Source organism: Pteropus medius, unplaced genomic scaffold (assembly GCF_902729225.1).
Source record: "Pteropus medius unplaced genomic scaffold, Ma_sr-lr_union100, whole genome shotgun sequence".
Classification (NCBI taxonomy): Eukaryota; Metazoa; Chordata; class Mammalia; order Chiroptera; family Pteropodidae; genus Pteropus; species Pteropus medius.
In genome coordinates this window covers 18936747-19080925 of record NW_024351730.1, presented here as the reverse complement: position 1 = coordinate 19080925, position 144179 = coordinate 18936747, and the positions used below count along the sequence as shown (strand labels likewise).

The 144179-nt window shown below is 34.0% G+C and overlaps 2 protein-coding genes, 1 non-coding gene and 2 pseudogenes across 5 annotated transcripts; 4 read left to right on the top strand and 1 right to left on the bottom strand.

Moving 5' to 3' along the window:
* Nucleotides 1–3479: 3479 nt before the first annotated feature.
* Nucleotides 3480–3580, top strand: LOC120588707 (small nucleolar RNA U13). The gene has a single exon (XR_005649291.1). It is a non-coding gene; the product is annotated as a small nucleolar RNA U13 (small nucleolar RNA).
* A 78-nt stretch (nucleotides 3581–3658) lies between these two features.
* STAP1 (signal transducing adaptor family member 1) lies at nucleotides 3659–33107 on the bottom strand. Of its 2 annotated transcripts, XM_039845342.1 has the most exons (9): nucleotides 32902–33107; nucleotides 25918–25989; nucleotides 21429–21539; nucleotides 19330–19386; nucleotides 16555–16727; nucleotides 15044–15172; nucleotides 9211–9280; nucleotides 7244–7340; nucleotides 3659–5744 (listed from the first exon to the last, which is right to left on the bottom strand). In XM_039845342.1, exons 1-8 carry the CDS (start codon nucleotides 33019–33021, stop codon nucleotides 7251–7253), a joined length of 822 nt encoding a protein of 273 aa, XP_039701276.1. In that variant the 5' UTR covers nucleotides 33022–33107; the 3' UTR covers nucleotides 3659–5744; nucleotides 7244–7250. The 2 variants fall into 2 exon arrangements, with proteins under 2 accessions (XP_039701276.1, XP_039701277.1); XM_039845343.1 differs by lacking the exon at nucleotides 25918–25989 and having other exon boundaries at nucleotides 32902–33078.
* Nucleotides 33108–35752: 2645 nt separating this feature from the next.
* LOC120588421 (uncharacterized) lies at nucleotides 35753–35871 on the top strand (annotated as a pseudogene).
* Nucleotides 35872–43621: 7750 nt separating this feature from the next.
* On the top strand, nucleotides 43622–111395 carry CENPC (centromere protein C). Of its 2 annotated transcripts, XM_039845341.1 has the most exons (20): nucleotides 43622–43854; nucleotides 46960–47061; nucleotides 48825–48871; nucleotides 50009–50079; nucleotides 50782–50876; nucleotides 56555–56660; nucleotides 63017–63302; nucleotides 64431–64670; nucleotides 67907–68517; nucleotides 74224–74391; nucleotides 78931–79219; nucleotides 86805–86948; nucleotides 88123–88202; nucleotides 94372–94431; nucleotides 97582–97686; nucleotides 98441–98569; nucleotides 101916–102011; nucleotides 103734–103888; nucleotides 108629–108719; nucleotides 109817–111395. In XM_039845341.1, exons 2-20 carry the CDS (start codon nucleotides 47053–47055, stop codon nucleotides 109885–109887), a joined length of 2853 nt encoding a protein of 950 aa, XP_039701275.1. In that variant the 5' UTR covers nucleotides 43622–43854; nucleotides 46960–47052; the 3' UTR covers nucleotides 109888–111395. The 2 variants fall into 2 exon arrangements, with proteins under 2 accessions (XP_039701275.1, XP_039701274.1); XM_039845340.1 differs by lacking the exon at nucleotides 46960–47061.
* On the top strand, nucleotides 93186–93304 carry LOC120588659 (uncharacterized; annotated as a pseudogene).
* Nucleotides 111396–144179: the final 32784 nt, after the last annotated feature.

Below are 144179 nucleotides of genomic sequence, written 5' to 3'. Positions count from 1 at the left end.
AGTTATCAGGCTAAATATTGCATCTTTAAAAGAAATCTCTTTATCTGCTTTCATTTCATGCAGTTTAATTATTATGTGTCTAGGTATAGATTTCTTTTGTTAACTTTTTTGTGATTAGTTCAGCTCTTTGTATCTGGTATTTTGTATTTTGTTGGTTCTGTGAGTCTCAGATAATACTCCTTCATGTATTGCCTCTTCCTCCGTTCTTTTCTCTTCTGTGGGACTTCTTAGTAAGCATGGTAGATTTACTCCGCCTTTCATGTTTATCATCTTGTCTTTTATATTTTCCAGTTGTTTTTGTCTTGTCATGTTTTGTTCTGTATTTCTTCTGACCGATATTCTAGTTTACTTCTCCTTATCTGTTTCATATGCACTTACTATTTCATCCATGTATTTTTAAATTTTGGTTGTAGAAGTTGTTTGATTCTCTTTTTAAAAACTGCTAGATTACTTTTTATATTGCTGCAGATATTTTCTAATATCTATTTAAATTATAAAGGCCATTTTATGGTCTTTCTCTGCCAATTTCAATTTCTGCAATTTTTTGTGCCTCCTTTTCTGTTGTTTCTCCCAGCTAAATGTGTTGGTGGTCTTCTGTTATACTCTCCACTTTGGTCCAGACCTGGGCTTTGATTTCTATCTCCCTTATCTATTCCTTTTCACTTTGTTAACAGTCAACCTCATTGCCTCACTATCTTCAGGAGTCCATTTTTTTAAGTGTTCTGTATTAAGCACTGTATTTTCTTATGAAATGCAAGAATTTACTCAACATTTGAGATGGTAACACATTGGAATTCTTTAGTCTCTTGTTTCTTATCTATATTCAGATTAAATCGTAAGGTTCTTGGGAATAAGATATAGATTAGATAAATGATAGATGATTGATCTTTTGTAACCTTTGCACAATTAAAACTTGACATCTCAGATTTTAAAGAAGTAGGTTGTAAACTTTATTGTGGTGTGTGATAAAAAGGCAGATTTCTGGACAACCCTCAGAAATTAATAAGTGAGGGAGGCTTAGGATACTGCTTATGTTCAGACATTTCAAATAACTCATTGAATTAGTTTGCTGGGGCTGCCATAACAAATGTTACAGACTGAGTGGCTCAAACAATAGAAATTTATTTTCTCACAATTCTGGAAGCTAAAAGTGCAATCAAGGTGTCAGCGGAGTTGATTTTTTCTGAGGTCCCTCTCATTTGTAGGTAGTTGTCCTTTCCCTCTGTCTCACATGGTTTTTCCTCTGTGTCCTAATCTCTTCTTATAAAGACACATCTTTATAAGATGATGGAGCTAAGCAGACCTTAGGAATTCATTCTAATTCTTTCATTTTTTCAGGTGAGGAAACCAAAGAAGCCAAACATTCAAATGATTAGAACCAGGAGTAGAATATAAGCCATATCTTTGGATTCTTGGTTGATTGCACAAGTGATTTCCAAATTGAATCAAAATCTATGGAAACTTTTCAGGAAAAAAATTTATGAAAAAATACCCCGAGATTTTGATTCAGAAGATTTGGTGTGGGGATGAGGAAATGGTACTTTTAAGAAATTCTGATTATAATCAGTTTCATACCATGTTCTACTGTGAAATGGGTGCTTATATATAGCCTTTTACCATCCTTATAGATTACTGTTTTTACAAAAGGAGATACGGATTGGTTTTGAGCTAGCAAAAAGAACATCAGGGGAAAACATGGAAATGAGTAAAATTTATTTATTTTCAATTAAAAATGTATATTTCCATTGGAAAAAAGGCTTCTAGTACATTTCGTGTCTCTGGTCTCCAGTTAGATAATCAGGGTGACTGATAATTGATAAATTGGTCGAATCAGATTTCAACAAAACCTACTGAGGCGTTTTTTGGAATTGCTAGAATTTAAGAGAAATAGAGAATCTTCTATGGAAACTATATATAGAGAAATATACTTAATCGAAGCCTAGGAAAATAAAAATTTCATTTAGAAAGGACCGTGTTTTCAACTTACACCAGTGTATAGAAAGTGTATACCTGTGAGTTACCCTCACAGCCATATTCCATGGTATCCCCGTATATTGGTTTTATTCTGATAAGATAATGAATTGTATGCTACAATGTTTAATTCTGGTGTCCAGGTAAGTGACTTAGTAATCAGGATCAGAAAAATAGAGGTGATTTTCTTTAAAAGATCTTCTTTTTGAAAATTATAAATTACCAAATATGTGAAGGTAGTGTTCCATTTTATATCATGCAATATGTAAATTTTTTCTTCAACCTCTCTCTTCTCCCTTCTGGCCTAGAAATTGTGAGTGGAAAAGCTTGGTTAAAGATCCAATATCAAGGAACAGGGCAGTTCTTGACTTTCAACATGAAGTGATTTTCCTGCTTGTATTTGGAACATTGGTGGCATGTTTAAGAAATGTTAATCAAACACTAAATATTCGGATGCTTTTTTAATTTTTAATTTATCCTTGACTTATAACTTGATTCATAACAAGTTTTTCTCTAGGAAGCATTTTTTCTTCCTGGTTAGCTTAATATCAGTTACCTAACCTATTGTATTTTAAAGTGGCCTTCAGTTTATACTGTTAATTTGTGAAGTTGGGAAAAATGAAGAAATATCTTTAACCATTCTGGTTCCATCGTTGCTTTTGTCTTCTGGTGTCAGAGACAAACCTGAATGCAGATATTAGTTAATAAGGATCAAAGAAAATCTCATTTTCTTTTTGATAGTATTTTATTGGGAAAAACCTTAACTTTCTCCAAGTCTCAGATTTTAGTCCTTAGGTGCTTTACAAATGCCATTTCCCTGCTTAAGGTAACTTTAAAAAAAGGGCTCTAGCATTCCCACTGTGCCCAGTCAGCTATGAGTCTGAACTCCTTAAACAATTGTAGGGTTCCCCAGTGTCCTTAAAACTTCAGCACTATTTGTCAAGATGAGTTTTGACCTTTTTGTAGCTTTTCTTAGTCTAGTTTCCACTCTCATTCACTCTTTCAATTTACTCTTCCACCATCTCTCTGCTTTTCAAAGAAAATAGGTTACAGAAGATAGTCTGATTATTTGAAGTCTCTCTCCATGTTTCTCTTTAATTCCATCTGTTCATATGTCATCCCTAATCCTTATAGCTACAGAATCTGAAATGCTGGGAGGTTGAGTAATTTGTTCCTGATCACAAAGCAAACTGAGCAAACTCTCATCTACCAGAGCAATAGTAATCTGGCTATCTGTTTCTAAAAGTATTGACCTGTTATATGAACAGCCCTTTGGTTCTTTCCATTTTTTCTTTTTTCTCTTCTGGCCCTACTCTGAGGATGGCCCTTAGTCAAGGTGCTGTACTGTGGCAGTGTTAACATGGCACTTAAAACCCTGAGAGAGAACTCATCCTTCATTCAGTTTTCCCTGATTCAGCAAAATCTCCAGATTCAGCAAAACCAAATCAAAACCAAGGAAGATTTTTTTGTAGATGATATTAAGTTCATTCTAAAACGTATACTGAGTGATCCTTTTGTAGTTCATAAGCATGATGATTGAGTGTTCATGCTGTTGTGTGAGATGTGGCTCCCTCAAACCTTGTTACATCGGCACATCACCCATTTGACGCAAATAAATAAATAAATAAATAAATAAATAAATAAATAAATAAATAAATAAATAAAACAAACTTATACAGAAAGGCAAAGAAACCAGACTACAAACAATTTTGAAAAGAACATTGTTGGACTCATACCTCCTAATTTCAAGAATTACTCTAAGGACAGAGTTACTGCAAGATAGCAAAATACTGACAAAAGGGTAGGAACATATGTAAATGGAAACTGCCCCACAAAAATATGGTCAGTTGATTTTTTATAAAGGTGCAAATGCAATGAAAGGTTGATCTTTTTTTAACAAATGAACAATTACATACCTAAATGCCAATAAAATTAACCTTGACCCATCCCTCATACCATAAACAAAAATTAATCCCAAATGGATTATACACCTAAATGTGAAACAGAACTATAATACTGCTAGAAGAAAACAGGAAAAAGAATCTCTGTTGTCTTGAGTTAGGCAGAGTTCTCAGATACAATACCAAAAATACAGTCCACAGAAGCAAAAACTGATAATTTGTACTTCATCAGTATGTAAAACTTCTACAAAAGGCAGTTGAAAGAATTAAAAAAAAAAATTTGCTAATCACATATCTGATAAAGGACCTATATTTAGAATATGCACGATACTGTCAAAACCATAAGAAAACAAGCCAATAAAAATATGGGCAAAAAATTTAAACAGGTATTTTACCAAATTAGATATATGAATGGCAAATAGATACATGAAAAGATGCTCAACATCATCAATTATTAGATAAATGCATATTAAAACCGCAGAGAGAGACCACACTTATCAGAATTTTTTTTAATGACAATATCAAGTGCTGGTGAAAATGCAACTGGAACTCAGACATTGATGGCAGAAGTACAAAAAAGGTAAGGACCATTTGTGCAAAAAATGTTGGGCAGTTTCTTAAAAAGTTAGACATATAATTACCATATGACCCAGTAATGTCATTCTTAGATAATTACCCAGTGAAACAAAGACACTTAAGTTCACACAACAATCTGTATAAGAATATTTTTATAGCTTAATTGATAATTACCCCAAACTGGAGATATCCCTAATACATTTAAATTGGTGGGTGGATAAACAAACTGGGACCTCCATACAGTGAAATACTATTCAGCCTTAAAAAAGAACAAGCTAGTAACACAACACTAATAACAATCTAGACGTTATAATGAGTGAAAGAAATCAGCCTCAAAAGGTTTCATACTGATTCCATTTATATGGAAAATGCAAAACTATAGGAATGGAAAACAGATCTGTGGTTACCAGAGATTGTCAGTGAGAAGAGCTGACGACAAAGGAAGAACATGAGGGCATCTTTTGAGGTAATGAAACTCTGTACCTTTATTATGGTGGTTTTCAAAAATTATAGGACCGTACACCAAAAAGAATGAATTTTATTGTTTGTAAATTAAATAATTTTTAAGTGAAATATAGCTGCCGTACAATAAAACATTTCACATTTGGAATTATTCAATTCACAGCTTCTTCTGTACTGAAAACTCCAAAAGGACAGGTCCTCAGATAACATCGTTTAATAGCATTTTGTACTAACGTTGATGAGATGCTGTAGGAACTTAACTCTTGTTGATATCAATTAGCCTATGATAAAATTGGTTTCATTAGACATCATTTTGCTTAAAGTCTCAGAACCTGTCAACAACGTTAAATGAGAACTTTCTGTACTTTATTTCAACACTAAGAATTTCTAGCCCAAGGACATGCAGCTACCCTTCTCTCCTTAATTGCTCTGAGATCTCATGTAAGCCAGAGCTGACTTCCTCAAGGATTAGAAGCCACATGAAGAGAGTGGTTCAGCCAGCCCCAGCTGACCACCAGCACCAGATGTGTGGATGAGGCCAGTAGGACCATCCAGCCGCAGTCAAACCACCAGCTGGTTACAGATGTGTAAGTGACACCAAGTGAGACTAGCAAAACTGCCCACTGAATCCAATCCAAATTGCTGATACACAGAGGGAGTCATGAGCAAATAAAAAGTTTGCTGATTTAACCACCATGTTTTTGGGTGGTTTGTTAAGACAGCGTTGGATAACTGATTCGATATCATCCATGGAGGAGGGAAATTATATTGGGCTCACCCCTCCCCGCTAAATTTTTCTCTGTTGTAGAGATGTTACAGGAAATCCTTTGGTTTCTGAAAGAAAAAAACAAAAAATGAAAAAACATATTAATAGCTCATTCCCAGAGGTTTCTATTAGGTGGTATTTTCCTGCCTGAAGCCCAAGTAATGTATTATGTTGGTCATATATACAGTAATGTGTTCATCCCTTGTAGTTACGTTTTAAGAGAAATGTTCAGAAATTAGTGCACAGAAAACATCAAAGATGAAAGTGAGAGGGCTGGAGTAACCAATATTTCATAGGTGACAGAGAGACTAAATGGGGTCATTGCGGCTGTTTTTAAATATCTGATGGGCTTTTTAAAACCCTGTGTTGTTTCAAAGCCAGAAATTGGATTAATATGTAGATGTTGAAGGAAGAAATATTTCAGACTCAATATTAAGAAAGAATTCTCTCATGAGAGCTGATCAAAAATGAGCTGTGCTGCCTCAAAAATCAGTGGGGTGACTATCATTAGGAATGTACAAACAAGCTGAATGGTTACATCTTAGAGATATTTTCTGTACTGAGTGTGCAGGTGATTCCTATACAGAGTAAGACACTACTGGATAATTTTTAATTTCCTTCAAACTCTGAATTTTTAAAATTATTTGGTGTCACAAGATTCATAGCCATGTTTTAAAACTTGGACTTTTTAAACTTGCTGTCCTTTTAACTGAGATTTTCCAGATAACGCCCTGATGCAGGTAGCCGAACAGTTGTTTTCTCTCATAATCTGTAGGATTGGGAATTTATTTTGATAACTGAATCCAAACAAGCTGGAAATATTTTCTCTCTCCTGTTTACAGCTTGTGAAGTGACCATGCACCAGAGATTGTTTCAAAGTATGGAGATAAACAAGTCACATCCAGTCTGCCCTGCTCTGGCAAACAATTTCGTGGTATGTGACTGTGCAGTTGCACAGGGTTTCATACTTAGTTTATTGATCTGCTATCACCGTTTTAAAATTCTTAATGATTTATGAAGAAGGGCCCCACAAATTCTGTAGTCAGTCCTGACTACTACAGTCTTTATCTGCAGTTCCTTACCACTCACTCACTCCTTGTTATCTTGCACTTTTGACTTTTGCCTTTACTGTGGAATAAGATCTCTCAAGTCATCTACTGACTAATGGCCGATCCCCTTAATCCTCATCCATTTTAATCTACCTAGAGCATCTGACATTGTGGACAGACCATACCTTTACTTCCCTATTTGGTTTCTATGATTTTATGTGAGTACAGTTTTCTTCTTAACTCCTGAACTTGTTTGATAAAGCCAAGTAGAATGAGGAAATGAAGTAAATAGTCCTAACACATGCCTCAGGTGTTTTCTTTCTCTAGAAAGGGTCCATACTCTATCCACCAGGATATATTAGTACTCTCTTATTTTCGCAGGGTTAGTGTCAAAATGATTTCCAAATTAATAAGGCTGAACTACAGTCCTACTGGTTGGTTTTACAAATCATATATAGAGTTTTCTGTTGTTGTTTTGTTTTGCTTTTCTTAATACAACAATGAAGTGAAGAACATACCCAGGGGTTAATCAGTTGAATATATAAATGGTCGTAAATTTCCTCCAGTCTCCTTCACAAAATAATCAATGACGCTAAAAAGGTTTGGGAGTGTTACCTGTATAAAGAGAGGGTGAGAGAAAGCTCAGTGTCATCTGTGTAAAGATAGAAGTAGAGCTCAACTGAAATTTAATGGAGATTACTGACCTCTAGAAAATTGTATCAATACCTCACTTCAATGGCTTACTGAATGGTTTTACCTATCCTTGCACTTTTTTCCTCCTTTCTAACCATATTCATTTCCTGTTGAGAAATTACCCATTTCCCATTTTATACCTTTTGGTGGACCATAATCAGGCACTCTACTTTTCCGTAATTATTGCATGAGGATATGACTCAAGTTAGGCTAGAAAATGCTCCCTTCCTGAAACTGATCTTGAGTAGAGGAGCAAAGAAGAATAGCAGATTTCTAATCAGGGGGTTTTTACTATAACTATTGCTTTCTCATCCCTAAAGGTTTTCTAGCCTTTCAGTCATGCTATGTGTTTCCTATGTTCTTAAATTTATTTTTGCTTAAGTTAGCTATAGTTGGTTTCTTCTGTTTGAAACTAATAGAGAAATAAGCATTTTAATATTTCATCATAATAGTATAATTTGCTTATCTAGGAGTAACTGAAATACATTGCTACTCCAATATTTTTATACAAGTAAAATAAGGTTAAAACTGAATATCCCTGGTAACCTTGAAGAGGGGAAAAAATTCACAAAATGACAAGCCGGTTGAAGGGTAGGGTTGGGGAGTGTGAAAGGTGAAATAATAATCCAGGCTGTTATAGCTTTCCTTACACTGGGGGCCGTTTGTGCTAATGACAGATATATGAGCCACAGTTCACCATTTACAGAGGCACATTTTTCTTCCCTGACCATTGTTTCCAGTCATTTAGTTATTTGGGTTACCCTTCGGCAATCTAGTTCTCTGTTTTCTTCATTAGAAATTTTGGAAAATCCCAGTCAGGCGTGGATATGAGAGTGGAGATGCTCTGGGAGGCAATTTATGGTGAAGGTTTAAGTGGAGTATATGAATCAGCAGCTGCCCTGCTCTTGGCAAAGGTCACTACCAAACTCTAAAGGCTATGGTCGAAACATTAAAAATTCCACCATACTGACTCTTTCTCTATTTGATCAACACAGTTTTCCTGAACAGGTGGAAGAAGTAGGAGCTCAATTTAGAAAAGATCATATCAATATCTTCAAGACCCAGAGGTTTCATTTAAGTGATATTACTTTCCCAGCCCAGTCTTCTAACCACTGCAGCCAAAGATCACAGGGCTGTCCTCCCTTTTTCCAGCATCCTGGACCATAGGCCACATTACTACACTTCCATTGGTTGAGACCAGTGTAAATACCAGTCTTCCCACCTGTTTAACAGGCATTACTTCAAGACAATGATAAAGATTAAATTAGATGGTGTATCTAAAGTACCAACTCTGTGCCTAACACAATATTTAGTGGTTATAATATTATATCGTCAGCCTCATGATAAGTTGGTTGGGATGGGAGAGGGGTTGCAGACAAGGATGAAATCTTTTCTTCACTATTATGTTGCTAATAAAAGGAGGGATTTCTGAACTTCTGCATGGCTTATATTAGAGAACTAAGCATTCACAGATTTTTTTTTCCCCATTAGAAATCAGCACACTGAAATACTTAGCTTGGGGGATATAAAACAACTACTTAACAAAGATAGTCTTCTCTCCCTGCAACAACTATATTGATAAAGATTTACAGAGAAAGGAAAGTGTAAAGAATTATTACCAGATTATCTTCTACTCTGCCTCCTCCATGGGTTCTTGCATCTCACTTCTCGCCCTGGATACCTACACTATGTTCACAGGCAAGGAGTCTGAGAACTACCTTTCTTTGTATTCTGTAAGGCAGGTTTGGAAGGAAGCAAAAGAAAATTTATCAACAAGGAAAGAGCCACTTACAGGTTTTTCCAGTTCAATAGTGTAGTTTTTTCCTATGCTCATCACTTTGTAGTGCTTGATTCTTGGCATGCTAAAATGAAAAAAAAAGAAAGAAAGAAAGAAAAAAAGATTAATCTCCATTTGAGTATACTATTGGGTCAAATCAAACTAAAGTGAGTATAAAATATCACCCATATAGTAAAATCTGTGTTTCAATGACTGTGGCTTGGGGGGATAAAAAGATTTTTGCATTTTTCTATTTAACTGGTTCTGTTTCTTTATAGGAGGTTATACACTGTGTAGGAAACCTGGGTTGTTGAGTGGGTCAATGAGGGATAAATAAAGATATCAAGAACTGAAAATCCTTCAGGCAGAAATGTTTTTAAATGCTGGTAATTTACAAAGTAGACAACATTATAAAACCCTAGGTGGGCATATACAGATCAAAAAGTAGAGAGAATTACTGGAAGCATATTACTTTCTATTGCACCTCATCACTCCAGTCAGAAAGTCCTCAGTGGTTGTTCTTCCTGCTGGCTTATACACCACCTGGGATATCTGCTAACTTCAGGGTTGACTTAGAGATCTGGAAAATGCTAGGTGTTAGGTACTGTATGAACACTTAGGTGGGAATGTAAGTTCAGTAGATGAATCTTAATATCTTCTTCTATAGTCACATAGCACTCTAAATTAATATTACCCTAAACTTGTGATATTTATTTAACTATCAACTGCTTAAGAACAAGAAGCACATTCTATTCACCTTTGTATTCTAGCATCGGGCACACAATAAATGTTTATGAAACTGAATTTTAAAACTTTAGGAGTCTATCTCATAGTGCTAGTTGCTAGAACTAATTTATACCGAGAGTGTAAGTCAGTGTCCCTGCCAGTTAGTTCTGAAAAGCATATTTGCCTTGCATTCCCTTGATTTATATGACAGTAGGGCCAGAACCAAGACTTTTTCTAAAGTTGAAAAGTTAATAGTATTTATTACACTGCCATTTGCTTGAAAAGACAAACTAATTTAACATCTGTCCCATTTACAGAAGCTGGCTAAAGCAAAATTGTCTATCAGGTTAAACTTGTCTACAGGGCCTCCCACCTTCTTTTTCATTGCTCCTCTCTTCATTTCCAGGTCACATTTCTCTAGGACTGAACTACACTTTTGTTCAAGGGACTCTCTCCTCATCTACTGTTATAGCCAAATCTTCTCTCAATTGGATATAATGTTGGAAAACAGCTAGTAATGTTATTCCAATGACTTATTCTAGAGCTTACTTTCAACACATGGATAAACACTGACCTCTCTCACCTCTCCTAAAAAAAAAAAAAAAAAAAGAAAGAAAAAGAAATAGAAAGTATTTCTTAATGCTAAACTTTCAGGAATAACTTACAGACTGGTGATGGAAATGCATTTTTGGACAGAGGGGATCTTTGGGGTGGTTGGCTATGGCTTTATCTTATCCCTCAATGAAAACACCTTTATAATTATTGTTATTTCTGAAAACTCTCACCTATTCCAACTAGAATTCCTATATTCTTATGAAATAACTGGCTGTTATTCCTTGAAAGACTGATAGAAAGCTTGAAGGGCATGGCCTTTTTAATAAGAAAGATCTAGGTTCATATTCTGGTTCTGTATTGTAGGTTCTCTGTACCTTTATCTCTTCATTTATAAAATGGAAATGATAATGCCTTTCCTCCCAAGACAGTTGTGAATTATGTTTGAAAAGTCCTTAGCACAGTGTCCGACACATTTAGACACTCAGTAAATTATAACTATTTTTTACTACTTTAAAATTCATTGTTTTAACTTAGTAGTTTCCGTAAGTCTCAGCTTCTTTATCTGTAAAACATGAAAAATACTATGTCAGTTTTTATTGTGCCTGAAAGAAATATTTGCCAAGCACTCAATACAGCACACACATAGTGCGCTATGAGCGGGGACAATCATTGTTGTTGTTAGTAGCCATCATATCATCAATATCAATATTATCATTCATAGCAAAGCTGTGGGAGGAAGAGTAGCAAAGGTTAACACGATCTCTTGGAACTTTTGACTAATAGGACCAACTTCTGAACAGAAAGTAAGCTAGAAAAAAAATTCCACTGAAGTCACAGGCTTTGACTCTCATTTTGGACCTTTGTTTTTCTTTCATTTTTTTTTTATTTGTTTTTCCAAAGGAATAACAAGAGGGGTAGTGGGGGCGGGGGTAGAGTAAGATTGACAAAATTTGCTTTGTTGAGGTTTCCTGATTTTGTCCTGAAAAAAGAAGAAACTTGTCTTTTAAAAAGAATGTGTGGCCTTAAATGTGGTTATAAGTACTTGTTCTTAGGTTTTGACCCCAATTTTTGCAAAGGAATGAACTTGGGGTAAATATTTTCTACTGCTTCCTTGGCTACTGGCTTTCTAAAGTGTTTACACTGCTAACTTATCACATAGTCAATAATTTTAAGAAAACCAAAGCATAAAGTTTGTTGTAAGAATAGCTCTGTCTTATGAATTCACACACCACTGGGCTGGGTAAAGGCGGATGATCCTTAACATCAAGAGAGGAGTCACCTGATTATTTAGCATTGAATGACTTTTTCTTCTTCCTGGGAACTATAATCTTTCCTCCCACAGCTGATTTATTAACAGATGGAGATAATTTTACTTTCATGCTATTTTGTAAACTAACTTGTCCTTTCAGCTAGTGTTTTACCAGACACACTGATCTAAATGTGAATGGCTGAACATTTCTCCCACAGCCTGTAAGAGAATGAATTGGTTTTGAGGGTGACACAGGTGCTTCCTAGATTTCTGCCAAGTCTTTACATTAAGCTCTGCAGGCTAACAAGCTAAATTTCTACTACTCTCTATAATTGCTGACCTTTAAAATTAAGTGATCTGTTAAATAGAAGATATTAAATCCAGGCATTCTAAAGGACTTGTTTTGAGGCCTTAGAGAACACATGTAACTATACTTAACATTATAGTTATATCTGGCTTTTTATAAGGAAAATTTGTACAATAACAGCTAAAAATTTTTAGACCAGTTTCATGTTATAAACTACGCCCCCAGATCTATATAAGCTATATAAGCTTATAATGACTGCAGTGTTAGAATGCTCGAGTTTGATCTTTCCGCCTTGCCTCTTGCCTTCTCCATAAAAGCTTGGAGGCCGGGGGATGATTAGTTTTGTAAAATGTTATAGTTTTGTGACCATCTGCTGTACAAAGTATGAGCTTCTATATGAATTCAAATTGGCAATGAGTATACCAAAATTAGAATTGCATAACTTTGAAATGAACTTCTTTGCCAGACTCTTTCTTTTGAATTTAAATACAAAACAAATATAACCAAAAACTATGACATTTAACTCATATCCTAAGTATAGAAACTGCTTGTGTTTAGTCAAAAACCACATCTACAGCAGAGAACACTGTTATTTCTCATAGCTTGCTTATACAGAAAACACAATGCAAAAGCTGAGCTCATTTAGACTCAAAAGAAATCTGGCTGCTGTTGTGCAGGAAATACACAGTCTTTAAAGAGCCATTAGGTCTCAGGGTTTTGTTTCAAGCAGAATAGTAACATAGAGTTCATATGCAAATAGATCAAACACTCAATCCAACCAAGAAAAAAATAATGTGTAACAAAAAAATTAATCATTCTCTTGTGTGATCTAGTTTACATTTCAAGCACTTAGATGGTTTCTTTTTAAAAAATTGGCAAGATAAATTTTAATTCATTTTTATATATTCTTATTTTTTTCAAGTAGAAGTAAACAGTTAAAGACATTCTATATTTATGTGATAATAAATTTCTTAAATTTCGAAAAAGGACAATCTCCTTGCTCAAGATATGCTAAGCAGAAAAATCCACTTTTCTCCCAGGAATTCTATGTTCACCGATATTTAATGGTCATCATAATTTTTATTTATGTTGGATTTGTTTCAAGATAGCAAATTAAATTATAAATCAAATAAATTATAACTGAATAATCTATGATATTCTACCAGGTTAGTTGAAAATTATTAACTCCTATAATAAACAGAAAAAATAATGAAACCAAAAGGTTAAGTTGACATAGATATTCATTGTGAAAACATACATACACACAGATTCTCTTACTTCACACACAAAATCAGGATCTGATTTACCAGCTAACATTCTTGCCATCTATTCAGTGTACATGGCTAGTGTATAAAGACATTCATACAGAATAATTGGCGAGTGAATCAAGCTAATTAGAACCAAGGCTCATACTAGCAATGCAGCCATTATGCCATAATTTTAATTTTTCCTGTAAGTGATTTTTCTTACTGTCTTATTCATTATCAATGTCTTCAAATTTAATCTATTTAGAAGCATTGACGTTTATGGTGGATTGGTAGATTCACTGATAAATGTTATCATTAAAAATTTAATAAAATATTATCCTCAGAAAAAATAGATTCAAGAATCAATTTCTATTTATGCTTTTATAGAAAAAATAATCATCTATTGGATATTTTCATATGGGACAAAAACCTCTACATGTTAATTATATTATCAGTTGTGAAAATGTTAACTATGCCAGAGCCCCTATTGAAATGCAAGTTTTCATAGATTCTGAGAGCTGAAGTGAATCTTAAAAGATCCAACCACCCTAGTTACACAGAAAAATCAACATTTGCATGTAAATGTTACTGACTATACCAAACATAAACCATTTTACCAGAAAGACATTATTAACTTTGACAAGAGGTTCTTAAATGGTCCTTTCTATAGATATATCAGATTATGCCACTTCTTTACTCATCACAGTCCAGTGGCCCCCATGGTATTTCGAGTAAAACTCTTGTCCCAGAACGACATGTAGGGTCAAGAGCAGGTGTCCCCAACCCCCAAGGCTGCGCATGGATACCGGTGTGTGGCCTGTTAGGAACAGGCTGCACAGCAGAAAGTGAGCAGCAGGCAAGCCAGCGAAGCTTCATCTGTATTTGCAGCCACTCCCCAGTGCTAGCTAGCATCACCGCCTCAGCTCCACCTCAGATCATCAGGCACTAGATTCTCATAGGAACAGCTGTCCCTGGTGCCAAAAGATGGGGACTGCTGGTTAGAGGGATCAGTCGAGATGCTCACCTCTGGAATCTTATCTCTTACCACTTTCTCTTAGCTCACTCTATTGCAGTCACAGAGGCCTCTCTTTGTTTCTTGAACAAATCAGGCCTTCCTCTGCCTCTGGGCATATGGCCTTGCACCTGGAATGCTCTTGTCCCAGGTATTGGCATTGTTTGTTCCCTCGCTTCCTTCAGGTTTCTGCTTAAATGTCTGTTAATAAAGTAGGCCTTCCCTGAGGACTCTATATTAAAACAACCACAGCAACCCCCACCAAAAAAAGTTCTCTATTTATTACCTCTGAAAGTTCCTATCTCTCTCATCTTTCTTTATTTTATTTCCATAGACCTTATCGTATGTCATATCGTATATATGACATTTTTCATTATGTATTTATTTAGAGTCTGTGTCTCCTTATAAGTATGTAAATGTCCTTAAACCAGGGATGTTGTTTTGTTCACTGCTGTATCCTCAGTACCTAGAACCACAATAGTTGCTCAATAAATATTTGTTAGAATGAATGAATGAACAAATAGAACTATATCCAGGACCAAAGTAATTTGTTCATTCTTCTTCCCTACTTCAGGTATTAGCCTTGGCTCTGTCTTTACTATTGCTTATATAACATTCCCTCCCTGTTCTTGTATTTATACTGTTAGTCCCAATAAAACACATAGCAGATGCTGATACAAACTTGTATGACATTGCTTTATGAAGTGATATCATGCTTTTAACAATCCCATATGTTCTTTAATTAAACGTACTCTATCTCCTGCCGGATCGTGATGGAGAAGTTTCTACTGTCACTACCAGGCCTCAGGATCATATTTCCCGAGGAAGGATTCTTCTCAAGCATCTCAGTTGCTTCTTTCCGGGACACTGTATAAAAACATCTACAGAGGTGAGATAAAAAAAAAATTCTTTTCTTAACTGATGGAGCTCATTACTTGAAAAAATGTTGCTAAAATTACTTCAAGAACTGCAGTTATTAAATTTCTTAAAATTCCTAGCTTTATTATTATAATTACAATGATAAAATTATAACTACTATTATTATAAGCCTGCACCACTACGACTATGCTTATGCTTAAGGCCCTCCTGCCCCCACCTCTCCAAAGCCTCCTTCTTTAACCAAAGAGGACCTGAAAAGTTATCTACTGATCAGTATATAATCACCATAACCATTTAAAAATCTAAGACAAGAATTAATAGTGTATAGTTTATAATAGATAAATAATATTTGTCTAAAGATACACGCTTCTTTTGTATCTTTTCTCTTTTAAATAATTCATATTTAAGAGTATGCCTGAATTCAATCCTTTTGGTATAATACAACTTTCTTAAGAAAGTGCTTTTCTCAGTTTTTTAGTAAATATTGTAATCAGTGAAATATATAATCACAGAAAAATATGTGGCAGGATATGCAATACACCAAAATATTAACAGCAAATATCTCTGAGTTGTGGGACAAGGAATGATTTTAGTCTTCTTTTAATTTATCCATAGTAAACATATGTTACTGGTTTTATTGAGCAAAAAAGAAGCAGTCTATGACTTTTAACCTATCAGTTCATCAGTCGTCACTGGTTTCAGCTAAGAGTTATGGTTGGCAGTTTTCAGTGATTATAGAACAGATAGAATATGTATCAGAACCTGATGTCACAGATGGTACCAGGACAAGTTTCACTGATGAGAACTTTACCAAGATTCTAAGAAGAAAGGGTTCATAGTTTTAAGTCACACTTTTGAGTAAAAACAGATGCAGGGTGTTACTGAATTCAGTATGTTCTATGCCTTTTCATTTTTCCAATATCTTACACACTTTTCACAAGGCCTTCCTCAAACTACAAACTCAATAACTACTCATTGATTGACTGAACAACAGGATAGAACATTTAGTCATTTTTAATTCTTTGGTATAATTTTCTGATAGAAAATCAGTCAATCAGAGAGTTGCACGGTGAAAAAATATCGTTTCCTTCCTTCCTCATAGCAGTTTTTATTTAGGTTTGAGCTTTGGAAAGACTATCTGTTTGGTGTAAAGGTGTGAGTGGAAGGGGATTTCCTGTGTGGTAAGAGGGTTGGTTCAATTTTGCATTTTGTATTTTGTTGATTATGACATAGAAGAGGAAATGTGGCATCTCAGAGATATGCTGCTTATCCACAAGAGAGCTTATGGCCTCTGTCTTAACAAAGTCAATGACTAACTCTCCTTAATCATTAGAAAATAATATTAACAATCTAATAAATAAACTGGAGTTCATGGTGCACTTACGCTGGCATAGGGTTTAGTACATCCACATAATCTTCGATTGGTTCTGTTTCTTTTTCCAGAGATGTACTTGGTAGTCGCTCTGTCTCAATCCTCCTTTTCTTTTCTCTCTCTAAGACTTCATGCAGTCTAATTACTTGCCCAGGAAGGAGTGACACATGTTGGGGAACCGACAGCTAAAACCAATTAAAATAGTAGGCAAAATACTAATTAATTTTAGCAACGATGAGTCTGTTCTGGTCCTAAGGAACTTTGGTTACCTAACAGAGATAGATGGGTAGAATCACGAGTAGAGGATCTTGGTATCGGGTAGGTGTCCTAGAACAGCCTCTGAACCAAACTACAGCCTGCACAGGATGCCCAATCTTCTTTCAAGAAGTTTCTTTTGGTCTGGCCTCAAAGCAAAATACACCCATCTTGCACTACTGACTAATTCAAGTAACAACAGACTTCTCATTTTTTTCATCCTGAGTTTACTAGTTCACTGCCGGGGAAGTCTCAGACCACCTGCAAGGTGCCAAGTTCTTCCTCAAGTAACCTAGAATTAGCTCCACCAACCATATGGTAACATGGTGTTGAGATGGCACTATTTATTAAAAGACTGAGAATCAGCAATCAGAGGTTTATATTTTGGTGTGTTTGTGTGTATGTTTCAAAGTTTTATTCATACATTAGGATTATGATACTGCTCTACTTACTACAGTTTTTTTTTTTAACCTTTTCTAGAGATATGTTTTGGATTGAGTAATCTATACCCTCCTAGTCTATACATATACTCCTGATTTAGACCTCATTATGACCAGCGATGTCTTCTTGGAAGGTGTAATCTGAACAATAGAATTTTTTTTTTATGTCACACTACCTGGCCTGCATTTTGTGGCAGCTATGTCTGATTAACATCTTGATCTCCAGAGTAGGGTGCATGCTTTTCATGGGGTATATAAGAAAATCCACTGAAGTATGGGAAGAAAACACTAGAACTTCAATTTCTATTTACTTATTATCTAATTAATTTATATTATTGTTTATATTTTAAAACACATGTGTGTACATGTATATAAAATTTGAAATAAAAAATTACTACTAAGGGCACAAAATCAAAAAGGTTTAGAGACTATTCTTCTGGATAATTAAGCTAACTAATAATCAGTAAGGCCCTTTTCTTATATACCAGTCCAGAAAAAAAAATAATAAAATGAGGAAAAAATATTTATTAATTGCCTACTATGTCCTAACTATTGTGTTGTTGCAAATCCTCACAACAATGCTACAAGATAGGTAATATCTCTGCTTTACAAAGAAAAAAAAAAAGGCTCAAAAAGATTAAATAACTAGTCCAGGGTCACATGGCTAGTAAGTTGTGAAACCAAGACTCAAACTCCATTTTCTTTCATTCAAAAACAATGTTCCAGCTCTTTCAACTATAGTTTATGTTTCTCAAATTTCTACTAAATTTCTCCTAACAGTGGCATGATGTAAATGTATACACAGAGCGATCTGGGATCCTTGTGCAAAAACTTTTATGGAAGCACAAAATTTAAGGCAACTTGTCTTCTCTTGGAAATTCACATAAATTTTATTTTATATTCTGTAACATGCCAATGTATATTTTAATTTTAAAATAATTTTTTTTATCCTTTCCTCAAGGAAAAAGCTGAAAACAAAATTTGGGGGCCAGAACATCAGGTATAATTAGTGTACCAGAAAAATGCACCCTGAGGTCTTTCCAGTGGTTTTAGTGTACTCCTTGACACCGGCTCCAATACCATTGGGAGATTTGTGTAATGCCGTGGCACGCAATGCTGCCTTTCCACAATAGAGGAGGAGAACACAATTCCTCTAAGAGTTTCTCCCTTTCTCCAAGTCAGCATGTCTTTCACATCTTTAACTGGCCCACTTTTTAAGCCACCTCTGACTTATCCACATGATAGTTGAACCTTCAACTTTTACATGTTATTGACTGAGATAACCAGAATCCATCACTCAGTAAGGTGCAGTGCTTACTTCATGTGAATGCAAAGACTACTTACGAACTAGTTTTGGTAGATAGAGTCTGAATTTAACTGACTCTAATAAACCTAGAAAGTTTTCTTATCTTCTCAAAGTGTTAGAGAACCTGGTGTTATTTTAGGGGCTAGTTATCAAAGTACCTCATATTTCTAAGACAGTCGCTACAGTGGTTTTATTTTAAATAATAGTAGTTATCTTGTTATAACAGTTAACCATAAGCAGTAGATCTTATTATAGATTTCTGATAAGATGCCACAGAGTTGAACAGATAAGCATCCCTTTGTCTTAAGACTCACTAAACAATCATTTAAAGGAGAGTTTTAATTTGATGATCCTTCCCTGAAATATTATTTATGTCATTCATAAAATCCATCTCCATTTTATAAATGTATATTGAATATATAAGAATGAAATTGGAAGTATTTTAGAGGATGCTATGTAAGTTACAAATACCAGAATATACAAAGGATGACTGTGTCACAAGTAGATCTCCCTGACCACTTGTTATTTGGTAGCTAGCTAGCACATTGCCCTGTTTATTTTCTTTATAACAATTATCACAATTTTAAATTACATTGTTTACTTATTTATTTTATTTTTCCTCTCCATCCCCTGATAAAAATATAAATTTCATGAGTAAGTATGAAGATTTGTGTCTCTTTTTCAATTGCTATATCTTCAACCCCTTTCACTCTGCATGGTTCATAGTAAGTGTTCAGTAAATATTTGTTGAATGAGTGAATCGATCAAAAGTAATGTCCTTCTTACCTCTGTTACTGTTAGAATGAAGCCTCTCCATTCTTCTCCACTTTCTGTGTTCTCTGTCTAAAGATGAAGAAAAAAAACAAAGACAAAGAAGAAAAGACATGAATGACTATGAACATTAATATTTTTATTAACTTCAAATAACTTCAAAATTTTATGATTATTTTATAATATTCAAAATATGTAAGCCATCAAAAACCAGCAAGATGGACAAAATGTATATTCTTCTACTGAAGCACATTGTTTCAAAAAGTCAATAGTAATTTTTTAAATCATTTAGAATCAGTTGAAAAGAAGAAACAATTCATTTTTCTTTTTGCTTAGAACTATTAATGTATTTGTTATGAAATATTTTAATACTGTTCTCTTTTGTCAGAAGACAGAAATATATAATTTTAATCTGCTTACTAAACAAGTAAAATCATACAAATTTACTTAACTCAAAAAACTCAAATGTTAGCACACTTATTTCTGCAATATGTCAACTCATGGTCCCTTCATTGGTATTTAACACTGACTGGCTTTAAGTTTGGGACAATCAGGTAGAACCAACGTAGTCAGTCCTTAGAAATTTTCAGTTCTTAGCTCCAAAAACTACTAATACTGCTAACATTTGTTAAATGCTTATAAGTGACAGCTACTATTTAAGCACTTCACTTGTATTAACTGATTTAATTTTCATGGCAACTCTGCAAACGGTAATTTTATTTTTTTATTTTACAGATTTATTGATTTAACAGATATTTATTGATTGCCTTTTAGTGCTAGACACTATTCTAGGTACTGATTTACACTGGAGAACAAAACAAAAATACTTATTTTCATGGAGTTTAAGGTCTAGCAAGAAATAAACAACAAACATAATAGTAAATTTTATAGTGTCAGAAGGAAATAAATGGGAAAATAAAATGTAGAGCAGAGTAAGAGATTGAGAATGCCATTAGGGGTTAGTAGAGGGGAAAAGGGTTACAATTTTAATGAAGTAGTCCAGGAAGATCTCAGTAAGAGGGTTATATCTGACAAGACTTACATTCAGGCAAAGAAACCAAAGCACGGAAATGTTAAGTAACTTGTCTACAATGACACAGCTAACAAATAAAACAGCCAGAATTCAACCTAGGCATCTGACTCCAATCTTGTGCTCTTAACCACCACACCAAATCATCTGAGGGCCTTGCTTATACATAGATTCTGGGGCCCAGGTTTATGGGGTGGGGCCTGGATTTCTAAGTACAAATGATTCCTAGTACACTAAAGCTTCGTGACCAGTGTTTTCAAGGTCAGCTCCAACTATATCTTACTCAATTGCAAATCGCTCTCTTTGTTATTGCTGTAGTTGTTGGTTGACTTTAATTGGCTCACTTTGAATTCTGGGTGTTAACGTGGTGAGTTTTAACAAACAGATACCTGCGTGTGTCGAGTTTAATGCAATTAATAACATATTTTGCAAGTTGTGTATGTCTAAAAAACAGTTCTTGTTCAAATTTTTCTAATTGTCTCAATAATGTTCAGTAGAGCTTTGGGGTTTGTTTTGTTTATTGGTTCTTTTTTTTTTTTTCCTTTTCTGACTCAGGATCCAATCCGTATCACACATTGCATTTAGTTGTCATGACTCCATATTCTCCATAACTGGAATAAGCGTCCAGTCTTTGGCTTTTTTTACACTGCTATTTTTTAAGAGTATAGGCCAATTGCCTGGCAGAATGTCTCTCAATTTGTGAAATATGGGTTTCTCTAATTCAGTAGTTTCAAACATGTATCATGTTGGACATGTCTCAGAATCATCTGGGAACTTGGTCAATGCCAAGTTCTTGAATACCAATTCAAAGACAGCTTTTAAAAAACACCAGGTGGGATCTCTGACTTTGTCAGAGGGCAGAAGTACATGGTTTTAATGTGCTTGTATACTAAACAAGTGAAAATGTCCTTTTAAATCCCTCTTTAGAAAACCACAGTTCTTGCCAAAAAGTAAGAAATATCAACAAAGTATAGAACTTGACACTTCTATAATTCCTCTTTACTTCAGCCACTGAGCTGTGAAAAGAGGTGAATGCTATTTATAACCACAACTTGTTTCAGACTAATTGCCTGTCCTCACTCACCTTCAGTTGCACTTCTTCTTTTGGCAAAACAATGGTGAATTTTGCACAATTCATTTCAGTTGAATTCTCCATAAGGCATGTGAGGTCTATTATGTCTAACTTGTCAACATACTGCAAAGATAAAAGGAAATCCCATTAAATTATTTCATGGGTAAATACATCAGTTTTAGTAGGAAGGAAAGTAAGTAATATTTTACTTTCAATTGATTTGTACTTTGCATGATATCCTGGTTTTCAGCGTGTCATCCCTTCTCAACCCAGAGGGCATTTGGAAGTGTATAATGTGGTGGTGTGCTAGAGCTGGCTCAAACAGGTTTGCAAAAAGTTGATTTGTTAAATTTTCAGGAATTTGCTAGCCAGTTGTTAAACACAGCTATTACTAAAAGTTAAATTGTATAAACACATAAGTAAATAACATATTAAAAAACAAAGATAAAGTTCTAAATTCATAATTTTCTAATTATATTACTACATAGTATTCTCTATGGTTTTAAGGCTTTTTACATCTTCGTTTCTGTGTGGTGGAAATACTACATAATGGTATATACATAATGGTACTATACAGCATTGGACCTTTCTTCTCACCTCCATTTTTAGTGAGTTCACATTGATAGGGTGAAATCAGTCTTGGCAGGAGTATTTCCACAGAAAACGGCAAACTTTACAAATTAGAGCTTGATTTATTGTTTTGCTAATTGTTCCAGAGGCCAAAAATTTTTTTATGTAAAGGCAAAATAGTAAATGTTTTAGGCTTTGTGGACCACATATAATCTCTGCTGCAAATTCTTCTTCTTTTTATTTATTTATTTTTATTTTACAACACTTTATAAGCGTAAATAGATTTCTAGTTCGGAAACTGCAAAATCGGGACACAGGCTAGATTTGGCTCAAGGGCAATAGTTTGCTGGCTTTTGGTCTAGACTTAAGAAAATGAAGGAGAAAATGTTAACAATGCAGATGAAACTTGAAAGTTTGTTGTGTCTGAAGCTTTTTCATTTTGAAAAGATCAAAAAATTGACAAAATATTCTTTTATAATTCAAAAACTGCTATCTTAATCAGCAAAGAAATTGCTCATGTCATTAACAGCTAGGTGAAGTTCTCACATACGTAATTGTTGTTTTACTTTCCTCTTATACATTAATGTAAACAAAAGCATTAGCCAATACTCATGTCAAATATCATATTTAATGACAATAAATTTATTAGGGAAACTACAGATTGAAAAACAACTCCCTTAGTCATATGATTAAATTGCAATCATAGTTGGCTATGGATGCATGTTCAGAAAAATCAATAACAGCATTCTATGATAATCAATTGCTTATATGAAAATTACAATAAAAAGTATTATGTATTTTATTTTTAACTGTGTGCCACACATTCATGTAAATATTTATAATAAATTTATATACATATATTCATATATACATTTTTTTCCAGAAAGCTATTATTCAACATTTACCACATATAACTGGTTATGAGGATCCTATTAAGAAATTTCTATCTTATCCCAGTACAATAAAATTTTTTTTTTTTTTGAGTAATTAGTCTATGTATATCGGTCTGTATACAACTGGCTAGACTTGCTCTCTAGTATTAGAAAGATTAAGACCACCTCTAGTAAAAGCATAGTAGGGTTTTATGACATAATTTTTTGTTAAACTAACCTCATTCTCGACTACTTTTTACCTCTTCTTTTTTCTTCTCTGTCATGCCCAGTAAATCTTATTTAACTGTGTTCTTGTAGGTTTCCTTATTTTATTTTTCTGAATAAAGTAAGACATAAAAATAATAAATAAAATTTTTCCCAGAACTATTCCCATATTGATGAGGTTGAGGGTGAGTTTGGGTTGATCTACTTATTTTCAATGAATAAAGAGCAATTAAACATGGAAAGAGAGGTATAAGGGAAGGAGGACACAATTTAAAATTAGACTAGAATCTTTTTCTGTTGGATTGTCTAGATCAAGCTCAGTGAATTTTGCCGAGACAAAGGAGGAAGCAATGGAGGAAGAAGTGGCCCAGTTAGATAGAGGGCCTGTAAACTGTACTATTGATTAGAAAAAAGGAAGTTATATCTTTTTGGTTTTAACTGTAGAATTGAAAGAGCCTTGAAATTCACCTGTCTAATCTAGCTGCCATCTGATGCTTGAATTTTCTTTAGGCTAACCTTCCATGTGGTCATCCAGCCTGCTTGAACATCTTAAATGGCACGGAACTCAAGCCTCCTATGAAGCTTTGCCTACTAGCAAGTTTATTCTTGTACTAAGCCACAGTTTTTCTCCAGACAATTTCCATCCATTGGTCCTAGTCCCTTTTCTCTGGAATAAGACTTAACAAATTCAGTGACTCTTTCACATGACTTCCTGACAACCTTTCAAATATTTAAAGCCAATTTTAAATTCTTTCCTACTATAGGCTAAATGTTTACAGTTCTCACCTTCTCTGTCCTTGTACTTTCTTTTGAGACAATCACCCCAAAAATTTATTTCTCCAAAAGTCTGCATCTTCTTTTAACAAAATTGGTAGATGGGCAATTCTGTAGCATTTCAGTATAACAATCTCTTCTTAGCATAGCTGTTAAGAATGCTGGCTCAGAAACAAGACCTGCATTGTAACCCATTCATTAACTCTCTGATCTTGTACAATTTCTTAATCTTTAAACTTGACTGTTCTTATCTAAAAGTAGGGATTAAAATAGTACCCACTCTGTAGAGTTGTTGTGAAAGTTAAATGAGATAATGTATGTAAAATACATGAATATTTTCTATGTACTTTACCTTTACTATCTCATTTAATCCTTTAGATAACCTTATGAGATGGGTGACTGTTTTCATCCTAATTTTAGAGATTTGAAACTGAGTGTGTGATATCTTTCATTTGCATCTCTAGATTCAGTTTTATCCCTTCACCACCCAAAACTATGCACCAGGGGATGGACCAAATGGACAACATTGTGGGCACCCTTACCCTCTGATTTTCTGGGGGTTGGACTGCTGGTGATCAGAAGAGTTAGAAGAGTAAAGTCAGGTATTTATTACCCTATGCAGTTGCTTCTTCAATCAAAAATCATTCTCTTCTCAAAGCAGTCATCTTCACACAACTCTTCCTATTCTCTCACTCTTTCCTTTACTCAGAGGTATGGTAATGGGGCATTGTTACTAGCCTCAGTTTCTGTACTATCCTTTGTGGTTTTCCAACATCCTGCCCACTGCTTTGAGTGTTGCATCTTTATTAAACTCTCTTTAAATGGCCCAATTTGAGATGTCATCTGTTTTCTACCAATTCCCTGTCCAATACACTGAGATACAGAGAGATTGGGTTGGTAGCCCAAGATCCCAAGCTAGCACAGTGGACAGTGGGAGGGCTAAGATAAAAACCCAGGTAGTCTACCTGAAGACTAGGCTTTCAGTCACTAAGCTGTACTGCCTCTTGCCATGTAGTAAGTGAGCAATAACCATTAACTCTCTCACTTATATGTTCATATGAAGTTTAGACCAGGGGCTTTAATTTTTTCCTGACATTAGTGGGAAGTAGGAAGGCACAACAGAGGAATTACTTTTATTAAAATTAATTATGGTATTTGAAAACACTTTTATATAAATCTTGTCTATTCAGAACTCTGATGAAAGACGGCCACTTTGTTTATTTTTTAAAATGGCTTTTGGTTAGTTTACCACTAATGGTGCTGAGATGCTTGCAAATGAAATACATTACATGGGCTCTTTTTCCATTTCTTTCATTAGATCTGGACATGTAATAATGATGTTGTAAGGAGTGTGGGCTGCTACATCCATGGGCCAAAATATTTTTATTTAAACAAGTTACTGGATCATAAAATCTCTTAAAAGTATAACATTCCAAGGTGGGCAAACATTTACTACTAAAATACTACATTTTATTTGTGGAAAAAATAAAATCCACAATCACTTTTCAATTTTTTTGTGTGGAAAAATTAAAATACAAGTCAATTATTTGAAATTAATACAAATAAATAAATCTCAGAATCTCTTTATTGTTATTTCCATGCTTGAGCTCTTAGAAGTCCTGCTTGGTGGGGTGTGTTTTTGTCTTTCTGGAAAAATTAAATTGTGACATATTGTATGTTATAAGGCTTTAAGGAATCCTTTAGTTCCTTTCAGATTATAAGTGCATGTGATAGCAGGATAAAAAGTGGGGGAAAGTAAGGCTATCACTTGGTGTTAGGTAATTTGTATCCAGATGTATAGCTAAAGATTTTATTATCAGGATAAGTAAGAAAAATGCAAAGTTAAAAATATGAGTTAATACCTTCTTCTGAGTTGCCTAGAAAATTTTATTATGGGCTTTATCATTGATAGCCTTCACAGATATAAGTGTTCTTATTTGAATTAGTTTTACTAGAACATCTTTACTCTTGGAAAACAGAAAATCCCAAATGAATAATCAAGTATATGACAAATGTATATTGGAAAAAAGTTAATGGGATGAATGTGTTTAACTACTTACTATTGTACTCTTTTTGTCGTTATAAAAGAAAAGTGTAGTTCCTCTCAACTCTGTCCAATAGTATTTATACTCCTGTGGGAAAGAAATCATACGCATCAGTGTATATTCGGCTATTTTCCTATTGGTCGTTTCCTTTGTAACTTCCCGAATTGCTGTGTGATATAAGATTCTTTATCCTGAGATTAATTGCTTAGTTTTTATGGCTTAATTTTATACTTCATTCTTGATTAAATCCTTTACAAATTTATTTTAGTGAAATGTGTGAGGTAAGGAAGTAATTTGATTTGTTTTCAAATAGATTGTTTTCCAAAACGTTCCTCATTGATTGAAGACATTTAATTTTTATGCAGTTTCAGTGAAAGCTTGTACCCATAAAAGAGGGGCCATTTAAGGAGCCAGGATAGGACATAGGAAAGCATTTATTAACTACCTTCCAGGACAGTTGAAAGGATTGAATAAATTAATACATGTAAAACACATAGCGTAATACATGACTCATACTTTGGGTTCAACAAATGGTATATATTTATATAGATCAAGGAAATTGAGAATGATAAAAATAACACCATCAAAACTGAGCTTTGAAGTTCAAATTTCATTCATGTGGTGAATATTTCATTGTTAATACATTCACATTACTATGGTTTCTATAAAAATACAACTTTTTAAGTTTAAAAAATTTAAATAACCTAATCAGACTCTTATTTTACTTAAGTGAAAATTTATTTAAATAAAGAAAAGATTGTATTACAAAAGAATGGCAAGGGCATTTACAAAACAAAATCCTTTTACATCTAAAGACTTACCTACATACCCAGCTCTTCCTCAAAGTATATTAAAAAAAAATCCCAGTCAGTTTCATGGTCATGTTAATCATTCCTTCCCTTAGAGTTTAATAAGCTGAATTTTTGTAACATATTGAATTATCTGGACTTATATTGAGGATTAATGCAAGAAAATCACAAGAAAACATTTTTTCTTTTGCTTATAAATGTGAAGATACTTTTATATATTATGGTATTTTGTGTCTCTTTAATACTGACATATCATTTATTCCTTTTTGCCCAGTAAAATGTTTGTTACCTCTTCAGAATTTATATACTTATTTTCTCAAATAATGAGAACTCTATAATCCATTGCTTTTATTTGCCTTGGCTACTAGGAAGCTCAAGATTAAAATCATTCTGAATTACAACACCTGTTTTTCTCATATTCTAAGTAGAACTGTTTTCTCCCTTTGTATTCATGGCTGATAAGGTGCTATATTAGCTAGCTTTTGCTGTGTAACAAGCCACCCTAAAACTTAATGGACTAAAAACAGCAAATATTTTCTGTTTTTGACATTCTATGTTGGTGGATGATTTTTTTGGATCTGGGTAATACTTGCCTGTGGCTGAATGGTCCAGTGTGGCCTCATTCACTTGCCTGGGGTCTTAGCTTGGGATGCAGAATGACTAGGAATGGTATAATAAGAAATATGTTTGGTCTTTGTCCCCAGTTCCTGGCATAGAGATCCTAAACTCTGAGTGTTAGGAGTGCTTTTGTTACCCATAATAAGTCCCTTTATATCACATCTGTGTTTATAGTAATGAGGCAACTTAGAATTGGACCCACGAAGGGCTTCAGGATGGGTCTGGTCCCCAAAAGAACAAATGATTATAGGGTTGGAACTTTCAGTCCTACCCACTGACCCCCAGAAAGGAGTAGAGGTGGGGCTGAAGATTAAACTCTCGACCAGTGACATGTGATGAGCTTTCTAATTAGTGGACACATCCACATGGTGAGAGGGTGATGTGCCCCACCTCCACAGGAACAGAAGCACTTGTGCTTGGGAATTTTCCAGACCTTGCCTTATGTATCCCTTCACCTGGCTGTTCATTCGTATTCCTTACCAATACATGTAAGTAAAGTGTCTTCCTGAGTTTTATGAGCCATTTTAGTAAATTGTTGAATCTTAGGAGGGGGTCATGAGAACCCTTGATTTATAGCCAGTAGGTCAGAAGAGACACTAGGGACTTGCAACTGGTGACCAAAGTGGGAGGGGCAGTCTTGTCATACTAAGCCCTTAATTAAGTTATAGGGTCGGCACTGAATCTGGGTAAGTCAGTAGTTTTAGAATTAAACTGAATTGTTCAACAATCAGTTAAACCAGAGAATCAGAGAACTGGCTATTGATATTGGAAAACACCCCATTGAAACAATTGGAGTCTCCCTCCACATGGTCTCATTCTCCAGCTAGCCCAGACTTGTTCACATGCTGGCAGAAAGATTTCCAGGAGCAAGAGAAGACAAAACCCATTGTGCGAGTACTTTTACATGCTCTGCTTTTGTCAATTTACCAAAGCATGACCCAGTCCATATTCAGTCGCTAGAAAACTAGACTCAACCTCTTTATGGAAGAAGCAGAAAAGTTCCCTTTCAAAGGAGAATGTGAGGTTTGAAAATGTTGGTAGTATTACTGCAGCAATTTACCTCAGAGGCACAGTTGGAAATTGGGGCAAGGTTTCTTTGCCCAAGACTTGTTGTTTTTCCATTCCATCCTACCTCCTCATTGAGAGCTGGCTATAATATAATGTAATGAACCTGCTGATACCTCCTGACCAAGAATGAATTACCACAGAAAAGAACAATTCAGAAGGGCATAGGATTGAAGGAACAGCCAATAAATGGTTGTGTAGTTTTACTGATGTATAACATCTAAGTTCAAGTTGAAATTCGAGACTCTAATTCTTGGAGGAGAGGAAAGCAAGAGAAAACACTGAAGTCAAAGTCTACTGCTCTGTTCATCTTTGTGGTTAGCCTCATCAGTATCAAGTTGTAATCAGGTAGAAAACCTAAAATCACTAATAGCCAGTGAAGATTAATAGAGTTCCTTTTGTGTGTACATACAGACATCCATCTGTGCTCCTGAGAAAAATTACAGGTGTTTAGTCATGACAAAATATGAATTGAATAAGGTTAACCAGGGAACAATGAGAGTTTTACTGATAAAAAAAACAAACAAACATAAAGATCCATGAGGAAAAAAAAGATTCATGAAAAGAATTATGGAGGGTTTATTAAATGAGGAAGAAACAAGAACAAAGGCACTGAGTTGAAAGTAAAGGCAGCTTGGAGGAAAAATAAGATTACAAATAGCAATAGGCCCTATGAACTCCAACCACAGCCAAAAACCTAAGAACAGATCAAGCTTATATTCAGTATGTAGAGACATGTGGGTCACAGTCTTGATTTAGTTTCTGATAAGCGCTCATGAATATCAGTATAATTTGAGTCATCTATAAATATCCCTCTCAAAAATCAACAAGTAGGTGTATATTTATATCTACAGAAGTATGTAAATATTTTAAATGAAGTCCTTTTTGAATGAAATACATTTAGCATAAAGTTTTTTTTATTTTTTTAGCAATCATTTATGTTGAATCACTGATGTAAGAAAGGGACTTATATGGGACTTTTGGATTTATTGCTAGCTTTATAATCACTAGATGACCTTGTATTTAGAGTTTAAGGTCAATATCTCATTTTCATTCAATTAAACAAATATTTTGCAAGTCTACTGAGCTCAGTGTGATAAAGAATCTAGTGAGCAGACATCCCCAAACTTTGGAATTCCACAACTCCCAAATGGAATCAGAATTTTAGTTTAAAATGAATTATGATGTCAAGTGCTTTGCAATAAAATTCAAGGTGCACTCCTTAATGGATGAGGAATATTGACCATAACCTCTGTGACCATATCATCTGTGAGAGGATAAAATAATTACTGTAGGGATCAGAGTGACAGGACATTTAGAACCTAGTGTGATATCTGCCATATCACACCTCAAGTAAATACACCCATTATTATATAGTCCATTTGATCATCACAGCAATTAATTTAGTTATGCCAGAGAGTAATTATTCATTTTACAAAAGAGAAAACAGATTAAAATATTTAAAGGTCCATAGTTGGACTGATATTTGTATCTCTTGGCTCCCTAATGCTCTTTCTCATAGATGTAAGTAGTAAAAATGGGTTACAATGCAAAATCCAGTTAAGTGTCTCCTTATCCTTTGTTACCAATAAAAAGCTCCCATTCTTTTTTCTTGTGAGCACGTAAGGTACTTTTGCTTAAGGAAGGATGTTGTATAGTGATCTCCAAAGTGGAGCACATAAATCCAGAGGTGTGCAAGATAATTCCACTGGGAAAGAAACTTTAAAAATATCTAATTGTATTTTATTTGTGTCATCTTTCTTGGTTTCTTTTTTGCATATATTTCATAATTTGCTTGGAGTATTAGTACAGAAATACACATGTATTTTATAAATAAATTAATATTCTTGCATCAGAGATTTGTGTTCAAAAATGTTTTCTTGAAAGGATTGTTATTTTTTTTAACATTAGAGATTATGAGCATAGAAAACTATGTTTGAAAGCACAACTGAGCCCTGAAATTTTTCTAAATAAATTAGTGGCAATTAGAGGACTAATCAGAGAAATATTATTTTGATACTGTTATGATGACTACATTCTTATGCTTGAGCTAATAAGAAGACATACACATTGTTTTTGAAGTTTATTACACACAGATTGGAGAAACTGTGAGATGTTGCCTAAACTCAGGTTTCAAACAGTTCCAAAAAAATGAGAATTTCCCCATTTATAAGAACTGTGTTGCTATTCGTAACTCATTGTGACATTTAATAGCTCTCATTATCAAATAAGTCTTCCTGATTCATACAAAATTCTAATGCTGTGGTTTAAGTAAATTTTCCTACATTATCTTTTCCATGAAGAATATATACTTTTAATAGGTTCTTTATTTGAGATCTACTGACCTTCTGGAATTGCATTTTAAATGATGTATGTTGGCACACTTTCCTAGGGGGCAAAGCCCCTTAAGTTTTAAATGTGTTCTGCCACAAAAACAGCTAAGAAACACCTGTTAACCAGTAATCTCCTTATAGACCAGGTTACTCCTCAGTTATACATTCTCTAGCTTAAATGTTCTGAATTCCTTCAGTAGAGACTTCACTTAATGTTCTGCAGAGCCTCCCAACTTTCTCCAGCCCATTAGCTCCAAAGATGACCTGCTATATACTCTTGGCTCACCTTCCTCTCAAAAGTTCCCTGGCCTGGCACTTGGCAGCCGCTTGTCTAGAAATCACATTTTCTTTAGCTTTTTATCATAGCTTCTATTTTCAAGTACTTTATTACCGTGTCTCTCCTTTGAGCCACAATACTGTGGACTCAAAACTGATTTTAGTATGTTAATAATAATATGATAAATAATGAAATGGGAAGAGAATGAATCCAACCTTTGGTGTGAGTCAGGTGTTTTACATATGTTATCCCTTATAACCACCCTATTAGACATTACTGTCATCCTCTTGCTCTTTTCTCCCTGACATACAGGTAAAAGATACTTTGCTATGAATTCAAGTTGGAACACAAGTTAATTTCATCAGAAATATTTATGCCTATAGTTTATTCTTTCTATTTCAAAGCATGCTTTCTATAAAAAGATACAATAGTAATCTGGTAAGGGAATCATCATTCCTTACTAAATTTAGCCTTTTGAAGGGAGTCTTTGTGTTTTATTTATATTCTCTAGAACTGAGTATGTTGTACTTAGTGTAAAGGAGTCATACAATAGAGGTTGCTTAAATGAATAAATTGATTAAGCTTCTACTGTATATCAGGCATTGTACCTTGAGAGGCAGGTCATATGCTCTTCATCTTACAGTTGAGGAAATTAAGTCTCAAGGAGGTTGAGTAACTTGTTTAAGATCACAAGCTGTAAATAGCAAAACCATCAGGTAAAGTCATGTTTTACTGACACTCTAAAATCCTTGTTTTTTCTGCTAACCATACCAACGGAATTCCTTCTTTAATCATTAAAAGGAACTTGATATCAGCAAGTTATTATAAATACTTTGGAAAACTTTTAAGGAATAATCAAATTGAAATTACTAATTAGAAATTTATTTTTCTCAACTCTTCTTTCCTGGCAAAGTGTAACAATGTGGCTAACTGATGGTAACAAAACTAAGTTAACTTTTAAAGCATATGGGATTGGGAAGGGAAAAAAATAAAGCATATAGAATATACCAAAAAATATTACAATGTAGCTGACAAATATTACTAACACATGTTTAACATCCATTACAGAATACAAATTACAGTGTCTTTACTCTTGAGTAGTAAATGATCTGATTATGTATGCAAGAAATATGTATATTATAGATATTTTCACATACACAATTTTTTTCTAAATATTGATAAACCCTCAGAAAATACATTTTTATTATCACTATTAAACATTTCTTATGGCATTTATCAGAACACTTAATTTTTTTCTAATTTCAGTTAATTTTAAAATTTCATAAAATTTGACCTAAATCAATGATGTTTTTCTTTAGTAACAGGTACTTCATGTTTATTTCTTTCACTAGTTTTAAATAATTCACAATTTTAACGAAAAGTTTTTATTTTTGCATTTAAAAAATATGGAATGTTTTATGAATTTTCTTAGAGTGAATGCATTTGTCTCATAGTGTACATACTACCCACAGAATATCCTATATATTTTAAAGTATCTTGAACAGTGTTTTTAGAACATAATATTAAACAATATCAATTTTGTCATTTTCATAATTTCTTATAAGTTTATCACTTAAAAAAATTTGATCATTATTTATAAACTTCAAACGAGAGTAGAAGCAGAAGGTTTAATTTTAATCATTTTATCTTATCGAATTGTTTACATTACTGACAACATTAGAACCTTATGTTATTATATATAATACATATGTGTCTACACATATGTTTAAGCTACACATTGTGTTTAAATTATGTGAAATTAGATAATATTTCTGAGCTCAAGGAAGAGAGTTTAATCCCAACAGAAACAAGGAGGCACTTGTCTCATCACATTACCATGAAATAAACTATATTAAGACAGAAACTTCTAGTTTAATATTATTATCTTTGGACTTACCTGGTATTCTGACCGCTTAACTAATAAAAATCCTTCAAAGTATAAGGGTAGAGCAGTAATCTTTAACCTTTCTTGAAAGATCCTGCGAGGGGCTGGTTTTGGGGGCTTCATAGCCATCATAACCTCTCACTGGCGTGTGGTTTGGTTTCAACTGTATCCAGTCTCAAACAAAATGAGATCTCTCTCATGTGAGAAGAAAAGGCAACCAAAGAGGAAGTCCCAACTTGCTTTTAAACCACCAACAGGACATGCACACATACACACACACACATTTTTTTCCTTTACTTTTTATGAGGTAAGAAAAAACAGGCATAGACCAACTTTCAGAAAGCTATCTCTGAGTAAACTACACGTAATTAGAATTACAATAGCAAAATAAACAGAAGATTAATATCACCAGAGGATGAAAGGAACCCCTGCGGAAATCATGGGCTTTAAAAGAGACATCAACATCAAGGCTACATTTGTTTTCTTTCTTTCCTTTTTTTTTTTTTTTTTGCTGTCTAGTTTTATCCTCAGAAGACAGGACTTGAATTATCTCCAATTTGCTAAAAATAGCTTAATAGAATAAGTTATTAGGACTATTTCTGTTGTAATTCAGGATCAAACTTTGTTTAAATTTTTAGAAAAATGGAGCTCTTTATGCCCATTCTGATGGTCCACTAAGTTATAAGAATATGGGATTTTCCACTTTTTTGTCAGTATTCTGAGTTCATGGGTTACCATTCGATGTTTGACAAAATATACAGAGGAAGCTATTAAATTTTCAAAATTTATTTTGTTTTTTTATGATTTTTTGAGCTATGGATTACTGATGCTGTGATGAATAGATGGGGTCTCTACAGTTATCTTGTGAGATTTATAGAGCTACAATGGGGCAAAATGCATTTAATAGTTGCATATGGGAAATGGTCCCTGAGAAACTGGATTTGGCTCAACACTGTGAAAGGAATGATGGTAGAAGGGAACATCAGGAGGAATTCTAGTTTGTTTTGCAGGGGTCCTGATAAGTTCCATCATTTCCTATTTTTCCCTCAATATTTAGAAAAACTCTGGATTTATTATAACCTGGGCCTGAGCATTCTCTCCAGTTAGGCCAGCCTATTGTCGGAAATCAAAGCAAGCCAGGAACCTCCAGTCTGATCCTCTTTTCCTAATGGAGAGACCACATGGTTTTCTCCACCAGTATGGATTCCATTGGCTCTACAGCAGCAAATATGAGAAGCCAAATTGTCCACAAAGTGAGGTACAACAATACAGACTGATTATCAGTAAACTAGAGAGGAGTGTTCAGGTGTATTATCAAAATGAAAACAGTTTGAAACAGAAATTGGGAATTTAAGATTCAAAATTACTGCCTTGCTTTTATATTAGGTTGAGACCTGCTTCCTATTACTCACATCTTCAAGTGAAAAAATCTAAGTCCAGCTTAATTTTGTTGAGACACAACTGTACTGTTTTTTTTTTTTTAGTTTTAATGTAATAAGAAAATGAATTGACTAACACAGGTAAACCTTTTGATTTGCTTGGTGACCTAATCCACATTCTTGGCAGCTGGTAGCTGGTGTGACACAGAGAGATAGTGAAAAGAGGAATGAGAACTGAGAAATGAGAAGAAGCAGCCAGAAGGAGGTAGGATGCAGGAATTATAAGTGGTTGTAATATGAGAAAAGTAGTTACTGGCTTTATGGCCAAAAAGTTGCATGGGAGAAAAGAAGGCTTCTTTAGAAATATTTTGAGAAATAATGATCTAATTAATTAATGAATAATGATGATCTAATAATGATCTAATTAATAATGATCTAAATAATGATCTAATTAATTATATCTTTCTTACTTTTAAAGAAATAAGCAAGGAAAAACCAGTTCATCAGCCTCTGTAAGTTGCTTTAGTTTGCTGATTTGCAAGTCAAATTAATCCCTAATATACCAAAGTTCAAAAACTGTCTCCCTAACAACCAAAAACAAAAAACAAAAAAACAAAACAAAACAAAACAAAAAAGGTACAGAAAAGCATACAAAAACCCGCCATAAACTATAAATGCAAAAATCTTGCTGAAACATTATTAACCAATTAGACCTTTCAGCAATTTCCATCATTGTACCATTGCACCATTACAATGGGAATCCTCTTACAGATATACCGAGTTTTAGGTGTTGAATAATTAATGTGTAGGTAAAGAAATGTAGTAGAAAAAGTATATGGGCATAGAGAGAAAAGCCAATTTTGCCACTAACCAGCTCTGAAATCTTGAACAAACCACTTAAGGTCTCTGGGATCACAGCTTCCTCAACTATGAAATGAGCAGTTGGACTAAGTGACTTCTTGGTTGAAGAGTTTCAGTAGGCTTCTAAGCAGTCTACTTTCCACTCTTTTTCTTCTTTGATTCATTTAAAAGCATTAAAACATTTTAATGGATTCTCATTGCTTTTGAGATTCATTTTTTCATTCAACACTAAATATTTATTGAGTACCAGCAATGTACTCAAGCATGACAGATGGATCCTTCATAATAGGACCCTTTTAAGTTGAAACTTCTTTAAAAATACTCTTTTCTAGTAACTTTGGTTACTCTACCATGTTTTTTTATGACAAAAGAAAGAGGAGGAATCACTGCTATTGAAGTGATATACTTCCTGGATGCCACATAGATACAGGACACATACAAATTTCTATATGCAATGAACAGTAGAATAATGGCAGTTTTCATAGAAACTGGAAATTCCAGATAGGGAGATAGTTTAAGGAGTAGAACAATAATGAATTCAGTTTTAACTACTTCAAACTCAATGTATACAAAGATTATGTCTACAGTGTTCTTCCCTTTCACTTCATTTAAGATCCATTAGTGTCTATAGCCATGTCACCCTGAACATGCTCGATCTCGTCTGATCTTGGAAGCTAAGCAGGGTTGGGCCTGGTTAGTACTTGGATGGGACACCTCCTAGGAATACCGGATGCTGTAGGCTTAAAAAAAAAATCCATTAGTGCTTCTTTAGGAGATAAAGTAGATTGGTGCTTAACATCCATTCCAACCCCTTTTGGTGTGCCATTCTTTACTGCAGAGGCTGACTGCTAATCTACAGTCCTTGTCCATGACTCTGTTTGTTTGTCATGTTTGTTTGTTGCTTTTGGTTTTATATCCCACATAAAAGTGAAATCATATGGTTTTCAACTTTTCTGTCTGACTTTTTTCGCTTAGCATGATTATCTCAAGATCCATCCACGTTGTCACAAATGGCAGTATTTAATCTTTCTTGTGGCTGAGTAATATTCCATTGTATATATGTACCACATCTTCTTTATTCAATCATTTATTGTAGGACACTTCGATTGCTTCCATGTTTTGACCACTGCGAATAATGCTGCTGTGAACATCAGGGTGCATATACCTGCGAATAAATGTTTTCAGGTTTTTTGGGTAAATACCCAGAAGAGAGATTGCTGGATCATGTGGTAATTCAATTCTTAGGTTTTTGAGGAATCGCCATACTATTTTCCATAGTGGCTGTACCAATTTGCTCTCCCACCAGCAGCACATGAGGGGTCCTTTTTGCCCACCATACACCAAAATTAACTCAAAATGGATTAAGGATCTGAAATAATAAATTGCATAGAAGAAAACATAGGTACTAAACTCATGGACCTTAGATTTAGAGAGAATTTTATGAATTTGACCTCAAAGGCAAGGGAAGTAAAAACAAAAATAAATGAATGGGACTATATCATATTAAAAAGCTTCTGCATAGCCAAAGAAACCATCAACAAGGCAAAGAGGGAACCATCCAAATGGGAGAATTTATTCTTATGCTGCCTTTGGTTTTTCTGGAAGCAAGCATGGTCTGCAGATATCTGATTTTTTTCTGTGGCAATGTTATCATAAATCCCAGTGTGTGCTTCTGGAGCCAGAAGCAATAAGGAAGCTTCCTGCTCACGGAGGCTTTTTATTTGTGGTGGCTTCCTTGATATGGCAGGTTTTTAATTGTGATGGCTTCCAGATTGTTCAATGTCAGTATGATTCTGGAGATTCCAGCGCTAGCATTAACTTCTCAATTTTTCAATTTGCTTCCACACTGTACATGTAGCAGCTAACTCTTGGTGATTAGTTTTGCAGTGTATTTCGAGAATCATTCCTGAAAGCCCAAAATACATTATTTCTTCATCCCTCCCAACAATTCTGTAAGCTGAAAAGTGCTAATGAGTAGATCCCTCTTTCCCTAAATTAGCTATCGTGAAATCTAACCTAGGTAATTGACCCCTCATCAATATAGTTCCCCTCTCTCTATAGGAATAAGTGAAAAGTTATCTTAACATTGAAGATGCTCCATAATCTTCATTTTGCAAACATGAACGCTTTGCAATACCTGACAATTTTTTTTCTCTGTCACCAGTAAATCAATTCTGCCTTATGTCTTGGCTTGCAGTTTATCTTCCTATTTCTTTTACCTCATAAATCTCTTACCATTAGCTATTGCCTATAAGCTACAATTTTGGCATTTTATTGTTTACAATTTATTTTGGCATTTGAATTTACAAACATATATCATGTCTGATACATAATTAAATTAAAAATTATTTTTATCAAAGATGGAAAGCTTACTTATACAAATTTTAGACAAAACAGAAAAACATAAAGAAGAAAATGAAAATCACATGCTACTCTACCATCTGCCATTTGCACTGTACAGATGGGTACCATCACTTTTTGGCACTTTTTCTTTATTTGTGTATATTTATGCAATCGGATTAATACTATACGTGCTATTTCCTAAATTGCATTTTTTTTCATATAATATATCTAGAGCATATTTCCATGTCGATAAATATAAATGTACATTATTTAATTTTTTGCCTAATACTATCAACGTAATTTAAGTCTTTGCAAAGGTAAAACTACAATGTAGAACTATATTATAAAGCTTTTGAAAATCTAAATGTGTTTTAAATGACACAACCTTTCACGAGGTAAGAATTGCATTGATTAGAAATAAACTGTGAGTACAGAATGGAGACTCAGAGACTAGTGTATTTGTTGTGTTCTTGTTAAGAGAAATAATGTACATATACTATAATTGCAACTAAGAATCAAATGGTAGGCACAGAGGTAACTTAAGAAAGGTAAAGTTCAGTCAGTTTATACAGCACTTTAAAATTAAGGATTCAAGGCAGACTTTTAAGACCCATTGCATTTGGGGAACGTTGCTGCCACCTATCTGCATATTGCTAGCACACTTTACAGTCCAGTAGAGGCTTTCTATCTGGGGATAATTTTGTAAGAAAGGGCTTCTTAAAATAAATGTACTTAACAAATTAACCAACATTTGGCAGTATAAAATAAAAAAATCAAAAATTTTATATGAAAATGTAATACTTAAAATTATACAAATAAGTTTATTTCACTTTAGCAAATTTTAAGATATAATTATAACTATGTTATAATTTCTAGAGCAAATCGATTTTTGGAGTGTAATTTTCCTGACAAAATTCTCTGATAGTAATGTGCTAACATTTTCACTTTTGATTTTGTAGAATAATAATTTTTTTTGCAAAAAAATTTGAGAACTTCAGCTATTTTATTAATGCCACTTTGTGAAACTGTGGGTCCTGATTTAAAGTATGATTTTCATTTAACATGTAGTCCCAGCACTCAATTCAGTTTCTTCACTGCATGCACTATAAGCCTTGGCCCTTTCTCTTACATTTAATAATCAAGGAAGGAGCAATGGCCAGGCCATGACTAATGGTCACATGCTATGGGTTTCATTAGACTGAAGATAACATCTTGCCCTAAGTAGTGTTTCAACTTCTGAGCCCCACCTGAGCACATCCCCATGAAACCAGACTGAGGAATGGGGAAGCTGACCGCAAGACCTGAAATAATGATATACTGCTCTTACCTCACTCTTGACCAATCATCAAGACCCGTGATCCCAAACCCCTTACTCGTGATGACTTGAAATTTTTGCCCTATAAAACCCCTGGTCTGTAAACCACTGGGGAATTTGGTTTTTCCATCACAAGCTGTTCTCCACTGTACAGCGCTATACAATAAACTCCGCTTTCTTTCACTGCACCCTGGAGTCAGAGTAATTGGCTATCTGCAGTGCCCGGTGGTCGAACTCTTTGCTTGGTTGCATTTGCTCCATTATTTTACTATGAAAATTTCAAATATACAGAGAATCTGAAAAAGTAGTGTCAATAAATATCAACACGTCCTCTATTAGGCTCAGTAATTGTTAACATTTTGTCATATTTGCTTTAATCGTATCTCTCTCTTCCTTTTTACTGAACCGATTCAAAATACAAACATCAGATTTTACCCCTCCATGCTTTAATACCTATATCCTAAGAGTAAGAATATAAAAGAGTAAGGACATTCTTTTTCATAAATCAATAACATTTTAATATTTACGACATTCACAATTCCCTGTCACTGAATAATTAATATTTTCATTTTCCATTGTTGCTTAATGCTCTTTATAGCTTCTTTGTTTTGAACCAGACTGATCAAAACTCACATTGCATTTGGTTGATATCTTTCTCTCTCTCCTCTCTCTCTAATGTTCTTAATTTTTCAAGTCAGATTTATTGAGTTATAATTTACTGCAAGAGTCATCTTTTTTTTTAGGAGCACAGTTCTAACAGGTTTGACAAATGGATATAATCATACAACTACCACTGTAATCAAGACCTAGATTTCCTCTACTGCAAAAAGTTCCCTCGCGGCCCTTCGTAGTGAGTGTCTCTTCTCTCTACTCTACCTCAATCCCCAGGCAACCACAGGTCTCATTTCTGTTCACATAGTTTTATGTAGACACATACATGGAATCCCACAACAGACAGCCTTTGATGTCTGGCTGTTTTCACTTAGCATAATGCTTTTGAGATTCATTTGTTTTGTTGCATGCATCAGCTGTTTGTTTGTTTTTATTACTGAGGAGTATTCCACTGTATGGATGTACTGCAATTTGTTTATTCATTCACCAGTTGACAGGCATATTGCCAGTTTAGGTCCATTATGAATAAAGGTGCTATAAACATTTGCAGTTGATTCTTCGTGTAGATATATATTTTTATTTCTTTTGAGTAAATACTCAAGTGTGACACTGCTGGGTCATATGTTAAGTGTATGTTTAATTTTATAAGAAATGGCCAAATTGTTTTTTAGAGTGTCTGTACTAATTTGCTTTCCTACTAGCAATGTATGAGACTTCCACTTGCTGTTCCTCCTCACTGACACTTTCTATAGTATGTTTAAAAATTTTTTTTTGCCTTTCTAGTAAGTCTGTATTGGTGTGTCATTGAAGTTTAGTTTGCGTTTCCCAGTGATAATGGCCTTGAGCATTGTTTCTTGTGCTTATTTCTCATCTGAATCTCTTTGATGAAATGTGTATTCAATTATCTTGTCCATTTTTTCTAAGCGAAAATTTTGTTCATATTGTGATTTTGGTTTGCATTTCCCCCGAAGGCTAACGATGTTAACCTTTGACCTTCCAAACTTCCCTTGAATATTGTCAGGCTTGACCGGTTAACTGGCCTGTGTTTGTCTTTGCCCTTGCATTTAATTTGAGGACTTTTTGAGTTACACTGTCAATCTTATAAAGCCATCTATCTTTTGCAAGATTTTCATCTTCACTTTGCAATCAATTAACACTTTTGTTTTGTTTTGTTTTATTTTACAATATCTGGCAACTAGAGTGAGACTGACCCCAAAAATGATAGTGATTCAATGGGATGATGGACTAGTATGATGCTCATGTTAAGTTGTGAGATTGGGGTTGAATATGGATGAATTTTTAAGGTGTCAGTTCAATTGTGAATATTTTTATGACTTCTGTTTCTCTATGGAACCTTGTAAGTGAAGATATAATAAATTTGACAATAAGTACTGTTAAAGTAAAAATCTTTAACTTCCATGACTGAAATTTTTTCTTTTTAAGTAAGGTTTGATTGAGCCAAAAATGATAGCGTAAAGACTGGTCTTGGGCATGAAGTCTAAACCATCAGCAGAATGGCTAGGTAGAAAAGACAGCATGTCCTTAGCCCCAGAGTTTTGCAAGCATTTTTTAAACATATAGTAGGGGGGTGGGGGAAGAAAGCAGTAGTCTGAGAGAATTTACACCAGCTACAGACTAAGGGGTTGGGAAAGGTGAAGCAAAAGTCAATTCTGGGATAGCAGAGTCTGAATAACAATTGTGGATGGGCTGGGGCCAGAGTTCAGAGAGGCCCTGGAGTTAGATGATGTCTGGCTAAAATAATCTGGAAATAAATCCGAAATCCCAACAGGCAAAACAGAAATGTGAGAACTCTTTTGTTAGCTGGCCTGCAGCCATTAATAGACTAACAGTTCTATATCTTTTTCTCACTCTCCAGCTGCTATAATTTAATTTAGAACATTTCAGAATTTTTTCTCATTAGTCCCCATATCATAATTATTTGGTGGAAGTCAGAGGCAATTTAGGAAATATAAGGTCAGTTAATTCATATAGCATTTTAGAATTAATGACTCAGTGCACAGTAAAGACCCACTGCACAGTAAAGCTTGTTGTTGTTGTTGTTGTTTTATTTGTGCATGTGTGTGTGTGTGTGTGTGTGTGTGTGTGTGTGATTGCTGCCACTTATCTGCATATTGCAAGCACACTATTGGCAGTTACAGCCTAATAGAGCCCTTGTCAGAAAAGGCTACTTAAAGTAAATGTACTTGACAGAAGGACCAATATTTAGCAGTAAAGAGTAAAAAAAATAATTAAAATTTTATATTAAAAAATACAACTCAAAATTATACAAATAAATTTATTTCACTTTAGCAAATTCTAAGTTATAATTGCAACTATGCTAAAATTTCTAGAGCATATTGATTTTTGGAGTGTAATTTTTAAGGTCTAAAATATTCTCTAAAGAAATTTTAACAATTACAAATTTTAAATTATCTGTATAAAATCATAAGTAACTAAAAGTTTCTCCTTACCTTTCGAGATAAATTTCTGGATACTTTATTTCCATATACATATCTAATATATATAATTTCATTGACATAAACACACATACACACACACACACCTTAGGTAAGTAGTTGTGATAGAAAACTTAAAGATGTAGTCAGTTGTCATAGCAGTTCATAAGGAGTGATCATGATGTATTTTGAGGGGGCAGGGGTCTACAATGACAAATCTGGGCTTTTAAACATTACTCAGTCAACTAGCTATCCTGTTTTGGGATGCTAACACCATGGTTAGGCTATTAAATATTAGAACAGATGCATAGGGAACTGAAAAGTTTGTTTGAGAACTATGGAGTCTCCATAACTTTGTTTTCTTAAGGGTGCTGCTCTGTTCATCCCCAATACTCTTTGTGCCCTCTATTCTATACCAGCATGTCATTGCATTTCAAGTTTCTCAAAATTCCTCTGAGAGTTACTGTTTCCAGTGGAAGCAGAGGGATATAACTTAACACGTGGAATTGTACATCTATGATGGAGTTTGCTAAAATTTCCCACTGAAAGGTAAAAGTGTCTTGATTAAACATTCTGGAGTCTGAAAACCAAGTTTCATCTCCAGCTCTAAAGTTTTATAGCAGTATGATCTTGGGCAAGTTACTTAAACTCTGTCCCAATTCTGTTGTATATAAAATGGGATTAGTCATCTCTCATAGGAATAGTCTAAGAAATGTTACTGCACATCGTATGTACTCACTAAATGATAGTTATTATTATCTATTCCAAATGTGACAATGCCAAATTATATAATGTAGTCCGATTGGCAAAACTTCTGCCAGACCAAGTTAAAAAATCACCGTAACACCAATTGCATTATTTATTGACTTCTTACTATGTTCCAGGCCTTTCGCCTAGATCGTGAAAGGAATTAATTCAATATCTGAACAAGTTTAATATTATTCTCATTTACAGACAAAGGAATTGAGAAACAGTTTAATTAACTTGCCCATTATAGCAGAATTAGTGGCGTATAGAACTCAGGCTTGTCTGATTTCAGAGTTAATTTGTAATTTCTCTTCCCTACAAAAAAAAAAAAAAGAGAAAAATAAAAAATGGACTTAGCTTTTGATTAATGATTTCATGAAATAAGTAATGTATTTTCTGATTAAAATTCCCTTGCAATTTTTTATTAAATGATAAAAATAGGACAGTTTGGTAGAATAAAAATGGTCAGGTAGAAGAAGTGTTCAGGACATCTAATTTAGCTTTCCCATTACATAATATGGAAATACCCAGAACAGTGCCACAATTTGTCCTAGATGATATAACTAATCGGCTAAACAGGTTTCCAGACTCCTGATCTAGTCTTCCTTTCAGGACATCATGCTTAAATGATATCTACTTACATAAGTCATTTTGTTGGCAATGCATCGTAAAAATATTACCCATACATTAAAAAACAATAAAAAGCACTACTTTTTTACTCTACAGTGGAATTGTTGAAAACTTTTTACACTGCGCTAAGGAACAAACGTGATTCCTAAGACTACGCCTGCCTAGTAAAGTCTCTGGTTGTTGCCCAGCCTCCGCGTCCAAAGTGAGGGAAGATGAAGCTGTGGGAAGACGGGGCGGGGCTGCGGGAAGGTGGGGCGGGGCTGCAAGGAACGGAACTGTGGGCGGGTACGACGAGGGGCCGGCCTATAACGGCTTTTTTCCCATTGGGTCACGCGGCCCATTTTGCGCATGTGCAGCCCGTTTCAAACTGCGGAGCCCGCTAGGCGCTGGTGTTTGTGCAGTGGGCAGCCAATGAGTGAGGAGCATCACAACGGCGCGCTGGTTGGTTTCAAATTCCCTCGCTCCTGTCGCCTCCCCCTTCACCGGAGCTCTTGGTTCGCGGCTTAGGTCCTCTTCTCGCGACTCTGTCATTGCTGCGTTTCCTGGAGCCGCGGCCCGTGTGGGCTTCCACCCAGACTCCTGCGCCGGCGGAGCCGGCCGGAACATGGCTGCGTCAGGTCTGGTATGTGCGGGCCTGGCCCATCCCGGCGAGTGGGGGTCCGGCCGCCCCTGGCCTCGTGCCGTATGCGGGGGAGAATGAAACTTTGGACCGGTGCTGTGACTTCTTGAGAATGTCAGTGGGAAAGCAGCGCGAATTTTTTGAGATCACAAGTGATTATGTGCCGGTAGCTAGAGTTTATTTACTTGTATTTTCTCCAGAGTTCTTGTCATAATTTCGGTTGTGATGGCATCTTTCTCTGAAGAGAATCTTGTAATTTCTACTTTTTAGCCTAGCTCTAGTTCCTAGTCCTCAAAGTAATTTTTTATCCATAGAAATATTGAAATCCCTTAGAAGTGCGCCTTTGCTGCAGACATGCCGTTCTGGAGAAGCAGATTATTTATGAAGCATCTGCTATTGATAGTTTTCTTTTTTAAATTAAATTTATCGGGATGACATTGGTTAATAAAATTATATAGGCTTCAACTGTACAATTCAATAATTAATAAAGTTTTCTGAAGGGTGGCTATTAAAAAGGGCAAGCTGTGAATGACGGGGGAGGGAACTCATCTTTTGTTTACATGTCTGAACTCCCTCAGTATTCACTATTATACATTTCATACTTTGTTTATGGTTACCATATATTACATAACTCATATCACTCCAATCCTAAACTTGTATCTTCTACTCTATTTCCTTTTTAAAGAAAATCTTCAGCATCTATGTACTCCGTTTGTATAGTTATATTTGTAAGCATAAAGAGATGTATGAAAGGCTGCTATAATGTTTACTTTTTACTGTGAGCACATACATTGTTTACTATATATAATAAAAGCAAAGGAATATTGGAAGAGAAAATTTACCAAATGCCCATTGTTCATTTTTAAAAAAAAATACTTGCTTTTTTTTTCAGAGCAGTTTTTTAAGTTTACAGCAAAATTGAGAGGAAGGTACAGAGAGGTTTCCCACATACCCTTTGCCCCCACACATAGCCACCTCCATGATCAACATCTCCCATCGGAGTGATACATTTATTACAGTTGATGAACCTACATTGATACATTATCACCATAGTTTACATTAGAGTTCACTCTTGTATAGTCTATGGGTTTGGACAATGTCTAATGACATGTATCATTTTTGTGGTATCAAGGTATTTTCACTGCCATATATATTCTTGGTGCTTGCTGTTCATCCCCCTCACTCTTCCCTCAGCTCTGCAACCACGGATCTTTTTACTGTCCATATTCCGCCTTTTCCATAGTGGTGTATAGTTGAAATCATAAAGTATGTAATCTTTTTAGATTGGCTTCTTTCCCTTAGTATTATGCATTTAAAGTTCCTTTATGTCTTTTCATGGCTTGATAGCTCATTTCTTTTTAGCACTGAATAATATTCCATTGTCTGGATGTACACAGTTTATCCATTTATGTACTGAAGGACATCTTGGTTGCTTCCAGGTTTTGGCGGTTATGAATAAAGCTGCTATAAACATCTATATGCAGATTGTTGTGTGGACATAAGTTGTCAGCTCCTTTGGGTAAATACCAAGGAGCACGATTGCAGGGTTGTATGCGAAAGGTATGTTTAGTTTTATAAGAAACCACCAAACTTCCAAAGTGCCTGTACCATTTCACTTCCAAAATGAATGAAAATTCCTGTTACTCCACATCCTCACCAGTATTTGGAGTTGTCAATGTTCTAGATTTTGGTCATTCTAATAGGTGTGTAGAGTAATCTCATTTTAATTTGCATACCTCTGATGGCATATGATGTAGAGCATCTTTTCGTATGCTTATTGGCCATCTGTATATCTTCTTAGGTGAGGTAGACGTCTATTAAGGTCTTTGGCTCATTTGTTTATTTAGTTGTTTGTTTTCTTATTGTTGAGTTTTAAGAGTCCTTTGTATATTTTGGTTTAGCAGTCCTTACCAGATGTGTCTTTTGCAAATATTTTCCCCCAGTTTGCCATGTCTGCTTATTCTCTTGACTGAAGTTCATTTTTTAAATGTCTATCATATCCTTAGAGCTGTTTTTAGCTCTTTAGTTCTAGTAACTGACTTTGCATCATAATCCATTTAAAAGACAAGGGGAGAGAGGAGAGATTATCCTCAGTCATCCCTGTACTTTAGTGGTTTTTAAGTAGGGATGGTTTTGCCCTCTAGGAAACATTTGGTGATGTCTAGAAAAATTGTCTTAAGACAGGGTGGATAAAGGGGTGCTAAGGGCATCTAGTGGGTGGAGGCCAGGGATACTCCTAAGCATCCTATAATGCATGGAATGGACCTTCACAACAGAGAGTCATCCAGCCTAAAATGTTAGTAGTGCTGGAATTTAGAAACCCTTTTGAATTGTATATTATTTTCTTTGAGAAACATAATCTTATAGTGAGTGGAAGAAACTAAAATTGAAATTGACTGAATAATGAGTTGAAATTGGCAGTTCTGAGTGTGTATTTTAATTTAGAGTTGAGACCACTTCTTGCTCATCACTTGTTCTCTAGTGTGCCTAAATAGCACTTGGTTCCGTAGTCGGTGCTCAGTTAATATTTGTCTAATGAATGATCTAAGCCTTAAATTTTTTCTATAAAAGAGGAACAGAGAGTACTTAACAGTTGTTATTTAACATTTGAAAACATTGTGTGCAAATTTGATGAATCTTTCCATTTATTGTGTGAAATTAGAAGATTGGCCTTAAATTAGGCTTTGGAAGGTAGTTAACTAACGTTCTTAGGGATTTACTTCAGTGTTTCAAAATGCTGAATACTGGACAGAGATCAAAGTGCTTGAGTTAGTTTTCATCAAATGACTGATAAAAGAGACTTGTTAGATATCTTTGTTCCTCAGTTTGCTACCTATAAAATAAATTTAATCTTTTGTTTCTTAGGTACTTTCTGAGGATAACAAGCTATTTGAAACTCTCATCTTCTTTAAAGAAAGACATTTTTATCTCATGTTTTTGGTCTTATTATATTTGGCATGTCAAAAAGATACTAAATGATGTTTGTGTGGTATACCATGCGCTAAACAAGGCTCTAGGAAGATTATAAACTAGCTGAAGACGTCTTTGCTCTCAGGTTTCTTAAAATCTAATAGAGGTCTTCATTTTCCTAAATAACCCAATTCAAAGGTTATTGGATGGTGCCAAGCAAGGTAGAGGTTCCAGAGCAGTGTGTAGGAGCCAGAGTGGAGTCAGAAGAGTGTCCCAGCTCAGGATGTCAGCATGAGTTGGGTAAGGAGAGTTCCACATGGAATGAGTAGGGTCATTTATATCCTAAGGGACCAAGTAACAATGAGGCTTAATATACAGTTGGTATTGATGATAATATTTTCATTTTTAAAAGCATGCTGTTCATCCTGTTACTACCCAATTTGTAACTAGAAAATTTAACTTTATAGACTTACAATTAAAATATATGACCCAAAGTATCTCAGATATGCTCTTGACCTCCAATATAGCATGTCTCTGTTTTATTTTTCTTGTTCCCATTGATTGAGGATGCTTCTTTATGGATGTTACCTATTTTCTCTTTCTGGAAGCATTCTAGGATCTTTTTATCCTCAATTTTTCTAAAATGTTACTGTTAGGTCCTAGGCCTTAATTTTTCTGAAATTTCACCATTATATTTCTAGATATGGATCTCAAATTGATTATGTTGGCTATTCATGTCCTACAGATTTGGGAAATTCAGTTGTATTCATTTGTATATTTTCTTAGAGTATTTTTTTTCCTTTTATTTTGTTCTGTCTAGAATAACTATTGGTCAGAAGTTAGACCTTCTAATTTTTGGATTTTTTTTTATTCTTTCTCTATTTTTCCATTTCCTCTTTATCTTTTATTTTGTTCTCTTCTCCTCACCAAATATTCTCAGCTTTTTAATAATTAATTGCATTTTTTATTTTAGGCAGTTATGTTTTTAATTGAGTTTTTCTTGCTCTCCCTTTAGTGTTTATAGTATGCCACTTAGTTTCAAGTCCAGTTTTATCTCAAATCTCTGTTGAAGGTACTGATTAGAGTTTTCCTTTTTTTAAAAATTTTTTTATTTTAAGGTTTTCTTTTTCATTCTTGATACTACTTTTCCCTTGGGCCTTTTTCTTTTTCATTTTAAAAATTTATACCTTGATTTTCCTCTTTTGTTTCAGAGACTTTTAAATTTCTGGTAATCCATACATGCTGGTGATATTTAAGACTGAGACAGTAGAATGATGTTTTTGAGCTCTGTGTTTATGGTGATAGGGGAAGTGGTGTCTCTTGTTCTGTATATAGATTTTCTTTAATTGCTCTGTTTTTATTCCCTTTCTTTCTTACTCTTTTTCTCCTTCAGAACTTGAGTTTTTAGTTCTGCATAGTATGGCTTTCTCCTGGGCAGATCAGCTTCATTCTTCATCAAGTACTGTTTCCTCTGAGCTTACTTTAGGCTACTACTGCTTTCATTCTGTTCGATCAGTTATCATGCTTCATTTTTTTTCCACATTCCAGAAGGTTATTAAATTTGTTTGTCCATAGGTGGTCCTCCCATCCATTCTTTTTTTTTTTTTTTTTATTGTTGTTTTATGCCATTTTAGCCTTATACTATTATTTTAGAAGGATATACCTGCAGGGAAAGGAGATAAATAGATATAGTTAACTAACCAACTTTAATTATTGGAAGCCTGGATGGTTAGGATTTTAGTGATAGAAAAGGTGTGTTTGTGTGGGGTGGGGTGGATGTGATGGAAGAGGAGGAAGAAGATGGAATAAATCCCAGGGTGAGGAAATAGTATAAGCAGTGGTTTGGAAACAGTGGATATGAGGCAAATTCTCTTTAATTTGCTCTATAAAAATTTCTCTTTATAGTATTATAATAGGCAATTAACAAATACTTGCTCAATGAATAAATGAAGAACTTAAATTTCTGGCATGCTCATATTAGGGGTGACATTACTTTGAAGATAAGTTGTATTTGAATATATTTTAAACAAAGAAACCAAATTGATGATTTATTTTTCTTTCAGGATCACCTCAAAAATGGCTACAGAAGAAGATTTTGTCGATCTTCCAGGTGATTTTTATGCTTATAACATAGTTTGATTTTTATTCCCATTTTCAGAAAATGGAATTTTTAAATGAAGGAAGGACAAACTATTACCTCTGACTAAAATAATGATTTCTGTGCACACTAAGTATAGTCATCTTAATTATTTTATATTAACACACAAATACTAATGTAAGCAGTGCAATGACTAATGGCAGTGAGAAAAGAAATTCACCTTATAAATGATGGACCGGGAAGAGGCAGCCCCAGTTATGACTGATGACAGCCATGGGGAAAGAAAACACTCAATAGAAGGGATTAAATGGTACTAGAACAATTCACCTTGTCCAATGGGGCTAAAAGAAAAGGTGAGTGTGGTTATAAAAGTCTAGTAGAAGGATCTTTGTGGTGATGGAACTATTCAGTATCTTGACCATGGTGGTGATATCTGAACCTCTAGATATGATACATTGTATAGAACTAAATACATACACAGAAACATAAACATACAAATCAGTACATGTAGATAGAACTGGAGAAATCTAAATAAAGTTAGTGGATTGTATCAGTATCAGTATCCTGGTTGTGATAATATACTTAAGTTTTGCAAAATGTTTTGAATTTTGAAAGAAACTGGATAAAATGAACAAGGGATCTTTTCTATATTATTTCATACAACTGCATGTAAATTTACAATTATTTCAATGTAATTTTAAATTAATAATTTATATTGATTTATAAGCTACTCTTAAGATTAATGATATTGAATCAAAAGCGCCTTTGAAAACTTGTAGGGAAGACTATGTTATTTGGAGCTGTTAAGACTTGCGAACGTGGAGTTTGTATTAAGCATTTCATGAATGAATGGATTTGTTCAAAAACATGCTCTCGTTTAGATATAGCAGTAGGCTAAAAAGCTTTAGACATGGCTGTTCAATCAAAGAGTATAATTATTAATGTAGATAATGACATACTACTTCATATACTTTTCTGGGAACTCTTAGTACTGTTTTGTTCTCAGACAACAAAGGTGATATTTTCCCCTTTAAATAAATTAACATTTATAGTAAGGAGATATGTAATTTTCAAAGTAGATGGTAACTTAAATAACAGATACCTTCTGGGAATGATATGTTAACATTTTTCCTTCTTTCCTTCTATTAGGCCACCTGACATTAATATGGGGCAAGGCCAGAACATACTGGTAATTTTACAAGACTGTTTTGAAGAAAAAAGTAAGGCTCCATTTCCAAATGGACTTTGGGATGGATGAAATATAAAATTGTCATATTAATATCAAGTGCAGCAAATACGTTCTAACATTTAAATATATGTAAAAGATTTTCCCAGGAATTTTGAGTACATGTACAATTCTTCATTTATCTTCTGGTACACTGAGAATTATACTGGCAAAAATGAGAATAATTTGCCATTCTCCTTAGTTCACACTAGATTCCCATAGTCTGGAAATCCATAAATAATTGTCATACGTAAGAGAAAGTATTTCACGTAATAGAAATAAATGTGCCGAATTCCTGGGATCACTGGAGAGCTTGAAATAATGTTTAATGATTTGTACCCCTTTCTAAAGAAATGATGATTGTGATAAAAACTTTTCTAGGTACTGGTCAGCATCAGAAGGTATTGGAATAAGAGAATAGGCCAATTAAAGAAATAAACACAGATCATGGAAAAATATCTTCTATACAGGTTCTGAAAGATCTGACACATATTTCTTCAGCATCTTATTTTCCTTTTTTAGTTCCTGATGCCTTCCAGGAACATTTGAATATTGAATTGATATCTGTACTTCATTTAAGCTGATTGTGTTTAAAGAGTCGACAGACTTCTTCATATGTCATGTAGGGCTTCTTTTAATTGTAACCAAAAGATTTTATATTGTATTTCATTTTTAAAAATTTCTTATCTTTTTTTAGGTCTTGCCAATGATTTTAGCACAAATTCTACAAAATCAGTGCTTTATTCAACACCTAAAATAAAAGACACTTGTCTTCCTTCACCCAGCAGAGAGGTAAGTCAAAAAGGAAAGCTAGTATAGGTTTAATACTTTAATTAGTGAAGTAATAAATAATGTAGTCGAGTACATTTTAGTTAAGATGTTTGTAAGTCTTAAAAGAGAATCCGATATTCCCATTGATTTTCTATAAAATTTGGAGGGATTTGTGAAAATTTTGATTTGATGTTTATTGTGTTTGAAATTGGAGATCTGGGAATTTGAATGATCAAATTATAACACAAAAGTTTTCACTTCTAAAATAATACTTAAGTTTTCGGGAAAGTGGGCAACTACTGAAATTCTTAATCCAGGTTGACAAGTTTGGTGGTTTTCTGAAAACTGAAGCAATCTATTGCTATATGGGGGAATCAGTCTTTTATAGATTATATGTCTTAAGAGGACAGGTTGATTTAACTCTACAAAATAGACTTTCAACTAGAGTTTTTGAAACTACTGATTGAAGAGAATTTATTTAAAAGTACAATATAATTGGAGAGAAAAATCATAATGCTAGATATGACATTTACTACAAACATATAAACAAATAAACATATATAGCCTTTGGCTTGCAAGGAATGAAGACATCCATTTCTTTCGTAATTGAGAGACCTTTCTTATTGTGCTATATTACACTGATTTTTGAAGGTTAAATCAACTAAATTTCCTAGGGTAAACTTGACTTGGTCACAAAGTATTAACTGTTTTTACTTCGTTTTGCTAATATTTAAGATGTTTGCACCTATGCTCATCAATAATAGTATTGTCTTTCTTTTTTCTTTTCTCAAAAGCTCCCTGTAGGGCTTTAATATCAGGGTTATGCTAGAGGTGAGATGTAACAGATTATAGGATAACACTCCTGCTGGAATAGCTGGTTAAAAAAAAAAAAAAACAAACAAATCATGTTTTTAGAGACACGGGAAGCTATGGACTCAACAAAGACTAGATGAACTAAAATTCCAAAGAAGTATCTTTAAAAGATGAGTTGATGATTGTTAGTCATTTTCTTCCCTGAGAGTATTTGCTAATTTCGAGCAAAAGCTGAGGATTTTAGGTTGGCTCAAACAGAGGTAGTCTACTGTGGAAAAGCAGAGTTTTTGTCAGCTGTGCAGGGATGGCACCACAAATTGAAATCCAGAGGCACCCCAAGTGGATAGCCATTTTTTCCTAAGGAACATTTATAAGTTCTGGAGTGGTGTAGAGCCCTGGACGACAAAGGTAGAGTGAAATATATAGTCTTGCTATGCTGGGACTGCAAAGTCCTGCTGCAGAAAAGAGGTGTACCACAAATAGGCATGTGACAGATTTTGAAGCAGTCTGGGGCAAGAGGCTAAAAAGTTCATAAAAAACCTCCAAAAGGCTAAACCAAATATCTTGCAATCTCTTAGGGCTAAGGAGACAGATTAGGCTCTCAATCACTCAGGAGAGCTCCTTCTGAAGAATAAGGCAGACTATAAGCGGATTGAGTCTTACTAAAACTTCATCTCATACTGGCCCAACTCAATCCTGGGGAGACTGAGGATCTGACCATTTTAATCCAGTCTGCTTAAAAGGAGAGAAGGAGAAACTACTCAGTAGAAGTATTATTGGGAGCCTCTACTTTTTTAAAAAATCAAGCTTTTAATTTTGAGATAATCATAGATTTCCGAGTAGCTATAAGAAATAATAGAGTGTAAACCCATGTACCCTTAACCTAAAGGTAACATCTTACAAAACTATAGTGCAGTATTATAACTGAGATATTATACTGATACAAGATAAGGAATAATTCCCCTTTCTTCTTTTAACATTCACTTCCCACCTGCCCATACCCGCTTCTTTAACCCCTGAAACCTCTGTTCTCCATTTCTACAATTTTGTCATTTCAAGAATGTTGTATAAATGGAGTCACAGTATATAACTTTTTGGAATTGACTTTTCACTCACGATAATTCTTTGGAGATTCATTCAGGTTGTTCTGTGTATCAGTAATTCATTTCTTTTTATTGCCGAGTGGTATTTCATGGTATGGATGTACCACAGTTTAACATTCGTTTATCTCTTAGCACTTTAGAAGATAAAGATTCTTTAAGTAGCTGACTTTGGGACCTGCTACAATGAGAAGACTTGCTATGTTGCCCTCAGGTGATAAATCTCTTTATCTAACCTGGCAGCAGGCTTTTTAAATATGTCTTCCTCCTGGGCCTCCTTTTCTAATTTTTTTATGATATAGAAATTGTTGTTCCAGATAGCCTGTGTTCCTCTTCTGTTTATCCAGGTATTTCCCCATGAAGCGTAAGAGATCAGTTTCACTGTTCACAGAAGTCAAGGTCTTCGGGTCTTGCAGGAGCTTGGTTAACTTGTTCTCCAACTCCAGAGCAGACTCTAGAGCTTGTATGCCAATTCCCCAGTTATCTAGCTCAGGCCTCTTAGTCACCGGAAGGCAGATTTTACGCTCACATTTTCTTAGATATCTTAGGTACTGCTTTGCATGTTCCCTCTTCACCTCAACTTGGTCTTTGAAAAATGAAGCAAAAAGAAGTACTCCATGTTTTCGTTGTAATAACAGGCCATAGATAAATAAGCATCACTGACATGAAGCTCATAAGATGCTACTTGATTATAGCAACTCCACACTCTTCAGAGATGAGGTCCTGGACCTGGGATGCCATCTCAGCTTTATAGAAAACCAGGCATAAAAAGTGCTCGATATAATTGTCTTGATATAATTGTCTTATTTTTCCCATTTGTTAATTTTCTGTGTACCTATGACTAATCACTGTTTTCTGTGACATAATTATATGTCTTCTCAGTATATGTAGACATATCATGTAATTTATTATTTTCAGTTTTTTTCTGGAACTATCCCTCCTAGATCTCTCTACTACTCTTTCTTTGCTCTTCACTACCCCTAGTCTTGTCACATAGGTGTTGCCATGTGATTTCCTTTATCATCCAGGGAAGTCCCTTCTCTTTTCTCCAATAGTACAGCTCACATTTCAAGATCTCAAGTCTTCCTTTTTCTTGCCCTATCCTTTTTTGGTGGGGCTCATCTTTTAGTAGCTTCCTGAGAATTAAAGACCTTCAGTGTTTGAAAATAGCATGCTTTTATCCTCATGATGGGTAATTTAGGTGGGTATAGAATTCTGGGTTGGAAATTATTTCCTCTTAAGATTTTTAAAGACATGCTCTATTTTCTTTTAGCTCCTTGTGTTGTTGAGAATACCATTCTGAGTCCTTGATCCTTTGTGAGTGACTATTTTTCATCTTTGTAAGCTTTTAAGATCTTGTCATCTGTCTTTAATGATTTGAAATTTCATGTTATAGGTTCCTCTAACTCCTTTTTAAAGATTTCTTCTTACAGTTTTAGTTTCCTACAAGTATCTTTTTTGCTTACTTTGCTCATTTCCTTTTATACTAGAGCCTTTTGTCAAATGTCTAGTGATACTTAGCTGTCTCCTCATTAAAGAGTGAGAAACTAAAATGGTGATTGGAAGCTATTTGCATAGTAAAATTTGTATATTGGTAGATTTCACTGTGGTATAATCTGTCTGTGCTATGTCATTGTGGATGTCTGGGTGTTGATATCTGCAGGGTTTTCCTCTTGGCTTTGTAGGTTTCTCTGACAAAGAAGTCTTCTCTTTCTTTGGAGTCTGATTCTGACTGAAAGTATTCTCAGCCAAGTGGGGCAGAAGGAAAGGTGCAATTTGAAATCTTCCACTTAATATCTCTGTTTTTAGTGCATTACTCTTACCTTCAGCTATGTCTCATGCCACTCATTCACAATCTCTCTGATTCTGATACTCAAGAGAGTAAACATTTAATTTTCTGCTAGGGTTGGGAGAGGAGAGGGCCTCTGTGATTCTCACTACTTCCTATACATACTTTTAACAGCTATTCCATTTGCAGGCCTCACCTGGACCCCTCCTTTAAAGGTGCCTTATATATCTAATTACCGATCTTATGGATTTCTCCATAAACGTAAATCTGTCTGCTTCTGGGCTTTCTCCGTGGCTAGCATGTTTCTGTTCCTCTCTAGGCTGATTGGTTTCTACTGGTCTGCTTTCCAACTTAAAAAAGCTAGTTGACATCTCTCATCTACTTCTTCCTCTTTCCTTTTATCATTCAGGGTTTATACATTTTTAAAAATCCTTAATGAAGTTTCAAGAGGGAGCAGAGTATAATGAAAATTTACTTTTCTTTATGTAATTGAGTTCCAGTGTGTCTCTACTGAATAGCAGTGTCGTGGTTCCATTATTTATATATTCCCTTTTGGTAGATTTTTAGGCTGTTTTCATCTGTTATCACAGAGACATAGTGAATATCTTCGTTCATGCTTCCTTGTGCATATGTTGTAAACTGAATTTTTCTAGGGTATGTACGTTTGAAGTGAAATTGTTAAATATTGTCAATTTTTTTTCTGTAAAATGGTTTACTAGTTTTCTTTCCCTCTTGCAATGTATGAATGATTTCCCTTTCCTAGATTTTTAAAATTTACTACTTGCTATATTTCACATTTACAAAAGAAAATATGTAATGTATGTAAGATATTAAAAATATTATAAGTGGACACTGTGTATCCATCCCTTAGTGTAAGAAATATCAATACTTTTGAAGCACCTATGTGCCCATTACTGATCCTTTTCTTCTGCTTCCCCTCTCTGCACAGAGGTAACCACTATCTCATCATTCCCATCCTTTATTTTATAGTAATTATCACACACAATGGGTGTGCACTGACATTTGTGTCAGTACTTCTTCCACTACTTGTGACAGAGGTCCCACTACCATCTAAATGTTGGGTGCTTCACTATAAGGACTCATGAAATTCAGCTTGTAGTTGTACTCATGACTGGGATTTATTATAGCCACATAGTCAGGATACACAGCCAGAGCAGTAAGGGGAAAGGTGCATCAGTTGGGAGGAATGCGTGACAGTCTTCCTGTGTTCCCCAAAGGGGCCACATAGGGTGCACTTATTGCCTCCAGAAGTTAATGCAGTAAAACGTGTATAGTCTTTTTGCCTAGGGAAGCCTTTTGAGACTTAGCTCATTTTTATTGGAGGCGTGTTACATAAGCACCATCTCCCTAACAAATTCTGTACTCTCTGAAGCAAAAAGACAGGTATTCACCATAAATCAGATTGTTTACACAATAGTCTAGGCAGGATGGCAGAGCAGGCACAACCTTATCAGTTGGTGATGGAGGAAACGTTCTGAAAGCCAAAGTCCCCAGGTGTCAACCAAGGGTTAGCCCTGTAAGTGGGCCCTTTAAACGATTAGGCCTGCTGTGTTAACTCTTTTCCTGCAGAGTGAATCTCTAAATACGGTACATCGTTTTTGCACTTATTTTGAACTTTACATAAATAGGATTATTATATACTTCTACAACTTACTTTTTTTGATTAACAATCACATTTTCATATTGCTGTAGTTTATTCACTTCGCTATTGTATATGTGATATTGTTATATGACTTTACCATAATTTAGTCATCCAATCTTCAGTCAGCATAGATTTTTGCTGTTTAGAGCAACATTGTTTCTCTGATAGGTTATATGAAATTTCAACTTTACTAGGTAATACCAAATTTAAGTGTACAACTCTACTAGCTGGTTTATTGTTTTGAAATACTTGTTTTTTTTCCAATTTAACAACAAATGTATTTAATCAGAATTGATAATTTAATAGAGTAGATCTAATGTTGTATTTCTTTTAGGCTCAGTGCCAGAAATCACATCCAAAGTCAGTTCCAGTTTCTTCAAGAAAGAAAGAAACCTCTCTGCAGTTGACTGTAGAACCAAATGAGGCTGTCAGCAAATCAGGTTGGTGGCATGCCCATGGGTATTATTTGCCTACATACGTTTAAGAAGTACAAAATGCTGAAGGTGGTGTATACATTGGCTCAAGTGACAGCTTAGGCAGAATTGTGAAATGAAGTTGTTTTTGCTTTCAAGTCCATGGTCGGTTTTTTTTTTTTTTTAATAACCATGAATAAGTTCTATTTGATTATTTGTTTCTTTGTTTTAGTGGTGGGGGCATTGCTTATTAGGATGTAGTAAGAGATAATAAATAAGAATTATTATAGGAACTATAGCTTTAGTAGTTTTCAAATAGAGTTTTTTCTTTTTATTTTAGAACAATAATTTTTATCTCACATTTTCTGTGTTAGATTTTCATTTTAACATCTTTTTTTTAATTCAAAGTTTTAATCCCTCTGGAATGTGTTTTGGTAGGTAATGTGACAGAATGTTATAGTTTTCTTCCAGATAGTCAATTCTTCCAGGTTCAATTATTAATTAAATAATTTATTCCTTTCTGAATTACTGCTTTTATCATGTTTTAAATCTCACATATCATTCAATATACTTTTGAGTTTTGGTCTATTTGTGTATTCTTAATGTTAACACTACTGTTTTACTAATAGTAGCTTGTAATATATGCTGATATAAAGATGTTTACTTTTATAGTCATTCCTCTGCCATTCTCAGACTTTTTTTTCCTATGAAGTTTTAGTTTTATCCAGTTCTCAATAGAATTTTGTTGGGATTCTAAATAGAATTGTATTTAATTTGTACAGTAATTTCATGAGAATTTATATTTTTATGTTATTTAGGTATTCTACATGAGAACATATGTCTTACATATTTATGTCCTTCAAAAATGTTAGTCTGAAGGACACTGTCCATATTGTGAAAGGATAACCAACAGTATGGGAGAAAATATTTGCCAATAGTATATCTAATAAGAGATTTCTATCCAGAATATATAAAGAATTACTGAAACTCAACAACAAAAATAAACATCCCAACTAAAAAATGGACAAGTCTTGAATAAACATTTCTTTAATTGGCCAGAGAATGCATGAAGAGATGCTCAGCATTACTAGTCACTAAAAAAATGCCAATGAAAACCACAGTAGGATACTACATTATACAAGGATGGCTATTTTTTTTTTTTTTTCAAAGAAAACAACAGTCGATGATGATGTGGATAAATTAGAACTCTTATGCATTGCTGGTGGTGATATAAGATGGTGCAGCCACTGTTGAAAAGTTTAGTAGTTCCTCAAAAAATTTTTAGTCTAGGATTGGTATGTGACCGAACAATTCTACTCCTAGGTTTATACTCAAAGGAATTGAAAACAGGTACTCAAACATACTTGTACCCCAGTGTTTATAGTAGCATTATTCACAGTACCCTTTTGGTACCATTTTTGGTACCACAGTACCATTTATTTCTGTATAATTTTTTATACACTTTGAGTCTTCCTCTTTAACCTGTTGTATTAATCTAAGTAGGGATTTTTTATTTTTCTGTTTTCTAATCTCGATTCCTTTATGGCATAGTATACACTATGATTTTGGTTCTTTTAAATTTGTAAAGATTTATCTTATGACCTGGGATATTGTCTTTCCTTATGAATGTTTCATGAACACTTGAAAAAATATATTCTGTTGTTCAGTGTGCCTGTCTATAAATGTCAGTTATGGTGTATTACTAATTTTTATACATCGTTGGATATGAATTGCCAAAGTTCTGTTGAGAATTTTTTTGTACATAAGTTAATGAGAGATACTTATCTGTAGTTTTTTTTAATGCTATATTAGTATGATTTAGGCATCAAAGTAATGCTGACTTTATAAAATGAGTTGGAAATTATTCCCTCTTCTTATTTCTAGAAGGGATTATATGAAGTTGGTTTTAATTCTTCTTTGAATGTTTGGTATAAAACTTTCCAGTGATATCTCATCTATGAGATTTCTTTTTCAAGCACTTTTACGTTACAAATTCAATTCTTTAATAGTTATAAGACTATTTATTTCATCTTGGCAGAATTTTGGTAGTTTGTAGTTTTTGAAGAATTGGTCCATTTCTTCTAACTTGTTGAATTTATGAGCACAAATTTGATCATCAAATTACTTTATCCTTTTAATGGCTGCAGGATCTGTTTTGATATACACTATTCTGGATATTGGTGGTTTGCGACTTTTTGTCTTTGTCGACTTTGCTAGATATTTATAATCTTTATTTACTTTTTCAAAGAGAAAGTATTCTTTTCCTGTTTTCAATTTCATTGATTTCTGTTCTTATTTTTTCCATTAGTCTCCTTGGTTTGGGTTTATTTTGCTCTTCTTTTTCTAGTTTTTGAAGTAGGAAGTTTATTTTATACTTTGGATTATCCAATAATTTTAGTAATTTTGTTATTCAAATTATTCCAGCCTTTGGCTATTAGAAGTTATTTCCTTGGCTCCTATGCTCCTTTGACGTGCTCTGTTTTTGTTGCTTTTGAGCACTTTTTTACCTTCTGAAACTACAAGATGCTCCAGGCTCATCTTATATATTTCCTGCCTATATCTTAGAATCAGTTATTTCTCCAAGGAGCCAATGGTTCCTTTTACTGGAGAGTGGTATTAGGAACCAAGATCTGGGTGCTAGGTGTGCTGTTGCTCCTGGGATCTTGTTGCTTGAAGACCATCTCAACTGACAGAGCAAGGTAATTATGTGTATACTAACTGGTATATATACATATATCTGTAAATATTTATCTGTGTGATATCTGTATCTTTATTAAGCTAAATGTGAGTTCATACTGATGTCTCTAACTCTAATCCATTAGTGCATAGATTATTCTAGCCTCCTTCCCTTGCTTATCTGTAAACTCCCAGTCCATGAGTGTGAAACTTGGCACCCACCATTCACCATCTATTTACTTAATATTTTAATTTATATACATGTATAACAGTATCAGAATTGTTGACTCGTACCCTGTGAAAACAGTTTTATCAGGTAAAGTACAGTGCTTATGTACAATTTCTTTAACTTTTAGTTTTACAGATTCTACTCATTTCTAATCTTACTTAGGTCAATATCTTTTTTCCACACCCCTTCAGTGAGGTTGTTTCTACATATTATATCGTAGGTAATACTGTGTGACTTCCAAGGTTAGGTCATAAAAGGCTATAAGGCTTCTGCTTAGCTCCCTTTCTCCCTCCTTATTTCCCTCTTAAGATATGACTCTCTCCTCTCCCCACCGTTGGAATCTGGACACCATGTTATGAGGAAGCCCACACAAACCTACTTGCAGAGATACATAAAAATAGTCCCTCAGCCTATAGCCAGCCCTACATGTTGGTCATGTGAATAAGAAAGCTTCCAAATGATTCTAGGCCTTGGACTTCATGGAACAGAGACAAGCCATCTCTACTGTGCCTTGCTGAATTCCTGCCCCATAGAATCCATGAACACAATAGTGGTTGTTTTATACCACCAAGTTAAAGAGTTATTTATTATGCAGACAAAGTAACCAGAACAACTCTCTAATTCTCAACTGACTTGGTATTGTCATATATTTTATTCCTTTTAGTTTATATTTAAATTGTTATTACATATTTTGATGTTTTAACAAGACTTTATTTTTGTTTTAAACAATACTTATATTTAAACACGTTATTTGTTTTATATTCCTTCTTAAAAATAATTTTTAAAAAATTATGGCAAAATAATAAGATTTATCTTATTTACCTTAAACCATTTTTAAATGTACAGTTCATTTGCATTAAGTATATTCACGTTGTTCAACCATCACCACCATCCATCCACAGAACTACTTCATCTTGTGAACTCAAACCTCTATACCCATTTAAGCAATCACCCTCCCCCAAAGCCTCTGGTAATCGCCTTTTTACTTTCTGTCTCTGAATTTGACTACTCTAAATACCCCCATGAGTGGAATCATGCAATATTTGTCCTTTTGCAATTGGCTTATTTCATTTAGCATAATGTCTTCAAGGTTTATCCATGTTGTAGCATGTGTCAGAATTTCCTTCTTTTTCAAGTCTGAATAACATTCCATTGTACGTATGTACCACATTTTGTTTTATCCATTTGTCCATTGATGGACATTTAGGTGGTTTCTACCGTTTGTCTATTGTGAATAATGTTGCTATGAACGGGTATATAAATATGTCTTACATTCCCTGCTTTCAGTTCTTCTGGATATATACCCAGAAAAGAAATTATTGGATCGTATGATGATCGTGTTTTTAATTTTTTGAGGAACCACCAAACTGTTTTCTATGGTGGCTGCATCATTTTACATTCCCACCTTGCAGTATTGAAGATTACATTTTCTCTACATTCTTATTGAAACTTGTTATTTTCTGTGTGGTGTGTTTTTTTTTTGTAATAGCCATTCCAATGGGTGTGAAGTAGTATCTCATTGTGGTTTTCATTTGTTAATCATCCTTGTCATTAGGAAATTTTAAATTAAAACAATAATTAGATACCACTGCACAACCATCAGAATGGCTAAAGTCTGAAACAACTGGCTCTGTTGTAACTCATATCTATCTTTAGTAGTTTGTTTTTTCATTTGTTTCAAGAGTACTTATAATTGATTGTTAAAATATTTTTATGATTACTCCTTTAAAATTCTTGTTAAATAATTACGTCTTTGTCCATTTGCATCCACTGATCATATTTTCTTGTTCAGGTTGTGTTTTTTCCAGTGTTTTGGTATGATGAGTCATTTTGATTGTATCCTCGACATTTTGGTTATTATGTTAGGAGACTCTAGGTTATATTTAAATCCTTTGTTGTAGTACATAGGTTTTTGCTTACTTTTACGATTTTATTTCCAATGACAGTTAAATGTTTATTAGAGTCCTTGCAGTGGTATTTTAGTCTGCTTCTTTAACCAGCGCTGCTAGGATTCTAGCTCAGTTCTTGCTAGTGCTGTGTGGGTGGATGGAAGGTGCTTTCCTGAACATCCTGATGTCCTTCCTTGTACACTCAAGGGGGTTAGGGTCAAAAGCTTCTGGCAATGGATCTCCATGTGACTAGGTGGAGGACAGGATAGGGGGATGCAGGGTTCTCTTATGCTATTCCTGCCTCAGATTACACTGTCCATCGGTGCTCTCATTGGAAGCAGGGTCTAAGATGACTTGCAGTGTAAATAGTACCAGCGGATCAAAATGTCACCTTGGTCTGTGAAGCAGTGGTTGGGAAGGTCAGAGGATTCGCTATTGTGCAGCTTCCTGTGGATCCTATGTCCTAAATACTCAGATTATTAAAGTGGGTACTGGGTCGGCCCAAGGACAGAGTTGGCACAGGGCCTTGCTCCCTGCTGCTGCTGTCCCGTAACACCTAGGGAGTATGGCCTGGCTTTGCTGCCTTGCCAGTGCTGCAGAATGCCCCATGTGGGGGGCTGTGGAGTGGGAATGGGAGTTTCCCACTAGGTTTCTGTTGTGTTTCCCTTCTCTAAGTCTTTTGGCCAGAGAATGTAGGTTTTTTTCCCCTCCCCTATACCTATTGGCCATTCTAGGTTGCAGGCCTCTCTAGTGCCCAGTCTGGAGGTATATAGGAGATATAAGGCAAACCTAGGGGATTCACCATATTGTCTGTTGTTGCTTACGGCTTGAGGTTCCTAGAAAATATACCTTCTTCCTTCCAGTTTTCACAGTTCTATTATTGTTTTTCGATAGGTAATTATCAGGGAATTTAGTTGTATTTAGAGTGAAAAGTGAGAAAAAGTGACTCTGCCATCTTATTCCAGAATCAAAAACTATTTTTGGTCGTATTTTTAATTTTTAATCTTTGCTTCTAAATGGTATGAATCTATATGAATAATACCCCGTCATTCTACTTTTTCTTTGATATTTGAAGGTTGAGGTTAAAAGAATATACATATATATATTTCCTCTTTATACACACACATATTCTCTTTATATATATATATTTGCTATAGATCTCTGTATCTGTTATATATCTACATCTGTGTATGTATATGTATAAATATATGTTCATCTAGCTGCCCTTTTTACTGACTCTTAACTTCAAGATTAAATCTCATAATTTCTCTAAGATTACTTCATTATTTTAGCTGTGTATAGATTTATTCAGATCTTAAATAAATTAACTATATCAATAAAATTGTGAATTTTCTATGAGGATTTACTACATTTCAAAATTTCAGAGCATGGACCAAATATATATTTCATTTTATTAATTTGATAAATTATAACTTTTGAAGTACATACTTAATTATAGACCTTTGATTGTAAATGTAAATGATCTGCGTCTTCTGAAAACTTTCTAATTGTTGATGAATTTTAAAAAGCTTATTTGGTCCTAATATTATTTAAAAACTTTTAAAAATCTTTATATAATTTTCTTCTAGTTCATACCCATGAAGATCATCAGAAAACTTTGGCAACAGATGTTGGCTCTAAAAATACACCTGACTCAAGAAAAATGTCAAATAAAAAACTAAAAGATCATCACAATGAAGCCGATGAGGAATTTTACTTATCTGTTGGCTCACCTTCTGTTCTTTTGGATCCAAAAACATCTGTATCGCAAAATGCTATTTCATCTATTGCCCAAAAGAGAGAGACCTACACTTTTGAAAATTCAGTAAATATGCTGTCTTCAAGTACAGAGATTTCTCTTAAAACCAAAAAAAGGTGAACTTTTATTTATTTAAATAATATTAATCCTAGTATAGAATTTTTACCTTTTATTTAAAAAAAAGTATAATCTTTTGTGTATTTTATAGTAAATATTGAGGAATATTAACATTATGAGAATAATATAACATACATTCAGTATATATTAAATTTATGTTTAATAAGGAGGCCTTAAAGTGTACTTCAGAAAATCTAGGGGTAACTTTTCCATAGACTATGGAAAAACATTTTTTTTTTTGATCATAAGATTTTATAACTTCCTAAGAGAAACAATTGGTGTTTCCTCTGTGTTATTTGTAATTACAAGGGTAGGTATGTAACAGTTTATTTCTCTGGGTAGCAGAGGATAAGTATTAATAAGGATGAGTTGTGGTTAACAATATCCATTTCTTGGCTTTTCTCCTTGGCCTTTAAAAAGCAAAGTAGATCATGTAAGGCCTTTTGCTATTGTAGACCCCTGCAGTGAGTGTAATTTCTCTCTAGGGTCTTATGTGATTTTTGAAACCAAAGAGTGAGGTACATTCTAAGATTTTAGTATTCAAAGTATGGTCTGTGGCTAAGGATAAAGAGTAATGGCGTTTTTTGGAAGCTTGTTAGTAATATAGTAAGTCCTCACTAAACGTCATTATTAGGTTCTTTGATTTTAAGCAAAATGATGTGTTACAAAACCAAGTTTACCATAGGCTGATTGACATAAACAAGAGGTAAGTATCTCATCAACGGTCTAATGAAATGCTGAACGAAATTATCTTATTTGAGAACCTGCTGTACAGAATTTCAAACCGTGCCCCTGACCTACTGAATCAGAATCTACATTTTAATAAGATTTTCCAAATGCTTTGAATACATATTAAATGTTTGAGAAATTTAGCTATAAGCTATACATTTCCTTGGCGTATGATTTAACTGTTTTATTTTTTATTGACAAATACAAAACAATTTTTCTGAGCAATTTGCCTTAAATTTTTTGTAAGGGATTACAAATCAGCATTTATACATTTTAAATAAAGGCTCAGGAAATTTTTGTAAGTGGTCTGTGTTTTCACTGTAAGGGAGTTCAGGAAAACTTGTAACTCAGCAAACTGTGGGAGCATTCAGCAGCTTATCTTCTTTTTAACCTTTTAGGTTAAACTTTGAAGATAAAGATATTTCGAAGAAAGTAGATAAAGATATTTCCAAGAAAGCAGAAATAGAGAATAAAGTATCAGATATACAGGATGAAGTATCAGGAAGACCACAAGAGAGGAAACTGGCAGAAGCATCGCAGAAAAGAATACAAGGTTCAGAATATGAAATTCAATCACAAGCTAAAAAGAGTTTTTCAACACTGTTTTTAGAAACTTTAAAAAGGAAAAGTGAATCCAGGTGAGTTATTAAGAAACTGTCCTTTGAGATATTTTTTCTTTCACATTTTATGAACACTTTCTAAGCTATTTAACTGGAATCTTAATTGACAAAAAGTTAATTGAAATTATGCCTAACCTGTAAGGAAGGTGTAGTTTCTTACCAGTAAATCACTCCAAACCCATAATTTAATAGGAACTAAATTAGATGTGACAGAAGATAAATTTATTCAGCTTTCATTGCTTCCGCTCATCATCACTTTCTAGTTTACATGATATCCAAGATGAAGGCAGTATTTAGAAACAGAATTATGTCAGGATTTCACTAAGTGTTTTAAATTTTTTTCTACTGATGTGCCAATAAAAGGATAGTTATAAAGTAAATTTCAGTCTGTTCATACCTGTTGAAAACTGTCAATTGTTCTGCAGTGTCAAAAACAGTGATTCTTAATTGCAGCTACACATTAGAATTAGCTAGGATTAATGGTAGCTAGGGTGAGAACCACTGGTCTATAGAATAACTTCAGATTTGTCAGCTGGTATTTAAGGCCTCCATTGTCACTAATTAACCATTTCTGCCAACTTGGTCATACATATTTGCAGCTGTTCCTGCTTCAGTACACATTTTGCCTTTGGCATATGCCAATCTCCATTTTCTTTTAAGGCCATGCTAGTCTTCTAATTTTTTCCAAGTCTCAACTCTAGTGTTATTTAAAGTTTATGCCTTGCATTTTAGTTTAACTATTTTATGTATGTCTTTCTCAGTAGATTAACAAATAAGCTTTTCTTTCCAGGAGTTAGAGTTTCTTTTATGTTTTCTGTGATATCTATAGGAATATGTGAATATGTTAGGAAGGTTTTATGAAAACTTAATGAGTGAATGAAATTCCTTTTTTGTTCAGCCTCTGCTCTGTAGTTGAGATCTCTCTGTCTCCCTCTCCCCCCACCTCTCTGTCTCTCCCTCTCTGGAATCTTTTACCCCATGTTTGGATGTTGCCTACCATCTGATACAAATATGTTACACTTATGGGCTAATTATATCTCTGTCCAAAAAAAAATTTTTTTGAATGTTCTTTTTAATGAACTAGTGAATAAAGTTAATTTTATGTTTAATTGCTGTGGCCAAATATAACTACTCCCTATTCCTGATGCTTTCTTGCTTCATTGCTTTTGCATATGCTCTTCCTTCTGATTTTCTTTCATTTCCTCTTTTTTGATTTTTCTACCTAGCCAGAGTTCATTGTTCTCTGTTCTGTACTTTAATAGCGTTGTCTTAGTCCATTCGAGCTACTATAACAGACTACAGTGGATTGGGTGGCTTCCAACAACAGAAATTTATTTTTCACAGTTCTGGAGGTTGAGAAGTTCAAGATCAAGGTTCATATAGTTTCAGTGTCTAGTGAGGTTTGAGTGCTGGTTCGTAGATGGCTGTCTTTTTGCTATACAAATGGTAGAAGGTGGCAAGGGGCTCTCTGGGGCCTCTTTTATAAGGGTACTAATTCCATACATGACCATTCTACCCTGATAACCTAATCACTTACTGAAGGCCCCACCCTCAAATATTGTCATATTGGGTATTAGATTTTAATTTATGAATTTTGGAGGGATATCATTCTTTGAATAATTTTTTCCTTCTCTGAAAGGTTTCCCAACTAATTGGAAGAGGTTCTGTTTAATCCCAATGCACTTACTTTTCTGGGTATTCTCCATTTGCTTCTATACCATAATTACAATACAGTATTGAAACATGTGAAAATATGTGTGAATTATTCAGATTTGGAATTTTTATATATTTTAGTATATGATATATAAGTATTTTCTTAGAATGTTAGACTTGAAGGTATCTGAGAAATCATCTTATTTTGGATGTTGCGATATTGTGATTTATAAGAAATATATATTTGGTCATATAGATTGACCAAAATATATTTCTCATTTATATTTGGTCTTCATCCACAATTCCTGGTTCAGAGCTCCCAGAACTCTTGGAATTTCTTAAGTGTTGAGAGTGAAACAAAGGTGTCTTTTGTTATAGTAAAGAGATGACTCTTAGAAAGCATTTGTAACAATGGGGTTGATTTGCCAACGGAACTTAACCGTGGAATTTTCAGTCCCATCACAGACCTCCAGGGAGGGAAGAAGGGCTGGAGGTTTAGCCAATCACCAATGACCAGTGATTTAATCAATCATGACCATGTAAGAAAGCCTCCATTAAAAAGCCAAGTGGATGGGGTTTGGAGAGCTTCCAAGTTGATGAACACTTGGAGATGTGGCAAGAGTCGAGTGCCTTCCCACATACCTTTCCGTATGCTTCTTTTCCATCTGGCTTTTCCTCATTTATATCCTTTTACAATAAACCCATGATCTAGTAAGTAACAAGTTTCTTTAAGTTCTGTGACCTCTCATTTATAGCCAGTTGGTCAGAAGTAGATAAGTTTTGTGACATCTCATTTATAGCCAGTTGGTCAGAAGTAGATAGTTAACTATCTGGACTTGTGATTGGCATTCTGACTTGGAGGGGGTTTTTGAGAACTTCTAGTTTGTAGCTAGTTATTCGGAAGCACAGGTAGTCTGGGCTTGTAAATGGCGTCTGAAGTGTGTATGTGTGTGGGGTGAGGTGGAGATGGGGATAGTCTTGTAGGATTGAACCCGTAACCTGTGGAATCTGACAGTATCTTTGAGTAGATAGTGTCAGAATTGAGCTGAATTCTCAGATACACTACTGGTATCTGCGACTTGTTAGTGTGAGGGAAGCTGCCCCTTATGTTGGAATTTGATCTAGAAATCTAATTTAGGCCCCAATATAAATATACAAACATATAATTTTTATATAACATTACATATATATACACATAATATTGTATAAAATATATAATTATGTAATTATATGTAACATATAATGATGGCATACAGTTTTGGACTCTCAGTCAATGTATCTGGCTATATTTACACATCTCGGATTTCAACTTTTTAATAACTATATAATGGGTGGGAAGCATCAAATTAGTTAAGGTCCAAGCTTTCTTCCAGCTCTAAATTTCTGTGATCCCATTAGTGTTACAAATGAGTAAGATCAGATAGTATAGAAATGTGAAAGGAGGGAAGGTTTTTTAAGGGTAAGATAAAATTGAGGAGACGTGAACTGCTCTTTAAAAGATACGTAGATTTTATTTATTATATAGATTATTTTCTTCAGTAAGAAAAAGTAAGAGCTTTATTTTTTTTTGAGCTATTATTTATTGTAATATTCTCTTCTAGTCCTGTTGTTAGGCATATAGAAACTGCTCCACTGCATTCATCTCCTGCAAAAGATACGAAGTTGTTAGAGGATGAATTTATAATTGATGAATCAGATAGAAGTTTTGCTAATCGATCTTGGATTACTATACCAAGAAAGGCTGTGCCTCGGAAACAACGCACAGTATCCCCTACTATGAGCACCACACTCCTTCAAAGTAAGAAGTCAAAAGAAAAACATCACAATTTATCACCTGCAACTGTGACAAGTGACAAACATTCTGGCAAAGCTCACCCAGTAGAGAAATCTCAGCCCTCTGAACAAAAAAAACTGGGCAGAAATTGTGCTTTGACAGAGGAAATGGAAAGTAATTGTAGATCTACAAAATATGAAATGTATTCTGAGAAAGCAGAAAAATCATCTGGAAACAAAAGGAATATAAAACAAAAACAAAGAAAATTTAAGGCCAAAGTAGTTGAAGAACAGGTTGATGTGGAACAGTCTAAAGATAAAAATATAAATATGTCACATATTGCCCAAGACAAGTCACAGAGAAACTCAGACAGAAATATGAAAGAGTGTGAAGAAATGAGAAATGTTCATATTTCCAAAAATCAAATGCCACCTGCAGGTAAGTGTTTGTATTAAATATACCTATGAACGTTATTCTACCATTTATGTTTTGTAATAGTTCTGTTGAGCTTTGGGAAGTAGGCAAAGTAAACCTAAATCTATAAAGAGCTTCAAAAGCCTACAGGCTCGTTTCTAGAACCTCTTATTTACATATAATTCAATTCCAAGTCCTTTGATTTTTGTGTACTTCCGACATGGCAAGCACATATAAGGGAAAGGTTGGTAAACGAGCTAGTTACAAGAACTCAAATAAGACAGCATCATGTATTCTTGAGGCTTATTTAAATATAAATTGAGTGGTGGGTCGGGGGTGGTAGGGAGGACCAGGATGGTGTGGGGCTATTTCTTAGAGGATAAAAATTCACACTCTTCTGTTTCATCATTTACTCATTTATCTACCAGTAATTAAATGCCAGATCCAGTATTAAATACTGAAATAACAAAGGTTACTGAGACACAGTTTTCACTCCTAAAAAAGATCAATCCAGTGGGGTCTCTAGACCAACAGATGAACGTACAGGATGATAAATGGAAGCACAGAGAACAATTATCCAATTAATATCAATAGATTTTTTATCTTCGGTCACTGTATCATTTATCATCCAGACTGGGACACGAGCACGAAGAGAGGATATCAAAGACAGTAACTTGACTGGGATTGTTTCGGACAAACCTGGAGTATGGCTACTCTCTTTATGTCATTATTATACAGTGATTGAGGTTTTTAATGATGATGCTGTCATAAAGAATAGATCAATTTATGTATCACTTTTTAAGTAACAGAGAGAAAAGGTAGTTATTCTTATAGAAATAATTTTCTCCAGAATAGTTAGTGGAATAGAAAACACTTATCAAATGTTTTAGACACTATATGTATATAATATAATTTAATCCTTCTTGACCATCCTATAAGGTAGGAGATAAAACTCAAAGGGGGTTAAAAAAATACTGGCCCAGAATATGTCCCATCCTAGACCCCATATTTTTTTTCAGCCCTATTAAGTTTTAAAATAAATGAAAATGTTTTTGATGCTCAAATTGGAAAAACTATTAACAAACCAGAAAACTCTTGACCGGAATTGTATATGTGCATAGTTGAATACAATATTGCTGATTTAGAGCAGAGAAATATCACATTAAAGCACAATATTTAAGCTAGTTTCTATAAAAACAAATTCTAGTTTAATATAATTATTAATTACTCATTACTTTAGCTTTCTTTTTGTGTATTCTATAACACATACTTTATATCACCTAAAATAATATTTGTCAGATTTCCATTTTGTCTATGTGTGCCTTTGTGTCTTTGAAAAATTCTGCTTAAAATAGAGGGCAAAAAGCAACCTTTTCTATTTATGTGGACCCCTTTTGTAAATGTTAGGCATGTCCTATATTTTTTTTTTGCTGGAATTGTTCTTACTTATTTTGCTTCTTTTAGTTTCTAATTAGTAGTTGGCCGTTTTAAGAAAATACAACATAAAGAATCTGACTAAAGTGAGGATGAGAATTACAAGAAAGTTTTTTTCTTACTAGTACTTTAAATAGAATATGAATTCACAAATTCGAAGGCACAACATTTTGATTTGTCCATAATTCCTTTGGAAGAAATGTATTATGAAAGTATACTTGAAGGATACTCTCTTTAATTATAAATTTTAAATGTTTATTTAGTACTTGCTAAATTTTGCACACTAATTTTCACATATATTTAATTCTTTTTTATCTAGGTTAGGGAATATAACATTCTGATTAATTACCATACCAATTGTATTAATTTTCTATTGCTGTCATAACAAATTACTATATACTTTGTTGCTTAAAACAATACACATTTATTATCTTGCAGTTCTATGGGGCAGAAATCTGAAATGGATCTCACTGGGCTAAAATCAAGGTGTTTACATGGTTACATTTCTTTCTGGTGGTTCTAGGAGAAAATCTGTACTTTTTCTAGCCTCTTGAAGTCATCTATATTCCTTGAGTCATGGCTCCTCTCTCATATCTTCAAAACCAGTAATGTCAGCCTTCTCACAGTTTGAATTTCTCTTACTACTTCTTCCATTGTCCTATCTCTCTGACCACTACTTTTAAGGACATACGTAATGAGGTTAGGTCAACCTGGATTATCCAGTATAATCACACTGTTTTAAGGTTTATATTCTTAATCACATCTGCAAAAGTCTCTTGCCATTTCAGGTACCACCTTCACAGATTTTGTGGATTAGGGTGAGTAATAGCCTCTTTGAGAGGCCAACTATATCAATTTTCAAAGACAAATAATATGAAGATAATTTAATTTAAAAGATATTTTTATTCTGAAGATAATTTGTCTTAATTTAATTTCAAAGATATTTTTATGCTGAAGATAATTTGTCTTTAATTCGAAAGGGACTTTGACAAACTTGTCATGCTTAAACTGATGACTTGGGTTGAATCAGTTGACTTTTCTGCTTTTGATACCTTAACAGGCTTCTCAGACTGAACATATTGGAAACTAAATTCCTCCAAACTTGCTCCTCGTCTAGTTTTCCTATCTTCATAAATGGAGCCATAATCAATCTAATTGCTCCAGAAACCAAATCATCTTTAACTCTTTCCTTTACCTAGCAATCCATATGCAGTCAGTAAGTCAACTTCTTCCTAAGTAGTTTTCAAATCTGTTAATTCTCTCAGTTCCTCCTGCTATCCCCTTAGCCAAGCTAGAGTCATTTAATTCTTAGATTGTTGTAGCAATTTCCACACATACCCCTTGGCTTCTCTTTGCATCTTCAGGTTCATATGAGTTGCTTTATAATGATTTTCTCCCAGTTCTGTAAACAGACCACTTTCCCAGCCTGTAGGCCTTTGAATATGCTGTTTCTTTTGCTTAGAAAAATTTTCCTAAATGTATCCTGTTCCCTACCAAGCTTTGTGCTCAGTTTAAATATCACTTCCCTTAATTATTACCCCACCCTGATATATTCCTATACATGCTTCAGTAACACCCTGTTCATTTTATCGGACATAATTACTTACTGAATATCTGTATTTCCCTCTAGAATCTAGACGGAAAGTTCCACAAGAACAGGGATTATATCTGTCCTATTCCTAAAGTAGCCTCCAGTTCTTAATCTTAGCAGTTTTATCTGCAGGTTATTGGAATACATTATCATCAGTGACAGAAGTATTACTCTGATTTGGATGAATAATTTTGTTAAAACATGTTCCACCTTCAGAATCCTACTTCTTTACAAGTAAATATGTGAGATTTTTTTATAGTAGTAAAAATTCGTCACAAGTCACCTCTTTTTCTAGCTATTGCCCTACTTGTAACACGTTCCCTCAGTTTTAAGTCAACTCTTTTCACAGTACAGACTGTTCGTATATCAGTTTTATCTTCTGTATGTGTTCTTATTTATTCATTTTCTAAATTCTTTGTCATTCAGTTTCTAACTTTTCCTGATTCTGAACTGGTTTCCAAAATGATCTTAATTGGTTTGTTTTGGACTTTGTATGATATTCTTTTTCTCTATCACTGTCCAAGTAAGTCTTTTGGTGATAACATTTTCCCCCTCGTATTCTTTTTTCCTCAATCATTGTTCACATTTATTTTTTTTTAAGTTGGTTCATGAACATGGGCAATAAGCTCTGTCATCAGCATCTCTCAATTATTAGAGCAGTTTCTTAGGATACTTTGGCAGGCATAAGGGAAGGGGAATGAGGGAGCGGTAAATAGAAGAAAAGGAGTTGGAGAAGAAAAATGAGGGTGGAAAAATAGGGGGCAGGAAAATGATGTTCATTGATAAGGGTTCTTGCATCTATACAGATAATTTAAGCTATGAATCAGTGGTAACGATTTTGAAAGTTCTATATCTTTGCTTTGTTTTGTAAATTGACCTTTTATTATTTTCTATATCCCTAAAAGATCTTTACTGTTGAATTTTTACTTTGTACTTGGTGGCTCTTCCAATATCTCCTTTTGTCATCACTTCTGAAGTGATGGTTGATACTATTATTAAGCACAATATTGGTAAAGTTCCTTTTTCATCAACTTTTTTGTGCTTGTTCAGTTTCATTAAGGCTAATATTTTCCTTTTACTCCTTTTATAAGCATGAGTTGTTCTCTTTATCCCAATTTCAAAGTATTGCCAAATCCTATAACTTATTATCAAAATAGAATCAGAGAGTGATATCGCTGACATAATTTGGCTCACTTCCTCCTCTACCTCTCTACTCCGCAATCAGGTTTAACTGGGAGAATGACTGAAAAATGTGTGTGTATTTGAATTCCCTGTAGATCTTGTTAAAATACTGATTATAAATTGATTTAGTACGTGTTGGTGGGACCCAAGATTCTGTATTTCTAAACAATCTCTCCCAGGTGATGCTGGTATAACTGATCTATGAACCATACTTTGAGATCAAAAACCTAGATAGTATCTAAAATAGCTCATGCTGGATAGCATTTTTTTGCCATTTTCATTGCCTAGAGAAACCCTGGTTTAGACCTGGATTCGTTATTTCACTGCCAATTTATTGAGAGCCTATGTGCCAAACACAATGTAATATGCTATAGATGGTCAGGATGACTAACATGCAGTTTTCATTCTCACCTAATTAAATACTAGCTAATTTCTGATACCGTAATAATCTTATTCCATTCCTTATTTCTTTGTTTGATTTCCTTCTATGTCTTTATTGATTACTTTTCCTCATTCCACCTATAAATTTTTGTGACTCCATATTCCTTAAGTTTAATAGTTTGTTCTTTGAATTTTCTTTACATTCATACCTTGAGAAAATTATTCTTTACGTTAGATATCTTCTCTGTTTGAGTTACTTCCCCAAATTTACTTTCTTAGTGAAAGTTCTGGTCTTGTATTTTCAGATTTCAACCTCTACTATGTTCTCCCTTTTTCTTTTTATTCTATATAGTTTAATAACTAATTATGTGTTTATATGTAATGCCTGCTCTATTGGTCTTACATACCTTTATGCAGTTTATTTACTCTGTGTTTTTTCTTACTTGATATGATTTTAATTTCTGCTTTGGACTCCATAGTAATGTTTGTCCCAGATGCTTAATACATGCTGTTTTCTTATTTGATGGTCAGGAAACTTCCATTTTATCTACTAAAATCTAATTTTTTAAACCTGTTTCTCAAAAAATAAAATTCTCCAGTGTTAAACCCACTTTGGTGGTCCTGCCTATCTCAGCTGCAATATTTATATTAAAATAACCTGTTTCCCTGATTTTCTCTCCTTCCTGGTTGTTAGTCACAAAAATAAAACTAGAATTTACATGTCTCTTCTGCTATATTCTCTTTCTACCCATTTTCCTTTGTCATAAAATGAAATTACTATTGATGCCAAATCTTTTCAGTTAGCAGTTTAGCTTGCCATATTTATTGTTTCTTTTTTTCTATTTCCTCTTTTTAAATTTTGTTCACAATCTTTTCTTTATATAGGAAAGACATCTTTATTGAAAACTTACTTTAAATTTCCTCTTCCAAAAAGTAGATTGGCAAAAATCATGAATTATTTCAAAACAGAAAAGAAGTAGCTACCTTTTTTTTCTTTTAATTGGGAAATTGGTAAGTAGTTGGAAGGAACCATATATTTCATTTTTCCTTTTTGGAATATATATATATAATCTGTTGTAGTTTTCTGAAAAAACTTCGACTCAGCAGATTATGAATTGTTCTTATGGTTTTGTTTAATTTAGGAAGTAAGAAAAGTAGCACTAATGTTCCTCATGTAGAAAATCGGAAAAAAAATGGGGACTGTGAAAAGAAGAACAAACTTGTATCGGAAGAAATGACTTCGACTATCACGAGAAGTCGAAGAATTTCCAGGCGTCCATCTAATTGGTGGGTGGTAAAATCAGAGCATAGTAAGTATCTTCATTCAAATTATTTTCATTGGGAGCTCCTTAAATGCATTCTATAAGGGGCTTTTTGTTGATGATATGATATGATTTATACTCTGATTCTCCAGAGAAAATCTGTTGAAGTCAAAGTTAAATTGGATTATCAATAGAAATATTAAATCAATTAATTATAAATATATTCATTGAGGCTCTATCATATACAATATTCTAGACAGAGGGATATAGGTATGGAAAAACAAAACAAAAAGCAAAATTTCTTGCTCTCTGTGGACTTAACATTCTAGTGTGGGAAGTGATAGATAATAAAGAAAAATAAAACAGATAAAGGATAGAGATGGGGAGTAGGTGGCAGGGGTTAGAGCGGATAAAAAAATAGAGCTTAGTACTGTTTTATGAAGGGTAGAAATGAGAGTCTATTATTATATTTCAGAACACATTTATGAAAAAAGTGAAGGAGGAAGCCATACAGATAACTTGGTGTAAAGCATTCTAAACCAAGGGAATAATAGTATTTGTATAGGTGTTGATGGGGCACATTTGGCATGTTTGAAGAACCTCAAGAAGGCCAGTTTGGCCGAGGAAGACAAAGCCAGGGAAGATGAAGTCAGAGAGGCAGGCAGTAATAGAGTTTAGATGAAGTGTATTGGGAAGCTACTGAAACATTTTAAGCAATGAAGTGACCTGATTGACTCATCTTTTAAAAGGATTATTCTGTGTAAAGAGAAACTAACGCTGGACAAAAATGGATACTAGTTAGATTGTTGGAGGGAAGAAATGAAAAGTGATTGGATTCATGATATTTTTTGAGGGTAGCTCAAAAGAAATACTGATAAATTGGCATTAGAGTGAAGAAGTATAGAATGACTCAGGGTTTTTTTTTTTGCCTGAACAAGTAGAAGAATGGAGCTCAATTATGTACTGAAATGAGGAAAGGTATGAGAGAAGCAGATTTGGGAAAGATATCAAGATTTCAGGTTATAATATGTTAATTATATATCAAAGGAGATAGCCTGATAAATGAGTCTAAAGTTAGGGGGAAGGATCTAGAAGGACATATAATTAGGAAGTTATCAATATATAGATGATATTTAAAACTTTTGGACTGCTTGAAATCACCTAGTAATATATTGTACTTAGAGAAGAAAGCAAGCCAGGGATTGAGTTTTGGGAGACTTCAGTGTTAGGAGTCAGGAAGAGCTGGGGAAGATCTATGAAATGAGACTGAAAAGGGATAATTAGTGAGATTAAAGGAAGGAGATTTTAAGGTTATGGAAGTGAAGTAATGAAAACATTTTAAGGATTGGGTGATGAACTGTTTTAAATACTGCTGATGGTCTGCATTAAATGACAGTTAAAAATCGGCAGTATGTTTTTGGCAACACCGAGGTTGTTGGTCACCTCGATAAAAATGGTTTCTGTGGAATAATGAGATCAAAAGCCTAATTGGAGTATGGTTCAAGAGAGAGTAGAAGTCAAGGAAGGAGAAACAATAAGATAAAAGGTCATAACAGATGTGGAATCAAGGGAAGGTTTTTAAAAAAAAATTATACAAGATATTACATAAGCATGTCTGTTCAGTCAAAAGGTAGAGAATAAATACAGGATCACAGTCCTCGAGCAGATGAGATACGGATGTGATCTAGTGCATAATACAAGGTTAATCCCTAGATAGGAGGAAGGACAGTATATCGTGTAAAAGAGGAAAGGCAGAGTATATGAGGACAAAGGGAAGTTGGTGGAGTTGATGGGAAGAGGTACTTTTCGGACCATTTTTGTTTTCTCAGTGAAATAGTAAGCAGGGTCATCAGGTAAAAGTGAAATGGGAGAGGCAATAATGGAAGTTTGAAATTTCCTTACAGTGAAAGGATACAAAGCAAAATCATCAGAGAAAAAGTACATACTCAAAGTCCAAAGAAAATCCAGTGCAAGCTTCTAAGAGTCCTCTCCCAGTGGATATATACAGGAGGCACTTAATTTCTTCAGCAATGAGTTGTGACAGATGTGTGAAATGTTGTCTATTAGGGGAGTCCATTAGAGATTGATTGCCCAAGAGTTTTCTTGGGTGTGGTCACCTAGACACCTTCTGCCTAGCAAGTACTAAAATTCCAGGCTCCCTGAAGGAAAGCGGGTATTCCATATAAACCATATGTTTTGCACAAGCATTTTAGGCACACGAAACCATATCTGTCAGTTAGGAAATGATGGGAACCCTTCTGAAATTTAAGTCCCCACAGGTAAGCCAAGGGCTTACTTTGCCAGCAGACCTTTCTGAGGACAGGATTCTTAGGCCTGCTATGTAAACTCTTTTTTTTGTTTTGGAAAAAATAAACTGATTTTTTTTTTAAGGGAAGTGATCATGAAAAGATTGGTAGATGACAAGGTAACATTTACATATGCAGATACTGTTGACTGTGGGGCATTTAGATCAACAAGTCATAGACTAGTACAAATATGGCACTACATCTGTGAGGCCTCATTGCTATGAATTCTTGAATCATTGGGGTCCTTGATTGATAGCAATAAGATACATTTATTCTGCCACAGCCCTCCTTGGATTTTGGAGTTATCTCAGTTCAAATGTGATTTCTCCACTTTGGATAGATTACTTTGTTCAGTTGCCAGTACTTTTACTTCATTAAGTTGTTAAGGGATTAAATGGCATATAGTATTAAAATGTTAACTATTACTGTTACTGCTTTGGAGAACTCGCCTTTCTGACCCAGGTAGCTAGACCTGTACTATGGTAGATGAATGTGTAAATATGTGGCTAGATAAAAATCTTACAGAGCTTGCATAAGTGCTCTAGAACTCTGAAATTTATGTAGCAGTCCTGAAACAGATGTTGGGTTTCTGATCAAGTAGGGAGTCAAAAGAATGGAGGAATAGATCATGTCGTTCAAACTCCTTCATCTGGTGGAAGACGAAACTAAGTTTGAAGCCCAGAAAAAGCAACATGACTTGCTCTTAAGATCATAGACCTTTGTACTAGAACTGGAAAACAATAGAACCTAGGTTTCCTGACTCCTGATCTATTGCTTATTTCAGTAATCAGGCAGTCAAGCTGCCTGTAGTGTACATGTGGTCCTGCTGCTTTTTCATATGTCAAGAAACATTTATTGAGTGCCCACTGTGAGGCAGGAATGGTGTTAGGCAGTGCCAAGACTAGAGTGAAGCAAGTGAGAAACTTAGAATGGGAAGTTTAAGGAGGGATTTGGTCTCAGGGTCATGTGAATTCAGGCTTAGTACTTGCATGACTGAGAGCACCTTCTTAAATTTTCCATCCTAGTTACATTTTTTTCCCCTTATGATGAATACTTTTAAGATCTACTCTCTGGTAATCATTTTACAATATATACATATATCAAATTATTATATCATGTACTTAAACTTATATAATGTTATGCTCAATTATATCTCTATAAAACTGGAGAAAAAACTTTTTTCCACTCTAGGCTTCTCTTGTTTCACCATAGTCCTGCCCCTGGTGTTAGGCATTGAGTATACAAAGATAGGTAAAAACCACTCTTGGTCTCAAGGAATTGTCAGTCAGGTGTATGATAAACATTAACAAAGGGTTGAGAGGGAGCTTACCTAATTTAGGTTTGGGAATTAGGGAAAGCTTCCTGAAAGAAGAATTAGGAGCTGGCTAAGTGATTGAGTGGGTTGAGGAGGAAAAATGGAATGTTTCAAGCAGAAGTAGCTTGTACAGACATCGGGAGCTGAAAGCTTGACCTTTTAAAAATTGTTTTATTAGAATTATCTGGAGGGCTTGTTAAAGCATAAATTATGGGGCTGTACTCCAAGAATTTCTGATTTAGTAGGTCTGAGATGAGGCCTGAGAATTTGCATTTCAAACAAATTCCCAGGCAGATGCTGATGCTGGTGGACCAGAGATTATTTCTTAATAACCAGTGCTTTAGAGAAGTGTAAATAGTTTAGCATTGCTGGCTTGTTTGTTTGGAGGGGAGTGCTGAGAGTTGTGGTTAATGAAATGAACACTCTAGATGTAGAAATGAGTTAGTATTGAAAAATTTTGACTTAATCCTTAAACTCTAGATAATCACTAGGAGATTTTAAGCAGGGTTTTAATGTTTAAATTTGTATTTTCCAAGTATGATTCTTGAAGCAGTGTGAAGAGTGGATTAAAGAATAGCAAGCCTAAGGAAGGGAGATTAGTTAAGAGGCTATCAGCATGTAGATAGTAATTAAAGTTGTGGGTACTTAGGGCCCTCAAAGAAAGTACATAGAGTGAGAAGCTGAAGTTGGAACCTTGGATCTTAAGGATGGCTAGAAGAGTGGTAGGCAAAGCCAGAGGAGGTGGTTTTGGAAGCTTACGATAAATTTAAAGGGTTTCATGCATGTATAAAAAAATGAAAGAGCAAGGTAGTTTATGAATTTAATTTGAAAACGAACGTAGCCTCTGAGATTGGTGTGTGCGTATGTTTATATGTTTATATTTTTATATGTAAATATAAACGATTTTCAGTGAGTCACATAATCTGGATAAACATGCTAACTTTAGGTTATCATTGATTCTTTCAGGTCTCATTTATGACAATTCATCAATAAGGAATGAATTGTCAGTGTATCATAACAGTGGACGAAAACCTGCTGAAGAAACAAATCAATCATCAAAGAATATTGGGAAAAAAACTGTTCCATTTAAAGGGCAGAAGAGAGCTAATTCAGGCTGCTCAAGAGCACAGATTTTAAATGCCAAAGATTCTGGAGGAATTATTGACCATGCTGAAATTTCTTGTTGTTCCCAGAATGAGTCATTAGAATGTGATGAGACAGACATGGCTAAGAAGAAAAATCTTGATCATTCTGGGTAATGTTTATTATGTGTACAGTATAGTTTTTTTGTTGTCGTTCAGCATTTAATAGTTCATCTGTGTTGTTTAATCATTTATACAGAGGCACTTTAGCATAAAAGGCTCTGCAGCCTGATGTACTTGGTAGCCAGGCTCTGCCATTTGCTGAGTGACTCCCTAGGCAAAGTAGTACTCTTAATTTATTTCCTCATATTAAAACGGGGAGTAATATATGGCACATGGGATATGAATGATAAATTTTAAAAGGTAAATATTGTTGCCTGAGAATTTTTTTTTTTTTTCTTATTGTGGTGAAAGCCCATAACATAAAATTTATCATCTTAATTTTTAAGGGTACATTTGCATTTACTTTAGTTTAAGTGAGGTTAATGTGATTTTAATAATTAAGAGTACATCATAATACTTCTCCCCCTAAGATGATAGTAGGTAATGTATTTTGAGTGCTTATTATGTGCCAAGTACTCACTAAGTGGTTTCAACGAATTCTCATCCATCTTAACAATCTAGTGAATTAAGTATTGTTCTTATATATTTTTGCTTATGGAATAGAATGCATTTTTGCTTATGATGTGTTCACCCAACAAATAATATATATCATGTGTGAGAAAGCGCAAAGTATTGGGGATGTACCAAAATAAATGATAGAGTTACCCTAAAATTTATTAGTGTATGTTACAGTACAAAAAGAAATCCCGCACACATTCTATTTAACTTTTTCACATCATTCTCATATCTTCTTTCTCATTCAGTTTCTTTTAATGAAATATTTCATGTATACAAAAAAAAAAGTAACACCTGATTCCCCATGACCTTGCTTAAGAAATGAAACGTTATTGGAATCCCATGTGTACATTTAATCAGCCTATTCTCTCTCCCTTGTTAGAGGTAGCTGCTACACTGAATTTGGTAGTTACCATTCTCATGGCTGTTTCTACATTCACTGTAGAAAAAGTAACGTGCTGTATTGTTTTATAACTTTATAAAAATGGTTTCATACTATCTATATTCTTCTGTGAATTGTTTTTCCTCTGTTCATTATATACCTTTGAGATTATTCATGTTGATAAAGGATTTTTATTCCTTTATAGTAGAGGTTGGCAAACTTTCCTTAAAGAGCCAGATAGTAAATATTTTAAGCTTTGGTGGCCAAAAGCAAAATCAGGCTATTATGTAGATACTGAAATAACCATTTAAAATGTAACCTTTTAAAAATGTAAAAACCATTCAAAGCTCTTAGGACTTAAAAAAAACAAATGGCTAGTTGAATTTATAGTATCTTGTATGATCTTGTATGGGTATATGAAAATGTATTCATTCTCTTGATAAAGTTTTCTAATTTTTCACTATTAGAAACAATTTTACAGTAGACATTTTATACATGTTTTTGTTTGTGTGTGTGTGTGTGTGTGTGTGTGTGTGTGTGTGTGTGTGTGTGTATGTACATGTATAAGGGATTGCCTCTAGTATTATATATACCTGGAAGTAGAATTGCTGGAATTTAGGGTACATATATGTTTAACTTGTCTAAATACTGGCAGATTGCTCTCCAAATAGGCTGAGCCAATTTATAGTCCTGCAGTAATGTTTAAGAATTCTCATTGCTCTGCGTTCTCATCAAAATATGTTGATGTTAGGATTGTTATTACATTTGACCTTTGAACAACATGGAGGTTTAGGGTTCCAACCCTCATGCAGTCGAAACCAATTTAATTAATTTGTGACTCTCTCAAAACTGAACTACTAATAGCCTACTGTTGACTGGAAGCCTTACCAATAACATAAATAGTCTATTAACAAATATTTTGTATGTTATGTGTATTATATACTATATTTTCATGATAGAGTAAGCTAGAGAAAATCATTAAGATAATTATAGGAAGAGAAAATACATTTATACTGCTATATGTATTTATTGGAAAAAATCCATATAGAAGTGGACTCATGTAGTTCAGACCCTATTTTTCAAGGGTCAATGTATTTGTCAGTCTAATGGGTCTGAGTTTCTAGATTTAATTTGCATTTTCTTAATTATTAGTGAGGTTAAACAGTTAAACATTTTTTCATTTGTTATTGCCTATTTTTAAATAGATTGCCTCATTGTAAATTGCTCGTTAATACCTTTTGCTTCTTTTTCTTTTTTTTTAGCATTGATTTTTAGGAATTCTTTATATACTTTGGCTCCTAATCCTTAATAGGTCATATGTATTACAAATATCATCTCTGAATCTGTATCTCATCTTTTCAGTTTTTAAGGATTCTATGGTATCTTGTACAGAAGATCTAATTTTAATATAGTTGAATTTATCACTTTTAGTGCTTTGAACAGTTGTTTTATCTATTCGAAAGACATAAAGATCTCTTTCTGTATTTTCTTCTAAATAGTCTAACTTTTGCTTCTTTATATTTATTATTTTTAACTATCTGTAATTTATTTTGCGTTTCATGTGGAATAGGAAATCTGAATTCTTTTTACTCTGTGTAAATAATCAGTTGTCTATTCAGTTTATTGAACAGTGTATTTTCCCCCACAGATTTCTAGTGCCCCTTGTCTTATATCAGATTTCTATATTTATATTAGTTTGGCTTTTTATATCATTTAACTTGGATAGACTCTTGATAGGTGAATAGGATAAGTATTAGCTCCATTTTTACATGTGCGGAACGGCCACATAGATTAAATAGTGTGTCATTGGATACCTAGATCTTCTGACTAGTAGCCCAATTGTTTTTACTTGAATGTAATTAGTAATAAACATAAATCAATATTTTGTTAAGGTAGATAAGCCTTACCTATGTGTTGAGAGAAATGCTAAGGTGAAAAATTGATTTATGTTGAGTTTCTCAATTTGAGCTAGTAACCCTAAAACAAACACTGTCTTTTGCACAGTGAGATTAGGAATATCTAAAGCTGATAGTTGCTATAATGTTAGAAAGATCTTTGAGACATTTGTTTAGTCAGTTTGTATAGTCATTAAGCGACTTAATATGTATGAGAGAGCAAACATATGTAATTATTTTAGTATTCTACCTGTTATAAGGTGAAAAGATAAATCTCCGTGGTTACTCAGTGGTTCTCATAGAAACCTTGAAGATAATTTAGATATAAAAAGCATATTAACAGTTTTACTATTCTATATTTAGGAAAGGCAAAAAATTTGTTATAGAAAACTTGCTATTATGTTAAAATAAATTTTAAAAAATCTATGTAGTGTGTTTCTGTTCAAACTGGCTTATAGAAATAATATAAAAATTAAGTGCTTAAATAAGTTTAAAATGAGAGAAACTAAGGGTAAATTGCTTCTTATACTTTAAGTGAACTAGGTCTTTAAATTCGTTTTTGTTCCCAAAGGTTTTAATAAGGAAGAAGGATAATAAATGACCATGGTCACTAGATTATAAGAAACAGAAAATTTTACTCTTGAACAAGTTAAAAGTTTTAATGGGTTACATACTTGTATGGAGAAGTAGCTCATGTAATATTTCTAATCAGGAAGATTCCTTAGAATAATCAGAGGTTAATTTATTAATTGTGGCTTAAAAACTATTATCTCTCTCCCTGATTTCACCCGTGTATGTGTGTGTGTGTGCGTGAGTACCTAGGAGTGAAACTTCTGAGTCTTATGGTATCTATATTTAATTATTTGAGGAACTGCAACACTATTTTTCAGAGCAACTGCACCATTTTACATTTTTTTCCAGCAATGTATGAGGGTTTCAGTGTCTTCACATCCTGGTCAATATTTGATATCTGATTTTTTGATTTAGCCATACTAGTTGATAAGAAGTGTTATCTCGTGATTTTCATTTGCATTCCCCACATGACTAATAAGTTGAGCATCTTTTCATGTGCTTAATTTTTTTGCCTAATTTTTAATTTTTTTTTTTTATTGAGTTGTGAGAGGTCATTATATATTCTAGATACAAGTCCCCTGTCAAATAAGTGATCTGCAGATATTTTCTATGGGTTGTCTTTTAACTTGCTTTCTTATTTATTTATGTATTTATTTATTAAAATTAAAGTTATTGGCTACATTGGTTAATAAAATTTATAGGTTTCGAATGCACAGTTTTATAATACATTTTTATATTGCATTGTGCATTCACCTCTCAAAGTCAGATCTCCTTTTGTCACCATATATTTGACTTCTTTTACCCTTTCTACCTTCTCCCCTCCCCTCTGTCCCTCTGATAACCACTGAACTGTTGTCTGCGTGTGTGAGTTTTTGTTTGTCTTCTTCGTTTGTTGCTTTCAGTTTTATATCTCACATGAGTGAAATCATATGGTTCTCAACTTTTTCTGACTTACTCGCTTAGCATGATTCTCAAAATCCGTCCATGTTATTGCAAATAGCAGTATTTCATCTTTTTTTTTATAGCTGGTAATATTCCATCATATATATGTACCCCATCTTCTTTATCTAATCATCTATCGAAGGACACTTTGATTGTTTCTCTGTCTTGGCCAACAGGAATAATGCTGCAATGAACATAGGGGGACATAACAGGCGGGGGTACCTGTTCAGGTCCTCTGCCTATTTTTAAATTGGATTGTTTGTTTTTTTGTTGTTGAGCTCTTTATATATTTTAGATATTAGCCCCTTAACAGAGGTGTTGTTTGTAAATATCTCCCATTCAGTTGGTTGTCTCTTTGTTTTGTTGATGGTTTCCTTTGCTGTGCAGAAGCTTTTTAGTTTATCATCCCATTCACATATTTTTGCTTTTACTTCCCTTAACTTTTAGGTCAAATTTATAAAATCCTCTAAGATCAAGGTCCATAATTTTAGTACCTATGTTTTTTTCTATGCATTTTATTGTTTCAGATCTTATATTTAGGTCTTTGATCCATTTTGAATTAATTTTTGCGTATGATGACAAATAGCAGTCTAGTTTTATTCTTTTGCATGTGGCTTTTAATGTTCCCATCACCATTTATTGAAGAAGCTTTCTTTTCTCTACTGTACGTTTTTGGCTTTTTTATTTAAAATTATTTGCCCATGTAGATGTGAGTTTATTTCTTGTCTCTCAGTTCTGTTTCACAAAATAAGATGAAGTCAGGGAGTGTGAGACTTCTAGCCTCCCCTCTCCTCTGCCCCGGGTTGCTCTTTTAGTTTTCTTGATAGTGTCTTTTGAAACTTAAACATTTTAAATTTTAACAAAATCCAATTTATCTTTTTTTAAGCCTTTATTGCTTATACTTTGTCATATTTATGAATCTATTGCTCAGTCCAAGTTCTTGACAATATATCTTTTCTTCTAAGAGTTTTATAGTTTTAACTTACTTTTAAGTCTTTGATCCATTTCAGGTTAACTATCCATTTATCTCATAACCACTTGTTGAAAAGACTTTTTCCCCATTGAATGGTCATGATACTGTTGTTGGAAATCAGTTAACAATAGATATATGGGTTTACTTCTGGATTCTTAACTTTCTGTTCTTGTTCCAGTACCACATTGTCTTGATTACCATTGTTTATAGTAAGTTTTGAAATCAGAAAGTTTTGAAATAAGTTGACTGTAGATATACGGGTTTACTTCTTGATTCTCAGTTTTCAGTTCTTGTTCCAGTATTACATTGTCTTGATTACCATTGTTTATGGTAATTTTTTTTTTCCCCCCTTTTCAGAATAGTTTTGGCTATTCTGGGTCCCTTGCAATTTCATATAAATTTTAGAATCAGCATGTCATTCCTACAAATATATCAGTTAGGATTCTGAAAGGGATTACATTTAATCTGTATATAGGGAACATTACTATTTTAACCCTATTTCTATTGATTCATGAACATGGATATTTTTCTTTTTATTTAGATCCCCTTTAACTTCTCTTAATGTTTTTGAAGCATAAGTTTTAATGCTCTTAAAAAAAATATTCCTAAGTATGAATGGAATTGTTTTTAAAAATTTATTTTTGGATTGTTTATTGCAAGTACTGTATAGGCATACAGTTGATTTTTGTATATTGATCTTTTATCCTGCAACCATGCTGAATTTATTCTGATAGTTTTTTTAGTAGATTTCATAGGATTTTCTATGTATGAGATCATGTCATTTGTGAGTAGAGTTAATTATATCTCTTTTCTAATCTGGATGCTTTTTATTTCTCTCTCTCTCTCTTTTTTTTTTTTTGTTTAATTGCCCTGGCTAAAATATTCAGTACAATGTTCAATAGATGTGGCGATATCAGACTTCCTTGTCTTGTTCCTAATCTTAGGGGAAAAGCATCTAGTCTTTTACAGTTCGGTGTACTCTAAGGGTAGGTTTTTTATGGACACCCTTTATCAGGTTGAGGATGTTCTTTTATTTCTAGTTGTTGAATATTTTTATCATTAAAAAGTACAGGGTTTTTGTTAAATACGTTTTTTTTTTGGTTGCGTCTATTGAGGTGATCATGTGATTTTTGTTCTTTACTGATACGACGTATTGCATTAATTGGTTTTTGTTAAACCAAAACTTCATCTCTGGAATAAATCCCATTTGGTCATAATATATAATTTGTTTATATGTTGCTGTATTTGGTTTGCTAATATTTTGTTGAAGATTTTTGGTCCATAGTTTTCTTGTGATACCTTTGTCTAGTTTTAGTATCAGGATGATACTGGCTTTATAAGGTGAGTTGAGAAGTTCTCTTCTATTTTTTGAAAGAATTTGTGAAGAGTTTGTATTCTTGAATGTTTGGTAGAATTCAGTGGTGAAACCATCTGGCCCAGGGCTTCTCTTTTCTAGGTAGGTTTTTGATTACTGATTCATTTTCTTGTTATAGGTTTTTTGAGATTGTTTATTTCTTCTTGAATCAGTTTTGGTAATTTGTGTGTTTCTAGGAATTTTTCCCTTTCATCTGGATTATCTAAAGTGATGGCATATAATTGTTCATAGTATTTACTTATAATCTTTTATGTCTTTTGACTGTGATGATTGGACCTAGCGGGACCATAGAACCTCCAGGAATAAACTATCAAAGAAACTCGGAAGTTTGCATGCTCTTTAGTTATGTTACATGCAAAGTGTTTTTGCACATTATGATAAGAATAAGCTGGTAAACTGAGCCAAGAAACAAATTAAAACATAAGGTCTGTAAGAGAGATGCAAGAGAAGAGAGGAAATTATGCAGTATAGGAATTGTGTATCTTGTTTGCATATATTGGGGGTAAACTGTTTAGCTGGTAGCTACCAAAGAGTTGAGTCCGAGTCTGTCTGACCACCCTACTGCTCCTCATTAGGCTGACTAGGGTTCCAAAGATAATTTCAGATGTTTGTGTATTTTCCAAAAAACTATGATAAATTAACTGTGTGCTATGTATCAAAAGTTGCCTGTAGAGAATGTCTCCAAATGTCTTCTTGTCATTACTTTCATCATAAGCAAGCCAGGTCTGTACCATTTCTCTTCTTAGAATTTTTTAAATTAGAACTCTTGGTAGGTCCTAGAATCAAATTTCCTTCGTGGGCTATTTGCAGTTCCCAGGACCTGAACACAGTTGGCTGGTGTTTGTTAACAGGATTATATTGTCTGCTCACCTGTGTATTATTTCTGGAAGAAATATTTTATGAAGAAATGTAAAAAATTATAAACTTTTTATATATACAGAGTTACAGGAAGCCCAAAAGGTGAAGATAATATGACTGCACAAAATGTTCATCTAAAGCTTCAGACCAGTGGATATCCCTGCAAGACATCAGCAGAGTCTGACTTGGATTCTGGAGAGCCTAAGACTTTAGTTTTGGAACAAAGGTATGCATGTATTTTAAGAATAATAGAATTTACTTACTATGTTAGCTCCTCATTGCTGTGTAACAGATTACCCCAAATTTAATAGTGGCTTGCAAACATTTATTGTTTTATGTGGGTCAGAAATCTGGGAGGGGCTTAGCTGGCTAGTTCTGGCTCAGAGATTCTCATCAGGTGTTATATTCAAGATATCTGTCTGGTTTGTAGTCCTTTGAAGGCTTGATTGGAACCAGAATATTTACTTACAAGGTGGCTTGCTCACTTGGCTGTTAGTTGGAGGGAGGCCCCAGTTCCTTATTGTTTGGCCTTCTCCATAGGGCTATTCAGTATGGCAGTTGGCTCCTCACAAAGCAAGTGATCTAAGAGAAAGTGCGACTACAGTTTTGAGGTCATAGTGTGCCTTTTAATAACTTAGTCTCTGAAGTTGCACACTGTCACTTTCACTTTATTTTGTTCATTAGAAACAAGTCACTAAGTCCAGACCACATTCACAGAGAGGGGAATTAATCCTTGCACTCTTGAAAGGAAGAATATTTAAGAATATGTGGATGTATGTTTAAAGCAAGCACACTCAGTGAGCAAACCTACTCTTATAATATCTGAAGTCATATATCTTCTTAAAAACTGAAAGAATGGTAAATTATAGCATATTCTCAGACTTTTAAGGTATAGCTAAGATATCTTTACTATTTGGTGGGTTATGACTACTAGGCCTATCATAGGTTCAAAATAGGAGGAAAAGAATCTAGGACTGAGATAAGCTGAATTATCTCTGAACAATTTATAGGCGATATTTTAAATTCCATTTGATTTTGGTAGTAGTTTTTTTAAAAAATTAAGATAAGTTGATTTCTCTCTAATTTTCTTATAATTTGATTTTATAAAAGAATATTATTTGGTTTGACTTAAATTCATAACTCTGATCCATGAGTTAGTTATAAGGTTATAAAATTTAGTTTTTATAAAATTTTAGTTTGACAGTTATGGGATTAAATTGTATATTTGTTTTATGCAGCAGGTAAGTATATTCTTGGTGACCTATAACGTTGCTATTGATTTTATAAGAAAGACACTTTTGTCAGTTTTTGGAGAAAAAATGAACATTAAGGTAGATAATTAGATATATACATTATAAAAGCACAAATTTTATGGTTTACTTTTTTTTTTTTCTCTTAAGTGGACCTTTCAGGCTCAAGAATTATTTGTCTGGAAAGAAAAATTCTGATGCAGATGAGGAGGAAGTTGAAGAAAGTTCAGGTAAATTATTATTTATTTTCTACTGCCTTGATTTTTATGGCCTTAGGCACATGGAGTTAGGTGTTCTGTTTTACTTAAATTATAGCCAGTGGCACACGTGTATTGAGTACTTACTCTTAAGAGCCTTACTATATGTTTAGAGAGTTGCAAGACCTTATACCTGGGTGAGAGAGAGAGGGAGGGAGAGACAGAGAAAGAATGAGAGAGATGAGTGACAGTCCTTTCCTTGAAGTAGGACATAATGAAATAATTGGCACTTAAGATATCTACTGCAGTATTTAAAAATGTTAAGTTGATAAGAGTATAAATGAAGCAAGATTACTCATGTACTGATTACTAGAGCTGAGTGATGGTTATATCGGTTTCGTTATACTATTTTCTCTATTTTAAAAATGTTTGAAACATTCCATAATAAAATTTTAAAAATGCATCTTAATGGAGAGTTTTATAATTTTTTTATGACCTGAACGAATGTGTGCTTGGAATATAATCTGTTACACAATATTTTTTCTTAATTTACTAATTCCTTTTCTTTTTACATTTCTTTTTTCTCCCTGTGTTTAGATTTATTATTTTTCGCCTCTAAGTTGAGTGCTTTCTATATTTATTTTTCTACTTTTTGTTTAGTAAAAACAAAAAAGCAGTGAATTTCCTGAGTATAATTTTGCTCAATGTTATAGGTTTTTTTTAAATGTAATTTCTTATTGTAGTACACTAAATTATAGTGAGTTTTTTTGACCTAGGAGTTATTTAGGAGTACATTAGCCAAGAACCTGGTCTCTAGAGTCAGAAACCCGGGATTGAATCCAGCTCTACCGCTTATTAGCTATGTTATCTAGAGTAAGAAGTTTCAGTGTTCTTAGCTTCAGCTTTCTTATCTGTAAGATGGTGGTATCAATTCCAGTCCCATAAATTAATATAAGAACAAATATACATTTCTTGTTTATACAAGAAATATACATTTCTTGTTAATACCTGATTTATGTCAAAGATGTAATGTTGGCTGTTATTTTATAAAGTTTTGTTTTGTTCTGTTTAGTTTCTAGTTTCATTTCATTGTTCTAGAGAACATTAGCCTGTATTATTCATCCTTTGAATTTATTAAGGTTTTGTTTGTGTTCTAGAGTATTCTTAGAACACGTAAAGCTCATGGGGCCAGGATGTAAAACAATGAAAAAAGATAGCAGAACTTATGATTTGTTAAATGCTCAGAGTAGAAAAATAAAGCAGAGACTTTAGGGTAGGAAATGGGACCTACATTTTTAGATAGATGGGCAGAAAAGGTCTCACTGAGGAAGTGATCATTTGAGCAAAGATATGAAAGAGATGAGAATGCAGACCAAGCAGCTGTATGGGGAACTAATGCCCCATGCAGAGGGAAGATCTAGGGCAAAAGTTCTGATGTGGTAGAATCTGTTCTGATGGAGAAACACCAAGGAGACCAGGAGAGGGTGGCAGACCCGTAAACAAAATCACTGGTTGTTGTGTTAGAGATGGACTGATGAGTTTGAGGGGTCTGGTGTAAGGTTGGAAGCAGGGGATCAATTGATGAGACAAGAATCCAGTGAGAGGTGGTGGCTTGGACTAAAGTGGTAGCAGTAAAAGGTGGATAGCAGTGGTGGGATTTTAAGTATTTTTGAAGGTAGAGTCAACGAGATTGGGATGGATGGGGTGTGGGGTGTAAGAGAAAGAGAGGTATCAGGGATAACAAGATTTTTGGACTGAGTACCTGAAAGAATGATGTTGTCATTAGTTTATTTAGAGACTACTAGATGAGTAGATTTTGGGAAAAAGAATAAGATCTTAGATTTGGACATCTGTTAAGATCTGCCAGAGTTGAAGTAAAGTGTTTTCCACTGTAATGGTCTGTTTGTTTCTCTGTGTTTAATGTAGTGTTTGCTATGTATGTTTTAGTGTTATTGAGCATGTATACCTTCATTTGTAATGTACGTGCTTTGGTCAAATTTCTTGATGCTCTTATAATGCTTTTACCTTGTAGTCTGTTTTGTCTCATGTTAATATTGTGATCCTTGCTTCCTTTTGCTTTGTTGTTCCTTTTACTTAAACTTTCTTACAGAACTAAAAGTGCCTTAGAAGTAGCATACGATTGAATTTTTATTTTTAACTTGCTTTGTCGGTATTTTTTTCTTCACTCATTAACACATTAATACTTATTTTCATAACAGATATATTTGTTATTTGTAAAGTTGATAGCTACTTTCACATATGCTAGCTACTTTCACTCAGGAATTTTTTAACATAATGAACAACTAGTTAAATAGTAAAGATAACCTTGAGTCATAATCTTTTTTCCTTTAAACTATCTGGCTGTTGCTCTTTTGCCTCATGATAGCTAATGCTTATGAGTGAAAATTTGGAGGCAACCTTATTTCATTTTTTCTTTTGTAGGTAGCCTGTTTTCTTCAATTTCCATGCTTATTAGGATTCTTTAATCTTTGAAATTCAAGAGTTGTGTCTGTGTTGCTTTTTTTAAAAAATATATTTTTTTAAATAATCAGAAACTTACCCTGAGATTTCATATCCCTTTCATCCAGATTCCACAGTTGTCAACACTTTACATTTGTTCCGTCTCCTTCCCTGCTTCTCCTACATATATGTTTATATATATTAATTATCATCAGTCTCTTCTGAACTATTTGAGAGCAATCTGCAGACATATCATGTGCGCATATGTACAGACATAATACAAGACAAGAACATAATCATCCTTCAACCATTCAAGTTGGGAAATCAACATTACTATAACACCAGTACAACAGGTCCCTGAATAATGTTATTTTATTCAATGCCATTTCATTATAATGTTCATGAGAAAAAAAATCAGTTCCTGGCTGGGGCCACTGTTTCTGTGGAGTTTGCACATTCTCCGCCTGTCAGTCTCCGGGTATCCCGATTTCCTTCCACATCCTAAAGATGTACACATTAAGTGAATTAGCATGTCTAAATTGTCCCAGTATGAGTAAGTTTGGGTATGTGTGAGTGCACCCTGTGATCGAAGGGTGCCCTGTCCAGGGCTGGTTTTCACTTTGTGCCCTGAGCTGCTGGGATAGGCTCTGGCCACCTGCGACCCTGAACTGGAGTAAGCGGGTAGGAAAAGAATGATTGATCTTGTTATTATTAATCTTTCTTAAATGTATATATAACTTACTTTTATTAGTGTTTAATATTGCAAGTGTTCTGGGTCTTAATTTAGAAGTTGGGGGATTTGGTTTTCATGATCAGAAATATGATGTAGGAACTTAACTCTAACTTGTATCAATTAATCAATTAGCCTGTGGTAAAATTGGTTTTCTTATAATATTTTACTTAAAGTCACAGTTTCCAAGACCCTATTTATGACATTAAGTGAGGACTTATTATATTCCTTCACTGACTCCATGCAGATTTCACCAGCAGTTCTATCAAGTATTCCTTTTTCTCTCTTAATTCAGGATCCAATCTAGGATCATGGATTGCATTTAGCTCTTCCATCCCTTCAGTTTTCTTCAATAAGGAACAGTTTCTTAGGCTTTTTCTCACATTCTTGACCTTTACATTTTTAAAGAAAGTAAAGCTTTTCCTTCTTTCAAATGACCTCCAACCTGGATCTTTCTGATGTTTCCTCATGATCAGTTGCCAGTCTGGCATATGTGACAGAAATACTACATAAGTGGTGCTGTGTTCTTTGTGCATCACATTAGGAGGTGCACAGTGTTGACTCATCTCCTGCTAGTGATGTTAGTCTTGATCACCTGTTCAAGTTATTGCCAGGTTTCTCTAATCTAAAGATAGTTTTTCTCTCCGTAATTGTTAAGTGTTTTATGGAGTGATTTCCTGATACTATTTCAATAACTTGTTTCTTTTTAAACCTCCACACCAATCTTAGCATCTATTAAAGACTTCACCTGAATCATCAGCCACTAATTATATGATACCAAATTATTTTCTATTTCCCTAATTCCTTCTCTTTTAATTAACCAGCATTCTATAAGAAATAGTTTTTCTTATTCTGTCCCCATTTATTCATTATTCATTTATTTATGTTATTATGAACTACTACTGGATTCTCCTTTTATCCGATAGCTTGTAATCTTTATCATTGATTCTGATACTTAAATTATGCCCTCTTTGGCCAGTAAGTGTCCTTTCAACTGGTCCCTATGTCTTTTTGTCATGTTTCTATCATGCTTTGAATACTGTCTTATATTTTGGCATAGGATGTTCTAGGATTCTTGCTTCAACTCTGAAATCAGTTATTTCTCCTAAGGTACTAGTTTCTTTTTAGGGAAGGATTTAGAGGCTCAGATCAGTATGCTTGGTGTGCTCATTGTTACTGGGATATCATTGCTTCCAGGCTTTTTTAGTGGACTGGGATACAAAAATGAATATACATACATATATATCCACATTGTAAATATACAAGTATCTATGTTTATTTCTGTATATATATTTAGAAATCATGAGTTCATATCAGTACCTCCCGTTCCAGTCCACACTTCTGCTTTCTCTTTTCCATTATTATAAACTGCTTCTCAGATAGTGAGAACCCTGGCTTCCATTATTCTTAGTACATTTACTTATTTGCTTTGTTTCTTCTCTGACTCCACCAGCTGCCCTCAAGCCTCACTGCTGTGGGAAAATTTTCAAGCAAAGACTAGCCTCTACTTATTCTAGCGAGGGCTTGCATGGGAAATTGGATTTTTTTTTTTTTTGGTAACAGTTTTATTGAGATTATACTTTACTTACCATACAATTAACCTTTTATGGTATATAATTCAATGATGTGCAACTGTCACCACAATAAATATTAGAACATTTTCATTACTTCAAAAAAGAAACTTCATACTCTTTATCAGGCACTTTCCATTCCCAACCCTCTCCCCATTACATACAAAATTGTATCAAAATTTTAGGTGATTCATGGACATTAAGTGTTCCCATTATATATTGGTGTGTAACTAACCACGCAAAATTTAGTGGCTTGTCTACAGCCGTGTCACTCTGAACAAGCCCAATCCCGTCTGATCTCAGAAGCTAAGCAGGGTCAGACCTGGTTAGTACTTGGATGGGAGACCACCTAGGAAGACCAAGTTCTGTAGGCATAAAAAATAAAAAATAAGGGATTGTAAGCTGACAAGGTCCTTGCAATCTGTGAGGTCAACCAAGGGTTGCCTCACCTAAAAAAAAATTTAGTGGCTTAATACAATAATTGTTTTTTTTTTTTTCTCTCTCATAGTTCTGTGGGTTGACTTGGCTTATCTGGGCAATTCTCACTTGGACTCTTTCATGCATTTGTAGTCAAATGCAATATGCTGGGGTTGGAGTAATCTGAAAACTCAACTGTGCTGGAAGTCCAAGGTGACTTCTTCACTTACATATTCCAGGGCGCTGGAACAGTTGGAGGCTGGCCAAACATCTCTTAGAGGACTATATAGCCTTTCCATGTGGGTAGCATGGGTTTTCTCATTGCATGGCAGTCTTAGGGTAGTGAGTCTTCATATCTGGTGGCTGACTTTCTCCACAGTGAATTTCCAAGAGACCCAGGGGGAACCTGCATATCCTCTTAGGACTCCTTTGAAGTCCCAGAACATCATTTGTGCTGCATTTCTATTAGTCAGGCAAGTCATCAGAGATTCAAGGAGAAGGGAATTAGACTTCATCTCTTGATAAAGAACATATGTGCATAGGAAGAGAAATAATTGATAGCAGCTATGTTTAGATGCTTTTACCACACTAAAGGTGAGAGCTCCTGACCTAATTGGCACACTGCTAAATTCAGTACAGTTGTACGTTTTTAGAACTTTAAAGATCATAGATTACATTATTAGCACATTAATTGTTAATGATCACACCCTGCATTTTTATCCGCCCAATAGCTTATTTCACCCAAAGTCCATGAGCAATAGAAAATCTGTTTTTTTTTTATTATTATTTTTAACTACTGTGTATGCTCTTTAGAAATAGTCATTGTACCTAAATCTAGAGAAATGTTACACTGTTTTTCATTAGTCTTTATTCCTTATCAAAGAAAAGCAGAAGGGGTAATAAAATGCATTGTCGGGTCAAATTTTATTTAAAGTACTTATACTGCAGTTGACCAAGTAATACATTTTAACTCAAAATGGAATTAGTAGCCATTGTTTATGATATTATCTTTTGCATTTTGCAGATTACTCAAGAGGAAAAGGATCTAAAGTGACACTAGAGAATAAAATACATCAAAAATTAGGTAAAATTATTTGTTTTTTAATGATTTCATATTATAAACCTGGTTTTAAATATACTTTTTTTCTCAAGTGGAGGGAAATACTATTTGGATTAATTGGCAGATAAATTAAAACTATATGTTTAGTTTTCATGAATTTCACAGTTAAGTCATCACAGACCACTGAGTTTCTTTATTGTCCACGTATAAGTCCTATAGCCCTCTCACTCTTTGTCCCCTATTAAGGAGCATGATCCCACGTAGGCTAAGAATCTAGGTTGTAGAATTCTATAAAATATAGCTGCTAGGTAGATGATATCCCTGACAACTTCTTCCATTTTTGTCCAGTGCACTCTTAAACAAAGCAGTAGCTAGGATAGGTAAGTAGTGGGCTGGGAACTGGGACACCCACATAGAGGCCAGTGTGAGGATTAAAACTCCATGGTTCTCAAAGAGATAATTGCTAGTCAAGATTCATGAGACCTCCCACCTTTGTAGGATTTCCAGAAAAAAGGAACAGATGGAAGAGAGAAAACAAAGAAAGTAAAGTAACTTCCCTGGATTAAAGATAAGCTTGAATGACTCTGCAGTTTGAATGAGTTTACAAACTACCGATCAGAATTATTGAAAAAGATACACCTCTAGACATAAGTGAATAAAATTCCTAAATTGTAAGGATAGAGAGACTTTTCCAGATAGAAAAAGTTAAATGACTAGTACTGCTTATCTATGTAATACCGAAGTACTGCTTATCTATGTAATACCGGAAGAATAAAATAATACCTATAGCCTACCTTCGGAAATGTATTATAATCCAATAATCTTATACCTTCCTGAGGTAGTTTTCTTTCTGATAATTGAATTTATTTTCCAGATAATGCAAGGTTAACTTTAGTATCCTCCATGTAAAATACCTATGTTAGATATTTTAACCAAGTAATGTATAAATCAGAACTGAGTCCAAAAAGAGGAAATAGTGGTAAGAATTGATTCTCGAAATATATGTGGTTAAATTTAAATAATATATTTTTGTTTTCTATTGCTATTACTAAATTACCACAAATTTAGTGGCTTAGACAACACGTTTATTATCCCATGATTTCTGTGGGTTAGGAGCCCAAGCACAGATTAGCTGGGTCTTCTGTTTAAGAGCTTCACAGGCTGCAATCAAAAGTGTCAGCCTGGGCTGTGGTCTAATGTGAAGCTCAGTATCCTTTTTCAAGCTCATGTGGTTGTTAGCACAATTTAGTTCCTTGAAATTATAGGGCTGAGGTATCAGTTTTGCCTTTCACTGTTGTGGTTACCTTTGGTCAACCACAATCTGAAAATATTACATGGAAAATTCCAGAATTAAACAATTCATAAGTTTTAAACTGCATGCTGTTCTGAGTAGTGTAATGAAATTTCACGCTGTCCTCTTCCGTCCCATCCAGGATGTAAATCATTCCTTTGTTCAGCGTATCCACACTATATATACATTATGCGCCCATTAGTCACTTAGTAGCTGTCTGGGTTATCAGATGTACTATTGTGGTATCGCAGTGCTTGCGTTCAAGTAACCCTTATTTTACTTAATAATGACCCCAAAATATGAGAGTAGCGATGCTAGCAATTGGGATATGCCAAAGAGAAGCCATAAAGTGCTTCTTTTAAGTGAAAAGGTTCATATGTATAAGAAAAAACATAATATTTGTAGGGTTTGGTATTATCCGCAGTTTCAGGCATTCACTAGGATCTTGGAACATATCTCTGGTGGATAATGTGGGAATACTGTAATCTAAAAGTTTTATTTTACTGAATGAGAAAAAAAGAGAAGATAGCTTATCTTGGTAAGGTATATAGTTTTTTATATAATCATGAAAAAATAAGAGTTTGACTTTTGAGTGTCAGGAACAGAAAGATAACCAATATTAGAATGAAAAAGAACAGTAAAACTTTGAAATGACCTAGGGGAGAGGGAAGAAAAGAACTGCCACTTGAGCAAATTAATAAAAATGAGAAAGAAGAATCACTAATATAAAATAACTTGTAAATATAAAATAAATTGAAAGGAATTAAGGAAGCGTGTTATTTATTACACTAAATAAGTATGAATGGATTGAATTCCTCTAGTAAAATAGAAACTGTCAGATTTGGTTAAATAGTACAAATCGACCTATATGTTTTTAAGAAACACTCAAAACGAATTTTAAAATAAAAGTTTTCAGAGAATTAGTAGGCTAATTTAAACAAAAATAAAATAGTTATTTCTAGATATAAACCTGCCTAAGAAAGACAGGAGTGATTTTTATTATTAGGCAAAGTGGAATTTAAGGTTAGAATAAAATTGATGAACAGGATAGTAACATGAACAATTTATGAGAAGATAGAAAAATCGAACTTTTATGCACCAAGCAACCTAGCACCTAAAATGTATATAAAAATAAGAAAAAGCAAGATTTTCATTTAAACAGTACAGTTAGACTGGGAAATTTTGATACACTATTTTTAGAATTGAACAGCTCTAGCAAACAAAAAATAATTACCTTATGGCTTTCCACACAACCATATTATAAGAACATAGGAATTTGATTATACGGCCAACAAACTCAACTTAGTATATAGAACTTTACATTGTTCAAATAAAACGAGTAGTTGTGTGTGTTATACAGACATATTATTCATATACACATATACATGATTACCCTTGATGTACAAATTTTATAGTGTGGAGCATTTAGATGGTTTTCAATTTAATTTTTGTTTTCTGTTACCATTGTAGACAGTACTACCATGAATGTTCTTGTACCTATAGCTTTGTCCATTTTTGTGAAAATTATTACAAACTCATTTTCTAGTCATTTCACTTAATTTCTGAGTCAGAGAGTAATTACAAGTATTGTCAAATTGTCTTCAATCACTTTACATTTCTACTTACAACGTATGAGAGTTTCTGGGTACCTTTAACATCATTAACCCTGGATATTATCAAGTTTTGAAATCCTTGCAATCTAGTAGCCAGTTTTGTATTGGCATTTCTTTAATTATTAGCACAAATATGTCTTAAAATTTTGTTTTCCTAATATTTTGTCTGGAAGCATTGCTAGTGTTATAGAAGCTGAATCAGTCTTTCCTTTGCAAAGTATTCAACTAAACATTTATATATTTACATTTTTGCCTAATATCTTTTTACAGTATTGCCCTCCAACACACCAAATGTGCGCAGGACCAAGAGAACACGATTGAAACCTTTGGAATACTGGCGAGGGGAGCGAGTAGATTACCAAGGAAGGCCATCAGGTAAACTATGCTTTGATGTCTAACAATAAAAAATAATCGTGAAGATTGCTGCAGTTTATTTATGTATATTATCTACCAAGCAGTGTCCACATACTTACATAAATTACCTCATTTAATCAACATCCCCCCAAAATGTGACAAGATTTCTCTGGTTATTACTGAGATGTTGATTTCTTTTTCTTTTTGGTAGTAATTAGATATGTTTGTGGCTTTATAGAATGTTATTATTTCTATGTAACAGGGTTTCAAATTAAGCATTAAATCAGAATCTAAGAAAATTATAACTAGCAAATATTAAATATTCCCCAATATTATTCTCAGCCCATGTTCTCATCATATATTTTTATAGAAATGGTGGAGGATGCGTAAGTAAGTATAGTTGGTGTTATATTGAAGTTATTTCCTTTATTGATGGCTATATCTAAGTCAAAGGATTAAACTCACATATAGATTACTATAAATAGTTCATTGCTGCTCTTTTGTTTGTTTTAAATCTCTGTTGATGACCGTTGATTTCAAGCAGCAGAAATCACTCCCTTGTGTTTCATCATTGCTTCTAGGTTTAGGATAGTAGAGTCATTGATGAAATTGCTTGGTATTTGTGTCATTTGAATTACTAGCTGTAGAATGTAGTAATAACAATTTTTTTGTGTGTGTGTACTTTGAAAAGAAATTGCTGTATTAATTTAAAGAGTTTGGTGTCACAGTTTTTACTTTCCCCAGTGTGATAATCTTTCTCATTGTTAAATTTCAGGAGGATTTGTGATTGGTGGAATACTGTCTCCAGACACAGTATCATCTAAAACGAAGGCAAAAGGAGAAACGAAAAAAGTCAACAAAATAGTTAATAGGAAAAGGATCTGTCTTGATAATGATGAAAGAAGTATGAACTTATTCCTAAAAGTAACTTTTAGATTTTATTATAAATAACAGTGCTTTGAAAAGTAGGTCTTTGCAAATTTTGAATTTTACTTCTGAAAACTTAAAGTGCGATACCTAAGGGTAATTCACTTTTTAATGTCCATCTTTTTTCCCCAGATTGTGAAAGTAAACTGATTTTATTCTTAATTTTTTTTTAATTTATTTATTTTTAAATTACAGTTGACATTCAAAATTATATTAGTTTTAGGTGTATAGCATAGTGGTTAGCCATTTATTATACATTGAAGTGATCCCCCAATAAGTCTAGTATCCATTTGACACCATACATAGTTATTACAGTACTATTGACTCTATTTCTCATGCTATACTAGATATCCTCATGACTGTTTTGCAACTGCCAATTTGTACTTAATCCCTTCACCCTTTTCACCCAGCCCCACAAACCCCCTCCTGTCTGGCAACCATCAAAATGTTCTCTGTATCTATGAGTCTCTTTTGGTTTTGTTTGTTTATTTATTTTGTTTTTTTGATTCCACATATAGGTGAAATCATATGGTATTTGTCTGACTTATTTCATTTAGCATAATACCATCTAGGTCCATCTATGTTGTCCCAACTAACAAGATTTCATTCCTTTTTTGGCCAAGTAATATTCCATTGTGTGTGTGTGTGTGTGTGTATGTATGTATGTATGTATGTATGTATGTATGTATGTATGTATGTGCGTGTGTATATATATCTCATACCTTCTTTATCCATTTGTCTATCAATGAACACATAGGTTGCTTCCATATCTTGGCTGTTGTAAATAATGCTGAAGTGAACATAGGGATGCATATATCTTTGCAAATTAGGGTTTTATATTCCTTTGGTTATGTACCCTCTTTGCTGATAGTTTTTTCTCATAAATGGATGCTGGATTTTGTGAAGTGTTTTTTCTGCATCTATTCATATGATTGTATGATTTTTATTCTTTATTTTGTTTATGTGGTATGTCATGTTAATTGATTTGTGGATATTGAACCAGCCTTGCATCCTAGGGATAAATCCCACTTGATCATGGTGTATGAGCTTTTTAATTTATTGCTAAATTCGGTTTGCTAGTATTTTGTTGAGGTTTCTTACATCTACATTCATCAGGGATATTGGTCTATAATTTTCTTTTTTTCTAATGTCTGTCAGGTTTGGATATCAGGTTAATGCTAGCCTTGTAAAATGAGATTAGGATCCTTCCTCAATTTTTTGGAATAGTTTGAGAGGGATAGGTGTTAATTCTTTGAATGTTTAGTAAAATTCACCTGTGAAACCATCTAGTCTAGGACTTTTATTTTTTGGGAGTTTTTTGATTACTGATTTGATTTCGTTAGTAGTTGTCAGTTCAGATTTTCTGTTTCTTCTTGATTCAAACTTGAAAATTGTATGTTTCTCAGAATTTGTCCATTTCTTCCAGGTTGTTCAGTTTGTTAATATATAAAAATTGTTCATACTATTTTTCCAAAATCTTTGTATTTCTGTAATGTCAGTTGTCATTTCTCTTTCATTTCTGATTTTATTTATTTGAGTCTTCTCTTTTTTTCTTGATAAGCTTAGTTAAAGGTTCATCAGTTTTATTATTTCAAAGAACCAGTTCTTGATTTCATTGAGTTTTGTAGTGTTTTTTTTTTCTTTTGACTGTTTTGTTTATTTGCTGTGATCTTTATTTCCTCTCATCTACTCACTTTGGGCTTTGTTTTTTTACTTCTTTTAGGTATAAAGTTAGATTGTTTATTTGAGATTTTTCTTGCTTATAGAAAAATTCATAGCCTGTGTTGCTATGAATTTCCCTCTTAGGATAGCTTTTACTACCATCGATTTATGGTCATTGTGTCTTCATTTTTGTTTCCCTCAAGGTATCTTTTGATTTCTTCCTTGATCTCATTGTTAACCCATTCATTGTTTAGTAGCATGTTATTTAGCCTCCATTTTTGTGCATATTTTGGTTTTCGTCATGTAATCAATATCTAGTTTTATACCATTGTGATCGGATGAGATACTTGATATGATTTTAGTCTTACATTTATTGAGACTTCTGTTGTGGCCTAATATGTGGTCTGTCCTGAAAAATGTACATGATCACTTGAAAAGTATGTATTATGCTGCTTTGGGGTCACATGTCCTAAAAATATCAATTAAATAGATCTGGTAATGTGTCTTTTAAGACCACTCTTTCCTTGTTGATTTTCTGTCTGGGTGATCTATTCATTGATGTAAGTGGGGTATTAAAGGCTCTGACTGTTTCTGTATTATCGTTGATCTCTTCCTGTATGTCTGTCAATATTTGCTTTATATATTTAAGTGCTTCTATGTTGGATGCATAAATGTTTACAAGGGTTATGTCCTCTTGTTGGATTGATTTCTTTATCATGAAATACCTTCTTTGTCTCATTATAGCCTTTGTTTTAAAGTCTGTTTTGTCTGACATAAGCATTGCTACCCCAGCTTTCTTTTTATTTTCATTTGCATGAAATATCTTTTTTCATCCCTTTACTTTCTGTCAGTGTGTGTCTTTCATTCTGAAGTGGGTCTCTTGTAAGCAGCATATGTATAGGTCTTGTTTTCTTATCCATCCATCCACCCTGATGTTTTCCCTTGGTGCATTTAATCCATTTATATTTAAAGTAATTACCAACCAGTATGTATGTTGTTATTACCATTATATCAATTATTTTCTGATTATTTTGTAGTTCTCTTTTTGTTCTTTTGCTCTCATCTATGTTCATAACTTTTTGAAGTTTTGTGTTTAGATTTCTTTCTCTTTGTTTCTTCTGTATATCTTGTGGATTTTTGGTTTGTGGGTCCCATGTGCTTTTATATACCAACCTATGCTTATAGCAGTCTATTCTAAAGTCACTACCATTTTTACTCACCCACTCCACGTTTATGTTTTTGTCATTATTTTTTACTTCTTTTGTGTGTGTGTGTTTGTGTGTATTTCTTAATTTACTATTGTAATTACACATGATCTTTCTACTTTTGTCTCTTAACCTTTATACTAGCTTTATAATTGGTTGATCCACTGCTTTTATTACGTGCTTGCCTTTGTCAGTGAGAATTTTTCTTTCCTATACTTTTTCATTCATATTTTTGATCTTTTTTTTCTTCATAAGAAGTTTCTTTAACATTTCTTATAGTACTGAGTTGGTGGTGATGAACCTCGTTAGATTTTTCTTGTGTGGGAAGCTCTTAACCTGTCCTTTAGTAATTTTCTTTTACAACTTGTCCATAGCTGTATGTCATACTAGATTTTTTTCTTAATTGAAAAGAATTTTAAGTAAATAGTTTATATTTTAATTGTATTTCTTTTGCAGAGGAAAAATTAGTGGTAAATCTGAATATACCTCTGGGAGATCCTTTGCAGCCAACAAGAGTAAAGGACCCAGAAACAAGAAAGATGATTCTCATGGGTAAGATTAGAGATGATATTGAAAAGACTTAATTTAACAGCTAGAAAGGATGAACTGCTGATTTAATGACAGGCCTGTCTGCTTTCTCTTTCTCTTCCTAGCTCTTTCAGAGCCAAAGCACAGTGGAGGGTCTAATTCCAGTAAGCAGCTATATGAGGATTACTCTGGGGGAGCACTGATGGCAAACAACTTACAGGGGACATACAGTCCCATGCATTTGTCCTCTGGGATAGAAATACTACCATCAGGAATATTGCCTTTCCCAATTGGTTCCAGGCCTTCTTTGACCAGGAAACATGGGGACAAGGACTGCTTATGGGGAATTGTAGCAAGTTAGCTGGCAGACACCAGGATACACTCTTACTATGAGACCAAGAGGGGATTATGGGCAGGATTTAGATAGCCTTCTTGACAGTGAGATGCCAATGTACCTGGAACATGAAACCTTTGTAGGGATGACTGGTAAGGGTATCAGTCAGCCAAACAAATGCCACACTTAACCTTAGGGCTGGCAAAAGGTCCTAGAATCCTCCTTCTGTATTAATAGGGATTAAATATTTAGTGTCTAGATGACCATGGGAGGTCTCGGAGAATGTGCTGTAGTGGGTGGGAGTAAGTGTGAGACTATTTACCAACCAGGCAATATTTCTATATAGGAAATATTTAAATGTTTTAACAACTCTTATGACTATGCCAGTGAGTATTCATGATTGTTTATCCTGAGGACAAGTAGGTCAAGCTAGAGAGGCAGTAATGGTATTCACACTTAAAATTTTGGCTGTGAATTTGGTTCCATCTTACTTCTTCAGTAACAAAGTTATTTCTATATTTAGGTTATTTGGTAGCAGAGGTATAAGTACATAGAATTTTGTTTAGTATAATGTCTTAATTAAAAACATTGCTATACTGTACCAGGTTTGAAAAGTTATGAGTGTTGTTAGGATGTTAGGAGTTCATCACTTTGTCTGTTTCATGAGTCTGTGTATTTTCTATATCCTGTAATATGTGGGATTACTAAAACTCCCAAGTATCCAAGGAAACAGAAGCTGATGATAGAAGAATGTATTAATTATAGAATTAGAAAGATTTGTAAGTAAAGGGAAATTAAAAAGGGAGATAGTAATTTGTGAGCAATAGTTAGAACTCTGGTTACTTAGAGCTTTTACCTGATAAATAAAAATCTTGTTATTTAATAATAAGTCAAACAAACCCCCCAAAAATCTGTCAGCATGATGATAATACATTTGTATTGTGGGCCATATTCATCTTTTTAAAGATATGGAATTCTTTCTTATCTCTTAGCTACTTTTGTTTTTCATTTGATCTTTAATGGAAATAATAATATGCCGTTATTATTTTTCATAGCTAAGATTTACCTACTTCTTACTTTGTGCCAAGGTTTTAAATACTTCATACAAATTAACTCATTTGATATTTACAACTCAAATATAGATGAACTATTATTATCACATTTTATAGAAAAGGAAATGGAGGCACAAAAAGAGAAGATAAGTAACTTGGTTAAGGTTACACAGTTTGTTAGACAAAGACAGAATTTGACTCTGGCATTCTAGCTCCCAAGTCAATGATCTTAATCGCTCTTGTCTTTCTGAGGCAGGTTTATATCTAAAAATAACTATTATAATTAAGTATGTATATATTATATCATTGAGCACTGTCATTGCTGTTGTTTTATATTTATCTTTAATATTTTCCCCTTAGATCTTTTAAGGCCACGAGATACATATCAATTTTCAGTTGAGCATGGTGAGTTGAAAGTATATAAAACATTGGATACACCCCTTTTTTCTACTGGAAAATTGGTATTAGGGCCACATCAAGAAAAGGGAAAGCAGCATGTTGGCCTAGATACATTGGTGAGTATATTTCCCCATATATTTATGTTTTGCTATTGGTACAGTTCTGCATTATTGGAAATGATGAGGCATTAAAAATGTTATTTCCTCAGAAATAATATTTTATTACCATAGTGTACAGATAATCTTTTTGTTAAATCTGTTTAGAGACAGTCAACCAGTGGTTATTCAAAAGTTCCTTTTCTGTGTGTAGCCTTGAGATTCAGGTTAAGGAATAGTCTTTACTTAAAAGAATCTTGGAATATAGGTTCACACAGAAATCATTAGAATTTTAGAACTGGAGGGAATTATTGAGATTAAGTCTAAATCTCATTTCTTCCACCATGAAGTTTAGCAATAAAGAGGTTAAAAGACTTCTTCAAAATCATGTAACTAGTTAGCAGACTGAGGACTAGGAGCTAGTTGCATCAATAAGTACTAAATAATATATTACCATTTGTAGTAGTATTACTGGTTGAAGTTATAATGAGATTCAAGGTGAGTCAGTCTCTCTCTGTCTCTCTGACTTTCACTGGAGACACACACGCAGTGTTGGTTTGATATATATGTAATATTTCTGCATTTTGAATTGGAAAATTATAGAATCCGAAAATCACCAAATTTTAAGAATATTTAATATTATACCAGCATTTAAAAAATGTTACACCTAATGCATATCGTTCATTAATTGACATTTCAGGAACCTATGAAGTCATGGGTTACTGGGAATATCACATTCAAAACAATTCTTTTTAATGACAAAATTAAAGGAAGCTGAAAAAGAGCAAGCATGGGGACCCTTGAATTTATATTAACAATGAGGGGCAAATTGAGGCAAGAAAAGGGAAAGGTACACATGAGAGTCAAAGAGTAAGTTATTACTACACCAGTATAACTAGAATCCAGATTTAAAATATTTTAAAATATTCTTAATACAATATTAAAATGTCATAGATCTCCAGGTGTTATTAAAAGTAAAAACAACACATTTAACTAAAGTAATAGATGATCCCTGTGTAATCATTAAGGAACAATTAATAGTGAAGATAAGCATTATGAAATGTCATGGATGAACTATAATGCCTTTATTGTACAAAAGGAAATTTGAATAATAAAGAGTTTAACATGGCCAGTAGTCAAAGGAATCCACATTAAAAACAAAGGGTACTTTATAATTATTGAATTAATAGAAATTACTAGAAAAATATCTGTACCCCTTGACCTATCAATCTCACTTCGGAAAATTTTCCTAGGAAAATAAATTAAAAGTTAGGGCGGCTGAAGATAGGTAGTTATTTATTGTAACATTGACAGTAATTGCAAAAATTAGAAACCATTGAAATGTGCTGCAGGAAGAAAATGGTTATTTTTATATTTTTACTTAGTAATGAGATAAACTATTATCTGATAATAAGCAGTTATTTAGCACTTACATATTCTAGCTACTGTATTAGCATTTTTATATTAGTTTAAGCATATATTATTTTGAAGGATAGACATAAGGAAGACTTTTAGTATAAACATTATAGCAAACTGCATGATAAAAATTCTGTTTTTTTCTGATTAGAATTTAAAAATGAAAATGACAGAAACTTTAAGGAACTGTAGAAAAATCACGTTACTAGGTGATTATAGGTGATTTTTACTTCTAAATATTGCCTTTAAATTTTTATAATGAAAATTGGTTAAAGTTTTTTTTTTAACAAGGGGAGTATTTTTACATTTTTAAAACATGAAACACATTTTTAAATATATGCTTTTGAGAAACAAATAAAAAGGACAAGGTTTAGAGCCAGCTAGGTCATTAACTCTTGCCTTCAAATTCAGTGCTGGAGAATCTGTATGAGAGAGAGAGAAGCGGTAGTAGATTTGTTATGATCAATCGTAGAATTAACAGATTAATTATGGGAGCTCTCCCAGGAGACAAGAAATTAAGAAATGGAAAATATAAAAGTTAAGTAATGTGAAGAACAGGAAAAAACAAAACAAAACAGGAGAAGAGAGAAAAAACCCAAATGAGCAAAGAGTAGGAATATTTGAAGATTAGACAATAAACGTTCCAGAACTAAAAAGCAAAAAAGTTTCAGCAACACACTAAGAGGAAACAGTTTCTTAGAGAAATGTCTAATTTTAGGCCTGAGGCTGAGCTTGGAATATTTTTATCATTCTTGGTAGCAAACTACCAAAGACCATTAGGAATTTGTAAGACTGCTACACAAAGAAAAACCAATTCATCAATGTTGGAGAATTCTAGAAAGCCAACTTATTTTGACAAGTATGGTAAATAAAGGGAAATAAACATTTATTCTGCCTTTCTCATATAAACTGTAGTATTAGTTAACCAAATAATAGACGAGGGGAAGTTTACTATTTGTAACCCCTGATAAACTATTAGATCTAGGCATTGAGCATCAATGTCTGCTAACATCTAAAAAGAGTACAACCAGATATTATGTGCCTCCCAATGGAAGAATACAAAAAATATCTATGAAGTAGTCTTGCCTCCCCTACCTCTGTATAAACAACAACAACAACAACAACAACAAAACCAAAAACCCAGAAAAAAACATGAATTTGATCAAGTCTCTAGATCTAACTATCAACTTACAGGAAATAAAGAATAACAGACCTTTCAAATGACACTCTGGGGTTGTAATCAGCAAAATCCATCTGTGCACAGATTTTTACCAACAAATTTTGCTGCTTGATTTCTTTAATAAATAAGCTGCAGAGAATAAAAAAGAGATACCTAGGAGGTATCTCTTGCTTGCACTATTGACATTTTGGATAATTTTTTGTTGTAGCGGGGCTGTTCTGTGCAATGTAGGATGTTTAGAAGCATCACTAGCCTCTATCCACTTGATTCTAGTAGTACTCCTCTACTCATGAGAATTAAAACTGTCTCCAGACATTGTCAGTTGTCCCCTGAGGGGCAAAATCATGTTCAAATTGAGAACGACTACAGATTCAGTGATTTAAGACTCTTAACTTGGATCCCAATTCAAAAAAAACTCTTAAAAATATGACATTTAATAGATTTTGGAAATTCAGATACTGACTGGGTATTCGATATTAAATATTCATTTTTAGGTTTGCTGACAGTGTTGTCATTTTTAAAATGCACCTTGATCTCTCAGTACACTCTACAATACTTACAAATGATTTATGATGCTGAGCAGCATTTATTTCAAAATAATATGGAATGGGGGAAGTAGAGAGACTGAATAGGGCTGGTTGTTGGTGTTAGATATTCATGGGAATTTATCACTATTGTGTCTTTCAAAAAACCTTAGCAAAATATTTGCGGAAATGGGGAGTGGTGTATGTAGAGAGCCAAACTTAATAGATAAAGAAAAATCACCAAGAAATATATATGTTTGATTTTCTGGGTAGTGCTGTTTGTTACTTCTTATCTTAAATTGAGGAAAAAATTTTTGACAGTAAAAAAAATTTGTTTTATGAAATTGTAAAAATACCTTAAAAATGACTCCAAGGACTTTTTTTCCACTTAGGGAATTAGTATATATAGTGGTTAAGAACATGAATTCTGGAATCAAAATACCTGAGTTCATATCTTTGAAAAGTTATACTCCTCTGCACCTCATTTTCTTCATCTGTGAAAAGTTGTTAAAATAGTACCGGTCTCACTGGTAGGTGCATGTATTAAATGGCTCATTTTACAAAATAGTAAGAAAAAACGGAGGAGCAGGAGGAATAATTCTTAATGATTGAATCGCATAATTTGAGTCTCAGTGTTTGAAAGCCTTACATTTTTTGTTTAGTTGTCTCCCAAAAGTAGATCATTGCCAGGGTGCTTTTGTATAAAAAATATAAAATTTGCCATGTTTGAATATGGAAGCTTAAATGACTGAAAGTTAGATTTATGCATTTTTATTTTCTCGATGCTTATTTAAATGTTGATGATTTTTTGCTTTTTTTGCTTTTTGTCTTTTGATTTATCAGTCAGATTGTGTTACATGTCCCAACATGAGACTTTTAAGGAGGTATACATAATACCTAGCTATTTTTCCAGTATAGCTAAGTGATACTCTTTACAGTGGTTCTAAATTTTCATAAGCCAGTAAATAATAGGGAAGAATGAAAGAAATTTCTTTTTTATTAGTATTCTCTTACTGCTTTAACAAATTACCATAAATGTAGTGACTTAAAACAACACCCATTTATTATCTCATAGTTATGTAGGTTAGAAGTGCAGTGGGCTTAGCTGAGTGCTCTGTTTAGGGTATCACAAAACTGGAATCAAGATGTTGGCAGATCTGTGTTCCTCTCTGGCAGCTCTTATGATGAATCTGCTTTCAAGTTCACTCAGGTTGTTGGCAGAATTCAATTCCATGTGGTTGTAGGTCTGAGGTTTCAGTTTCCTCATGGGTTATTGGCCAGGGTCCTTCTCAGCTTTTAGAAATAGCCTATGTTCCTTGGTTCATGGCTGTCTTATCTTCAATGCTAGCAACACTACAGATCCTTCTCATACTTCAAATTTCTTTAACTTCTCTGCTTCGAGCAGGAAAAATTCTCCATTCGAAGAGCTTATGTTATTAGATTGGCCCCATCTAGATAATCTAAGATAATCTTTCCATCTCAAGGTCTCATTTGCTATGTGTCATAACAAATTCTGGAGATTAGCGCATGGACATCTTTCAAAGGCAGTTATTCCACCTACCACATTTAAGTTTCTTACGAGTATAGTTGTTCCATTTAAGATGAGATTTAAATTTTTGATTTTAATTTTTAATTTTACAGGTTTTTTATGTTGACTTTGGTGACCTTTTATGTACTTTACATGAAACACCTTATATAGTAACAACTGGAGATTCATTCTATGTTCCTTCAGGTAAGAATAATTAAAGATATTTTCTGTCTCAAGGTTAAATATTTATATAGTTGCTCATGAGTACTATAAAAATGGAAGCCACAGTGGTTAAAATGAAGCGTTATGTGACTGATGCCAAAGAAATTTGGTATATTTTTCTTTTAATTTAAATTAAGTATATTAGTTTTTCATACATGAAAGTTGAACTAGAGTTGTTTTTTGCTGAGTATAAAAATATTTAGTTACAAAATATATTGTTATATTCAGGGTAGAAGGAAAATTATTTCCCTTGTATTATCTCAAGAACACTATGTAGTCAAACAATTTTTAGTAGGTTATTTTAAACACAAAATAGTATGCTTCATCAGTTATTGATCAGATAAATAGGATTTTAGTTTGTTCATTTGTTCATTCATTCAACAAATATGACTGCGATTTTACCAAGCATTGCTCTGAGAGTGCGGGATACATCAAAAAAAGTGGGCAAAAAATCTCTGCCCTAATGGAACATACATTCTGATGAACATAGAATAATAATAGCTATATTTATGTAGTCCTTTGTACATGCCAGCCCTGTTATGTACATTTTACATTTATTAACTCAATTAATCTTAGTATGTATCAATTTCTAATATATAGGAAGTCACAGTTTGGTACTCAATGGTATAAACCTGCCTTATATGTATTATCCATCTGTATTTCACTCTTGCTTTTATTTATTATGTAACATTTAAGAGTAGCATTTGCCTTCCTTTAACTTTGAGATTTTATTTTACTTAACATTTTACCTTTTATACTTAGCTATATATGTATATGTCTGGATTAGGAGAATCCACAGCAGTTCCAAAGACCCTAATAACCATTGGGTTCAGAGATTTTCCCTTCCTTGTCTAATAAATACATCTTTGTATTCATCATCATAATGATGTGAAATTTACCTTATGTAGATCACAGGTGGTGGTTAACTCTTGAATTTTTTTAATAAATAAGTTACTTTGGGTTAGATGAATCAATTTTTGGTACTATATACTTTAATTGTCTTAGTGATGGATAAACATTTAATCGAAAAATATGATTCTCATGGAAATAATTTTATTTTCTTATCGCTTTACTTCTAGGTAATTATTACAACATCAAAAATCTCCTGAATGAGGAAAGTGTTCTTCTCTTTACTCAGATAAAAAGATAAAAGATGAAGCACAGTTTAAATACATGTATATATATATACATATACATATATAGACATATATAACAGTTTTTGCATTTGGGACATTGAGTTTGTAATTATTTGTGATGTTTTAAAATAAAAATTTTATTTAGTTTTTGTATACTTATATCTGATAAACATTTCAAACTCCTATATGTGTCTTCTGATTTTTCCACAAATATACACAAAGCTTGTAGTGATACCTGTATTCATATTATAATAACATAAAAAGAATACAAAAATCACTGCTTCCATAGTGAAATATAGGACATTTCTTTGTCAAAAGAGATATGATTATTATTTTCATTTATTTAAAAAAAAATTCCAAATACTAGTTTTAAGACACTAATTAAAATAATACAGTAATAGAGAACTTTGGTAAATGATACATCTGTATTACTTTCCTAGGGCCGTCATAACAAAATAGTACAGAGTGGATGGCTTAAAACAACAAAAATTTATTGTCTCACAGTTTTGGAGGCTAGAAGTCTGAAATCGATATGTTGTCAGGGCCATACTCTCTGAGACCTGTAGATATCACAATAATGCTTCTGCTTAGAAACTATCTTTCGATTAACAAGAGAGTCAGTGTGAAAAGATCATTACAGAATGACTCAGGCTTCTAAATGTCACCATGCACTAAAGATATGTAGAAAACTAAAGAGATATAGGGAGCAAAATGGTTAAATGTCAGAAACAAATTGCTAGCAGCTGTTCCTGAATTTAAGTATTCTCATTATTAACCCGAAAATCTTAGTTCCATTTGTCAGAATTGTAATTCAACAGTGTACTTGAAATTTTGCTTTTATTTTAAAAAATGTAGATGTTTTACTTTTCATGTGAACCTTGCTAGGATATTGTCTATTGTATTTCCCAATGTCTCCATAAGAAGTTTCTGAGTTTGATATATGAATGAACTTTTTATCACTAGAGAAATTGATATACTTGTTTTCCCAAGTCAAGAGTTATGTGATTGGATGTGTTTCCATGTTTACCTAGACTGGCCAAAATTTGGTCAGTCATCTGCAATGGCTTGATTGTGTTTTTAAAGTGAAACATTTATTTTATTGATATAATTACATATAGTAAATGCATAGATCTCAAGTACAGTTCAATGAGTTTTTAATAAGCACTTCTTACACCTAAGTAAACCACAAAATTTTTGTCACTCTCGGAAGTTCCTTCCTATTCTGTCCAAATCATTTTCTACCAACTCATTTTTACCTTGTAGACCACTATTCTATTTATCACTGTAGATAGGTTTTACTTGTTCTATAACTTTATATAAATGGACTTATAAAATATACTTTTATTCAGCAAATGTCTAAGATTCACCTGTATAGTATGTATAGCAATTGGTGTTTATGTTGTATTACTGAGTGGTATTCCATATAAATATACCACTTTGTTTTACTCTTAATGGACATTTGGGTTATTTCCTGTTTTGAGCTCTTATGAGTATAGCTGCTATGTTTATTCTTGTTGTCTAATGGACATATGTTTTCATTTTTGTTGGGTTGATATGTGTGATGGAATTGCTTGGTTAAAGTATGGTTAATGTTATGTGTATTGTTAATGTTATGAGAAACTGCCAAACATGTTTCCAAAACGATTATATCATTTTTAATTTGCTCCGACCAGCAAATTATGTGAATTGCAGTTGCTTCACATCTTTGTCAACATTTGGCGTTACTAGTATTTAATTTTAGCCATTCCAGTGGGTTTGAAATGATATTTCTTTAGGGAGATACAGGTTTTATGTTATGGTTACCTTTTATGTATTGTTTTATGATCTATCTCAAATTAATTTCTTTTTTATAGTGTCAGAGGTCAAGGTCAGATGATTTTCTTATATAGATGACTAGTTGTCTCTGTTGAAAAGTTATCCAAGTGCTGTGATTCTTTTAATTTTGTTCAAGAGTTTCAAGATTGCTTTGACCATTGTAGGTCCTTTGCATTTGCATCTAAATTTCAAAATTAGCTTCTCAATATTTACCATAATCCTTCTGGGGTTTGACTGGGATTGCACTGAATCTTTAGATAAATTTGGGAAGAATTGTCATCTGAATCAATGTTATATACTCTTCAGTGAATGATCTTCTCTCTCCATTTATCTATATCTTAATTTCTCGATATTATTTCATAGTTTCAAAATAGAACTGTTGCCCATCTTTTGTTAAACTTATTACTAGGCATTGCAATGGTTTTGATGCTGTGGTAAATTATATTCTTTCTCTAATTTCATTTTTCAGGTTTTCGTTGGTAATATATAGAAGTACAGTTGATTTTTATATGCAGTCATGAGCCACATAATGACATTTCAGTTAATGATGAACCACTTATACTACGATGGTCCCATAAGATTAGAATGGAACTGAAAATTTCCTGTCAGCTAGGAAATTTCATGTGTTTGTGGTGGTGTTGGTAATGTTTGTGTAAACCTACTATGCTGCCAGTCATATAAAAGTATAGCACATACAATTATGTACAGTGTATAATACTTGATAATAAATGACTATGTTACTGGTTTTTTTATATACTATACTTTTATTGTTATTTTAAATTTTATTTTTTCTAAAAAAAGGTTTGCTATAAAACTATGACAAGTTACATAGGTAGAAACCTCTTCTGTTTACCACGTCTGTTGATTGCATCATTTCCTGTTGTGCTTGATTTAATGTTTTGTTGTTTTATGCAGTAACATGCTGTACAGGCTTGTAGCCTACAAACAATAGGGTATAGCTTAGGTGTGTAGTAGGTTATACCATCTGAGTTTGTGCAAGTACACTATGATGTTTGCACAGTGATGAAATATCCTAATGATGCATTCCTCAGAATGTATCCTAATCATTGTCGTGAATAACTGTATTCAATTCATATTCTGTGACATTGCTACATTCAGTCATTAATTCTTTATTTTTAATTGCTCTATGAATGTATTCTATATATACATCACATAAAGACTTATTGACTTCTTTTTTTTTTCAGTCTTCATGCCTTTTCTTTTTCTTGACTTACTATACTGGCTAGGACCTCCAACAAAGTGTTGTGTAGAAAGGGAGCAGTCATCCTGTCTTATGCTGAATCTTTGTTTCAATATTTCACCCCGAAGTATAACGTTGGCTATAAACTTTCATAGATTTGTAAAATTAGATTGAGGAATTCTTTGTATTTCTAGTTTGATGACATTTTTAACAAAATCAATCTATATGTGCCTATTGAAATGATCATATGGTTTTCTCATTTGGTGAATTACATTTTTTTCCCTTTAAAATTTAATCTTTCCTTGCATTTCCCACTTGGATGTGATGTACTATTTTATTTATAGATTATTGTATTCAGTTCCTTGATATTTTGTTAAGGTTTTTTTGGTGTGTGTGTTTAGCCCTTGAAGAAATAATGATCTATGGGTTTTTTTGTTGTTGTTGTTATGACATTGTCAAGTGTTGGTATCAAGGTATACAGGCCTTACAAAATAAGTTAGAAACTGTTTCTTTTTGTAATCTCTGGGAGAGTTTATATAAAATCGGTAATATATCCTTCTCAAATGTTAAAAAAAATGTTAGAAAAAAATGAAACCATTTAGTCCTGGGGTTTTCTTATGAGAAGGTTTTAAGTTAGGCTTTAACTTCTTTAATAAGTATCAGAGTATTCAGATTTCTTGTCTCTTTAGTTTTGGTAAATTTAGTTTTTGAAGAATTTGTCTATATCTAAATTTTCAACTTGATTTGCATACAATTCATAATATTTTCTCAACAGCTTTCTTGAGATTTCACATGGTAATATACTTAATATGAAAATGCTTAGTACAGTATCTGGAGCACAAATTATGCTATATAATTATTTTTTTCTTTTTTTCTTGGTCGATTTTGCTAAGCTTTTATCAGTTTTGTTGCTCTTAAAAAATAATTAACTTTTGGTTTCATTGATTTTTTTTTCTCCATTGCCTTTCTGTTTCTATTTCATTGATTTTTGCTCTTTATAATTTACTGCATACTTACATTAGGTTTGATTTGCTCTTTTTTTCTCTAGCTTCTTAAGGTGGATGCTCAGATCATTTATGAATATTCTTCCTTTCTAATGCAGCCATTATTGTCTTTGAATTTGAAATTTGCCTCTTATAGAAAGGATCTTGAGTTTTTAAATTCCAGTCTATCAATCTTTGCCTTTCAATTGGAATGTTTAATTCCATCACTTTTATTGCAAATATTGATGCAGATACATGGAAAAAATATGAAGCAAGAGCACTTTCTTACACCATATACAAGAATAAACTCAAAGTGTATTAAAGATTTATAAGTAGGACATGAAACCATAAAGCTAGAAGAAAACATGGGCAGTAAACTGTCTGACATTGCTCTTAGTAACATTTTTTTTGGATATGTCTCCTTAGGGAAGGGAAACAAAAAATAAATAGGACTACATCAAACTAAAAAGATTTTGCACAGCAAAGAAAACCAACAAAATGAAAAAACCTACTGAATGGTAGAGCACATTTACCAATGATACGTCTGATAAGGGGTTAATATCCATAATTTATCACTCATACAAAACACCCAAAAAACCAAAAGTCTAGTTACAAAATGGGCAAAGGACCTGAATAGACCTTTCTCCAAAGATAAACAGATGGCCAATAGACATATGAAAAGATGCTCAATGTCACTAATCGTCAGAGAAATGCAAAGTAAAACCACAATGAGATATCGTCTCACACCTGTCAGAATGGCCATCATCAATAAATTAATAAGCAAGTGTTGGTGAGGATGTGGAGAAAAGGGAACCCTTATGTGTTGTTGGTGGGATTGCAAATTGGTGCCACTACTATGGAAAACTGGAGGTTCCTCAAAAAGTTAAAAATAGAGCACTGTATGACCCCACAATTCCACTTCTGAGTATTTATGTGAAGAAATCCAAAACACGAATTCGAAAAGATATATGTACACCTATGTTCACTGCAGCATTACTTAGAATAACTAAGATATGGAAGCAACCTAAGTGCCCATCAATAGATAATTGGAAAGTGGTACACATACACAATGGAATATTACTTGGCCATAAAAAAGAATGAAATTTTACTATTTGTGACAACACGGATAGATCTAAAGGGTGTTATGCTAAGTGAAATAAGTCAGAGAAAGACAAATGCCATATAATTTTACATGTGGAATCTAAAGAACACAATAAAACAAACATAGATAACAGAGAAGAAACCAATGGTTGCCAGATGGGAAGGAAGTTGGGGGATCGGATGAAAAAGCTGAAGGGATTAGGAGTACGAATTGGCAATTGTAAAATAGTCACGGGAATGTAAAATACAGCATAGGGAATATAGTCAATAATATTGTAATAGCTATGGTGAGTATTAAACTTAATCATGGGGGGTCACTTTGTAAGATATAAATGTTTAACCACTGTGCTGTATACCTGAAACTAATATAATTTTGAATGTCAACTGTAATTGAAAATAAAATCACATTTAATGTAGATATTGGTAAGATTGCATTTCTTCCATTTTTCTGTTTGTCTCATGGTTTTTTTTTTGTCATTTCTTTGTTTCTTCCTGCCTTATTTTGGTTAGACAATCCATTTTCAATCTTATGAATTTATATTTTTTGAGTTATTAGTGGTTGCTATAGAGAGTTTTTTTTATTCATCTTAATTTTATCAGTCTCGGTTACGTTACTACAGATTTCATTTTGGTAAAATACAGTAACTGCATCTGTGTAGCTTCATTTATTTTCTCTTAATTTGTACTATCACTTGTATACATGACATCATTATAATATGTGTATATTTGATTATGTATATTTATATATCCCAACAATTTGGTGTTATAATTATTGCTTTGAATTATCTTCTTTTTTGATTAAGAGAATAAAGTGTGTGTGAGTATATATATATTTATTATCTTTGCTACTCTCCTCCCTGTGTATCTAACTTACCATCTGGCATATCTGGGAATGTTTATATTTTTACTTCATTTCTGAATGATAGATAGCTTTATTTGATATACAATTCTAGATTTACCTTGTGTTTTGTTCCAGTGCTTTTGACTATGTCCTTCGGTTGCCTCTGTCCTTCATTATTTCTGATGAGAAGTTCACTGTTAATCATATTGTTGTGATAAGTCATTTTTTATGGGTCCTTTGAAAATGTTTTGTCTTTTATCATTTTAACTGTGATGTCTCTAGATGTCATTCTCTTTGTATTTATTTTACTAGAGATTTGGTGAGCTATTTACCTCTGAATGTTAATGTTTTAACCCATTTCTTATTTGCCTGAAGTGGTGTGCTGCAGTGTTTATACCAAGATAATTCTCGGATTACAATCCTAACCTTACTCCCAAAGTTTGCCACAAAATATCTTGCTATTATTATTGTTGCATTGCTCTAATATATGGAGAGTCTTTGGAAACAAATGACATCATTCTATTTATAGCATTCTGTTTTTAGTAGTGGTATTTTCATTTACAAAATATTTAATTCTCAATCACTGGAAATGTCAAATCTTAGAAAATGTAGCATTCCTGCTCGGTATGTTAAATTAATGCTGGCAGCGATCTGAACTTTTTTTTTTTCTAAATGGGAAAAGGGTCAAATCAAATTTGGAAAGTTTGGGGCTATTTATTACTCATTTTTTTTTTCCTCTTTTTCATTCTCTTTAATCCTCTGACCCTCACTACATATATGTTAGAATGCTTGTCATTGTCTCACTGGTCTCTGAGGTTCTGTTAATTTTTTCAGCCTGTTTTCTTTTAATTATTTGGATACTTTCTATTTATGTATTTCAATGATTCTCTGCTATCTCAAATCTGCTGTTGAGCCCATCTAATGACTTTTTAAGTTTAGTTATGCCTAATTCTAGAATGTAAATTTGGTTCTTTTTTTATAGTTTGTTTCTTTATAGAGATTTCTTTTTTTGTTGACTAATTTTTAACATATTTACCTTTAATTCTTTGAACATGTTTATTAATACCTTATTAAAATCTTTGCTAAATTGATGTCTAGACTCATTACAGACTGTTTCCATTAATTGCTCCTCTTTTTCCCTTAGTATGTTTTATACTTTCCTGTTTCTTTGCATGTCTAAAAATTTTTGTTTGGACATTCTAGGTAATATATCGTAGACACTCTGGATTTTGTTTTATATCTAAGGATTTTTGTGTGTGTGTGATCTTGCCTGGACTCAAAACTGTGGAATCTGTCACCTCTACGGTATGGTGCCATTGCTGTCTCTGCTCAGTTTAAATTCTTTATTTCAATTTTTATCCTGGCTCCCTAGGGGTAGCCTCTGTCTCTACATAGCTTAGTTGTCAGCCATTAATTTGGATAGAAGGTTAACATCAAACACTTTTGAGTCTGTAAGCCTTCTACTCTCTGCTGATTGTTCCCTATGTGGGATGGGGGCATACATTCAGTGTTTAGCCAGTTTTCAAGTCTTCTTTTGGTTTTACTTTTCGCCATGCTCTCACAGGTCTTCCTTGTGCGTACATCTTGATAACTCAGGGATGTTTGGAGAACTCATCTTTGCTCTATTGTGGCTGTTGTGTTCCCATGTGATCATTTTGTTAAAATTTCTAGTAGCTCTGCTGCTCTCCAATAACTGGGAATGTAACATTTGGCTAGCAACTACAGATTTTTCCTGCTCATTCTTAACTGATTTTCTCCACTTCTGACTGACAAAGTTATAGGCCTATACTCTTGCTCCGAATCAAATCCATCCCCTCTTGGGGCAAAGTTGTTGCTTTTTGTAGTCAGTTGCAGTCTGGTAAAGCTATAGTCTTTACTGACTAACTTAGGGGAGGACAAGGACCTCACTCAAGAATGCCATAAATTCCAGAGACTCTTTTCCAAAGCTCTAGCAATTTTTAAAGAAATAATTCTCAACCGATTTGTCTTTGGTTTATTTCCAATGCCTTGAAATAGTGGTTTTTGTCCATTTTGTCTAGCTTTATACTTTTTTTTTTTAAATAGAGGAATTATTAACCTCTTTTACTTCTGTTACTGGAAATAACCTCTTGTTTGTTTTATTGAGTTTTTTTATTTTTAATTTCTTTACAGAATTTCATTCTTTACGAGGTTAATTTATTAATGATCAGCTTGATCCTGTTGAGAATTTGTTTTAACCTTTGTTAGGGTAGTTTTAGATTAGCTGTTTGTTATTCCAGAGCAATGATTCTCAACCAGTAATGATTTTATCATTCAGTGATCATCTGGCAATGTCTGGAGACATTTTTGATTGTTACAACTTCCATATGTGTGGGTGCTACTGGCACTGGCACCTAGAGGCCAGGGAGGTCGCTAAACATTCTACAATGAACAAAACTCCCCCACCTCACAACAAATAATTATCTGATAAAAAATGGTGGTAATGTTGAAGTTGAGAATACATGCTCTAGAGCTAGAGTAGTCTGATTAGGATCTTAAAGTGTGGCCTTCTGTGTGTAAAAACTTGGATTGTTCAACAAGAGCTTTCAATTCTGCTTGGTCAGAACTATAGCCACATTTTTTCACTTCTGTATTCTCTGTCAGCTCACAGTTCTTAGTAATTGTGTCAGGCCTCAGTATTTATTTGTTTTTATAAAATAAAAATTGTAAATATTTCAGATGTACAACATGTTTTGATGTGCATAGTGAAATGATTACTACAGTCAAGCTTATTAGCCTGTCCATCTCACAGTTTCCACTGTGTGTGCGTGTGCGTATGTGTGTGTGTGTGTGCATGTGCGTATGTGTATGTGTGGTGAGAGCACTTGAAATTACTGTCTTAGCAAATTTCCAGTATACAATACAGTATTAACTATAGTCATCATTGCTGTATATTAGATCTCTAGAACTTACTTTACATAACTGCAATTTTGTACTCTGAATTTTGTACATTTTCCCATTTCCTCTACCACGTTGCTCCCAGTAACCACTGTTCTACTTTGTGCTTCTGTGACTCTGACTTTTGTAGATTCCACATATAAGTGAGATCATTTTCCTAAGAAGACATACAAATGCCCAACAGGTGTATGAAGAAGTGCTTAACATCACTAATCACCAGGGAAAGGGTCTTTCTCAAGGCTGTTTTGGCTATTTGGTGTCTTTTGTGGTTCCATATGAATTTTAGGATTGTTTTTCCTATTTTTTCCAAAATACCTTTTCCAAAATACCATTTTCAAAAATACCATTGGAATTTTGATAGCGATTACATTGAATCTGTAGATAGCTTTGGGAAATATGGACATTTAAATAATATTCTCCAGTCAGTGAACGAGGGATATCTTTTAAGTTTATTTGTATCTTCCTCAGTTTCTTTCATTCCATGGGTTATAGGGCTGTTTCAGCACTTACTTGCACTTGGACTGAGGTTGGAGGGCCTGCCCTGGGGCACGGATAGGCTCGTGTCCCATCTGGTCCCTGGGCAGGACCATTTTTAAGAGGTACAGAAGCCAGATCACTGGCTACTGCAGGGTCTACCCGCTTCAGAGTTCACAGTTGGGACTGAGATCTGTGGGCCTGCTACCAGGTGCATGGGCAGGAATGGCTTTTTCTGGGTCCTTTGGCAGATGGTGATGGTGTCAGGATCAAGGCCAGATGGCAGAAGCTGGGTCTACAAGTAGACAGGACTGTTTGGGTCTAGCCAGGACCATGGTGGGTGAGTCTACCACCTGGGCATAGTCTTGTCTTTTCAAAATGGCTGTCCTTGGTCTTGTGTTCCACTGGGGTTTCATAACCTCCTACCTGGATTTCAGAGCTCCCACAAAAGCATTTTTTTCCTTTGGATGGCTGCTAAATTATTGTTGCTGAAGGGTACTAATTGAGGGCCTCCTATCCCACCATTTTGTTGACATCACTCCTCATGATGTCAACAAACTCTTGACCAATCCCTAAGTTCCAAAGCTTTCTCCTGTGTTATTTTATAAAAGTTTTATAGTTTCATGTTTTACATTTAAAGTTTAGGTCAAATTTTATTTTTTAACTGTGGTTGTCCAATTGCTCCAGCACCATTTTTTGAATATCTTTTGCACCTTTGTCAAAAATCAGTTCAACATATTTCAATGGATTTATTCTATTTTGTCTCATTGATACATGTGTCTACTTTACCTAATACCACTCAGTCTTATCCATATAAGTCAAAATCAGGTAGCGTGGTTTTTCTTGTTTTGTTCTTTTTTTTTTTTTTTGAATTACTTTAGCTATTCTAGTTCTTTTGCCTTTTTATACAAATTTAGAATAATCATCTATATCTATGGGATTTTGATAAGAATTGCATTAAACATATCATTTTGGGGAAAATTGACAGTTTTACTATGTCAATTAGAGTATTCTAATCCATGAACACTGTGTCTCCATCTATTTATATATTCTTTGATTTCTTTAATCAGCATTGTGTATTTTCAGTGTACAAGTCATGCACCTGGTTTGTTAGATTTTCATTTATATCATTTTTTGAGCAACTATATTGTATTTTTTTACATATTATATGTCCTGTGATTTATTTTTTCAACATTTAGCTTTTCCTTCTCTTTAAGATTTTACATTAATAAAAGTATCTTACCTCTCTGATGACATAGTATGTCTTATCAATGCTTACTCATAACTTTCATTATGCATACCATACTAAATTAAAATAGCTTCAGGAAGTTCCAAGATTATAAATTGAAGCTTCTGAGTAGAAGTAAAAGTAGAAGTAGTGTAGAAATGGCTTTATTAAAAGAAATCAGAAACACATAAAGGGCCAGATGGTAAATATTTTAGGCTTTGTGGAACATACACATAGTCTCTGTCACTTCTCTCCCTCTCCTGCTCCCCTTCTCTCCCTCTTCTCACTTCCCTCCTCCCTCTCCTTCCCTTCCTCCTCTTCCTTCCGGAGATCTAATGTAGGTGTGACTAAGTATGGTGACTATAGTTAACAATATTATATTGTATACTTGGAGTTTGTGAGAGAGTAGATCTTAAGTGTTTATAATACCTAAAGCCCCCTTTTTATAACAAATACTTGTTATGTTCCTTTAGTACCCTGAAACAAAACTCATAATATCATCTATAATACATGTAATTAAAAAAAAAAGATATAATACTTTAACTGCAATATAAAGGAGAAAGGAAAGAAATATTAGAAAAAAAGATACTGATTCTTGATTTTCACCTTTAGGTTTTTTTTTTTTTTTTTTTTAATTCTTATTGGGTCAGTCTGTGATAGAGACTACCACTCTGTTTTACTTGAGAGGATATGATGTTAGTTTTAGACATAAGGGATTGTTACTAATCCCTTGATATTAGCTGTTATGGGTGTGTGTGTGAATGAACTATCTTCCATGTGAATATTAAACTTAGTTGAACCTAGATCAGTCTACATTGATAGGGGTACTAACATTGGAAATGGGACCTTATGAGTAAATGTTTTAAATTCTGTGTTCTGCAAACAGATAAATTTGTCAACTGCCACTTAGAAAATATCCATCGTTCATTCATTCTATACTGTAGAAGTAGAATCAAATAGCTTCCCTATGACTGGAGGGATCATTAATTTTCCTGAGAGCTAATTTGTCAAGCAGCACAGGTTACGCCAATTGAGATTATCTAGATCTCCCCCCGCCCCACCCTTTAATTCATAAAGGAAACAAGATAAAAGTGCTCTACTGTCAACTGAAAATAGAATTTTTAGAGGAAAGCCACATACTCTGGGCCACCCAGAGCTGACAACTTATATATTTGCAAATGTCTTTCTCCAGGAATGGGCTGTAGAGCATGGGCACACAATCCAGAGAGATATGTGACACTGGGTGGATAAAGGAAATAAAAGAGGGATCTGATATGTGATAAGCACATATGTTTAGGATTTAGGGGAAAAAAATGCAAGATACTCACATGTGAAACCTATATTGCCGCTAAATAACTTAATGTTTGTTAGGCATGGCATGCATTGGTTTTCCATATATGTATGGAAATATATATATGTTCCATATATGTATATAAGATACATTAATATACATCTATATCATCAATTTTTATTTTACAGCAACACAGTAAATAGGTATTTTTGTTAAAAGAAATTCATAAAGCAGAAGAGGAATCGATTGTAAGGGTAGTAGGTACATGATAGTGCTTGGAAATACTAGAGAGCTGGTGAACTAAGCTCAGTAAAGGATAATACCTGTTCTAGACATGGAGATAAATGGTAAAATCTCTGCCACTACTGCTGCTTCTATTACTCCCACCACTACTGCCTCCACTGCTAATACTCCATTGATTTTACCTTCAATTCTCTGATGACCTTGCTTTGAATATCCAAAACTGCAAAGACAACACCTAGTGGCAGAAAGATCACAATTATTTGAGCTTTTGGTAATCAAGGAAATAGTTAGGCTAACACTCAAATACATGTGCACTACAATCAATGTAATTATTCAGAATCTTATAAATACAATCTTCCTAACCAAAGGAACACAATCTAATTAGATGAAATCAATTCTTCCTTCAATGCTATAATGACCTTAGTATTCTGCAATTCGAGGATTAAATGGTAAAGTTAATTACCAACAGGGCACAAAATACATGAACTGTGAAGGTGAAGAGAATGGGCAGCAGTGAAAATGAAATTCATGAATGATACATTAAGGAAGAAATATTCCACTGGATTTGTTTCTGCAACCGAAGGTTAGGATGTGACTGATTTTTATTTTCCTCCTCCACTCATTTAGTGCAAGGAATCAAACTTTCATGTGAGAAGAATATGAGCCCTTCGCATTATAGCCTGATGGAATTTGAAAGTTTTCTACTAAACTATTTTTCAATGAACTTTTAAAATTTTAGAACAATTTCGATTTATAGGAAATTTGTGATGATAATACAGAGTTCCATGTACCTCACACTGAGCTTCCTTTATTATTTTGGTAAATTTGTTAGAATTAATGAAATGATATTGATAAATTACTATTAACTAACATCTAAACTTTATTCAGGCTTCCTTAATGTTTATCTAATGTCCTTTTTCTGTTCAAAGGTCCCATTCAGGATATCACATTACATTTAGTTATCAGATTTTCTTAGGTTCCTCCTGATGGTGATGGTTTCTCAGATTTTTCTTGCTTTTGATAAACTTTATAGTTTTGAGGAATACTAGTAAGGCATTTTGTAGAGTGCCTCTTAATTGGAATTGACATTTTTCTCATGATTATACCGAGGTTATGGGTTTTGGGGAGGAAGATCACAGAGGTAGTGCCATTTTCATCACATCATTTTGAGGATACATAATATCAATATGATTTACCTCTGTTGATGTTGATCTAATTAGTGGGCTGAGGTAATGTATGTCATGTTTCTCCAAGATAAATTTACTCCCCCTCCCCTTCCTTTCCATACTGTAGTCTTTGGAATGATGTAACTACGCAGCCTACACTTAGGAAGTGGGGAGTTATGCTTCACCTCCTAGAGGGTGGAATACTTACATAAATGATTTGGAGTTCTTCTGCGTGAGAGATGTGCACTTTCTCCCATGTTTATTTATTCAATTATTTATGTTACTATGAACTAATGGATATTTATTTTATACTTTAGGTTAAAACCCAATACTACTTTAATTAGTTGATTAAATTACTCTAGTTATGGCTCTTGGAGATCCTTCAGGTACTTCCTGTGTCCTTTTGACATTATTGTGAGTTTTGTTTTTTTGTGTGTGTGTGTGTATGTGTATGTGTGTATTTTTCTATTTTCTTACTTTCTGGTACTACAAGATGCTCCAGGCTCATATTGTGCGTATACATATATATATATATATATATAGTCTCAACTCTAGTATTAGTCATTTCTCCAAGGAATCTTGGTTTCTCTCATTAGACTATGGTATTGGAAGACAAAATCTGGGTGTTATATGTACTCATTACCACCAGGTGTTGCTTCTAGGGCCCTCTCAATTCACATAGCAAGGTAATACATGTGTGTCTACTAACCTGTGTACATACACATATCTATATATATTTCTATATGTAGCCATTTGTATCTTTATTAAGCTAAACATGAGTTCATACTAATGTCTCCAGCTCTAATCCATTACTACATAGATCATTCTAGCTTTCTCGCCTTCCTTATCTATAAACTCATTTGAACAATGAAGAACCTGGCTCTCGCCATGCACCATTTATTTAATTATTCAATTACGGTAAACATATATAGCAGTTTTGGAGTTGTTAATGTATTCCCTGACAGGAGACAACTTTATCATCTAGAGTGCTTATGCAGTTTCTTTTGCCTTTAGTCTTACATACTCCACTCATTTCCAAAGTTACTTGAGTCAGTATTCCTATCTTTCCATCTCCTTCAATGAGTTTTTTTCATACATTTATAATATAGTTGGATTTTTTTTGTCACATTCTACATTCTATCCCAAGATACCTCGATCTAAATAATTCTATAAAAATTTGCATATGTTAACTGCTGTAAATTTCTACTGGTTTTGATAAATGCATAGAGTCCTGTACCCACCATTATAGTATCATGCAGAATAGCTTTGCTGCCCTAAAAATTCCCTGTGCCTTGCCTGTTGAACCACCTCCTTCTTTCTCTGAACACCTGGCAAAAATTGATCTTTTTATAGTTTCTCTTGTTTTGCATTTTTCAGAATGTCATATTTGGAATCATACATTATGTAAACTATTTAGACCTATTTCACTTAGCAATAGGCATTTTAGATTCTTACGCGCCTTTTGGTGGCTTGATAATTTCATTTTTATTGGTAAATAAAATTGCATTGTATGGGTGCATCACTGTTTTGCCATTCACCTACTGAAGGACATTTGGTTGATGCCAGTTTTTGGCAATTATGAATACAGTTACTATAAACATTTTGTGTGTAGGTTTTTTTTATAGACGTAGTTTTCAACTCAGTTGGGCAAATACTTAGGAGTGTAATTCCTGGTTGTATGGTATGACTATGTAAGACTGCCAAACACTTTTATATAACCACACCTGAGGACAATTTGCAATGTAAAAACAACTTGCACTTATTTTTCCCCTTTATATTCTTAGCCCCTTTTCTGAATGTTGCTTTCACTATTGGCATCCCATGCAAATGTGTTCTCCTTTGACACTGATAACTTTTACAGTCTTTTATATTTATTATTTTTCCTTGCCACATGACAATAGGTTATAATGAATTTATTAGATAAGTTGATTAATATGAACCTCTTTAAAGCACCTAGCACTTATCAGGTGTTGCAGTGCCCTCTCTCTTAAGTTTGAACCACTATGGGTTGATAAGACACTCTAGGTTATTTGGATGACAGGAAAATTTGTTTCTTAACATTCTTGAAACTACAATGAAAAAAAATTAACGTCTTTATTCAGGTATAATTAGTATACAAAAAAACTGCACATATTTAATGTATATAATTTGATGAATTTGGACATATACAGTACTCATGAAATCACAGCAATCAAGATAATAAACATGTCCATCACCCCCAAAAGTTTCCTTGTGCTCCATTTTTTTTTTGTGGTAAGAACATTTAACATGAGCTCTACCCTCTTAAAATTTTAAGTGCACAATATAGTATTGTTAGCTATAGACATTATGTACAGCAGATCTCTAGAATGCATTTATAGCTAAAACTTATACCCACTGAGCAGTAACTTCCTGTTTACCCCTACCCCAAGCCCTTGGCAACCACCATTCCATTCTTTGATTTTATGAATTTGACTATTTTAGATACCTCATATAAATGGAATTATGCAGCTTATGACCTTTTGTGACTGGCTTATTTCACTTAGTGTAATATTTTCCAGGTTCATCTATGTTGCCACATATGGAAAGATTTCCTTTTTTTATAGGCTGAGTTAATATTCCACTATATGTATATGTAGAGAACCAAATCTGAGCCTGACCCATGGCCGAAGCATTGGCAAAGCCATGCTTGACTGTGTTGCAATCTGCCAAGGGCTGAGAAGCAAACAACAGACAGCTTCTTGTGGTTTAGCACAGATATCTGGGTACAGACAGGCCTTTGGGAGATTATTGTTGCCATCGAGTTTCAAGTTCCAAGAACAGGATTCTCATCCCCTCCTTGTTTTAGTTGTATATAGTAAACGTGCCAAGCTTGCCTCAGAGTCACTGTATCTCCATCAGAGTGCAGTGCCCCACCTGGCTCCAGCTTTTCCTATAGTATGTCTCTTGTTTTTGTTATCTTCCCTGCCTCAGGTATATTAACACTCTAGCCATGCAGGTTGTGACATGTATATACCATATCTTCTTTATCATTCATTCATCGATGGACATTTAGGTTGTTTCCATATCTTGGCTATTGTAAATAATGCTGCAGTGAACATAGACGTGCAGATATCTCTTTGAGATCCTGATTTTTATTTCCTTAGAACATATACCCTGAAGTGGGATTGCTGGATCATATGGTAGTTCTATTTTTCATTTTTTGAGGAACCTTTATATTATTTTTTATAGCAGCTGCACCATTTTGCATTCCTACCAATAGTGTACAAGAGTTCCAATTGCTCTACATTCTTGTCCACATATATATTTGTGTATATATATATATATATATATATATATATATATATATATTTTTTTTTTAATAGTACACATCCTAACAGACAAGAGGTGATATTTCATTGTGGTTTCGATATGTTTTTCCTTGGTGATTAATGATGTAGAACATCTTTTCATAAACTTGTTGGGCATTTGTATGTCTTCTTTGGAAAAAAGTCTTCAAGTTCTTTGCCTGTTTTTAAAATTTTTGCTATTTTGCTGTATGAGTTTCTTATATATTTTGAATATTAACCTCTTCTAAGATATATGGTTCGAAAATATTTTCTCTCATTCTTGAGATTATCTTTTCATTTTGTTGATCATTTCTTTTGATATACAGAAAATTTTTAGTTTGATATAGTCCAAAGATTTTTTCATTTGATGTATTTTTTTTTGCTTTTATTACATATGATTTTGGCATCATATCCAAGAAATCATTGCCAAGACCAGCATCAAGAAAGCAACAGATTCTTTTTTTTCTACTTACCTGGATGTTGAATCTTGCGCGTATAAATTGTCCACATTTCTTTTCTATTTACTTTTTTTTCTAATGAGTAGTCCTAATTAGTGTAAATTTCAAATGTGTTGTGATTATTTGCAGTTGATTCAAAATTAATGAAAACCATTGTAAATACTTTTAGAAGGTACCATTTCTAATGGAAAACTGTGTATAGACACAGATGCTTAGGTTTGTTGCCTAATGATTAGAACTACAAAATACAAATGATATATAAGACTCAGCTCCTATAAGAAGCTTAAATTTAATTAGGAAAATAACATATGCCAACATAAGGACTATTTCTTACAATTCTTTGAATCTTCGAATAATGTCTTATGGGTGGGCATCTAGTAAGTGCAAAATAACTACTTGCTCAGTGAAATTATATTTGGTTTAGCCTATTGGACCCACTCTATTGGCTTAAGTTGGTAATTATCAAGCCCCTTGACCCAAAGGACTTAATGATTTACTCTTTTTTTATTGTGGGTAGATAGTATGTATAAGCTCAAGGACACATTATTATTCTATTATTATTATGTGATATAAATTTGATATAAATTAGCTATTTTCAAAGAATATATGTCTATAATACATAATATAATTATATGCAAGCTCAGTACATATAGTATCTATAAAAAATAGTATGTATTGAAAGGTCTGAGTCAGAGGAGGCATGATGAATATATGAAAATTAGAAACTAGTTAAGTTCTGAGTGCTTTTGTTATTAAATTTGAGTAAAACAGGCAAAAAGTTGTGGAATGTCAGTTTGGTCTTAGAGATTATATTATTTAGGATAGGCTATCTGTTGTAATGAACAATCTAGTAATTTCAAAAACTTAATACAGTAAAAGTTTATTCTTTACTCAAGCAAAGCCCAAAGCAGACGCTCTTTTGGGGATAGCTCTTCTTGGCAACTCTCTTCCAACAGGCAAGAGTACTCTAAATAGTCATCCTTAGGGACATGTGGTCAGAATTTCAAGATTCAGGTAATAGCATTACCAGCTGCTTTGCTTCCATGTTAGTAATATTTTTAAAAAGTATGTATTAGTTATCTGCTGCCAACATAATACTGTGTAACAACTGCAATACTTCAGTGGCACTTAACATTAAACATTTACTTAGCTTTTGAGTGTGTAGGGATTGTCTAATTTGGGCTTGGCTTGGATGGTCTTGACTGCGTTTGCTTATATGTCTGTGGTCAGCTGCTGATTGGGTAGGTGACTGCTAATCTTGGCTGAACTCACTCACATCTTGGGGTCAGATGGCTGTTCTATAATCTAGGATGGCTTTGCCTGGATGACTGTGACAACTTGGCCATTATATATATCTTAACTCCTCCAGCAGGAGCAAGCAAACAAAAACATTCAAGGTTTCTAAAACTCCTAGATTTGTTCTACGGGCCAAAGTGAGGCACCAAAGGAAGTCCAGATTTTATGGAGGGAAAATAGATTCACTCTACCTCTTTGGTAAGAAGAACTACAAAGTCACATAGCAAAGGGCATGGTTATAGGAGGGGGAAATAATTGGAACCTTGTTGGCAATTTACCATATAGCATTTAATTTGTTTCCATTGTTGCTACTATTAAGACAGGTAATTTTTATGCTAAGTAAAATTAATCAAAGAAAGACAAATTCTACGTATAAGATCTCACTCGTATGTAGGATCTAAAAAATAAATAAATAAACTTATGATACAGGGAACAGCTAGATTGGTTGTTGCCAGAGGTCGAGGGTGTTGGGTGTGCGGTATAGGTGAAGGTGGTTCAAGGTACATACTTCCAGCTATAAAATAAATAAATCCTGGGAGTGTAATTTACAGCATGGTGACTATAGTTAATAACACTATATTGCATATTTGAAACTTACTAAGAGGATAAATCTTAAAAATTTCTCAACACAAGAAAAAAAATTGTACTATGTATAGTGACAAGTGTTAACTATACTTATTATAGTGATCATTTTGCAACATACACAATATTGTACATCTGAAACTAATATGTCATATGTCAATTACACCTCAATAAAAATGCAAGGTAATGGTTTATCAATTGTAAAAAAATGTACCACACTAATGAAAGACATTAAAAATGGAAGAAACTGTGGTGTGTAAGGAGAGGAGGGGGTGTATGGAATTTCTCTGTACTTTCCACTCAGTTTCTGTAAACCTAAAACTATTCTAAAGTCTAATAATAATAATAATAATAATAATAATAATAATAATAGTATAGTAGGCAGGAGCAGCAGCAAGATAATTTTGTTGTTTCTGTTGAATACAAACCACAGTGTCTCAATATTATTTAACTTTAATCATGCCTGCTAGCTAAAAGAAGATTGATGAAGTTTAAGAAACTGATCCAGAGGTTTCTGTTTCAAGATAATAGACTAAGCACCATATTTTTTTCCCGAAGAAATGGAGCAAATTCTTTTGCTTTAATTAAAAAATTATTAAAAAAACTTTATTTAACTTGAGCAGGTTCCTGGTTTGGGTATTGGATTCTGAGAAAGAAGTAGAACAGAACTTGATTATACAGAGGAAAATTAAAAGGATAGGCAGCTGCATCCGTGGGTATAAAATGCTAATTTATTTATGCCCTTATTTTGTCAAATGGTAGCCCTGTCTGTCGGCTGGTTCTCAGGCTTTCTACCCTACAGGGAACCCTGCCTATTGACAAGTGTCATGCCCTTACATAAAACCCACCCTCCACTTCAAATGAAAGGATTATTAAGAAAACAACAAGTAAACTGCACAAGAAATAACAAGCAAAAAGCACAAGAAGGGGATAAAACACAAAAAAGATCATGATGAAATGATGCAATGACCATGCTGGAAAAGACAGAAACATTTCAAGTAAAAGAAGAAAATGTAAAAAAATAAAAATTCTAGTTAGTGTCTTTAGAAGTATGAAAGAAGAAATTCGTTCGATAAAACAAGCATTAAAAATTAAAAACTCAGGGGATAAGAAAGGTTTTAGAAATTTAGATGTCCACTAGGCATGCTACATACTAGAAAGGACATAGTTAAAAAATCAATTGGCAGTATGAAAGATCGAGATAAATAATGAAGAGATGAGAAATATGATAAAGTCAAAAGACATGGTAGATAGATTTAGTGGGTACAGCATTTATAGAAATTCCATAAGAATGAAACAAATAGTAGGAAGGAGAAAAGAAATAATAGAAGATAATTTTCTTGAGCTGAAGAAAGAAAAGTTTTCAGATTGAAAGAATCCCATAAGAGCCAAGAAGAAAAAAATTTAAAAAGATATATCTAGAAACATTTTGATAATGCTTTCTGAATTGTTAAAAATAAAAAAGAAATCCTAAAATATTTTCAAGAAATAGAACAAGATCCTTATGAAAGGAAAAGAATCAGCTTCGGACAGCTTATTGGCAATACTGGGTGGTGTAAAACTAAGTTCCTTCCAAATATGAGATAAAATGATTTTGAACTTAGAATCTATTACTAGCCACGCAATCAAGCAAAGGTAAGATAGATGGTCAAAATGAAGTCATTCAAAAAGTTTATGACTGATGGATAGCATATGAAGAAAGTTGTGAATGTATTCTACGAAAAAAATTTTCAAGGATGAACATAGAAGATACTGGAAATAGTAAGGATCAGTATGCCTCAAGTGACACATTTCCTTGGCTATTACTCTACTTGATTTTACAGTGAAAATTATAATATTAATTATAATTACGTTATAAGGGATGTTTGCTTTTAGTTTTAAAATAAATCTATTCAGAAGGCTCAGAGATGTAATTTTAGTTACAGATCATACTGTAAACTATCATAAACTTAACAATGCAAGAAGGGATATCATTACTAATACAATTTCTATTATAACTTCTAAATTCTCATTAAACTCACTGATTCTGTGTAACTTTCCCCTGGGGCCTGTGTTTACTAGATAACAGCAGTGTTATCCACCCAGATTATTTCAGCCATTATCTCTATCTAGATAAATATTTAATCTGTATTTTGAGCTCCTACCCCACTCTTGGACTCCAGTTTCATTTCAAACTGCGCACCCTACCAGAATCTCAAGCTCAACATGTCCCAGTCTTAATCTATCATGTACTTCTGGTTAAATGTCCAATAAACTTTTCTTTAGGCTTGCAATCTTAGTCTTCCTAGATACTTCCTTTTTCTCACCCTCTTATATATGATTGTTATAAAATCCTATATTCCTACTTTTGTTGCATATTTTTACATGACAAGAAAGAGCCCTTTATATTCATTCCTATCCCAGCCTTCATTCTTTCTTGCCTTGACTTTGCATCGACCTCCTAAACCTATATCCAGCCTTGTCTATAATATCTTTATTATATCCATACCAACTATTGTTATTAGATTAATCATTCTAACACATAGGTATAATTTGCTTATTCCCTTGCTCAAAAAATTTTAAAGCCATTTAATGGTTGCCTATTACCAATAGCAGTAGTTCTCAAATATTAGTGTGATGAAAAACAAGTGAGAAGCTAGCAACAAATACATATTCTGGAGGCTCACTTGACAGAGATTCTGATTTATTTATTCATGAATAGGGCTCAGGAAACTATTTTTAAAAAATCTCCCAGGTGAGTTGTTGAAATGTACTTGTTCTTTGGGCTAATATCCAAATTTTTAAGCTTTATAATTATCTTCAATAATTGGTTTTTACATTACTTTTGTAAAAAATTTTTACTTATCACCTCTCTACACATGTGAATGGTTTAATGAAATGAGATTATCCCAAATTCTCTAAAATCCAAATTTTCCAGACTTCATTCATTTTCTTATTTCCAACTAGCATACACTGCCTGTTAACTGCAGCCCATCCCTCTTATTTGTTGGTATCTGATTTGAATGCTACCCCCTTAGTGGAACATTTCTTATCCCCTAACCGGATGTGAGCTCTCCTTATTCTGAAGCCCCATGATCCTGTGTGAGATTAGACCTAGGGATGTTTTAGATTCTCAGTGAAGAAAGACTGAAAAAAAAAAAAATGTAAAGTTAAGGCTAGTGTTCTACATATCCTAAAAGGCAGAGGCTAGATTTATATTTAAGGCAAAGCTCCCTTTGTTATGGGAAGCAAATTGGATTCAATGAAGCACCAGCTGTGTGCAGATTGTGTTTACATTATAATCCACACAGTGTTTGTTCACAGAGTACTTGTGACAATGATATGCTTCTTGAATCTTAAGGAAAGAGAAAATTCAGAATAAGATCATATTTCAGTGTAATGTACAAAAAAATGGATGGTGAATGTGTTAGTTTGCTTGGGCTGCCATCACAAAGTACTACAGACTGGGTGGCTTAAACAAGAGAAATTTTCTCCTAGTTCAAGAGACTAAAAGTCCAAGATCAAGGTGTCAGCAGGGTTGATTTCTTCTGAGGCCTCTTTTGACTTATAGATGGCCATCTTCTTCTTGCTTTCACATGGTCTTTCCTCTGTGTGTATCTGTATCCAAATTTCCTCTTATAAGGAAACCAGTTATATTGGATTAGAGCCTCCTCTAATGACCTCATTTTAACTTAATCACCTCTTTAAAGGCTGTATCTACAAATATATTTATTTATATTTCTTATATTTCTTATATTTCTTTCTGTCTTTCCTTACTAGAATATTGCATGAGGACAAGAATATATATATATGTATATATGTATTTACTACAAGAATATTGCTTGGTATATTAGGTTCTCAATACACATCTATTGAGTTTATTGAGTTGAATTGAGTGCTGGCTCTTTCCTAGAATTCCATTCCTAGAAATTCTCTGAAGCTCCTCTTTTCTGATACTCAGCTCCATTTAGCTCCCTTGAGCTATCTTCTGTTCTCCTATTCTGACCCTTGGCTTTCAAACTGTTTCTAATCACCAATTCCCATAGCTATTCAAGGAGTTTAACCAGGATTCTTATCTACCTTCTTAAAAATAGTTTCATTTTTACTCTCTGTTGGATCATCTATTTTCTGAAAAAAGCCTTTATTTCCTTTATGTCACTGTCATTCTTCATACACCCCACTCCCAGTCAGACATCCAGGATGCCGTAGGCAGCCTTATCTTTTCTTGTCTGTTATGTAATCTGATTGTCAAATGAGTTTCACTCAGTACCAACATTAGCATATTGAATTCTTCTGTTTACATTGCATGTAGTTTTAGCTCAACTGGATTGAGGTCATTCTACATACATAGTTCTGGAATTTTTTTTTCCAGGTTTGGTTGGAAGTGGAAGTGGGAAGGTGAAGAAGGACGGGAATTAGGCATAATAATTATATGGTGAACATAGGACCTTTCACAGTCAGCTTATTTTTTTTTTTAAGTACTGGCAGAGATTTTTGAGATCCATTGACATATTTTATAGAGATGAACCTTAAAGATATCAAGTTCTTTCCCAAGGTCACCAATAAATAAATGGTAAAGCTGAGAATAGAGCCCAGGTTTTTTCTTCCTCAAGCTAGTACTCTTTCTATTCTGTCAGGCTATCTCCCAATAAGAATATTTTAAGAAAAGAAATTTGCTTTCTTTCTCTCCATCACCACCTCTACTTATCCTTTTTTTATTTATTTCTTTTATTATGATTGAGTGGAGCTTATAAATTGAGATAACTACATGGTCTTTAGGTTTCATCATGAAGACAACATCTTAGGATCTTAAAGAGTCATAGGTGGAACCCAAATGCAACTGTTTTATTCAGTTCTTAGTTTATTACTTTTCCCATTTAAGTGCATTATTTTTCTTTTTGGTATTGAAGTTCACTATTAATTCTCAGTTAAAATGTATGGAGTTAATATATAATATGGTCAGGGTAAAATAGGGTTGGTATTGCATAGAAAATTTGTAAAAATGACTTGAATAAGTTTCCATGAAAAATTATTAGCTTTTCGGTAACATTGAGAGTCTTGCTATATTACGTTATTGTCCTAAACTGAATGAGAACACATTTGAAAGTATTCAAGTAAGGATGATACAATACATATTGGGTGTAAAAATGGCAAATTGCAAAAAACTAAAAAGTCACAATCGTCCTTCACTTTCCCTAGGTATATGCGTTTTGCAGTGTGAATGCTGGCCTTGCTAACAGAATGCAGCAGAAGTGACAGTGCTCCAAATCTGAGCCTACGCTTCAAGAGTCCTTGAATGCTTCTCAGCCAAGTTCCGAGTTTTGGCCTTGACAGGCCTTGGAAACCTACTCAGTATACCATGAGAATAAGCCAGGGCTAGTCTGCTGGGAGATAGATCATGGACAGCAGAGAGAAGTTGTGCCAGCCGAGTCCATCCTGGACCAACCACTTTTTGGCAAACCCAGCCAATGACCACAGATACATATGAGCCCAGTGAAGACCAGAAGAATCACCCAGCTGAGCTCAGCCCAGATAGTTCACCTGCAAAATTGTTGTTTTAAGCTACTAAATTTTGGCACGGTTTGTTATTCAGCTAACTGATATAGATCACTCAGTTAATTATTTGCTGTACTAGCTAACTGATCCAAGTTAGGAAGTCTTTTCTAGTGAATTCATTGGTAACACTCTCTCTGAGACAAAGCAGGGCATTACTTAAGGATGGATGTATCTGTAGTTCACTGTTCAGTTAGAGTTTTAGTTGGAACGTTATAGACTTGCTTGCTTTATTTATCTATCTATCTATCTATCTATCTATCTATCTATCTATCTATCTATCTATCTATTTATATTTTCTTCATCTTTTGTTTATTTTTTAATATTTATTTTTTTCAATTATAGTTGACATACAATATTATATTAATTTCAGGTGTATAACACAGGGATTAGACATTTATATAACTTATGAAGTGATCACCCCGATAAATCCAGCACCCATATGACACTAGTTATTACAATACCACTGACTATATTCCCCATGCTATAGTCTACATCTCCATGACTATTTTACAACTAATTTGAATCTCTTAATTCCCTCCCCTTTCACTCCTTCCTCCGCCCCACCCCCCATCTTACAACCATCAAAATGCTCTCTGTATCTATGAGCTTGTTTCTGTTGTTTGTTTCTTTATTCTGTTCTCTAAACTCCATATATGACATTTGTCTTTCTCTGTCTGACTTTCTCTACTCAGCACAATATGTTCTAGGTCCATCCATGTTGTTGCAGATGGAGAGATTTCATTCTTCTTAATGGCTGAATGATATTCCATTGTATACATATACCACCTCTTCTTTATCCATTTATCCATTGATGCATACCCAGGATCCCTCCACATCTTGGCAACTGTAAATAATGCTACAATGAACATATGGATGCACATGTCCCTTCAAAGTAGTGTTATGAGTTTCTTCCGATAAATACCTAGAAGCAGGATAACTGGGCCCTTCTTTGTCTCTTTGTTTTAAAGTCTATTTTAAAATTTAAGTATTGCTACTCTAGATTTGTTTGTTTGTTTCCATTTTCATGAAACATAATTTTTCATCCTTTTGCTTTGTCTGTGTGTGTCTGTCGATCTGAAGTGAGTCTCTTGTAGGCAGCATATGTAAGGGTCTTGTTTTTTTAAACATTCAGCCACCGAATCTTTTGATTAGAGCATTTAATCCATTTACATTTTAAGTAATTGTTGCTAGATATGTAGTTATTGCCATTTTATTATTCATATTTTTTATCTTTTTTTCATTTTCTTCTTCTTAAAGAAGTCCCTCTAACATTTCCTGTAATACTAGATTGGTGATAATGAAATCTTTTAGCTTTTTCTCGTCTGGGAAGTTCCTTATCTGTCTTTTGGTTCTAAATGATAGCTATGCTGGGTTGAGTAATCTAGATTGCAGGTCCATGTTTTTCATCATTTTAAATATTTTGTGCCAATCCTTTGGCCTGCAAAGTTTCTGTTGAGAAATCAGCTGTCTGTCATATGAGTGCTCCTTTGTAGATAACTAACTGATTTTTCTCTTGCTGCTTTTAAGATTCCCTTTTTGTCTTTAACCTGTGTCATTTTAATTATGATGTATCTTGGGCCTCTTTGGGTTTATCTTGTTTGGGACTTTCTGTGCTTCTTGGGCTGTATGTCGATTTCCTTCACCAGGTTAGAGAAGTTTTCAGTCATTATTTCTTGAAATAGATTTTTAATTCTTTGCTCACTCTCTTTTCCTTCTGGTATCCCAATGATGTGAATGTTGGTATGCTTGATGTTGGCCCAGAGGCCCCTTAAACTATCCTCTTTTTTTTGGATAATTATTCTTGTTGCTGTTCTGGTTGGGTGTTTTCTGCTATCTAAATCACTAATTCGATCCTTTGGTTCATCTAATCCACTATTAATTCCTCCTAAAGTATTCATTTCAATTATTGTTTTCTTCATTTCCGACTGGTTCTTTTTTATGTTTCCTATTTCCACTTTTATGTTTTCTATCTCTTTGTTAATATTCTCACTGAGTTCATCTACTCTTCCCCTATGTTCATTGAGTGTCCTTATAACCAGAGTTTTGAACTCTGTATCTGGTAGACTACTTGTCTCAGTTTTGAGTAGTTTTTTTTTTTTTTTTCTGGAGCTTCGTTCTTTCATTTGAGACACGTTTCTTTGTCTTCTAATTTTGGCTGCCCATTTGTGTTTGTTTCTATGTATTAGGCAGGGCTGCTATGTCTCCCTGTCTTAGTAGGGTGGCCTTATATAGTAGGTGTGCTGTGGGTCTCAGTAGCATAGTCTTCCCTGGTCATCGGGGCTAGATGCTCCAGGTATCCAGGTATGTCCCTTGTATGGTTGTGCATGCTCTCCTGTTGTAGTTGAGCCATGGTTGCTGTTTGCTCATCCATGGGAGGGATTGATCCTCAGTCTGATTGGTTGTGATGAATGGCCATGACCAGTGGAGGAGCTGTTGCGCATGGGCTGACCCTACAGAGCAGGAATCACATTAGCAGGGCTCTGGTGCCTGTCCTGTCTGATCTTTGGGTGTGTTTATCCTCAGATGTGACCCTGGGTGGTGCTCGACTCAGGCCAAAGCCAGATGCTGGGTGTGCAGGCCAAGGTTTCCTGAGAGGGCCCCTGCTGCAGGCCAAGTTCAGCTGCACCCTGTGCCCTTCCCGGGGCCACCTGGTATGAGCTTTCAAGGAATCCGCAGATAGCTGCCACCCACACTGGGCTTGGAAGTGCCTTGAAAGGCCAAGCTACAAACAGGCCGGTTGCTACTAATGTTGGGCTTGAGGTTGCTCAGCAAGAGAGATATGAGGCACGCTGAATCCAGATCCTGCTTGTTTAGGTTTTGTGAATCTTTGAAAGATTTTAGGAAAGTCCACAGCATTAGCCAAGCCATAGAAAATCCACCAGAAGCAACTTGGGTGGGTCTGTCCAGTGAGAGGGGTGGGATCTCAGGGAATCACTGGGGCAGGGCAACCAGCATTAGCTACCTTCATGGAGATTCAAATATGGCACCTTCCTGAGTCTGTAAGCCAGGTGGAGGAGGGCTCAACAAAGGAATAGTGCCCTCTGCCAGCACTTCTGTCTGGGAGAAAACTGCCCCTCCAGCCCTCGTCCTCAAGCCAGATAATTCAGTTCCTCTCTCATATGTCCCTGGCACCTTTCAAACAGCTGCCCCAGGACTGGAACCCAGAGCAAGTGATTCCCTCACCAAGTAAGTCCGCGCACGGTTCCTTTAAGAGGAAAGTCTGCGACTACCTCAGTTCTCTATCTCATTCAGCCACAATCTCCACTGGTTTTCACAGCCAGGGTCATGGGGACTTCTCTTTCTGGCCCTGGAGCCCTGAGCTGGGGAGCCTGGTGTGGGGCCAGTACCCTTTGCTCCTCCAGGGGGACCTCCTCAGCCGAGACCAGCCCATTACGCCTGTCTGCCCCAACTACCAGTTTTGAGGTGACCTCTTCTATGTGTTCCCAGTTGTAAGATTTCTGTTTAGCTAGATTTGAGGCAACTCCCGATGATGGCTGTTCTGTAGTTTAGTTGTAATGTTGATGTGGTTATGCGAGGAGGCAAGCACAACATTTACCTACTCTGCCATCTTGACCAAAAGCCAAACTTCTTTATTTTAGCTGTGGGCTCTATTTTAGCTTCAGAGGTCATCTCTGGTAATCCTTTTTTTGAGCAATGGAAACAGGAGAATTTTTGTTTTGTATGTACTATGTAAATAAGATTATATTTAAGTCTGTGGTGGAAATAAAAGTGTACCTTGGCACTGACACCCTGACACTGTGTCTTCCTTACCAGTGGAGAGAGCTCTGCAGATGAGAGTAGAGCTGCCCCTCTGTCAGTGGTTTGAATGAAGTGTTGGAGGTGAAGGAAAGGGCTATCTGGACAGGAGAATGGAAAGTTAACAAAAACAACAACAACATAACATTACCCTTTGTCTCCAAATTAAGTTTTCTAAACTGTGTTGATCATGTCTTCCAGGGATATCATTAGTTGTCCTGATAAAAACTAGGAATGATACACTCGTATATCAATGATATACTCGTATGTAGCTTTAACATAATACCAGAGAGCTGTGCAAGTTTTACCCTTCCTTTGTAAACTCAGCTGTTCTTCATATCGTCTTGTCTCATTTATTGACAACTGTATATGAAAACACTCTCCCTTTTAATCAAGACTGAACATTTGGTCATCTGGCATTTTGAAAAAAAAAGAAAGGACCAAATGCAATCATATGATAGTTTTAAGTGGCAGCTTTAAATACCATGATGAGATATACTAAAATTATATAGATGAACAATTCATCTACACAGCTTTTATAGACATCTAATTAACACATTGCAGTGTGAGAGTGAAACCACAAGATGGCAACAGAATAACTCTAATCTCCAAGGCATTTTTCCTCCACACTAAATGATATATCCTGTTCGAGCTAATTAACTCTGTCATTAATTCAACGGAAAAGTTAATTAATTAGTTAACGCTAGGTATAATAGTTATGGTTTCCAAAAATATTTTAAACTTTTAATAATCTCCATTTCATTTTTGTCCAGGGAATGCCAAAGAATATAATTTGGCTTGCCAAGAATAAATTCACGTTTCTGGTTTAAGAACTAAAATTAAAGAACTACATTTAAAGTTGATTACAGTGAGTAGACACAGAGCTCAAACAAGCTAACATTTCCCTTAAATTGAGATGAAATTAATTGTTTTACATTTTGGTCCTAAATTCTTATATAGGAAGAAGAGATAGAGGAAAGGGAGTGCCCTTTTCTACAGTGAATTTGGGGAAAAAAAAAAAGATTCAGAGTATGTGGTTAGTTAGGTTTAATTTCCCACTTCAAAGTATTTCAGAGGCAGTCCAGGTGAACGGGTGAAGAATGAGGACTAGAAGAGGAGAGGATGACGGAAAGAGAGTTGAACTAATTACACAGTAAAAGGCAACCTTTCTGACGTATTGCTATGGTTTTCTGTATGTTATTTCTTTAAATCCTCCCCATGATTCTTCAAGATGAGTAATGCTAATATCATCCTTATTTTATAGTAGAAGAAATTGAGGCTCAAAGTGGTTGACTAAGTAGTAGAATAACATTTTGAAACCAGGTAATTTGAGTCCAGAGTCTTTGTTTTTAGCTAGCCTATTCTACCATCCTTGAACACGTTAAACAAAAGCACAACCTCAGTTTTTGTATTTTTATAAAAAAAGTTTTATACATAGCATAATATATAATAATAGACACACTGTAATATATGACATATACCATGTAGATAGTAAAATTGACTGGTTTTATTAAAATATTTTTTTAATGTAGTTGACTTCTTCCTACAAGGGAGAAAGAACAATTTAAAAGCCAGGGAATATAAGCTATTACCTGGGCTATTTAGCAAAATTTTCCCAAGAGTAAGACCTTAGTTTTTTGAAATTCAAACAGTGCTACATCTTGAAAACTGACCAACTGTGTTCTATATCTCAAGGAACAAACTTGGAAGCTTTCCCAAGTTCAAAGCTTTTGAATTGGTCTCTGTATATATATGTGTTTATATGAATATGTGTTTCTGAGTGAACTTGTTTATATTGAAAAGGGAAGGAGCCTCAACCTTCCCATATCAAATAATTATTTCTATGAAATAGTAATCAAAGCTACCTCCACTCTTTTGAGTCATAATAAGTTAGATGATCTTAACCAATCTAGATTGACTAAATATATTCAGTTCCTCTGATTGAAGGTGGCAAATGTTGACTGAAATTGCAAATTAAAATTAGAAATTTATATTTAAAAAGACACAAAACAAAATAAGAGCAAATAAAATTTCAATACTTAGCTGCTCAAATGGTGTATTTTGCAGGTTGGTAGCATTTATAATTTTGTAGTTATTAAAGCTTAAAACTATACTAAGACATTTTTGGGGGGAGGGAGAGAGAGAGTGTGTGAGAGATTGATTGAGAAAATTGCCATCCTCAAGCAAATATTTCACTTGCTTTGGCACTGATGCCATCTGCTTACACCATCCTTTATTCTTCTTTCTTGTTGTATTGGCCTCTTCCTTATATTTCGGAAGGACTTTGACTCCTGCCGATGGTCTTCTCTGTTGCCATCAACTGTTCAGTGTCCATTGGACAAATTAGCCAACACTCAGCTTTGTGGTACTTCTACCCTTTGAGATTTACTTTTTTAAAAAAAATTATTTATTTTAATTAGTTTTAAGTACACAGTACATTGGTTAGACATCTATATAGTTCATAAAATGATCCTCCCAATTGCTCCCTCCCTCCCCTGACCCTCCATCTAGCCAACATATTAATGCTAACTACATTCTCTATGCTGTGCTCCCCATCCCCATGACCATCCATCAGCTACTAATTTGTACTTCTTTAACCCTTCACTCCATTCTTCCAGCCCCCCAAACCCTCTCCCCTCTGTCCGTCACCAAATTGTCTACTATATTTGTGAGTCTGTTTTTTGATTAGCTTGTTCTTTTTATTCCTTAGAATCTGCATATAAGTAAAATCATATAGTGTTTATCTTTCTCCGTCTGACTTAAATACCATCTAGGTCCATCAAAGCAATACCTTTTTCCTTCCCCTTCCTTTTAGTTTGTTTGTGTCTTTTAATCTTAAGTGAGTCTCTTAAAGGCAACATGTAGGGGTCTTGTTTTCCTTTCCATTCATCCACTCTATCTTTTAGTTGGAACATTTAATTCTTTTCCATTTGAGGTATTTATTGATAGAAATGTAGTTGTTACCATTCTTTATTCTTGTTTTTGATACATGTTTTTTCTCCTTAAAGAAGTCCCTCCAACATTTCCTGTCATACCGGCTTGGTGGTGATAAATTTCTTTAGCTTACTTTGTCTGGGAAGCTCTTTATCTGTCCTTCAACTCTAAATGATAGCTTTGCTAGATAAATTATTCTTGGTTGTAAATCTTGGGTCTTCATCCTGTCAAATATCTTGTGCCAAGCCCTTCTGTCCCACATAGTTTCTTTTGAGAAATCAGCTGCCAGTCTTATGGGTTCTCCCTTACAAGTAACTATCTGTTTTTCTCTTGCTGCTTTTAATATTCTTTCTTTGTATTTAACCTTTGGCATTTTAATTATGATGTGTCTTGGTGTGGGCCTCTTTAGATCCTTGATTTTTGGAATTCTTTGAGCTTCCTGAGGTTTTATGTCCATTTCCTTCACCAAGTTAGGAAAGTTTTACATCATTATTTCTTCAAACAGCTGTTCAACATCTTGATTTTCTTCAGTTATGTCAATCAGATGGATATTTGGACCCTTAATAGTGTCCTATATGTTCCTTAAGTTATTTTTATTGTCTTGGCATCTTATCTTTTGCCATTTTGATTGTGTGTCCTTGGCTTTCCCATCCTCTAGATAGGGCATTTGATCCTTTTCTTTATTCCTTTGTGTGTTCCATTTAATATACTTCTCATCTCAGATAATGTGTTCTTCATTTCAGACTGGTTCCCTTTTATAATTTCCATTTCCATTTTTATATATTTTTTTATGATGTTCTCACTGAATTTATCTACACTTCTCAAATGTTCATTGAGCATCTTTATAACCAGCGTTTTGAATTCTGCATCTGCCAGATTACTTGACTCCATTATATCTGGATCTCTGTTCTGTTCTCTCACATGGTTTCTACTTCTTTGTCTTCCCATTTTGGCTTCCTTTCTGGGTCTGTTTCTATGTATTAAGCAAAGCTCTTAAGTCTCCCGGTGTTATTAGTGTGGATTTGTGAAGTAGGTGTCCAGTGGCACAGTCCTGAGAGGGGTTCAGCTGCAGGGCCAAATTTAGCCCAAGCCTCTACCCTCCAGGGCCACTTGTTAAGATTCAGCAAACAATCCACAGATGCTGTGCTTATAGTTGCCTCAAAAGGCCACAGCAGAAACCAGTTTGAGTCTAGGCACTGCTCAGCAAGAAGCACCTGACTTGCTGAGGATATACCTGGATGTGGCTTGGGTGGGGCTGTGAGTTGGGGGAGGTGGAGCTTCAGGGAATCCTGTGGGCGGAATGACCTTTGTTATCCAGTTTGATGGCTGTGCTGTGTCAGGCACACTGGAAAGGGGGAGGGCTCAAGGAACAATGGATACCGCCAACACTTCTGTATAGAGTGAGTCTCACCTCAGCCCTCGCTCTGACAATGTCTCCCTGTAAGTCCTTGGTACCCCCTGTGTGCAGCTGAATAGGCACTGATGCTCAGAGCGAGCAGGTCCGTCACTGAGAAAATCCGCTCGTGAACGCGGCCTCTTTAAGAGGCTTCTGCTGCTGCAGCCTCTGTCTCACTCAGCCGATGGAGACCCAGGAGCCTCATGTCCTTGACCCGTATCATGTATTAAGCAAAGCTCCTAAAGTGCTTTTGCAAGGTACTTTCTTGGATTTTTCCTTAGTTCTATGGCTTGTTCCTCTAAATCCTAGGCAATTTTTCCTTGCTGCTGCTCCTTGTTTCCATCACGACTTTGATTTGGTTGCCAGAGGGATGAATAGAGCTTCTATAATCAATGCCATTTTTTTTCCCTTAGAGATTTACTTTTATCCATTCTTGTTCTATTGTCATCATCTGGACATCTCCTATTGTTCTGGGTCTCTCATTTCCTTATTTACAGTTTACCTTGTTCTCTCACCTTATAGTCTCTTGCCTTTTATTTTTTTAAGTCTAGGTTTTAGTTTTTTCCTTACCAGGCTACATTCTTACAGTGTCTTCTATACTTTTATCAGCACCTTCTCTTATTTTTCCACCAAACTGCAAATCTCATCTTGCCAGATTTGGGATTCATGCAAGTAAATTCCTCATTCTGCATTTACGCCTCAACCCTTAGTACTTTTTCATCCTTCCTCAGCATGTATCTTATTTCATCTAGAACAGTGTTTTTAACCCAAATTTTACAGAATAGGAACCTAAGGCTCATCACCTAAAGCTTGATGATATTAAAAACTTGCTCATGGTCCCCCGGCTAGAAATTGGTAGAGCTAAGTCAGGTTTTCTAACTCCGTTCAGTAATTTTTTCCTTAGAAGTTTTCAGATAATCTCAGGGAAAAGATGTATACATTTTTATGTATGTTAATTACTTTTGTTCTGAAATTTAATTTTATTGTTCTGACTTTTGGTAATAGAAATCTGATCAGAGTATTAGCTATAATCAAGGAAAGCTGCATGAGCTTACATATTATTCCAGCAGGTGGTGCTCTGAACGTGCAACCTATTTAAACAACTCAAAATCAATTTCTGACTAATGGCAAGAGCTTAACTTTATTAAAGACAAAGACATAAAACACCATCTAATTTATAGTACCCCTAGCAATTATAACTCAGTCGTCACATGTAGCTTGTGTGAAAGCGGATTGGAATAATTTAAGGATTAGAACCAAGGCTCTGGAGGGAGAATTTGGGTATTTGGTCTTGTTTTAGAAGTATAAGCTTTCTACAAACTACCATATTATTTGTGTAGTTAATTTCAGTCCCAAGTTTTTGTTACATCAAGAGGTCTACGATTACCTCAAAATGTGTCACAAAAATCTTATAAAATTATTATAATTCTCTTTAAGTACAAATATAGATTTTAATGCTTTTAGGAAGGAAAGGAAGCAGCAACTTAGATAAATGATAGGTTTAAGAAGAACTGAAAGAATCATTTGTCTTCTAGATAAAATATCCCCCTCATTGATTTGCAATAGTGTTCAAATATATCATTTTTTTTTTTTTCTCTTCCTTATAGGTAAAGGAATGTGTTATCTGGACAAGTTAAAGCATTACATCATTCATACTTATCAATACCACCAAAATAAGAATTAGATTAGCTTAGTTGTTTGAGTGCAAAGGACAAAGGCCAGGAAATCAGATGAAGGGGAGGATTAACAGAGAACGATAGCTTGGAGTGAGGATGTCTAGTG

What these genes read in the sequence shown, in the direction of transcription:
- STAP1 (XM_039845342.1), bottom strand. Translation starts at nt 33,021, where the DNA reads ATGATGGCTATGAAGCCCCCAAAACCAGCCCCTCGCAGGATCTTTCAA. An exon ending in ACGACAAAAAGAGTACAATA is followed by an intron (nt 21,540 to 25,917) that starts GTAAGTAGTTAA and finishes TTATCTTTGCAG; the next exon opens with TATGTTGACAAGTTAGACAT. An exon ending in GTACTAAACCCTATGCCAGC is followed by an intron (nt 15,173 to 16,554) that starts GTAAGTGCACCA and finishes TCACCTCTGTAG; the next exon opens with ATGTTTTTATACAGTGTCCC.
- CENPC (XM_039845340.1), top strand. An exon ending in AAAAGGAAAAGTGAATCCAG is followed by an intron (nt 64,671 to 67,906) that starts GTGAGTTATTAA and finishes ATTCTCTTCTAG; the next exon opens with TCCTGTTGTTAGGCATATAG. An exon ending in AAAAATCTTGATCATTCTGG is followed by an intron (nt 79,220 to 86,804) that starts GTAATGTTTATT and finishes TTATATATACAG; the next exon opens with AGTTACAGGAAGCCCAAAAG.